Genomic DNA, 144179 nt, shown 5'->3' with positions numbered 1-144179 from the left:
TCTTAGCTCTCTCTAATAACACCTGTGATTGCTTTATGCCTCTCTCCCATGTCAATATGCCTTGCTTATTGCTGTTTCGGTTATTTCTTATTGTACTATTTCACTCTAGAGCCTCCATACCAGCTCAACCTGCCTTAGATAGCTCCTTTGTCCCAGCCCCCATACACGCGGAGACCGACTCAATCGGTGCCTCCAGTGATGCTATCTCTTTCATCGTTACCCAACGCTTAGGTTTACCTCCACTGTACTCATATCCTTCCATATCCTTGTCTGTACATAATGCCCTGAATCTATTCTACAACACCCGGATATCTGCCCCTTTTTTTCTCTGTACCCAACGCACTAGAAGACATGTTCTTAAAGCCTTTAGCCGTATCCTTATTCTACTCCTCCTCTGTTCCTCTGGTGATGTAGAGGTTAACCCAGGCCCTGTAGCCCCGAGTATCACTCCTACTCCCCAGGCGTTATCATTTGTTGACTTCTGTAACCGTAAAAGCCTTGGTTTCTTGCACGTTAACATCAGAAGCCTCCTCCCTAAGTTTGAGTTATTCACTGTGTTAGCACACTCCGCCCACCCTGATGTTCTAGTAGTGTCTGAATCCTGGCTTAGGAAGGCCACCAAAAATTCAGAAATGTCCCTCCCCAACTACAACATTTTCCGTCTCGATAGAAGTGCCAAAGGGGGTGGGGTTGCAATCTACTGTAGAGATAGCCTGCAGAGCTCTATCATACTATCCTGGTCTGTGCCCAAACAGTTTGAGCTTCTACTTCTAAAAATCCACCTTTCCAGAAATAAGTCTCTCACTGTTGCCGCTTGCTACAGACCCCTCTCAGCCCCCAGCTGTGCCCTGGACACCATATGTGAACTGATCGCCCCACATCTATCCTCAGAGTTCGTACTGCTTGGTGACCTAAACTGGGATATGCTTAACACCCCGGCCAACCTACAATCTAAACTAGATGCCCTCAATCTCACACAAATGATCAACGAACCTACCAGGTACAACCCTAAATCTGTAAACATGGGCACCCTCATAGATATCATCCTGACAAATTCACCCTCTAAATACACCTCCGCTGTCTTCAACCAGGATCTCAGCGATCACTGCCTTATTGCCTGCGTCCGTAATGGGTCCGCGATCAAACGACCACCCCTCATCACTGTCAAACGCTCCCTAAAACACTTTAGCAAGCAGGCCTTTCTAATTGACCTGGCCCGGGTATCCTGGATGGATATTGACCTCATTCTGTCAGTAGAGGATGCCTGGTTGTTCTTTAAAAGTGCTTTCCTCTCAATCTTAAAAAAGCATGCCCCATTCAAAAAATTCAGAACTAAGAACAGATATAGCCCCTGGTTCTCCTCAGACTTGACTGCCCTTGACCAGCACAAAAACATCCTGTGGCGTACTGCATTAGCATTGAACAGCCCCCGCGATATGCAACTTTTCAGGGAAGTCAGGAACCAATATACACAATCAGTTAGGAAAGCAAAGACTAGCTTTTTCAAACAGAAATGTGCATCCTGTAGCACTAACTCCAAAAAGTTTTGGGACACTGTAAAGTCCATGGAGAATAAGAGCACCTCCTCCCAACTGCCCACTGCACTGAGGCTAGGAAACACTGTCACCACTGATAAATCTACGATAATTGAGAATTTCAACAAGCATTTTGCTACGGCTGGCCATGCTTTCCACCTGGCTACCACTACCCCGGCCACCAGCTCTGCACCCTCCGCTGCAACTTGCCCATGCCCACCCCGCTTCTCCTTCACACAAATTCAGATAGCTGATGTTCAGAAAGAGCTGAAAAATCTGGACCACTACAAATCAGCTGGGCTAGACAATCTGGACCCTTTCTTTCTAAAATTAGCAGCCGAAATTGTTGCAACCCCTATTAGTAGCCTGTTCAACCTCTCTTTCGTAACGTCTGAGATCCCCAGAGATTGGAAAGCTGCCGAGGTCATCCCCCTCTTCAAAGGGGGTGACACTCTAGAGCCAAACTGTTACAGACCTATATCCATCCTGCCCTGCCTTTCGAAAGTATTTGAAAGCCAAGTTAACAAACAGATCACCGACCATTTCGAATCCGACCATACCCAACTACCTCATCCCCATATTGTTATTTATTTTGCTAATTTGCACCCCAGTATCTCTATTTGCACATCATCTTTTGCACATCTATCATTCCAGTGTTAATACGAAATTGTAACTATTTTCCACTATGGCCTATTTATTGACTTACCTCCATAACTTACTACATTCGCACACACTGTATATATATTTTCTGTTGTATTTTTGACTTTATGTTTTGTTTACCCCATATGTAACTTTATCTTGGCCAGGTCGCAGTTGTAAATGAAAACTTGTCCTCAACTGGCTTACCTGGTTAAATAAAGGTGAAATAAATAAATACAAAATTAAAAAACAGATATGCATCGGTTGGTCACAGAAACCTTTAAAAAAAAGTAGGGGCATGGACCAGAAAGCCAGTCAGTATCTGGTGTGACTACCATTTGCCTCATGCATCGGTACACGTCTCCTTCTCATAGAGTTGATCAGGATGTTGATTGTGGCCTGTGGAATGTTGTCCCACTCCTCTTCAATGGCTGTGCGAAGTTGCTGGATATTGGCGGGAACACGCTGTCATACACATCGATCCAGAGCATTCCAAACAAGCTCAATGGGTGACATGTCTGATGAGTATGCAGGCCATGGGAGAACTGGGACAATTTCAGCTTCCAGGAATTGTGTACAGATCCTTGCAACATGGGGCCATGCATTATCATGCTGAAACATGAGGTGATGGGATGAATGGCACGACAATGGGCCTCAGGATCTCGTCATGGTATCTCTGTGCATTCAAATTGTCATAGATAAAATGCAATTGTGTTCGTTGTCAGTAGCTTATGCCCGCCCATACCATAACCACACCGCCACCATGGGGCACTCTGTTCACAACGTTGACATCAGCAAACCGCTTGCCCCCACCATGGCATACACATGGTCTGGGGTTGTGAGGCTGGTTAGAAGTACTGCCAAATTCTCTAAAAACGTTGGAGGTAGCTTATGGTAGAGAAATTAACATTAAATTATCTGGCAACATCTCTGGTGGACATTCCTGCATTCAGTATGCCAATTGCATGCTCCCTCAAAACTTGAAACATCTGTGGCATTGCGCTGTGTGACAAAACTGCACATTTTAGAGTGGCCTTTTATTGTCCCCAGCACAAGGTGCACTTGTGTAATGATCATGCTGTTTAATCAGCTTCTTGATATGCCACAGCTGTCAGGTGGATGGATTATCTAGGCAAAGGAGAAATGCTCACTAACAGGGATGTAAACATTTTAGAGAAATAAGATTTTTGTGCCTATGGAACATTTCTGGGATCTTTTATTTCAGCTCATGAAACATTGGACCAACACTTTACATGTTGCCTTTATATTTTTGTTCAGTGTAGTATGATATATTAAATTCTACTGCTTTAGAATGATATGCTACCTTCGACTGCTTTAGTGTAATATGCTACATTAGGTTAGGGGTTAAAGTTAGGGTTAAGTTTAGGAGTTAGGTTAAAGGGTTAAGGTTAGGGTTAGGGGAAGGGTTAGCTAACATGCTAAGTAGTTGCAAAGTTGCTAAAATGCTAAAGTTGTCAGTGATGAAATTCCAACACTCAACCTTTGGGTTGCTAGACATTCGCATTATACGCCCATCCACCCCGACCAACTTTAATCCTTTCATTTTAATAAAATAGAATGTTTTGCTCTGAGATCAGTCTGAAACGTTAGGTCTTCAAGAGTCATACTGACAACAGAGCAATAACTGATTTGTGGTCCTTGCGTTATGCGTACAAGGTAGATTAGAAACATTTGTTTCACGTTCAGAATTTCTCTTCGGGCGGGTCTGCAAGACAGACATTTGTTTTGCTGAATTGACTTCACACTGTAAAATTGCATGCAGGCAGAACAACCTGATATATTAATTTGTATTTTAAGAATAATGACTAAAGGATTTCACCCCAAATACAGTATAAATGTGTGAACGGTGTTAGAGTTATAATGTAGTGTCAACCCACTAACAGAGGGGGGCGGGACTAAACATTCCAGGGTGAAGGGGACTGAGAAAACTGGTTAAAAAAAGCCTCCTAAAGGTGGGCGGAGCAAAGTGCCTTTGTGTGTCAAGGGGTATAAAGCTGTATGTATGTTTTTTGGTGGCAGAGCTCTCCATGATTAAAAATACAGATCATTCTTGCTGGTTGTGAACCTTGAATCATTTATGATTAAAACCAGAGCCTTACAACCCCTGGTAATGATTCAAGCTTAGGTTGAATTAGAGATAGAAATTCTCATGACAAGTGGTCCTTCGAGCCGGATCTCAAAATACGTCTTTGTCGTTCTAAGGACACCGAAACCGTGCACGGGCGGATGATAGCATCCGTATAGAATAGACCTGGCCTTCGACGTTAAGGTTATAAACAGGCCGGTGATGAATCTTATGAACGATAAAGACGTTAACGAGATCTGAAAAGCATTTAAATCCCAACTGCTGCAAGGAGAAGGTCAGTAATTTTTATTCATGGATTTTGGTGAGATTATTTGAACTTGTATGAGAATAATAATTATTGTGAAGGGCAGAGAATAGTTACCAAAGTATCATAAGAGAATTATAAAGGAAGGAAGTGGGGTCCGGAATTGACCCTAGGTGAATAGCTATTACCAAAATAAACTAGTTATATTGAGATTGTACGAGATACAGTCTTTACAATATAAACAGGAAGGGGGATAATTATCGTTGTGTGAGATAGATACATTAAACAAGTCGAGAGTCATAAACAGCTGGGGATTTGCTCTAACTCTGTCTATTTCATAAAACTGGAGCAGTTACGACCTCTAGGTTACGGATAGTGTTAGCAAAAAATCGTATAAGGTTGTATAAATGTGAGACCTAATGATCCATCGAAATACGTCATAATTGTTTCAAGGAAGGGACTAAAATAAGTCGCGTGAGAAAAAAATGGTTGTCCCATCCGTTTAAAACTGGGGTCTTAAAAAACTCTGGGTTACGGGTTGAATAATTTAAATGGTTGATTACAAAAGCAGATCATAACATTTTTCAAAAGTCACACTATTAATAAGTCCCAAAGGAAATAATTATTGATTGAATTATTACTAAAGGGGGGGATTTCTTATTTTGCTACCATGGGGAATAAATATTCTAAAGAGGTCCGAGAATTAACGGGGGATGAAAGATATATGTTAGGGAGGGATCGAATAAATATGTTTTATGGATCCATTTGGGAGAAGAGGTATGGATTTATTGGGCATCTCGATGTGGAGAAGTTAGAGGTTATGATTAGGGAGATGCATGTAAACTGTGGAACGGATTTGAAGAAACAGCGAGGGGAGGGGCTAGAGACAGCGAGAGTATGGCTTTTGGAAGCTCGAAGAAGAGAGGAAGGACAGAAAATAAAAAAAATAGTTATGCAGAGAGAAAATGAAGTAAAAATTGAGGTTTCAGTGCCTCCCCCAGAGCAGAGGGCAGAAAGGTTATATCCAGTTTTAGTAGAGCAGGCTTGGAAAGAAAGCCCAGATGATAACGTTGTCATGTGTAGGAGAAAATTAGGACTGGTCCCCGCCCCTCCCCCACCATATGACGGCCAAGCCGGAATGTTGAAAGAGGGGGAGGCTAATAAAGGTAAGAAAGAGCGGGAAGTTTTACAGAAAGAACTTACAGAGCTCAGGGAGAGTAGAAAGGAAATACATTTACATTTGCATTTTGGTCATTTAGCAGACGCTCTTGTCCAGAGTGACTTACAGGAGCAATTAGGGTTGGGTGCCTTGCTCAAGGGCACATCGATTGGCAGGCTAAGAGAAGAACTGGATAGAGAGAAAGAGTTGAAAAAAGCTACAGAATTTAAAAACAGAGAGTTGAAGAAATTAGAGAGCTATAATAAATTAGGGAGGCAGAATAGGGGAGGAGATAAGAGGAAGTGCTTTAACTGTAACAAAGAGGGACATTTGGCCAGGGAGTGTAAGGCCCCGTGTAAATACTGTAACAGAACAGGTCATAACCATCGCGACTGCAGGGATAAAGGAAAGGGCAGTGTCCGGGATATGACAGTCTATTTTTTGGTTCCACGGGTAAAATGTTTGAAGAAATGATTTGTGTCGATTAAGAATTGGCTAAAAACACCACGAAGCGATTATTTGAGAGGTACCTATACATTTCTAACGATATATACGTATGAACTTTCTCACCCAAACGTAGACGTACGTCATGGGTGAGAAAGTAGAGAATATTTACATTTACAGTCATTTGGCGGACGCTCTGGTCCAGAGCAACTTATGGGAGCGATTGGGGTTGAGTACCTTGCTCAGGGGCACATAGACAGATTTTTCGCCTTCTCGGCTCGGGGATTGGAACCGGCGACCTCTCGGTTGCTGGCGCGGCACTCTTAGTCACTAAGCTGCCTGCCGCCCCATATGAGTTTAAGGTTGTGCCGTTGTTTGATCATGTGATAAGGTTTAATGGGTAATCGGACCATAACTAATGTGGTTATAGAAGTAATGTATAAATAGTAGAGAGCAAATAGGGGGCTCCATTGAACTATTATGTTTTGTTGGGCATTTCAATGGCATAAGGTGAAATCTGTGTGTATGAGTGAATTCAACGGCTGGTATGGGTGGTAACCGGATACTACTGAGTATTTGGTTAGGTGTGTTGCTGAATGAGGTGAGAGCTAGTGCGGTTTTCATTTGGTGACGTCACTTGCTCTATGAACTGGAAGTAGTTGCTTTAAGAGAATCGCAGATTGTGTGGAGTGACTGGCAATGTATGTGGAGGGTCCCTGGTTCGAACCAAGGTAGGGACAGTGGGTAAAGCTTTCACATTGGGGCTATGGACCTAGATTACTACGTGGATTGAGAAATGTGAGAAGTTGAATTGGATAGCTTTAGAAGTATTCTAGAAAAGTCTATGTAAATATGTTACAGGTCCCCGCGCCTCCCCAGTTGTGTAGGAAGGAGCAGGGGGGAGGGAGAAGGGGTGAGAGACAGTACATAGTTTAAATTATAGGAATATAATTAAATCTATGCTTATCAACGATAGCAAGTATTTGTTTTATTAATTAGAGCCTAATCAGAGAGAACAGTTAAAGAAATTGAATAGCGAACTGAAATGGCGATAGAGCTGTGAAAATTATTTAAGTTGAGGACAAAGGAAAATAATTTATGATTCTAGTTCCCAGGTAAAAGGGTTGTACTTGCTTGACTAGATCGAGTAGAAGTTTTAATAGTTGAATGAAAAGCATTTCTTTGACGAAGTCTAATGGTTATTACTTTATTGTATAAATTGGGTAACTGTCACGGTTTCGGCCGAGGCTGCTCCTCCTCCTGGTTCGGGCAGGCTTCGGCGTTCGCCGTCCCCGGAGTACTAGCTGCCACCGCTCTATGTTTCTGTGTTCTATTGCTTTTGTCTGTCTGTCACACCTGTGGTTGTTTTAGAGTTGATTACGTGTCTTATAAGTTCCACGTTGTTTCTAGGGTAGTTGTGTGTGGTTATTTGTTGTTACGTGGTTTTGTTACGTGTTTTTCTTTCCGTGTCATTTTTCCCGTTTGAAGTGTTTTACGCGTGTGCGTAATGTTCCTCACCTCTTGTGTTTTCGAGGTCGGGGTCTGTACACTTGTTTGGGACATTATTAAAAGTCTTGTTGGACTACCTCTGCTTCCTGCGCTTGACTCCTCCACCGCATCCACGACAGGTTGTGACAGAACCACACACCATCATGGAGTCAGCAGGATCAGCGGCGTCTCCCGAATCACTGCTGGAACGGCTCAACTTCCAGGACGCCATGATCCAGCAAATCGGGACCACTATGGACAAGGTGTCCAACACCCTGCGCCGTTTGGTGAACACTGAGGACTTTTACAACATCACATCACCAACGGCCAGTCCTCCTCTCTCAGTACCGGAACCCAGTGGCATTCGGCTCTCACTCCCGAGGGCATATGACGGTTCTGCAGCCGGGTGTCAGGGATTTCTCCTGCAGGTAGAACTGTACCTTGCCACTATACACCCGGCGCCCTCGGGATACGAGAGCGTCTCCGCCCTCATCTCCTGTCTCTCCGGCAAAGCGTTAGAATGGGCCAACGCTGAATGGAGGGGAATAGACGCCGCTACCATCACCTACGCGGAGTTCTCTCGCCGCTTCCGGACTGTTTTCGATCATCCTCCTGAGGGGAAAGCGGCGGGAGAGCGTCTATTCCACCTCCGACAGGGGAAGAGGAGCGCACAGGAGTTCTCACTGGAGTTCCGGACACTAGCAGCGGATGCGGGGTGGAATGAGAGGGCCCTCATCGACCAGTACCGATGTAGTCTACACGAGGACGTTCGTAGGGAGCTGGCCTGCAGGGACACCAACCTAACGTTTGACCAGTTGGTGGACGTTTCCATCCGTCTGGATACCCTGCTGGCTACCCGCGGACGTCCCGAGTGGGGGTCGTCCAGTCCACCCTCCAGCACCCCCGAGCCGATTCCCATGGAGCTAGGGGGTGCTGGCGCTAGAGAGAGGAGGAGGGGGAACCCGAGGGGGGCCATCCACTGCACCACCTGCGGTCGTGGAGGACACACTGCGGCCAGGTGCTGGGGAGGGTCTCCTAGGGGAGGTGACAACAGGCAACGCACTGGGGAGTCATTTCAGGTGAGTAGACGCCCCACTCACCCAGAGCTCTCTGTTGGTCACATGAGTATTCCTGTGAGGTTTCCACAGGTGGCACCTCATTCCCAGCATAAGGCGCTAGTAGATTCAGGCGCAGCCGGGAACTTTATTGATCGGGCATTTTGTAATAGGTTAAGGATTCCCCTTCGGCCGGTAGACAATCCATTTCCTGTCCACGCACTAGACAGCCGGCCGTTGGGGTCGGGTCTGATCAGGGAGGTCACAGCACCACTGACTATGACGACGCAGGGGGGTCATGAGGAGAGCATTCAGTTTTATCTGATTGACTCTCCTGCGTATCCCGTGGTGTTGGGACTTCCCTGGTTAAGCACCCATGATCCTACTATAGCGTGGCAACAGAGGGCTCTTATGGAGTGGTCTGCTCAGTGTGTAGGGAGATGTCTAGGTGTTTCCGTAGGGGCGACCTCGGTAGAGAGTCCGAACCAAGTGCCCGCACTGCGCATTCCCCCTGAGTATGAGGATTTAGCACTCGTGTTTAGTAAATCGAGGGCAGCACGGCTACCTCCTCATAGACAGGGGGACTGTGCGATAAATCTCCAAACAGGAGCGGCTCTTCCTCGGAGTCATGTGTATCCCCTGTCTCAAGAGGAGACAGCGGCTATGGAGACATACATAGCCGAGTCCTTGGCACAGGGATACATACGGCCCTCTACTTCCCCAGTCTCCTCGAGTTTCTTCTTTGTGAAGAAGAAGGACGGGGGATTGCGCCCGTGTATTGATTATCGTAGTCTCAATCAGATTACAGTTAAATACAGCTACCCACTGCCACTGATTGCGACGATGACGGAGTCATTACGCGGAGCGCGATTCTTCACAAAGTTGGATCTCAGGAGCGCGTACAATCTGGTGCGCATTAGGGGGGGGGATGAATGGAAGACAGCATTTAGCACAACCTCGGGTCATTACGAGTATCTCGTCATGCCATACGGGTTAATGAATGCTCCGTCAGTCTTCCAATCCTTTGTTGACGAGATTTTCCGGGACATGCATGGGCAGGGTGTAGTAGTTTACATCGACGACATCCTGGTGTACTCTTCTACCCGAGCCGAGCATGTAGCCCAGGTGCGCCGAGTATTGAGACGACTGTTGGAGCATGACTTGTATGTCAAGGCAGAGAAATGCCTGTTCTTCCAGGAGTCCGTCTCCTTTTTGGGTTATCGGTTGTCTTCAGCTGGTGTGGAGATAGAGGTAGACCGGGTATCGGCCGTGCGTAATTGGCAAACTCCAACCACTGTAAAAGAGGTGCAGCAGTTCTTGGGTTTTGCTAATTACTACCGGAGGTTTATTCGGGGTTTTGGACAGGTTGCAGCTCCCATTACGTCCTTGCTAAAGGGGGGTCCGGTTCGCTTGCGTTGGTCGGCTGAGGCGGACAGGGCATTTATCAAGCTTAAGAACCTGTTCACCTCGGCTCCGGTGCTGGCGCATCCGGATCCCTCTTTACCATTCCAGGTTGAGGTAGACGCGTCCGAGACCGGTATTGGGGCAGTCCTCTCACAGCGGTCCGGCGCGCCACCTAAACTCCGCCCCTGTGCTTTCTACTCGAAGAAGCTCAGCTCGGCGGAGTGTAACTATGATGTCGGGGACAGGGAGTTGTTAGCCGTAGTCCAAGCCCTAAAGGTGTGGAGGCATTGGCTTGAGGGGGCTCAACACCCTTTTCTCATTCTGACTGATCACCGTAACCTGGAGTACATCCGGGCAGCTAGGAGATTGAACCCTCGTCAGGCTAGGTGGAATATGTTCCTAACCCGGTTCGTCTTTAAAATCACATACATCCCAGGGTCCCAGAATGTTAAGGCAGACGCGCTGTCCCGGCGGTATGACACGGAGGAGAGGTCCAACGAGCCTACTTCCATATTGCCGGAATCTTGTTTGGTGGCTCCGGTAGTATGGGAGGTCGATACGGAAATCGAGCGGGCACTGCGTACCGACCCTACTCCCCCCGAGTGTCCTGTGGGGCGGACGTACGTTCCGCTCGAGGTCCGCGATCGTCTTATCTATTGGGCTCATACATCACCCTCCTCTGGACATCCAGGTATTGGCCGGACCGTGCACTGTCTTAGCATGAAATACTGGTGGCCAACGTTAGCTAGGGATGTGAGGGTTTATGTCTCCTCCTGCTCTGTGTGTGCCCAGTATAAGGCGCCTAGACATTTGCCCAGGGGTAAGCTACATCCCCTGCCCGTTCCACAACGACCATGGTCCCACCTCTCGGTAGATTTCGTAACTGACCTACCTCCCTCCCAGGGGAATACCACCATATTGGTCGTTGTGGATCGGTTTTCTAAAGCCTGTCGTCTCCTTCCCATGCCGGGTCTCCCTACTGCCCTACAAACCGCTGAGGCTCTCTTTACCCATGTGTTCCGGCACTATGGGGTCCCCGAGGATATTGTGTCTGACCGAGGTCCCCAGTTCACTTCCAGAGTTTGGGGAGCGTTCATGGAACGGTTGGGGGTCTCGGTAAGCCTTACCTCGGGGTATCACCCAGAGAGTAATGGGCAGGTGGAACGAGTCAACCAGGATGTGGGTAGGTTTTTGAGGTCCTATTGCCGGGACCGGCCGGAGGAGTGGTCGAGGTTCATCCCCTGGGCCGAGATGGCCCAGAACTCTCTCCGCCACTCCTCCACCAACTTAACACCTTTCCAGTGTGTTTTAGGTTATCAGCCGGTCCTGGCTCCGTGGCACGAGAGCCAGATCGAGGCCCCTGCGGTGGACGAGTGGATTCGGCGCTCGGAAGAGACGTGGGACGCTGCCCATGTCCATCTGCAGCGTGCCATCCGTCACCAAAAGGCGAGCGCCGACCGTCACCGCAGTGAGGCACCGGTGTACGCACCGGGAGATCGAGTCTGGCTCTCGACTCGAAACCTGCCCCTCCGCCTGCCCTGCCGGAAGCTGGGTCGGCGGTTTGTGGGGCCCTTCAAAGTCCTGAGAAGATTGAACGAGGTGTGTTACAGATTACAACTGCCTATAGAGTATAAAAATATTAACCCCTCGTTCCATGTGTCTCTTCTCAGGCCGGTGGTAGCTGGCCCACTCCAAGAGGAGGAGATAGGAGAGACCCCTCCGCCCCCTTTGGACATCGAGGGGGTCCCGGCGTACAGAGTCCGGACCATCTTGGACTCGAGACGCCGGAGGAGTGGTCTCCAGTATCTCGTGGAGTGGGAGGGGTACGGTCCGGAGGAACGGTGCTGGGTGCCCAGGAGGGACATACTTGATCTATCCCTCCTGACTGAGTTTCACCATGGGCATCCCACGCGCCCGGGTCCGCGTCCTCCTGGCCGTCCCCGAGGCCGGGGTCGGCGCGCGGCTGGAGCCGCGCGTCAGGGGGGGGGTACTGTCACGGTTTCGGCCGAGGCTGCTCCTCCTCCTGGTTCGGGCAGGCTTCGGCGTTCGCCGTCCCCGGAGTACTAGCTGCCACCGCTCTATGTTTCTGTGTTCTATTGCTTTTGTCTGTCTGTCACACCTGTGGTTGTTTTAGAGTTGATTACGTGTCTTATAAGTTCCACGTTGTTTCTAGGGTAGTTGTGTGTGGTTATTTGTTGTTACGTGGTTTTGTTACGTGTTTTTCTTTCCGTGTCATTTTTCCCGTTTGAAGTGTTTTACGCGTGTGCGTAATGTTCCTCACCTCTTGTGTTTTCGAGGTCGGGGTCTGTACACTTGTTTGGGACATTATTAAAAGTCTTGTTGGACTACCTCTGCTTCCTGCGCTTGACTCCTCCACCGCATCCACGACAGGTTGTGACAGTAACACCAGTGGTGTATGAAAATAATTGGTGAATTCTAAAACGATAATTTGGTTTCGTTACGTGAGCAATGGGATATCGTTTTTACTATTAGGATGATGGATTGGATAAACATTGGTTATAAGTATGAAGTTATTAAACAATAGGTTTATATTTTAAAAACATCAATGCAACAGGTTGAGAGGATTAAATTAATAGAAAGGGGTTATAGGTTTATATTAGAAGGTGTAGTGAACTTAATGAAATGTGGTATTATATAGCGGCTTCCAGGATTGATGGAAGTCTCCTATAGCATTATGTTAAGGGGATGCCTGGGATAAAATATAATGTCTTATTTATACGGAGTATGTGATTGTATTGGCTAATGAATTAAATATGACATTTACAGGGGCGAAAGGAACAATAGAAGGGGAAACAGATTTTCCCAGGGGGTTGATCAAATAATTGATAATGGATCATTTGAGATGAGCTCACATGTAGCAGATTTAGGGTAATCAATTAAATAATCATTGTATACTCGAGGAATTTTGAGTGGTTTTATGGATTAGTTATGAGGAATTAGATTGATGCAAACGATTATTGATGGGTTAGGACTGGGGATATCTGTATCATGTTTTGTGTGTACTTACCATCTTTAGATTACTGATGGTAATTGAAGGTTAACAAAATGTATAACCAGGAGAAAGAGATTAGCTTATCTCATTGGAATGTTGCCCAGGGCTAGGGGGAGCAGTAGTGAAGTTAGGCAGTATTTAGGTCGTAAAAGTGAGCTACCAAATTAAGTGAGGCCTGGCTATTTTTGGCTGTTGTTTTTCAATTGGGTTTTCCAAATAAAAAACAACACACCTAGTATGATGGTTATAAAGGGTTGTTATGTTAAATTTAGGGTTTTTTCAACAGTTCATAGGTGATGGGTCTTAAAAGAGCACACACGGTGAAATTGAGTTTTTTATTTTTTTTTGACTGAGTTTGGGGTATACATGATTTCTTATGAGAATAAATGTCATGATGACTTAATGAACACCTGGGATAAGTAACATTTAAACATGGTGATGAGGGAGTTTTTTTAGTGGACTATTAGATATAACTGGGTTAATCACGAACATGGATTTTTTAAATTATATGTTGCTAGGCGGAAGACTTAGTTGGGTTATTTCTGTGTGTGGGTGAGTAGAGAAGAAACTACCCTAGGGTCAAAGTGCTTGCTCTTACTTCAATCCATGGCTGTCTTTTGTCTCTCTTCAAACATTGTGAAGGGAGCGGCACCAGGGTTGAGCAGAGTTCAGGCTAAAACCTGTCTCTCCTTTGCTATCTTCTTGATTGATTACAGCAAGAAGGGGGGTTTGTGTTAGGTTTGGAAAATGTAAGTATGGACCTGTCATGTCCAACCATCAGTCTTCAGGTCAAGCCCGGGAGAGCCGGAGTAGAACAGAGTTTGAATTAAACATGAGTGTTTTTACAAGATAAGGGATTGATTGATTGGATTACTATTGATTCTGAACTGAATGAAAGTCGAATTTAGCCGCCATAAAAGACAAAGGAAGTGGGAGGAGCAATAAAGAAGCAAGGGACAGTCTCAAAAATAAATAAGGGATGGCAATTGGATGATAAATTACCAATATTACCTAAGTGATTGTTTAGGTAGGTGGTAATATTGACACATGAGCAGAACCATGTGTCAAGAGGAGGGATGGATGGTAGTGGTAGGATTAAATAATAAATATGCGAAGGAGAGGACAAAATACTTTTAAAAAACCTTTTTTTTACATACAGTCTAGAAAGAGAATACTGATGGAAACGGTATGATTAGAGAGGTGTTAAGGAAAACACACAGGAGAGCAGGAAGAAATGGGGTACAAGGTCCACCGATAGTATTAATGACGATCAGGAGAACTCCAGATGAAGAAGGGTTATTGCCATTGGAGAAGGGATTAGGTAGACCATATAGAATGCCCGAGTTAGGAGGACCGGAGAAGGCAGAAATAGAAATTAAGAGCACCCTAGCAGAAAACGTGGGAAGATAGTTTATTAACCACACCGGTATGTCAGAGGTTTTGTGCCCCACAGGTGAACTAAAGGAGAAGGTGACCCACTCTATCTAACCAGGTGACTGGTGAGCATCCAGTCCCTAAAGAAGAAAGACTGGAAGAAGGCCTGTTGGGAAGGGCCCTATCAGGTTATATTGGTCACTGCCTTTGCCATTAGAATAGCAGAAAGAGCAACCTGGGTCCACGTTACCCACTGCAAAAAGGTAAGAACACGTACAAGCACCACTGAACACATGCAGAGTTAGAGAGAAGAACTGGACCAATAGGGTCTGGGGATCACCTCTGATAACGAAAATCTCCTACCCCGACCTATCATCACTGTAGTGTATTCTCAGGGGGTGAGTATGGGGTGATACCAAGCAGAAAGACTGAGGACTGGAGGGGGTTGGCGGTTTTTGGGAAGGGGGGTAACTTGAGCTGCATCATAGTCTCGGCAATGGTCTTGATATGTCAAGATCCACCACCAATTACGCTATGCCCTTACCATTGTTAAGAAGTAAAAGAGAAGAGAAGCGACACTTTTTTTGTTGTTGTTTTATTCTTACTTTTTTTGTTTAAAATAAATGCACTGTTGGTTAAGGGCTGTAAGTAAGCATTTCACTGTAATGTCTGCACCTGTTGTATTCGGCGCATGTGACCAATAAAATTTGATTTGATTTGATTTGATTTGACCTGACATACTGACCGTCAAGGACGGGAGGCCTACAAAATGGGAGTCAGAGAAGGGCAGACTGTAGGATTCAAAATAAAGGTTAGGTACGTAGCCAACGGGTGGGGTACATGTCAATAAGAAAGCAATGTGGGATTATAAAATCCCATTGTATTTATGTTCAGCTCCCTCGGCGGATTGTTCCTGGGCTCAGGTGTTTAGACATACTGGGGGACGGAGAGATTAGATGGGGGGGGGGGGGGGGGGGGGGGGGCTGGACGTCCAGATGGAGGATAAGAAGGTATAACGACATCCCCACGGAGATGGTAGTAACAATAGTAAAGGTCACTAAAGAGGCCAATTGAACAGGGATTGGACTAGCAAAGTTGACTTACTCGGCCAACCCACCTAGGTTCACTTTAACTCCTGGCGAATACCAGTGTTACAGACATAGAAATGGCACCCGTAACTTGGGTGATTTTGATGGCTGTAAGGATATAATTAATGTGACTGATTTAGATAAGGAAGGGAGAAAAAAAATTATGAACCTTACCATCCCTCTGACTGATGTGTGGTGGGCATGTACTAACAAAGGGAGCATTCAACAGACATTACCAGAAGGATGGGTGGGTACTTGTGCCCCAGGATTGTTGGTCCAACCTGTAAGAATTAGTCATCAAAGACCAGTGACAGGAAGAATAATCAGGAGGAGAAGAAATATAGGTCAGGAAGGAAATAACCCAATTTGGATAGATGGTATAGGCATCCCCAGGGGTGTTCCAGACGAATACAAAGCTATGAATCAAATATGGGAAGGGTTTTACCACAACATTTTTCTGGTGGGTGACAATAAACAAGAATGTGGATTGGATTAATTATATCTATTACAACCAACAACGATTTATTAACCAGACTAGAGATGCAGTAAAGGGGATCTCCGAACAATTATCCGCCATCCCACTCATGACTTAGTAAAAGAGGTTGGCTCTAGATCAGGCAGAAAGGGCCGGTGTCTATAGAATGCACATTTATCCCTAACAACACCACACTGGATGTGACAGTCACCAGAGCTCTTGCAGAATTAACTGCACTAAGTGAAGAATGAACTGAGAACTCAGAAGTTAGTACATCGTGGATAGGGTGGTTTGATGAAATGTTTGGTAAATGGAAAACCATAGCAGCCACCATCTTAGGGGCGGTCAGTGTTTGTATGGGTATTCTTGTATTATGTGGTTGTTGTCTTGTTCCCTGTGTCCGAGGATTGGTGAGTCAGACGTTGGTGAAATGCAGTATCTCAACAATGATGAGAGATGGACCCACTCCGGACTCTGACCAGGGGAATGTGAAAAACGATCCTCCAGGCTTGGTGGATGACGAGGATTTGGACCCTGAAAGACCGCAATTGGATGAAACGTTTATTAGTTCTGACGTAATCTCTGAGATTAATCATGCTTGTAAATAAATGTATCCTGAATGTGAAAACATTTAGTCAAAGGGGTGGATTGATAGATTAATTTGTATTTTAAGAATAATGACTAAAGGATTTCACCCCAAATACAGTATAAATGTGTGAACGGTGTTAGAGTTATCATGTAGTGTCAACCCACTAACAGAGGGGGGCGGGACTAAACATTCCAGGGTGAAGGGGACTGAGAAAACTGGTTTAAAAAAGCCTAAAGGTGGGCGGAGCAAAGTGCCTTTGTGTGTCAAGGGGTATAAAGCTGTATGTATGTTTTTTGGCGGCAGAGCTCTCCATGATTAAAAATACAGATCATTCTTGCTGGTTGTGGACCTTGAATCATTTATGATTAAAACCAGAGCCTTACAACCCCTGGTAATGATTCAAGCTTAGGTTGAATTAGAGATAGAAATTCTCATGACACAACCCCAAAACAATCTACAAAAAAAATCTTAATTTAACTTTTATGGTCTTGTGGTTTAAATTCTCATTAAAGTTAAACCCAAGAACTTGCCAGTGGAATTGTTGACAGGTTCCAATACAGACACACACACAACACACACACTTTTCATACAATTCCAGCCTTTGAAGTGTTGAGAGAATCTGTACAGAAGATAAGAACTGACACAGGCCAGAGCAATAGACTGATTGTAAATGTGGATAGATCAAAGAAAGTACAAGCACACTACAAAACAGGAGAGAGTTATGAAAATGGTTGAGTAATTGGGGACACAGACAGGGTGGGGTAAAGTCAAGAGGACCCCATCAAAGGCTGTGGGGGCCCTGTCCCTCCACACTCCACCTCCACCCCCACCCCTACCCCTGCCTCTGATCTGTCTGGCCTGCTGTGGACCTTCCCTGCCTGTGGTGCTGGGTTTATCAGGGGGTCATATGCAGCAGTCCTTCCTTGCCGTGTGGGTTCAACAGCTGGCCAGCTCTCAAAGCACAGGGCTGAATAGGGCTATGTGGGCCTGGTCACAACTACAATGACCCCTCCCAGTCTGGGTTCCCCCCACAAACCCGTAGAAAGTTTCAGATGGCTACCTAAATCCACCAAGGGCTCCATTGTTGATAAGAGAACACTGACAATCATACAGTATTCGATTGAGCAGGATTTGGGCAGTGAAAGTCACAGACAATGGACAGCTGAGCAACAGAATGACCTCACAAGCAGGAATCCTGGGAATTCTGGGATGTGTGTGTGTTCACGTCATGTGGCCTCCATTATAGACGACTGAGTGCTTCAGCTAAACTCAGTGGGGAAATTGGGCTGAGAAGCTCCATTTGGAAAGGATGACTCAAAGCGGGAAGATTACGAAATAATCGGGCAGTCAAGTTCTACTAAGTGTCAGAGTGTGAGGCAGCAGTAACCTTGACTCACACACAAATTAACTGCAACTGTCTACCCAGTTTAGAGTAGGATGTGCAAGTCAGTTATGGTCATAAACTCACAGTGAAAAACTGCTTGACACTTTTGCATCAATAGTAATGGGTGAGGAAGGAGAATAGCCATCAATGCTTATGTGTTGGTATTGGTGTATTTCAGTTCTTTCCAGTCTAATTTAAAACATGTTGTGAAAAGACAGACAGTCTTGTTGACAGACAACTAAAAGATTTCTGTAAAATTAAACAAGGATACAATAAACAGTGATTATAGAATGCTTTATTGAATAAACTTGGCGCAGTGGTCTAAGGCACTGCATCGCAGTGCTAGCTGTGCCACTAGAGATCCTGGTTCGAATCCAGGCTCTGTCGTAGCTGGCCGTGACCGGGAGACCCATGGGGCGGCGCACAATTGGCCCAGCGTCGTCTAGGGGAGGGAATGGCCAGCAGGGATGTAGCTCAGTTGGTAGAGCATGGCGTTTGCAACGCCAGGGTTGTGGGTTCGATTCCCACGGGGGGCCAGTATGAAAAATAAAAATAAAAAAACCAAGGTATGCACTCACTAACTGTAAGTCGCTCTGGATAAGAGCGTCTGCTAAATGACTAAAATGTAAAATTAATCTGTGGTCACTTTTTCCACACACTTTTTTTCATTGGGTGTATAGGCCTAGCCTGTGAAACACATAACAATGAATGATGAAACAGCAGGGGGCGAGGCAGATGAAAATAGCAGTGGCCGAAGGAAGGATGTTGAAAAAATAGCCGTCCTCCACACTACTGTACACACAGACAGATAGACAATATGGAAAGCCAGTCACTCTGTCTTTTCTCCCTCTTGCTCTTTTTATTCTCTCTATTTCTTTCTCACAAACGCGTTTAACATTTTAGTCATTTAGCAGATGCTCTTATCCAGAGCGACTTAATGTAGAGTGCACACACTTATTTTTGGGATTCTGGTCCCACGTGGGAATCGAACCCACAATCCTGGCGTTGCAAGCACCATGCTCTACCAACTGAACCACACACACACGCACGCACACATGCAGACACACTTCCCTTTAAGGAAGGCCAGCCATTCCTGTCTCCTCCCTTTCCCATCATTCCCTCTGTCCCTCCACGACAGGGCCAGGGTGGATTCGTGGGTCATGGATAAGAGCACACTAGAACAAACAAACCAAAATAGACAAAAACAAAGAAAGAGAGGAAGGGACTAAACAGTACACTGCCAAACCTGGGCGGATGGCTACTTATCAATGATTGGTAGATGGTACATTGGGCTGGAACATTTTGAACATTATGGAAGAAAGATGATTTACTAAAACTGATTTGATAGAAGTCACATGTACACACGCGCGCACACACACACACACACACACACACTACTAAAAGTGAACCTGGGAAATACCACAGCTGAGCAGTATGATAAATCAACAGAGCTTGCGGCTCATTGAATGTGACCAAGTCTCAAGGGGATGGAAGGCACAATACTCCAGTGAGTGGGGTGGCAAGTACACACAGTGAGAACCCAGAGGCCTTTTCACAATTTCTCATGCCAACGTCTACCCTGAAAAACTTGTTTTTGGAGCAGAGGGGCGTGTTGGAGTTTGGTGTCGACTCAAGTTGGAATAAATCTTTCTCCAGTTCCACCTGGGTTTGTGTGCTTTTGACCACAACAGGATGTGGAGATGTCCATGTTTAATGTTGGTGGCGTGTGGAGGACGAATGCCTTATAAATTGTCAACACTTGTGTTTTCTTAATCACCCTAAAGCAGTGCTGCTTGTCTTGGTTGTATTGTAGATCATACAGTGCATTCGGAAAGTATTCAAACCCCTTTTTCCACACTTTGTTACGTTACAGCCTTATTCTAAAATTGATTAAATAAATACAAATCCTTATCAATCTACACACAATCCCCCTTGATGACAAAGCCAAAACAGTTTTTATTTTAGTGTGCAAATGTATTTAAAATAAAAAAACAGAAATACCTTATTTACATAAGTATTCAGACCCTTTGCTATGAGACTCAAAATGTAGGTCCCACAGTTGACAGTGCATGTCAGAGCAAAAATCAAGCCATGAGGTCGAAGGAATTGTCCGTAGAGCTCCGAGACAGGATTGTGTCGAAGGCACAGATCTGGGGAAGGGTACCAAAACATTTCTGCAGCATTGAAGGTCCCCAAGAACACAGTGGCCTCCATCATTATTAAATGGAAGAAAATTGGAACCACCAAGACTCTTCCTAGAGATGGCCGCCCGGCCAAACTGAGCAATTGGGGGAGAAGGGTCTTGGTCAGGGAGGTGACCAAGAACCCGATGGTCACTCTGACAGAGCTCCAGAGTTCCTCTGTGGAGATGGGAGAACCTTCCAGAAGTACAACCATCTCTGCAGCACTCCACCAATCAGGCCTTTATGGTAGAGTGGCCAGACGGAAGCCACTCCTCAGTAAAAGGCCCATGACAGCCCGCTTGGAGTTTGCCAAAAGGCACTTAAAGGACTCTGACTATGAGAAACAAGATGCTCTGGTCTGATGAATCCATGATTTAACTCTTTGGCCTGAATGCCAAGTGTCACATCTGGAGGAAACCTGGCACCATCCCTACGATGAAGCATGGTGGTGGCAGCATCATGCTGTGGGGATGTTTTTCAGCGGCAGGGACTGGGAGACTAATCAGGGTCGAGGGAAAGATGAACGGAGCAAAGTACAGAGAGATCCTTCATGAAAACCGGCTCAAGAGTGCTCAGGACCTCAGACTGGGGTGAAGGTTCACCTTCCAACAGGACAACTACCCTAAGCACACAGCCAAGACAACGCAGGAGTGGCATCGGGACAAGTCTCTGAATGTCCTTGAGTGGCCCAGCCAGAGCCCGGACTTGAACCCCATCTAATATCTCTGGAGAGACCTGACAATGGCTGTGCAGCGACGCTCCACAACAAACCTGACAGAGCTTGAGAGGATCTGCAAAGAAGAAAGGGAGAAACTCTCAAAATACAGGTGTGCCAAGCTTGTTGCGTCATACCCAAGAAGACTCGAGGCTGTAATCGCTGCCAAAGGTGCTTCAACAAAGTACTGAGTAAAGGGTCTGAATACTTATGTAAATGTGATATTTCAGTTTGTAATTTTTAAAAAATTTGCACAAAAAAAAGAACCTGCTTTTGCTTTGTCATTATTGGGTATTTTGTGTAGATTGATGAGGGGGGGAAAAAATCCATTTTAGAATAAGGCTGTAACATAACAAAATGTGGTGAAAGTCAAGGGGTCTGAATACTTTCCAAATGCTCTGTAATGCCAGTTGAATCAGAGTAGAAAGGCACCTAAATCCTAATTCCCTGTGATAAAGTTGCTATTACAAAGTCATGTGGAGATATTACTTTCTCAGGCTATCAATTCATAAGAGCCTTAAAATAAATGTAGAAGCTAAAACAAACCATATCTGTAAATATGCTTCATGGCAGTAAAAAAAATGTATATTTATATTTAGTAAAACTGAAATATTCAACAAGTTGAGACCAATTAGTTCCTGAACACCCATAATATATAATTGCATAATAACCTATTTTAGTACTTCAAAGTATCAACATATAAAGTACTGAGTCAACGGGAAGGGGCCCGCTAAAGAGGACGGTGGTCTTTTCACTGTGTTATTTCCAAATTAAGCCAGAGCTTTGTTTTTAAGTTTCTTAAACGTTCACTGTAGCATGGAGGAGCAAAGTTGTCTCTACCGTATGCAAACCGGAGTATTCTCATGAAAAGCAAGCGTTGCGTGGAATTCTTCCAAAGGGGACAGGAAATGGGGGGATGGGGGGCGTACAAGCTGGGATTGAAGTCCCATGGGAATTGCAAACTTGACGGTTCCAGACGTTTGGCACAACACTTTGGAGGGATACATGCTGTTCACACAGAGGAGGAATAGGAAAACCCTCCTCAACCCCCACCCGACCCCAAAATAACACAATTGACCCCATGTGCGTAAGCTTCCCATGAATACGTCAAGAGCAGTACATTTTTCCATAATTTGACTCACTCCAGACTGTGGCTGTTTTATTGTTATGGATTTATGAGCATTTTGAGATGTGTGCATTCATTGTCCACAGGGAGACAGTCACTGGCATGCAATATGGGCCTACTCCACCAAACACAACAACGTGTACACCAGAAAGCTCTCTGTGTCATATCTCCATCAGACACATACCAAGAGGTCGATGTCAGTCTGCTCATCCAAATATACAATAATGTCACTGATGCCGAGAAAATGCTAAGGTACATTGTTCATGAGAGTAAATAAAAAAAATCGTATTTTCCCCCAATGGCTGGCCCTGAAAATATTTGCATATTTGATAATTACATATTTTCCAAGGGAAAAGAAGATGACATGACAATGTTGTGCAAATTTAAGGGCTGATTTCCCAGACACAGATTAAGCCTAGTCCTGGATTTATGAGCGCTTTAAATTGGGATTCTCAATTAAGAATGCTTTTTAGTCCAGGACCAGGCTTAATCTGTGTCTGGGTAAATTAACTTTTTTTTAATGATGGTTAATGTTTTCTGCGGCTGACTCCTCCAGAATAGCAGCTCAGACAGGAGTTTAGAAGGATTCAACTGACGTAGAGACAAGACAGTGATCAAGCAGGAATGTTAGTATAATACTGAATACACAGAGGAGCCCCCAGCTGATGGCAGTACTACAAGTCCTAGGTGCCTTCAAATCCTGACCTATTTTAACCCCTTAAAAAGGTCCAATGCAGCCATTTCTATCTCTATATCAAATAATGTCTGGGTAACAACCTTACTGTGATTGTTTTCAATTAAAATGCAATTATTTTTCTAGGACTGTCTGGGAGTGATCTGAGTGGGGAGGGGAAAACTGAAAATCTGCTGTTGGTGGCAGAGAGGTTTGGAACTCTTTCTTATTGGTCTGCTAACTAATTTACCGCCTGGTGACGTTACCAGGCAGGTCAAAACTCCCCACCAAAACAGGCTGAAATTTCAGGCTGTCTTTTCAAACAGCTCTTACACTAAAGGGCATTATCATTTTCACAATATTATTCCAACCTCATAGTGTGGAAATATATATAAAAAACTGGAAATTCATGTGTTTGACTGCACTGGGCCTTTAAGAAGATCAGGGACGCTATATATACATAAGGAGCAGGTACCTTCACTTCATATAGATTTAAGAGGATTAGTGGTAAAAAATCAATGTTAATTAAAGTGTTCTTTATTTACCTTTATGGCCTATAAGCAGTAGGCCTATTTGCTACTATTCAGATTCCGCCCAAAGAAAATAAAACATATTTTCAAGGTTCCAAAAGCCAACAGCAACAATTTATGACGATTTGGGAGGGGCAACACTCAAAGTAGGCTCGTCTTTAGCTGAGGACTAAATATAAAACCTAAAACAAACACTACCGGAGTAGGATTTCGTAATGATATTTTTCTAGTGTTCATTCCTGGGCTGCTGTTGCCGATTGATTCGTTGCCAGGGGGATCGTGAGGAAGTTCATGAGCAGTTCTGGGATCAGGCCTAAATAACACTCCCTCTATCCTGAACGGCAAAAACTAAAGGTATTCCTGTCATAAAAGAGCTGGGTGCAGACCAAGATTTCCCAATACGGTATGGAATCAGTAGCCTGAATACCCACTACCTCAGCATTCACATACATGTTTTAAGAATAAGTCACTCTTAGTTCTTCAGCAGCCAACATGCCTGAAACTCAGTGACACAACCATATTAAACCAATAATAGGTTATGGCAGTTTTTTCCCCCGTCTGTTTGAGATCCTCTGTGTAAGAGAGGGACCATTATGGTTCTTTCCCATCTAGACTTACCTCCACACCAGGGTGTGCCTAGCCTGATGACTCACACTTTCTTCTACCGCTGCTCTGTCGTTCGCTACATAATTTAGTCTGAGACTGCAATGTCAGAGCAGGTCCACCGGAACCATGGCCCAGTGAATCACAGGTGCCGGCCCACGTAGATGGGAACAGAATAGTCTGAGGCTTTTGGGTAAAACACTGGAATAAATCCTCAGTGGAAATGCGCCATTAGCAAAAGAGTTCTGTGATGGATGATGACCTGACTTCCTGGAGCCAAGAGATGTCAGGATGGAAGGAAATGAGTCATATAGGGATCATGTTTAGTAGGAAACACTAGGATGACAGGGTGATGACATACTACCACAGAGACGCCTGCCCGCCCTACCGCCTTGGCTGCCCACCAAACTACGAGAAACACTGGTCAGTTACTGGTTGATCACATATCGCCTTTATTAAATACTTCACAACCTCCCCTATAGTGAACGGTTACAAAATGGTACCTCTCGTCAAACAGGACACTGTACAATTTACAAAGCAGTCACTTTTTGCAAAGGGCAAAACAATTTTAAAAAACGAGATGCTTGTGTAGCCAGGTCACCCCAGACTTTTCATACCGCTATGGAATTAAGTGAGTTTATTTTATTTGTTTGAACCTTAAACAAAACAAAAATGTCAGTGTCCGTTTCTCCTCTCCTTTCACGGCTACAGGCTGCATCCCACTTAAATGCAGGCGGGAAATCTCATCAAATGATTCAATTTAACTGTCATGTGACATAGGGAGGAGACAGGAGAGGCAGATATAAGTATAAAAAATAAATTAAAATGATCATATCTCACGTGACAGACAGACACTCATGACAGTTGTGGTTTTTAATTGTACAGTTCTGCCTCAGTGGCAGAGAGGTGCGAGTGGAACCTCAAGCAGGGGTGTGTGGGGTGGTGGGACCAACATGGCCGACATAGTCATAGGCTTCACCCCGACACACAACAAACAGACAGAAGAGGCTAGAGATAACACAGTGCTGAAAGAGCAGAGGGCTCAAATATTTAAAAAGAAGACAGCCGACAGAGAAAGACTGGCAGTTAACAGAAGGACAGCGCAAAGAAATGACTTCAAATCAAGCAAACAGTTGTATTCATATGTAATAACACTACAGGCAGAGGGAGTGGTAGTGAATGTTCTCTATGTGTTATCTTTGCCTGTGATTGGACTAGAAAATATACAATGATTGACAAGAATTCTTCTGATGGCGACACAGTGGAAGTTAGTGACGTGAAAGGGTTGGTGGGCTTTGGACAGAACGGTTGATAAAGGGGGAGCTTGGAGACTGGAGTTACAAACAAATGCTAAGGAAAATTAACAGGACTAGGAGGACAGCCCATTTAAATCTGTGGACTCATGTTTTTCTTGTCCTACAATTGTTTTCTCTTAAAGTAGGGAGTGACTCTCATAAAGGGAATACATTATTTATACATCTGTTTGTTTTAAAATAGAGGTCTCTCTTTCCCAGACATATCCCTCCCACACCCTCCCTCCCCGGCCCCAAAGTCTGTTATAGAATCTGATTAGCAAACACTGCAGGTGTGACGCCTGACCAACACGTTGAAACATTCACCTTCTGTGGCCAGTCCAGCTTCCGCCTCAGTGCGCGTGTCTAAAACAAAGTTCGACCAGCCAGGTGGATATGCTCAGATATCACTGGCAAAAGGGTGATGCCGTGGGGTCAAAGCCTTTGAAAACCTCCTTCAGAGAGGCATTGTCCTGCTCCGTGGTGGTGGTGGTGTCGCCAGGCTGGGCAGGGCTGTTCCCACCAAAGGGGCTGCCGGAGCCGCTGGGCTTGCTGGCCTGTTTCACCATGCTGAAGAGCGAGGACACAGGCAGGTTGTGGACGCCCGCCGGGGTCTGCTCAGCAGCACCAGGGGGGCCCTGTCCGGCCGTGGAGGAGCCAGAGGCAGCAGCAGGACATCCGGGGGGCCCGGTGGACGGCGAGGGTGCAGGTTTGGGCCTGGGCCGGTTATAGCTGTTGTAGCGGTCAGTGGACTGCTCGCTGCTTTTCTCTGGCTCCGGCTGGTCCAGGGCAGACTTACGGACAAATAGGGGCTCCTTAGCCTTGGGCTTGGCTGGCGCCGCCTCACTGGGTTTAGGCTCTGTGAGGCCGCTGCTGGGGGTTGTGTTTGTGGCGGCACCAGGGCCCTCAATTTTACCTGCACTTGGAGTCCGGGGGTCATATAGACTGATACCACTTAGCACACTGCTGCCACCAGCTGCACCCGCTCCACCTCCACGGCTCACCCCACCTGCACACAGTAGCCGAGGGTCGTAGGGGGCGATGGTGGGGGAGGAGGAGCCGGCAGTGGGTGGAGGTGCTGCCGGGGAGACCGTCAGAGGGGGGATAGGGGACTCTGAAGGCTGCTTCAGGGAAGATTTCTGCGGCTGGAGTCGTGGGTCAGCGGGGGCTTTGCGGGCCATTCGAGGATCGACGGGCTTGTCGACAGGGGTGGGCAACAAAGCAGGAGGCGCCGGCAACAGGGCTGGTGGAGGGACGAGGGGGAGAGGAGGGGACGACTGGGAGGGGCCGGATGAGGCGTTAACAGTCTTGAGGATGCGAGAGAGCAGCTCAAAGTCTGGGAGGGAGGAGGAGGAGGCTGGGGGTTCTAAGGAGGGAGGGGGGACGGGCGGGGTAGGGGGGAGGGCCTTGTGGATCCGCTGCTGGCTGCGTGAGAGGCGGGCGTCCAGGGTTGAGACAGGAGGGATGCCTGGGGGGAGGGGGAGGAGGTCCTGTTTAGGGATGGGGATGGGGATGAGGTCCTCGGGGTTCCATGTCACTGTCTTAGCGTAGGGGGGCATGTGCAGGAGAATGTCCTTCTTGATGTGGCTGAACTGCTTCAGCTGGGAGCGTGGGTCCCTCAGAGCCATGCCCATCAGGGGGTCCAGGGGGATGGGCACAGGCTTGTCCCTCAGAACCCTCTCCGTCTCCTCCTCCTCTGCAGGGGGAGCCGTGAGGGGCGGGGGCTTGTACACCAGGGGGGCGTCTGGTTTAGGGGTGAGAGTGGCGGTGGCGGCAGCGAGCCGTGCCAGGCGGGGGTCTGCAGGGGCGACGGTGGAGGCCGAGGAGGGGTTGGGAGAGTCCAAGGCCTGGGCAGAGTCTGTGGCCCGGGAGAGGCGGGGGTCGCGAGCCATCCGGGGGTCCCCCTGACGGGGGTCCGCTGGTCGGATGGGGGGGTGCGCTGGGGAGCCTTTCTGGAGGCGGGGGTCGCTGGGGGGGCCCTCAGGTTTGGGAGGGCCCTGGCTCTGCTGGCGGAGCGTCTTCAGGATGGATGTGACACTGCCGCCTCCATCCTCATCCTCACTGGAGTACCAGTTAGCGGAGTCACCTAGGAGATAAAGCAACAGGAATCAGTGATGACAACCAGTTTAGAAACCACAACTAGTTCAAAAACCACAACCACCGAAAACTGATTTCCTAGTGTTTTTACAGTCTTTTATTTCCAACAATGAAAATCCCCCCCCATTTTTTTTTTGCTCAGAAAACTTAGGGGCCAAATAAAACCACCCACGGGCTAAATTCGGCCCGCGGGCCGCCAGTTGGGGAACCCTGACCTAAATCAATGTCAGAGCCCAACATAATTAGTAAAGTATCTCACACACCAACAGCTCCACCTAGTGAGGGTGTAGAGGCCCATTGGAGTCACTAATCTGATCCATGGGACTTTATTACGCAACCAGAGCCCAGAGGATGTTGACTCTGCTGAGGGGTTACAGTGGGGGTCAACGGTGTCATACAGCCATTTCCTGCCTCCTCGGGACACATATACATTTCTAACCAAACAAAAGGAGACAGGAACACTGTACATTTTCCACAGGCAAGCACTTTTCGGGGCTAAAATCATTTAATTTATTAATCATACCATCAGCTTTATCTGCGTCCTAAATGGCACCCTATTCCCTTTATAGTGCACTACCTTTGACCAGGGCCCAGCCAGGGACGTAGCATATGCCCTCGACTCAACCTATTTGATGTGCTTTATGTAGCCTATACGGGGGAGTGCGACATCTAGCCAGTATTTATATGGTGTCTGTATGAATATAGCATAGTCCTCCATTGTTTGCCCTGCCAATGCACTGTTTATACTGTGTCAGTGGGAATTGTTTGTTTTGTCTATGGAGAATTGAGATGGTGCCTGCAGTAATTTCCCATGGTGGTGCGTGCCAGGTTTACCAGGCCCAGTAGAAGTGTTTATGTTATTGTATGTGCTGGCTTGTCATTATATTAGCGTCTAAGCAGAATAGACATCAATACAGTGTCTACAGCAGGGGTGTGCAATAACTTCGGCTCGAGGGTCACATCGGGATTTCAAAATTCATCGGCGGGCCGCACAGATTTGTTTTCGGACAGATTTGTTCGTCAAAAGCAATTTGCAGCCCAGAAAAATTGCAGTTATTTGAAAACATATAGGTCACATTATAATTCCGACATACTGTACTTTCTATCTAGTTTTAGACATTCAAGAGTGGGTGGCCTAGAGTGGTGCAGCGGTCTATGCTGCTGCCTCCAGTGTACCGCTACAGGGGGGTCATACCAAGGATCATTTAGAATTTTTGGATTTTATATATATAAAAAATGAATTGATGAAAAATTCAACGTATGTTGCCCACCCCTGGACTACAGTGTGTGTGTGTGTGTGTGTGTGTGTGTGTGTGTGTATAGAGCGTACCTTCCGCGTCCCTCTCTCCTCCCCCCTTGGCCAGCCTGGACCTCTCCTCGTCCTCCTGCTGTTTCTGCTGGATTCTCATGAACAGCATGCGCTGGGCCGGCGGCAGGAAGTCGGGCATGCCCATCCCTGCCTGCTGATTGGCCGAGCCTCCGTTTGCAGGGATGTCCGGGCCTCCCATGGAGCTCTGGTTTCCTCCCGATCCTCTTCCTTCTTTCTCGTCCATCCCTCCAAAGCCCTGGAAGTCATCACCTGGAAGGTACAGGAGGAGGGTTGATAACTACAACACTCTGAGACACATTACAGCACAGGTTTAGATTCAATCTGAAATTATATTGGAGGGGCCAACATTAGTCTCTGATGCGAACAGTGATTGTATGCTTCGTTCATGATGTGATACGATATCCGCTCAGCTCACCTTCCTCCACCACCCCGTCCATATTCATGTCTTGCTGCTGGTTGAAGAAGTTGTCAAAGAAGTTACCCCCCGGAGGAGGTCCGGGGGGCATCATGGGCCCCCCTTCTGGGCCAAAGCCTGGCATCATGGGGGGTCCTCCGGGGCCCATGGGTGGGGGAGGACCCATTGACATGTCTGGGGGCATCATGCCAGGTGGAGGGAACCGAGGCGGAGGCCCACCAGGCCCACCGGGGAGCCCTTGGGGGCCAGTGGCGCCAGCTTGGCCTGTGGCAGTTCCTGGGGTCTGGCCTCTGTAGAGAGAAGGATCGTTGAGTTATACCATGTTCCTAGTACATACTCAAAACTATAAAAGCCACATAAATAGGTTTGGAAGGATGTGAAAAGCTCACCTGTGATTAGCTAGTTTCTGAGCTAGCTGTCCCGTGGGCTGTACCTTGATCTCAAACAGCGAGGGGATCTTCTTCCCGCCATTGCCGGGACAGTGGGGTGGGGGGCCCATGGATGGGGGTGGGGGACCATTGGGGTTGGGAGGGCCCTGGTAGGGGCCACTGTCTGGGTAGGGGGAAGGGGGGCCAGGACAGGGACCGGGACCTTGGGTAGGCCCTGGGCCGGGGAGGCCGTTGGGGGACATGGGGCCCTGTGGTGGTCCAGGAGGTCCAAAGTCCCCAGGGCCGGAGTTGTCGGGCGGCCCTGGTCTGGGAGGTGTCGGGAGAAGGCCCACCCCAGGAGGAGGCTTAGGAAGGGGGTTGATCCCCTGCTTCTTTAGCTCCTCCACCTCCTTCTCATCCTCAGCTCCAGCCTCGGCATCCTCCGCCAGCATCTACGAACATAAGAGATGAAAAGGTGGTCAAAAGGGATTAACAGACTAACACAGAGAGAGCAATAAACACCAGAAATGAGAGGAGAGTGAGTGAAAGTGTGAGAGTGTTAAAGAAACAGAGAGAGGTGGTATCTAAATCCACTTAAAGATGGCTCACCTTGTTTAGCAGGTCTTGGGTGTCGTCGGTCAGAGGCTCGTGGGAGAACATGCATTCGTCTCCATTCACACAGCTCCCGGTGGTGTGGAATAGCTTGCAGGGGAAATCACGTGCTGGCGAGTTAAGGAACTATGGATGGCCTGGATGGACTGAACTCACTCAAAGACTGTCTCATGGCCATATAGGCCCGATATTCAAAAAGCGGCCGGGGGTAGCACTGATATAGGCTATACTAAACTTGACAACTAGTATGGCAGTTCTAGTTATGCTAGCTGTAAACACACACTGAAGGGAATGTATGAAATGTCCTATCTGATACAAAGTGGACTGCAGGTAAAGGATATCATGCATGTAGGGGCAGTTTTCAGCCCGCGCGCAAAAGCCGGTGATGTAGAACTTGCAGAGTTCTTTCTTCTTGGGCAGCTCAATGTCGTGGCTGAAGTTGCAGTGTTCCCCCTGGAAAGTTGGCAAAGAGATAAAACAATCAAAATCACAACATATTTGGACAAGATTGTTTAAAGCAGTTGACGGTAACATATGTTAGAAGAATGATTTGACATTCTATTGAGAATGCCTGGCAAGAACATTATCTCAGCTTAAATTTCATGATTTCCTTCTTACCCAAGTACAGCGGCCCTCGATGTAGTACTTGCAGATAGCTTTCCCTTTCTTGTCTTGGTGCTTGTCCCCCTGCTGCTTGTTGTGCTGGCCTCCTCCTCCATCCTGCACCACAACACAAACAGGTTCTATTTTGCCTTGCGGTGAGGTCTTCTAAGCATTACTAGTTTTAGAGTGTTATCAGAAATCCAACTTGTACAGGTTGAGAATTCATTCAGAGGAGCGAGCAGGTCTGTAAGGTGTTGTAGTTGGTTTTATTCTCACCCCCATGTCCCCCATGTCTCCATTGTTGTCCTCATCGTGACCCTGGTCTCCGCCCCCTCGGCCTCTCCCTCGGTTCCGCCCTCGGCCTCCCCGGTTCATACCACGCCCCTGTTTCCCACGGCCCCGCCCCCGCCCACCTTTACCACCTGGTTGGAGCAGGGAGAGAGACACTTCATCAGTGGGCTACAATGGAACAAGACAGGCAACCATTTTGGATCGGGTGCAAAGCATGTTTACTTAGGAAGGACATCAGAACAGCTAACCTAGTATGTCTGTATTACAGTAGCATGACTAAGTATTGTGTTGTATGAATAATAGTGGTAATCCTTCACATGCTGACAGCCAACTCACCCCTTCCACGGTCTTTGGACTTCCTGTACTGAGAGTATTCATCATAGTCATCTTCACCCATGTGGTCATAGTCGTCATCTCCATACTAGAACACAACATAAACTGGATGAGGAACAATTCAGAAACAAAACACAATATACTTTCCTGAGATTTCCAACACTTTGCTGCTTTAGCGAGCACACCAGTATCATTGATAGATCATTTCACATTGTTTGTGCATCTGGCGCCAGAGGATGACCGTCTTTGACTGACCTCCATCTCGTCTCCTCCTCCTCCTACTCCTCCTCCTCCGTACATCATCCCTTCTCCGTCCTCGTTGTCTCCACCCATCTTGCCCCCTCGTCCCCGACCCCTGCTGCCTCCTCTTCCTCTACGCCCTCCTCCTCTCATGCCTCCTCGACCTCGCTGGTTCTTCATACGACCTTTACCTCCTGTGGAGAAAGAAAATAAAACACTGTCAATACCTTGTGTCAGCATCTCCACAGCACGCGGGGACCTGCAAGCAAACTAGTAAAGGTCGTTCAATTCACCTCTGACCCCATTTTTGCTACCTCTGCCCCCGCGACTGTTGCCCCTTCCACCTCCATCGCCGCTGCCTCCCTCTTTGGCCTTGCGGTATTGGTTGAGCTCCTTGGTGAAGTCATCGTAGTCTTCATCCCCCATCTCCTCATCCTCCTCTCCCTCGTAGTTCTCCTCTTCGTAATCGCCGTAGCCCCCGTAGCCTTGCTTGTCCATCTTTACGTAGCTGCCCTTCTTAGGCATGGGGCCACCGTGGCCGGAGGACGGGGCTGGTGGGTAACCTCCAAGGGACTGGGTAGGAAACAAACAAACAATCATTGTTAGACCACTGTAATTACATGGTAGCAAACAGACTAGCAACTCTGCAGCAAGTATCTTCAATCATGTGATTTAGAGTACTGCCATGGGGTAACTTACAGAAGGGGGGTACGTAGGGCTGTAGTCCCGATACTTCCTCTTCTCACTTGGGCTGTAGTCAGAGTCATCGCTAAAGTCTGAGTGGTCATCACTGGAGGAGGCATGACGCTTTAACACCACACACAGAAAGAGAGATACGTTTAGTGACAAAGCACTAAGAACCATCTTTAGACTACAGTAAGAAAGCAATAACATCCCTGATCTGAAGGGTCTGTATAGGACGATGAAAGCCTGAGTTGAGCTGGATGTGGAATACACACACTCTTACTTTGTGCTTGGATTTGCGTCTCTTCTTGGCTCTCCTCTTCTCCTTCTCCCGCTCCCTCTCTTTTCTCCTCTTCCTCTTGTGGCGGCGGGCCTTCTCGTCGTCCTTCTCATCGGCGCTGGCGTGGCGCTCTTTGCTGCGGTGAGTTTTCTCTGGGGGGGCCGCCTCTGCTGCTGCTACTGCTTCACCTTCACCTCCATCTTCTTCTTCTCCTCCTCCTCCTCCTCCTCCAGCGCTGGGCTCCTCTGCCACCTCCACCTCTCCACCATCATCCTCCAGCTCCCCCTCTTCCAGCTCACCATCCTCACGCCTGTGACAAACAGAGGACAGATAGACAGGACATCAAAATGCTGTTCAAGCCACACTCTGGTCTCATCCGTGTAGATCATGTTTGGACTCCCAGTATGGGACAGATGGAGGGTTCCTGGGTGGTAAACATCACATTCCTAGATGCCACCACCCGACAATAATAATACGGGATCAAAGCTTTTTGTCTTGGGAAAAGTACAATGGAATAAAATGGCATTAACAACCGCGACTGCCAGTTTGGGAATTTTGATAATTCCTTTTTCATGGTAGAGGTAACATTGCGAGCCTCAGGTGTACCCGTTTACACATTTTACATTGATAACTTGAATAGCCCATGGGAGTCACATCCCTCATGTTCTGACTTGAGTAATCCAATTTGTAGGTTTCAGTCGCTAATTATGGCGTTTCCTTGTGTTTCTGTACGTTTGTCTTGACAGTGGAGATAACACAGTTAACCTCAGGGCCAATCAGCTGTTGTTATCCTATCCTGTGACAATATCTAAGAGCTGCGTTTGTCTGAACTCGTTAAACATTAATCACACCACCGTTCACCCAAAAACCATGACACAATGTAGGCTGCTCTGCTGTAACATTCTGATAAGTTATGAGTGTTGTGTTTGGGTGACTGGGTTGACGGTTGGCTGTTATTGTGGGTGACATGAAGGACCTAGTGTCTGCTGAGAGTCAGAGGGCAAGATCAAGTTTTTCTTAGATTGATCACATTGGCATAGGCCTACTGACTGTATGCTGGAGATAGGACTGCTAGGGTGTAAGGGCTGTGTGTTTTTTCTGTGTCAAAACAAGCTGAGTTATCGTGAGGGGGTCAGGGATAAGGTGGGTGTGGTCTGTGGTAAACAAATTATATGGCAGTTAGTATATGGGACAGCAATCAGTAATAGCAAGTTTCTCTGTGAACACGATTTCAATATAGGTATGACATTTCCATGTGTGTGTAGTGTCTACACTTTGAGCTTCACTGTTTGTCTCTATGGACTGGAAAAGTTGAGAGTGATGCAACTATGATGATGCAACTGGTGGGGGAGGGGGATTCAGTAGGCCCCAACTACTGGACTGGACATGGGCAATCCGTTGGCTTTCATTATACAGGGTGGATTCAACATCAACATTCAACCCTATTTCAAGGACATTTTGAAAGCAATAGGCCCATCACTAAATCGAGTTAGTCATTCCTGTGCGGGAGACAAGTGTTTACATAACAAAAATAACCTTAAACAGTCTGCTATTTATCAGTGAAGACCAGTCAATTTCATCTCTCAACAGTCCTCAACAGCATACAATATGCTTGCTTAGGACATGAAAAATATTTAACCAACAACCAATACAAATCTCAAACGTTACACAGAAAACCGCAATGGTCAAAACTGTATTACAACTGGAATAGCTAGGCCTAAATATAGCTAGAGAACACAAGACAACAAGAAATCAGAAACAGATAATGTTTCCCCCTGCCAGCTTTCAAAAAAAAAAAAAAAAAAAAAATTGGTCATTTAGCAGACGCTCTTATCCAGAGCGACTTACAGGAGCAATTAGGGTTAAGTGCCTTGCTCAAGGGCACATCGACAGGTTTTTCACCTAGTCAGCTCGGGGATTAGAACCAGCGACCTTTCGGTTACTGGCACAACGCTCTTAACCACTAAGCTACCTGCCGCCCCGGTAGTTTCACACAGAGATGCCATTATATGATTTACTGAAATACATTGGCGTGACAATAAGGCATGTGTGGTGGTGGAGAGAAGTAGGATATGACCACCATGTCCATTTGAAGCCTCACTTTAGCCATCGAGTCTAGCCTACAGAGTGAACGGATATTTGCTGACACTGATCAGAGCAGGCTTGAGTAACAGTCTTGCTTTCAGTGTCTGGTAAAGCCTAACTTCGAAATGGTACAGGTTAGGTCTTTATTTGATTATTCAAATACAGACTGGATTACAATTCTGACTTTTGGCCAAAGTACACAGAAATGGTTTGGGTAGTAAAACAAGGAGTTAGATGTAGGCTATAGAATAGACTATACTCTGAGCATACAGACCCAATCTGTGGACATAGGCTTATAGACCAATTGACACAAATAAATGTTGACTTGTCTCTCTTTATACTCACACCACACGGTCCACACCACATCCTCAACACACTATCTTCCTATGTAGGACATGACTTTCCCTTTGGGCCCGAGGGTTTCTGGGTCTTACTAAAGTCTCCTGCTCCTCGTTACGTTTAGTTATCCTAAGTTTACTCTCAGCCAGAGAGGGACCAGATATAGATCTAGTCACTCTTAAATAAACCAAATTAATCTAAAGCTGCAAGTTGATCATTTTCTTTTTCTCCCCTTCATTGTCAATGGCATGGTTTTACAACCTGGCATAAAACAATGGAGTCAACATAATTTAACTTAGCACAGCCAACCCTTAAATCAAGATCTGTCATGGCAGTCACACAAACCCTCACGTCCTTCAAGAGGCACAAGGAGTCCATTCTTGATGAGCGCAGAGCTTTGCATTGCTGGGGGTTCTATGGACTGACATGGGCACACACAGAACAAAGGCTCTACTGACACAGCTCTGACTCCTGGCCCCTTTCCCTAGTGGCGTGCCAGTTACAAGTATTGAGGATTCTGTGGACAAGCAAAACGCTTTATCATGATTTTGCTCAGTTCAGATGCCAGCCAAGCCAACCTATACTTCTACAGAGGTGTGCCACTCCCATTGGCTGGGAGTATGCCTAACCATTTAGCTGTGCAAAGAGATGTTAGGGTCTGGCCAAACCTATCTTGTCTTGTACTGAATTAAAACTTACTCTTACGACATTCTTTATGTAGTAGCCTATTTCAAACTGAGGTTACAGGGGTTTTGGTTTATTAACATTACAGTAATAAAGGGTTGTATATGAAAATGAGTCAGGCTGGTTAGATTTCCTGACAAATGTGTGACATGGCAAATGCAACGCACCTGTCAACAGCCCCCTCTGGGTTTTAGCCTACATCACAACGATTTTGCAAAAAAATTATGAATCACTCCAATAACAACAGACGAGTCGGGAAATGATAGCACTCACTACTGACAATTAGATAGGGCTCTAGTCTACTCTACGCTAAGGAACAATGGCAAGGAACTATGCACAGAAAAAAAGTTACACTTGGATCCAAATATATAGCCTAATAAAAATTTATCAAGGATAGGCTTGGATAAACGCACTTCAAACAAGACAACCTTTACTGTTGCTATAAAGTTGTGTGCGTGCACTGGACACACCCTATGTGGTTCCAAGAGCATAAACTGAGTTAATGCGGAAAGTACTAGGTACGATCACTAATGTAAACTCACGTTTTCGCTTACAAATACATTTTACAATACTATTCATGCATCACCACAACAGGATTACAGTTTAATTAAAAAGGTCAAAACGTTCCCTAATAATCAATTAATCTACAAACAATGGGCCTTTATCAAAATGATGGGAAGTACTTACTGTGAGAGGTTTTCTTCACATTCTGCACTCAAAAGCACTGGTATGACCATTTTTCCCAAAATTGTTTTGGTAACATAATAGTGGTCTCCCCACTTTATTATTAGGGTTTGTGGAATGGTATAACTTGTGTTGTTGGGGGGAATGCTGAAGACAGACAGGGCAATCAGGCAACTAAATACGGAACATTTGTGTTTTACTTCACCTTTTAGACATCTGAAATGCTTTGCAAACATTCAACACAGTTCTGGGATTTGGTGGGTGTTTGGGACAACAATCTAAAGTAAAATAGCAGTCTGTCCTGAGAAGAGAGAAGCGAGAAACTTTATACGGGCACAAAATTAGGCAATTTTCCTGAACGTACATGGAAGAAAATGTTAGAAAATACATTAATGTACAGATCTAGTAATTATTATTATTTTTATTATGGGTGGCACAAACATTTCATGGGGAAATGAGAAAGCTAAAATAATTGTGCAATCACTTTTGTTACATTGTTGCTGACTAGTTAGTATGATCAACTTCACGCCTTGGAATTGTATCAATTTGTTAATTGTTAGTGATTAAATGTTCTATCAATACCTAGCTAGTTGGCTTAGTTAACGTTAGCCTGTGGACCAATAGTGAACTTCATAGTTAGCTAATCGAACCAATTAATTGTATTCGCCGATTCAAGAGGGCTCGTTCTATTGAATGACAAGTGACCATCTGCATCAATTCCAATGACAAAAATGTTTTCAACACAACTAACTAGTTGATACAAAGGAAGGCACAATGGCGGCCTTGGCTTACTAGTTAGTCTGGCTAGATTGGTCTGGCAAGATAGCTATCAAAAAAAGAAACTGCGTAGTTAGCTAGCGTCGTTACTTAGCTGGAGTGCTAATAAAGGAAATACATACTATGTCCAACAACTGGTTATTAATCAAATAAATTACAATAAAGTAGTTTCTGACCTGAAATACCTAGAATGGAATGATTAATTAGGAAACTGATTAAATTCGCCCTATTGTTGGCTTGGCGGATAATTTGCAAACTGCCATTTTTTCCACGGAGGGCAGCCAGCTAGCTAGCGAGTTGGAACCTTAACTAGGCCTTTCTTTGCAATGCAATTTTGCAAAGCTTTTGTGTTCAAACACGTTTTGGACATCTAGATAATTGGACATCTATTCAGAAATTAATTAATTTCAGCTAGTTAATTTAATGGTGGAAAATTAGCAAGCAAAATATCCTATTTTTCTTCATTCGGTCTTTACTTTGATAGGGATGCAACTTTGCTGGATCAGTTATTTGAACTGATGGTTTTTCTTCATAAAATAACTTCTTGAAATACTTATTCAAACTGAACAGATCCCAGGTTCATATTTGACCTTCCAGTTTGCGCTGAGCAACGTTTCAAAATGGCGTTCGTTACCTCTGTACTTGTTCCCCAGAAAAAGGCGACTTTAATCCCTTTGAAAGAAAAAAAGGAAAAAGAAACCCGGGCTTTTTATGCCTAAAAAGCACAGGACAAATAAATAGTTTGATAGAAATATGATTGTAGAATTACTCGACCTTTCGTCAGTGAGAAGACTGTGTTCGTGGTTGGTTGTTGTTGGGGAGTTTGGATGGACAGTCATGCTTTCCACAGCCATTTCCTCTAGCTACATTTAGGTGCAAAAAAAATTACAACTCTACTGGCTTATGCGTCACTTAACTTGGATCTACAGTACTTGTTAATGGTTTTAGGAAGAGTTTCAGTTCATAGTAGTCAATTCCCCACCAACAGTTGTTAGAGAAATAGGTTGAAATTGTGTCCTGAGGTTCTCCGTCCTACAGTTGCGCTGTAAAATGAAACTCATCCACTTAAAATGGCTGACTGTCTCCTCCAAAGAGAAGGGGCGGGATATTCTTAACGTGACGACATTAACATTACGTTCTCATACGTTTGTCACGGAAATACCCGAACGTTCTTCGATCAGCAGTTGTCAAAGAGCACTCCGGCATAGGTATATGCATATCTGCAGCCAAGGGGTCTGGATTTTAGGGCACATTGAGGAATTCTGCTGCTTGTCCAGTAATTTGAACAAGTTCACTTTTCTCTTAATTAGTTGGCCGTCAGTTCCCTCTCCATGGCATGACTATATTGGTGGTAGCTGTGGACAGCAATGTGTGTCTCAGAGCCTGTGTATGTAGTGCATGTCCTGTACCAATTATAATTCACTATTAAAGCCACAGTCAAATTTCAACTAATCAGTTACATTTAATTAATTAGATTGATTGGTTCAACTGTTTTGGCATATCACAATAAAATAAAAACCAAGGACCAGGTATAGGCTCCATTGTTCATGTTTTTGTTGCCGTAGGAAACTTTGAACAAATGTATAGCTTTATATCATGTGAACATGTCATAAATTCATTTCTTCCACTGTTATATTTTTGTTGGTAGGCCCATGATATGATGGTATCAGTGGAGGCTCCTCAGAGGAGGAAGGGGAGGACCATCCTCCTCAGTGAATTTTATAAAAATTAAAATAGTAAAACATTAAAAAAAGTTATCCTTTTTAGATAAAACTATACTAAATATAATCACATAACCAAATAATGTATTACAACACACTATTTTGCAAAGGAGGTCTACAGTAACCTCAACAGCACTCTCTAGGGTAGCGCCATGGTGTAGCCAGAGGACAGCTAGCATCTGTCCTCCTCGGTACATTGACTTCAATACAAAACCTAGGAGGCTCATGGTTCTCACCCCCTTCCATAGACTTACACAGTAATTATGACAACTTCCGGAGGATGTCCTCCAACCTATCAGAGCTCTTGCAGCATGAACTGACATGTTGTCCACCCAATCAAAGGATCAGAGAATGAATCTAGTACTGAAAGCATAAACTACAGCTAGCTAGCACTGCAGTGCATAAAATGTGGTGAGTAGTTTACTCAAACAGAAAGAAAGACAGTAGTTGAACTGTTTTGAACAAATTAATTAATTCGAAAATGAAGGAGAAGCAAGAGAGAAATAGAGAGAGAGGGCCCGCCGGTGTAACTGCTTACTGACTGTACACTGTACCGTTACAGCATGATTGTAGCGGGTTTACTAACGCGTTAGTTCTATTAGCTATGCTGACTATGACGTTACTTTAGCTAATATGGTGACAACGATGTAGGCTGTGTGTAGCGGTTCGGCTTGGAAAGGTTTTTTCGCCTGGTCACATACAGCTGATGTGTTGTGCATTGAATTCCACAAGCGAAGGGAAGAGGTGAGAGGAGGAGAGCGCATAGATGCGAGAAGGAATACAACGTGGTTGCCATGAAAGTGAAATGTGTTCGCGCATGATCAGGGGTGTATTCATTTTGCCGATTCTGTTGAAAAATGTTTCTTAAACGGAAGCAAATGGAACAAAACGGGGATAAACATACCTGAATTTGTCCAATAGAAACTCTCGTTTGCAACTGTTGGACTAATGATTACACCCTATATCAGCAGGCAAGAGTGTGCAAGGCGGTATTGAATGTCACGTTCTTTCCATGTGTCACTGTCTGTCACCTCAAATTTGTCTCTCGACCTGTGTGCATCGACGTTGTAAACTGTCATTCATAGGCTAGGTTGTAGCAACCTCATGATGGGTATAGCAAACATTCTAATATCATGTAGTAGCCTAAACCTATCGCCGTTACATTGAACTGGGTGAATGGAATATGAATGACAGTCATCCAATATGCTGTAATAGAAATAAGGCCATGCTTATGAAAAAAAAAGAGTAGTGCAGAAGGTGTCATTTGCTGAGGTATTGAAGAGAGTAGTAGAGGAAGATGGATCCACCCTTACGGGAAAAGATTGCAGTCAGAGTGCAGTATAACCGCAAATACTGCATCCAAAATAACACTGTTTTTTTTACTGCAGTAATTTTGCAGTGTAACTGCAGTTCAACTGCAGTACACTGCAGTTATTCTGCAATTACTTTGTCCAAAATACCACAGTCGACTGCAGTTACTGCACTTATACTGCAGTTTCAAAACTGCAATCTTTTTTTGTAAGGGCAGGGTGAGGGATCCTAAGAGGATCCCTGTGAGTAGGACGAGGTCAATAGAGAGTGAGAGGAATAACATGTGCTTCAGTAAGGTTGTTTTTTTGGCGTTCATAGCCATGGTTGTCAACTGTACCGCAGGAATGGAATGTAAATCACAGAGGATAGATATTGTGGTGGCAGCTGTAGAGAAGTACTTGGGCGTACAAGATTTTAATGCAGAAGAGTTACAAGGTGTTTTGACCAATAGTGTCCCGTACTCCCAGGCTGCTTGGCTGGTGTAGGATCAGAGAGGACCAAAGTAGTGGAATAGTGATGAGGTTTTAATGGGTGTAGGGTTAGTTGGTAGGTTAATTTTTTCACAAAGTGTAATGAATTGATACTACAGAATAGTAGGCTGATACACATCCAAGACAGTAGGTGGCGGCATGCATCTATAACATTTGTTAGCGGACCGCCATAATATCAAAGAAGAAGACAACGTCATCATCCAGCGTCCGTTCAAATCAGTGATAGCGGTACTCTCCCCGAATCTAAAAAGGGAAATATTAATCCCATTACTGTTAAACTAGACAAATAAACCAGTTTGAGATGATAGACATGATTGAGAAGGAGGAATCTATCATTAGCGAGGAAGAAGCGGCTCAGTATGACCGGCAGATCCGACTATGGGGTCTGGAAGCACAAAAGAGGTAGCTATTAGCTAACCAGCTAGCTAACGTCCATTGTCTTTGTAGCTAGATAACCTATTATGTCAGTACTAAATGCACATGCAATAAATGTAAAATTTGAACTATGCACACACTTGGCCATGATACACTAACTCTTTACAATGTTTCTCAATCCATTCCTGGGGTGCACAATTTTGCTTTGGCCCAGCGCTAACGCAGCTGGTTCAACTCACCAACTAGCCAGCTAATCACCAAACCCTTGAATCAGACATGTTCGTGCTGGGCTAAAACAAATGTGCATCCCCTGGGGTCCCACGGCATGAATGGATTGGAAAACACTGCAAATGTTGATGTTTGCATAATGTATCAATCTGCACGAAGCATGCATATTTTGTCTTGAAGGCTTTCCACCCCATATTGTATGATGGCGCCACATTGCTAATAAAGGTGTTGACCATCTGCTTCTGTTCCAGACTGCGGGGCTCTCGTGTGCTCCTGGTGGGGCTCAGGGGCCTGGGGGCTGAGGTGGCCAAAAATCTAATCCTGGCTGGAGTGAAGGGGCTGACCCTGCTGGACCACGAACAGGTACAGACCACAATACACAAACACAAAGGGGGGGGGGGGTTGAAGGCCTATTCACCACCATGGACTCTTCAAGTGCACCCTTTTAACAGCTGCTATATATATATATGATATGCTCTGGATAGCCCTGACTTTGGCCACCTTATTCTCTTTCACCCTTGTGGGCTATTCGAAAGACGTGGCTTCATGGTTCCCACCACAATTGCAACATGTCACATTTTCATCACTTTTATAACACATAATATTATATTTTCAACAACTAGGACATTTTGGCTTCTCCCTTCTGCAAACACTTGAAACATGACCAAAAGCTTTACAATGATCACCCTGCATTGGTCTTGGGATAAATGCTCTGACTCTGTAGTTAATATACCTTAACTGCACTTGAGTAGGGAAAGACTCCATATCAAAAAACAAAAGAACAGATAGACTCTTCACTTTTTCTTCATTCACCATACGATTAATCCGACGTGCATCAATCACTCCAGGAATATTTTTCATCTCTTCAACATCTACTTCCCACGAGACTCTAGATATAACCCCCTTGAGGTTTGCCCTGTTCCTAAGAGACACACACAACACTTCAAACTTATCAAATCGGGTGATACGCAACACACGTTTCTTCTGATCCTCAGATGCACAAAAAAATCAAAACCAGCCCGCCTCTCGTGATCCTCACAGCCTTCACTCTACCCAGCACTCTCTCCACCAGTTCAAATCAAATGTTATTGGCCACATGCGCCGAATACAACAGGTGCAGACATTACAGTGAAATGCTTACTTACAGCCCTTAACCAACAGTGCATTTATTTTTAATAAAAAAGTAAAATAAAACCACAACAAAAAAGTGTTGAGAAAAAAAGAGCAGAAGTAAAATAAAATAACAGTAGGGAGGCTATATATACAGGGGGGTACCGGTGCAGAGTCAATGTGCAGGGGCACCGGCTAGTTGAGGTAGTTGAAGTAATATGTACATGTGGGTAGAGTTAAAGTGACTATGCATAAATAATTAACAGAGTAGCAGCAGTGTAAAAAGATGGGGTGGGGGGGCAGTGCAAATAGTCCGGGTAGCCATGATTAGCTGTTCAGGAGTCTTATGGCTTGGGGGTAGAAGCTGTTGAGAAGTCTTTTGGACCTAGACTTGGCACTCCGGTACCGCTTGCCGTGCGGTAGCAGAGAGAACAGTCTATGACTAGGGTGGCTGGAGTCTTTGACAATTTTGAGGGCCTTCCTCTGACACCGCCTGGTATAGAGGTCCTGGATGGCAGGAAGCTTGGCCCCAGTGATGTACTGGGCCATACGCACTACCCTCTGTAGTGCCTTGCGGTCGGAGGCCAAGCAGTTGACGTACCAGGTGGTGATGCAACCAGTCAGGATGCTCTCGATGGTGCAGCTGTAGAATTTTTTGAGGATCTGAGGACCCATGTCAAATCTTTTCAGTCTCCTGAGGGGGAATAGGCTTTGTTGTGCCCTCTTCACGACTGTCTTAGTGTGTTTGGACCATGATAGTTTGTTGGTGATGTGGACACCAAGGAACTTGAAGCTCTCAACCTGTTCCACTACAGCCCCGTCGATGAGAATGGGGGCGTGCTCAGTCCTCTTTTTTTCCCTGTAGTCTACAATCATCTCCTTTGTCTTGGTCACGTTGAGGGAGAGGTTGTTATCCTGGCACCACACGGCCAGGTCTCTGACCTCCTCCCTATAGGCTGTCTCATCGTTGTCAGTGATCAGGCCTACCACTGTTGTGTCGTCGGCAAACTTAATGATGGTGTTGGAGTCGTGCCTGGCCATGCAGTCATGGGTGAACAGGGAGTACAGGAGGGGACTGAGCACGCACCCCTGAGGGGCCCCCCTGTTGAGGATCAGTGTGGCAGATGTGTTGTTACCTACCCAGTTTGGATATCTCAAATGGATTCCTCAAGATTGGTAATTTGATCAGCTGCTCCTCATTTACAAACGGTATTCCTACTAGATACGAAGTGACATTCTCATCTCTGTACTCTACTTTGATCCGTTTTCCATTCTTTTGGACTATATTCCAATTCTCCTTGATTCTACCGCCATTAGATTCAGAATCCACTTCATCATTCGCTTCCGCCATCTTTTTTCCATCTGACCTCGCACTCGCTGCCATCTCTCCTCGGAAGCACTTCGTCCTGGTAACGGAGTTAGGTCAGAGGTACCCTAAAGTAGCAGGTGTAAAATAAACACCTGAAACTAGATCCACTACATACTGGTCTTGACGAGAAGGAAAAAAACTGTTGAGGGAGGTTCTCTTTTGCACTGTCCAACCAATCCAGTAAATGTGGAGGAGGAGTTAAGATGGAGTGTCGCCTTGTTAACGTCCAAAAGCGGAAGTCTTTCCATTCCCCCTGAAAACCGGAACATCCGGTTGTTGGGGACTCGGCAGAGGCTATGTGAGTGGGAACCTTCCCAAGTAGGCTAATGGTGGGTTGAAACACTGAGAAAATTGCAGGACAATAGAAATTAATGTTACAAACCACTAACTATTTCTGCTCCCTTTCTTCCCAGGTGACAGAGGAGTCATGCCGAGCCCAGTTTCTAATTCCAGTGACTGCTCAGGGCCAGAACCGAGCCCAGGCCTCCCTGGAGCGGGCCCAGTACCTCAACCCCATGGTGGAGGTGAAGGCAGACACAGACAGGGTGGAGACCAAACCAGACGAATTCTTCCTTCAATTTGAGGCAGTGAGTACAGTAGTGCAGGGCCGGCTTATTGTCAAGATTACTTTTTTAAATTATTTTTTGTTACCCTAAATGGCCACTAGGTGGTGCATTTACACCATACTTCTTACTACATGTGGTCCTCTGTAGCTCAACTGGTAGAGCACGGCGCTTGCAACGCCAAGGTAGTGGGTTCGATCCCCGGGACCACCCATACACAAAAATGTATGCACGCATGACTGTAAGTCGCTTTGGATAAAAGCGTCTGCTAAATGGCATATTATTATTATTATTATACATGTTGCTCTGGGCAGCAGACCAATGCCAGTGTAGCACCTGTTTTGCACAGATTTTCTTTCCTGCAGATTTAAGCTGTTTTTGACTGATGATGAGTTCCATTGCATGTAGTTGCACTTTGTTCACAAAAGGAATTTTTCTTTGTAGAACTTAGTGATAAGTGTTTTTCATTGGATATCCTTGTTAAAAGTGTACTTTGCGATTTTGGTAATTAAGCCCTTTATCTACTTCCCCAGAGTCAGATGAACTCATGGATACCATTTGTATGTCTCTGCATCCAATATGAAGGAAGTTAGAGGTAGTTTCGTGAGCCAATGCTAACTAGCGTTAGCGCAATGACTGGACGTCTATGGTATCTACTAGCATTCTAGCAGTTACCATAGAGTAGATACCATAGACGTCCAGTCATTGCGCTAACGCTAGTTAGCAATTTTCTTCAAACTGCACGTAGACATACAAATGCTATCCACAAGTTCATCTGACTCTGGGGAAGTAGATAAACGGCTTCATAATATGATGCATATACATATTATTTATACATTGACAGAGTGAGGGAATTGACAAGTGCCTGTAGGGGAAAAAAATTACAAAAAAATAAAGACCCTTGAGTTTGGAGATAAATACATTTATCTAACTTATGTCTGTACAGCTAACAAGTAGAAACTTCGCTTTTCTGTGGCGTTTAGTTCCAGACACTGCAAAGCAAGTTGTCTGATGTGCTCTGCTCTCAATCATATTAGTGGTGGGGTTTTAAAGAGTCTCCTCATCAGATACTCAGGGATTTTCGAAGCGCAAACAAGCCGCTTCCCCAGTCTGTCTGTGGCGGAGAAACGGCGGAAGCGTCCCGGGGGGAGTGCTAATGGAAGTTCAGGAGGAGGGGGAGGCGGAGTGGGCTTTGCTGTAGACTGCTAGCCTCTTTTATCTGCTAGCTATGGATATGTCTTGCCTGTGTGGTGCAGCACTGGGAAACTGGAACTGGTTTAAATTAGCTGGAATGCATGACAAGGAGCTGCTCTCTTTAGTCACTGTGTTTTGGGATTAATATGTCTGGATTATAGCTTTGATCCCGATAGAGTTTGCAGGTGTTTTTGTCTTTTTAGAGATATTTTGAGGCAACAATTCACACCCACAACAAACAAACAAACTCTCTCATTTACTTCACTCAGAATACTGGTATACTCTCCCTATTCTCACTCATGTACTTTCATTGAGTCTACAATAACCACTCATTCTCTGCATGTCTATCACTTCACTTCTCCCTTCACCTCCTACCAGACCCATTCTCCGTTAGGTTCCATTGTACAGATAAGCTATATAACCCCCCCTCCCTTTCCTCACTTCCTTCTTTTCACTCCCTCTCTCCCTCGCCTCTCAAACAATCCAGCTCAGTGTCCCTCTTCACAAAGCCCTTGCCGGAGGCCATCGAGAGGAGGCGCCCGAGCTGCACACCTCCTTCAAAGGGAGAGAGGCTCTGTGGACAGACAGACAGTACGGCTGGCCAGGCTGTTAAAAAGCCCTGTCCCCTCCGGCCTGCCAGTGCCATCACTCCCAGTTCCCACTCCCAGTTCCCACTGACAATCCCCTCTAATGAACTACACCAGCAGCAGTAGCCCAACATGTCCAGCCAGCGTCTCCCTTAGTGTCTGTCGCCAGTGCCACAACAGAAGGCTTGCCTTTTTGTAGCTGGCAACTAAAGCCAATAGGACTTCTATGGTAGTCTGTAAGGGTCCCCCTTCCCCCAAAATACCTTCTTCATATGGAGTTGAGGTGTGTGGTTCAAGGAAGATCTCCGGTCCATTTTTCAATCATCAAGCATGCACCCAGCTTTGATGAGTAGTCTATCAATCTTCATTAGCTAAGGGCAAAGCAATTAAAAACAACTTCAACCATGCAGTAACACGTCGATAAGATGCCCTTGGTAAAACACTGGAGCCTGTAGTGAACTCGATGCTGGCACCTCCCAACATTGCGGTACTTTGTGTTCCGGGAGGGACCAGCGTGTACCACTCACCCATGTCAGGGATGCCACAGACAGATGCCCGTCAACTGCCAGACAGACCCTTATCTCTAGCCAAGTGTGGAGTGTGCTGGGTTTGGTCTGGAGGATAAGATGGACCCAGCCCAAGGGTCAGTTGTTTATGAAGGCCAATTTTCTGTTCCCCACCCTGTTCAGAAAGAACACACTGGCCAAAACAAACTAGTCGATTCTTCGACTGAATAACAGATTTTGTTTACTTGAACATGTTTTGTGTCAAAAGGACGGGGCGTCTGTTGTAGAAGCTGGTGGGTGTGATGTTCAAGGAGGGTAACTAAAGGAGTAGGTTGTTGTTTAAGGATTGCTATGGTGGAATGTATCCAAAAGGTGCGTGTGCATGCGTGCGCGTCAATTCAGATTTAGGCCTACTTGTTCATCATCAAGTATTTTGTCATCATTCCCTGCAAGGTCTCTCAATGAAAATGTACTCTATATATACAAAAGTATGTTGACCTCCCCTTCAAATGATTGGATTCTGCTATTTCAGCCACACCCGTTGCTGACAGGTGTATAAAATCGAGAACATTTTACATTTACATTTTAGTCATTTAGCAGACGCTCTTATCCAGAGCGACTTACAGTTAGTGAGTGCATACATTTTCATACTTGCCCCCCGTGGGAATTGAACCCACAACCCTGGCGTTGCAAGCGCCATGCTCTACCAACTGAGCTACAAGGGCCCACAGACATGCAATCTCCATAGACAAACATTGACAGTAGAATGGCCTTACTGAAGAGCTCAGTGACTTACAACGTGGCACCGTCATAGGATGCCACCTTTCCAACAAGTCAGTTCGTCAAATTTCTGCCCTGCTAGAGCTGCCCGGGTTAACTGTAAGTGCTGTTATTGTGAAGTGGAAACGTCTAGGAGCAACAACGGCTCAGCTGCAAAGTGGTAGGCCACACAAGCTCACAGAACGGGACCGCCGAGTGCTGAAGCGTGTAGCTCGTAAAAATAGTCTGTCCTCAGTTGCAACGCTTACTACCGAGTTCCAAACTTCCTCTGGAAGCAACGTCAGCACGAATCTGGGTTTGGCGGAGGCCGGGAGAACGCTATCTGCCCCAATGCATAGTGCCAACGGTAAAGTTTGGTGGAGGAGGAATAATGGTCTGGGGCTGTTTTCCATGGTTCGGGCTAGGCCCCTTAGTTCCAGTGAAGGGAAATCTTAACGCTACAGCATACAATGACATTCTAGACGATTCTGTGCTTCCAACTTTGTGGCAACAGTTTGGGGAAGGCCCTTTCCTGTTTCAGCATGACAATGCCCCCGTGCACAAAGCGAGGTCCACTCAGAAATGGTTTATCAAGATTGGTGTCAAAGAACTGGCCTGCACAGAGCCATGACCTCAACCCCATAGAACACCTTTGGGATGAATTGGAACGCCGACTGCGAGCCATGCCTAATCGCCCAACATCAGTGCTCGACCTCACTAATGCTCTTGTGGCTGAATGGAAGCAAGTCCCCGCAGTAATGTTCCAACATCTAGTGGAAAGCCTTCCCAGAAGAGTGGAGGCTGTTATAGCAGCAAAGGGAGGACCAACTCCATATTAATGCCCATGATTTTGGAATGAGATGTTCGACGAGCAGGTGTCCACATACTTTTGGTCATGTGGTGTAGTGAGCACCATGGGAGTTGTAGTTTTAGCTGCTCTCTGACTTTGTCCTCCCGTCCCTTGTTCCTCTCAGGTGTGTCTGACAGGCTGCTCGAGGGATCTGATGGTGCGCGTGGACCAACTCTGTGCCCAGCACAACATCAAGGTCTTCTGTGGTGACGTCTTTGGTTACCACGGATACATGTTCTCCGACCTTGGCCAGGAGCACAACTATGTTGAGTAAGTGTCGCGTGAGTGTTGTGTGTGTGTGATTGTCGTGTGTCTGTTTAATTTACTTGTCTTGATTAATCATCAGTTATAGTTATGCTCATCTGTCCCTTGTTTTGATGCCCCCATCCAGGGAGAAGCCCAAAGTAGTCAAGCCCAAAACAGAGAAGTCCAATGATGGACCTGAGGCCAAGAAACCAAAGGTTGACCCCAATGAGACCACCATGATCAAAAAGGTGAGCGTAGTATAATAATAGCTCAATTATTGTTTTATCAATGTAATGAATGTTATCCTCCTCCACATCTAATGATGTCATGTTCCTTTCCCTTTGGCATCTCTCTATCCCTACTGAACAGACGGCCAGCTTCTGCTCCTTGAAAGTGGCTCTGGAAGTGGATTGGACAAATGAGAAGGCCAAGAGCAGCCTGAAGCGCACCCCCGTGGACTACTTCCTGCTACACGGTACCTGCACCTTACAATTCCACAAAGCCATTGGATATAAATATCTATTTGATAAAAGAGAGAGAGAACCGTAACTGGCTGCCATCACGTCTTTTTTATTTTGCCGTACGAAACAGTGACGCTATAGATTGATGCCCTCTACACATGTGAGCATCTGCAGCTCCATTGATATCGCCCACCACCATTCCTCCCTTCCTGTTTTGGTTGTTGTAGCATTGCACCCTGTTCCGTCTAGTCTGATTTGGTCCCTTTAATAGCCTTCAACTGGTTTCATAGACCCTCTTAACATGGCTCTGTTTCCATCACAGGCTCTCCATGGCCAGTCGTGTGTGACTTTAGAACAGAGAAACAAACAGCTAGCCACCACCCACCCACCCACGACACTACACGACACCCGCAAGGCTGCCTACTCTCTCCGGCCCCTGTTGTTGGCTAATATTAATGTAACAGCAGGAACGAAAGAAGCTGTTATTTTGTTTTGTTTTTGTCGTTTTCAGAGGTGTCTTACAGCATTTGGGTTTCTATAGTTAAGTCTAGACATAGTGGGATCTCTCGACTGAGCTGCTCTTGAGGAAGTGGTACTTCCTCTGTTACAGGCTGTGTTACAGCTCCTCTGTGTCCCAGGGGTCGGGGGTTAGCCTACTGTATGCAACCGTAACCCCTCCGGAGGAATGGAAGGCAGCACAGGCGTGGGGGCACAGGACTGTTTTCCCTCAACTTTGATTTAGTTAATGTAATTTGAATGTGTTGTTTTTGGTTAATCCCTGTTTGAATTTGATCAAGAATGTTCCAGACTGCTCTTTTAAGACAATGTTTACTGGTCTACTTTGCACAGATGTCTTTGTACACTTGCATATTGTGTTAGTCTGTGCCAGGTTTTGAGATAATTCTATGAAATTCAGTGGTTGAGAGAATATTTAGTTGATGGTGATGATTCATGTGATGATGGTGATTGATGTGGGGTTTTATATGCGTGCGTGTGTGCGAGGTGTCAGTCTAGTGGAAATAGCCGTGGGCGGACTGGGCTCCATGATGTGATTGATGGATAGCTAAAGAGAGGAAGTGATGACACCTGTTTTAACACTGAGGGGGCGAGGAGAGCTGCCAGGCTTAAAGAGGGGTTTAGAACCTAAAACGTCTCAGTGTGAACGGTACGTCCGTCTATCTCCTTTATTATTTGCCTTTTAGTAATATTCAGACTCCAAACCACATCCTCCTCATATTGACACATCTGCCCACGGTCTCACACCTAGTACTAGTGGTGCGTGCTGACAAGACAAGGACAAAAGTCATAGACGTCTGATCACGGCCTTGTCAAACTGATCAAAAACTGCTGTTCATTCAAAGCCATTATCAGATGAAGAGGTTCGTTGGCGCGACTGCCAGTCGTCTGTGGTACAACACAGATAAAGATCTGATTGCACACCGTCTCCACGGGATGATCAGTATGTAATTGGAAGTGTGTGTGTTTGTGTGTGTAAATTTTTTCTGTGAGTGGAAGTGAAGCTAGCCAACCAGTGTCATTCCAGCAACTGATAGAATCACAACCCCACCAACAATTCCTTAGTAACATATTCTGTGTTGTATGGAAAACGTAGCTCAGTATATGTAGCAACGTAACACATCAAATCAGAGCTTCATCTGTGTGTCTTCTGTGGTTTCCCGCACTTCTTCACCACTCGTTCTATTGTTCACTCTCTCTCTGTATTCCTCGCTTCTCTCCCACAGTACTGCTGAAGTTCCGTACAGACAAAGGTCGCGACCCCCACCCAGAAAGCTTTGAAGCAGACGCCACGCTCCTGAGACAGATCCGTGATGATGTCCTGGAGGCCATGGGGCTGAGTAGCGAGCTGCTGCCTCATGACTTCGTCAGGTGACTGGCTCAATTCAACCCAGATTTCACCACATGGTGCATCACTTGACAGCCGTTCAGATGTTAAGTTGGACTCTTTGTAGGGGTGTTGCATCTGCCAGTGATGGTAGTTCTTAGATGTATCAAAGATAATCTGTGACTGGCTGCTCCATTCTGAGCTATTTCAGTTTTTCAGAGTTAAGACAATTGTTAATTCATCCTTATGAACTCAAGAGTTTGTGTATTTCTGTTTGACAGTCATGTTGTTTTGTGTTGTCATCAGCTACTGCTTCTCTGAGATGGCCCCTGTGTGTGCTGTGGTGGGTGGCGTGCTGGGACAGGAGGTTGTCAAGGTTGGTTGTCAAGTTTATGTATTAGTTTTTAGTTTATTGACTTTTCATTAGTTGCTGTAACTTTAAATCATTCATACGCTACTGTCCATCCTGGCTCTTAACTAGTGTGAACCACAACCCATCATACTGTCTGCACCACATTTACTGTTGTGCAGCTTTCACTGGGGAGGAAAATAGCATGTTATATTTTGGGGAGGCAGAAAGCTAACCACTTGACAGCAGGCCACGCCACTTGATTCTGGGTCCAATCCAGAAATACCCACTGATATGTTTCAGTCCTGTGGGGCTTTTGGGGAGATTTAGGTGGTCAGTGTGTCTCTTTGGTGTGGCTGTTTTGGGTATGACCTGGGTATTGGAAAATAAGGGAAGTGTCACAGTCCTACCTGTATTTGAGAGTTGAGGAAGCCAGGTAAGAGGTAACGTCCGTCAGTACAGACAACCCTCTCAGCGGGATGATGGCACTGCGCCAGGCTGTCTGTCTCCATAATATGATGTAATGATGAAACTGGATAAAATTGCCTGCAACAGGCAGACATCGCACTGGGTGAAGTCAAGCGATCACCGATCACACAGCAGACAGTGCTCACGCAGTGGAGCGGACACTAGAGTGCATCCAATGGGAAAGCTGCTGATGCCTCCACAGCAAAGCTATCCTTATCTATTGTGGGCTAAGTTTGAGAGATGGTCAGGTTGTGTGTGTGTGTGTATGTTGTTGGCTGGTATTAACGTCTCTGTGTGTTTCTACAGGCTCTTTCCCAGAGAGATGCACCACACAAGAACTTCTTCTTCTTTGACGGTATGAAGGGCAGCGGGGTGGTGGACTACTTTGGTCCAAAGTGATCGACCATATTCCCACCAAAGGAGGTAGAGGTGTGTGCATGGGACAAGGAGGCCTACACTCACATACTCAGTAACAGTTTTGAGTGTTGTCATTCTTTTTTCCAGTCAGACTATTTATCAATGTGTAACCATTCACCTCAGCTGAAAGTTCAACAAGTGTTGCAATAGGCGAAAAGGATTTGTCATTGTACGTATCCTCTTTTTCATAACTACGCACGCAATACACCTACTAGACGGTTTTTCCAGCATACCTTTTGGAATTTCTATTTTTTTGTTGGCTGTTAGACTGTCCTTTTATGTTTCAAGCACACAGTGGGATTTTTACATTTTGTTATAAAAATATTGTGAACAAAATTTGTCTTTGAGGGGTTATTTGGAAATTCAAAGTAGTGAGTGGTGGAAAAAGTACCCATTTGTCATACTTGAGTAAAATAAAATATTTCTTAATAGAAAATTACTCAAGTAAAAAGGAAAGTCACCCAGTAAAATACTACTAGAGTAAAACTCTAAAAGTATTTGGTTTTAAATATACTTAAGTATTAAAAGTAAATGTAATTGCTAAAATATACATAAGTATCAAAAGTGGAAGTTAACGTATAAATCATTTAAAATTCCTTATATTTACCAACCAGATGGCATCATTTTCTTGTTTTTTAAATTTACGGATAGCTAGAGGCACGCTTCAACACTCAGACATCATTTACTAACGAAGCATGTGTTTAGTGAGTCCGCCAGATCAGAGGCAGTAGGGATGACCAGGGATGTTCTCTTGATGAGTGTGTAAATTCTTCCTGTCCTGCTAAGCATTCAAAATGTAATGACTACTTTTTAGTGTCAGGGAACATTTATGGAGTAAAAAGTGCATTATTTTCTTTAGTAATGTAGTGAAGTAAAAGTTGTAAAAATATATAAATAAAGTAAACTACAGGTACCCCAAAAAACTACTTAATTAGTACCTTTAAAGTATTTTTACTTAAGGAGTTTACACCACTGAGTAGTGACATTGAATGACTCAATGGTTGTGTAGCAGTGGGTCATATAGGTTTAAATGAGTGGATATATGGCCAGCGGCCTGGTGTTAAGTTCAGTGCATGATGTCATGCCACGTGGGTGAAAGAGCAGGTATCAGTGCCTGGCAGCAGCAAAACAAAGGGATTGTTCCAGGTGCTTCCAAGAAAGGCCAATCACGAGCATGATAGTTTCCTCTTCAGTCACCCAAACAAGGGATCACTCCCTCCATCAGCGGCAGGTGGATGGACCGGTAGAACTGGTCTAGCAGGTACTGTAGGTAGGTACATGGAGGGAGTGGCAACCCCCTACACAGAGTGCCCCATGTACATCAGATAAATTAGAAGTGGTGAGCTATTGGCATTTAACTGACTTCTCATTTACATTTGGCATTTAGCAGACACTCTTGTCCAAAGTGACGTACAGTAGTGAGTGCATACATTTTCATACTTTTTTTTCTCATACTGGTCCCCCGTGGGAATCGAACCCACAACCTCAAGCGCCATGCTCTACCAACTGAGCCACACGGGAAGACTCTAGGCATGTTGAAAGTGTTGTTTTCTTGGCTGTGTAGACTACTATTTTCTACATTTAATGCCCTTCCGAGAAATGACAACGTTTATGGTGAAACTGTCCATGTAAAGGATGGTTCTTCCCCAAAACGTGTTTTTGTCCTTGACCATAAAACTGTACAATGCAGAGAAGTATCTTCTCAAACCAGAGGCACAAAGAAAGCAGTATGATATTCCACATAGTTTCTTTGTGTATCTGTTTGTGACTTATTGAAGAGCGAAAAAGCACCTTGCCAACTTGGTGGAAAATACATGTATTGTTTTTCGCCTGCAGCGGGGATTCGTGAAAAGGAAAACAGCCAGAGCCTTGAAATTAAACCATGACTGATTAAGCCCCATAAGGAGTCACTGCTCTTTTCCTGGGATTAGGAAAAAGCAGGATTTATTACGGACATCGCTTTAAACCCATCCTTTTAATTAAAGCACGTCTCTTATCTCCTCTCCCTGACCACCCCACCCATCCCCCCTCTCCCACTCACAAAAAAAAGCTACCCCCCTCCAGCACTGTGGTGTGTTCATTCATTTTGTAAAGACCCCCGACTGAGCAGAAAAGATCCAAGCGGTCGTTCCCGACACCAATCACAATGGGGACCTCATTCTGCCACTGACGCGGAGGGATTCAATTGGTTCATATATGGCACAGAGTGCAGGTGAGGACCTCTGATCCAGATTATCCAGATAACTGTTGACTCATTCCAACGCGTGCCGTATTCATTATAAGTAGGTGTCATTCTTGATTTTGAGACAATGTGCAATCTAGGCCATGTTTAGAACCACGAGAACAACAAACAACAAAGCCTTCCTGAATAGAGGACACATAATGTCATTAGCAGCAAACATCAGAGCATTACACATGTAAATGTTTTTAAGCTTGCATTACTGTGTAGTTACTCAAGATGTCTCTGTGTTCATGTGATCTGTTATCAGGTAATCCCCGACATGTTCTCTATATATGTGGTGCTTCTGTTTGTCACAAAACTCCAGTCCAGACCACCACACTGACCATTCACATGCTAGCCACAGTTGTGTCACAGTCCCCCATTCATCCACCACCAGGAATCAGGTGACTGACTACAAAGAGTCATTGGTGTGATAAGATTTTACCAGTATAATGCGGTAGCAGAAACAGGAGACTAGTAAAAGAACATCAACTGAGATTGTTCTTTAATCCAGGGCCATGAGGATAAAGTACTTGTGAACCAACAAAAGTAATTGTGTTGTATTAACCTTGCGCTGCAAAGGGTCACTATCCATTTTATCACAGACAATCATATCATTCTATTATAATCTTTATTTTAAAGGTCCAATGCAGCCATTTTTATCTCAATATCAAATCATTTTTGGGTTACAATTAAGTACCTCACTGTAATTATTTTCAATTAAAATGGTAAAAAAAAGAAAAAAAGTATATTCAGCAAAGGTTTTGCTAGGACTGTCTGAGAGTGGTCTGAGTCGGGAGGGGAAAACTGAAAACTAGCTGTTATTGGCAGGCAGGTTTGGAACTATTTTTCTTATTGGTCTATTAACTAATTTAATTAACTGTCTGGTGATGTCACCTGGCATGCCAAATCTCCATCACACCATAACAGGCAGACATTTCAGGCAGTCTTTTCAAACAGCTCTTACTCTAAAAGGACATTATCATAACTTTCACAATTTCAGAGTATTATTCCAACCTCATAGTGTGGAAATATACATAAAACACAGTAAAATCACATGTTTGACTGCACTGGGCCTTTAGTAAAAATCTTAATCTTACAAAAAAATACAAGCCAGAACAAGTGAATAGACTTAATATCTTTATTGTAAAAAAGGAAAAAATCTGTACAAAAAATTCATGTAGAAAGTTCACAATAAAAAAAAAAGTCAAAAACAGCAAATTTTCACTGCATGAAACTGAGATTGAGATTCCCCCCAAAATGCGGAGCTACTTTACAGTAGCGCCGTCCCTCTGTGAGGGAGTGTATTGGAGAACGGAACCACAAGAAGTCACATAGTCGCCACCGGAGGTGGACCACGCCACAGCACACACCAGGATGTCATGAGGCTGTCACAGGAAATTAACTACACGTGCTCAGAACGCTATGGGGACACCCAGTTGCCCACAGAAAAAAGTGGTTGGGTATTCTCGCAGGTTCTTTGCTCACAGGTATAATGACATTGCAAAAAGGGGCTAAAACAAATGTATAACCTGAAGTGAAAACAAAGCAGACTGCAGTAATGTTAAGGCCTTATAAGTGATACAGTATGGCAACACAGAAAATAGGATGATCACAGTTGTATCCATCAGAACGTCTATTTCAGGTTTACAAAGCAAGTTGGGACTGTGTCAACCTCTTGGGTTCAAGGTTAAACTGTTGGCTATAGTGAAGGCTCAGTTTCTCCCACTTGACATGCAAACGTTCTCAACCGATTTCATTATTGTTGTGACCTCCTTCTAGACATTTAGACACACTTTGTAATGCTTTGTAATGATAGGGAGAGTTGTTGGTTTACAAAAATGGTTTGTGTTTCTTAAAAGGCCTGCTTTCCTGGACGCTTTTAAATAAAACTTTGTGTACAAAATGGCTATGGAAACAGTCATACAACACCACTTTTAAATGGAATGCCTTTGCAAAGACAGATATCAACGCTCTAACACAGTTGACGGTTCACCCTTCGTGTAACTGGGGATGAACTGACTTTGGTCCAGTTAGTCCAGTCTATTGTCAGATATTTATCTCTAAGCTTTTTCAATCCTCATTTTATGGGTTCTTGGCTTTCAAATACATTTTGAATATTTTTTTTATTAGGAATGAAAATAAAAAATAACTTATTTCACACAAAAAAAGTAAATATAAATTGTATTTTTGAAAACGAAACAAAATGCTACAAAATGTGGTTACCGTCAAAATAAATTAAGGTCTTCAGTTTCTTCTCCCAAACTACAATACATGTATCATACAATTGAGGGGCAATTTTATCATCATTTAATCATCTTTAGTAATCATGAAAAGATAAACATCCAAATCATGTTTTAACCAGAAATCCTGTCTCAAATCCACTGGATTTAAATACACTAACTGCTTCCAACTGTTGGTCCAAAGACAAAAAAGATTTCAAACACAAACAGAGAACTTACAATTTAAGTACTTTTAAAGCTAATTGAATCTCATCCAATGACAACAGGTCTTCAGACAGAGAAATAGCCATGATGGCTTATTACTGGCTCCTCCTATCCACCTCCAAACCATGCTATCACCTCCCAAAACAAATATATACTAACAATTTAACACTGGTAATTATAGTGGGATTGTCCGACAGTGCTACAGCTCAACTCAGAGCCTCCAATAAAGGTGATGGTCTGGTAACTGGCTCATATAGTGTTCAGTCCCAGTGTGTGTGTGTGTGTGTGTGTGCGTAAGGAATGTGTGTGTGTGGGTGTCAACCTCTGCTCCATCCAGGGTCCCACACACCAACCACTGATTGTCCTGGTGATAGAGTAGGCCATTTTGGAGGGAGCGACAGAAAGGCACAGAAATGACAATTAAATGTATTCAGATTTGAAGGGAAGAGTAGCATACATATGAATTTATATACACCACTACACTCAAAAAAAGGTGCTATCTAGAACCTAAAAGGGTTCTTCGGCTGTCCCCATAGGAGAACCCTTTGAAGAACCCTTTTTGGTTCCAGGTAGAACCCTTTTGGTTCCAGGTAGAACCCTTTTGGGTTCCATGTAGAACCCTTTCCACAGAAGGTTCTACATGGAACCCAAAAGGGTTCTACCTGGAACCAAAAAGGGTTCTACCTTGAACCAAAAAGGGTGCTCCTATGGGGACAGCCGAAGAACCCTTTTGGAACCATTTTTTCTAAGAGTGTACTGGCATTTTTTACCAAGTCAAGTTGGTCCTGTCTGAAACTATTGTCTGACCTCTTGGCGTGAGGAAACATCCTAGTGCTAGACAGTAATGATTGTATGGCGCAAGTGTGGCTCTACAGCAGATCCCATATAGTATATTGCTATAACTTATCTCAGCAGTAAGCTTGGCTCATCCAGCGATTTAAACTGATTATTATTCAGGCCATAGTGTGACTTACAGGGGATTCTACACAGGCCCCTCAGTACCCGCATCAAGCCATGCTGTCGAGCAGTTGAATTGCTCATTCTACCATGACCTCAATTGGAAGAAGTTGTACACACACATTCAGGAGCCATAGCCTCTTCACCAAGTAAACCCCTCGCATCGCCACCACACCCAACACGGCATCAGTGTGCTTCACAGTTTACAAGGAAGGATAGGAGCACACACAAGCCCAGGAGACCAACCTGTGTCAGAATGCTATATCAAGAGCTGTCCCAAAGAGAGATTGAAAAAAATATCTATATATACAAGATGTACAAAAGAGACAAAACAAAAGGGGTTTGTCCGTTCCAGCGGACTGAGTCCATTCTGAAGCAGTCTGTGATTGGTCCAGTAGGGAGCTCCGGCGCGTCCAATCCCTATCCAGAGTCAGTCTATCTCAGTCGGTACAGAGTGCTAAGGGTATCCAAGAGGAAGTTGAGGACTCCTAGACACAGGCCTCTCCAGTCCTGCCGTTGGGGGATGCCACCCTGAGAGAGAGAGAGAAAGAAATAGGGAGAGAAGGAGAGAGAGGGAAATTAGTCCTCAGCCCCAAAACAATTGTGTATTTTACTGTTGGCCTTTCAGTCTTGATGCTTGTTCAAATGAACATTTGTGGACAAAGACACCTTGGCAAACCATGGATATAATGAAGAGTCTGACTATGAGACAGTACATAAGGGATAGAGGTTACATTGTTGATGATTGCAGTGTAACACTACACAGACGTAAGTGACCTAATTCTGGACAACACTGAATTGACTTAGCTCTCAAGATCTATTTAGAATAGCTTGGGTCTTTACAAACATCCGCAATTTCACCAAGAGATTCATTTACAAATGCCATTGGATAGCATCCACTGTCCCCTGCTTTAAGAGAAAGTCACAACATCCTATCACTATGATATAGGCTATGTGCAACCACTACTACACAGTTTTATACTTTCTAGATTCTATCCCCTTACTGGAACCACTGAGCTTTTATCGCGTGTGAGTCTGTGAGTACGTCTGTGTGTCTCTGTGTGTGTATCTTTGTGTGTCTGTGTGTGTATCTTTGTGTGTCTGTGTGTGTATCTTTGTGTGTCTGTGAGTACGTCTGTGTGTGTCTGTGTGTGTATCTGTGTGTGTCTGTGTGTGTATCTTTGTGTGTCTGTGTGTGTATCTTTGTGTGTCTGTGTGTGTATCTTTGTGTGTCTGTGTGTGTATCTTTGTGTGTCTGTGTGTGTATCTTTGTGTGTCTGTGTGTGTATCTTTGTGTGTCTGTGTGTGTATCTTTGTGTGTCTGTGTGTGTATCTGTGTGTGTCTGTGTGTGTATCTTTGTGTGTCTGTGTGTGTATCTTTGTGTGTCTGTGTGTGTATCTGTGTGTGTCTGTGTGTGTATCTGTGTGTGTCTGTGTGTGTATCTTTGTGTGTCTGTGTGTGTATCTTTGTGTGTCTGTGTGTGTATCTTTGTGTGTCTGTGTGTGTATCTTTGTGTGTCTGTGTGTGTATCTTTGTGTGTCTGTGTGTGTATCTTTGTGTGTCTGTGTGTGTATCTTTGTGTGTCTGTGTGTGTATCTTTGTGTGTCTGTGTGTGTATCTTTGTGTGTCTGTGTGTGTATCTTTGTGTGTCTGTGTGTGTATCTTTGTGTGTCTGTGTGTGTATCTTTGTGTGTCTGTGTGTGTATCTTTGTGTGTCTGTGTGTGTATCTTTGTGTGTCTGTGTGTGTATCTTTGTGTGTCTGTGTGTGTATCTTTGTGTGTCTGTGTGTGTATCTGTGTGTGTCTGTGTATATGCGGTGCACCTGGGTGGAGTGAGGCAGTCCCAAAAAGACACTCCCTGCTAAACAGAGCCAGGAGAGGCGACACATCGCTCGTCAACAGCTGCTTTGAGTCACTCAGTAAAAAATAACCCAGCTCTTTAGTAAGAGAGAGAGAGGTGAAAAACAGAAAATGAGAGAGTGAGAGAGAGTGTGTGTGAATGTGGGAACGAGACAGAGAGAAGTAGTAAAAACCAGACACTGACAGACAGAGAGATGCTAGCAGAGAGCTTAAAATACACAAAGAAAGAGAGGGAGAGAGTTACAGCTCAGACTCAGAGAGAGGGAGAAAGAGAGGAGAGATTGAGAGGTGGGGAGAGAGAAAAATAGAGTAGGGGAGGACACAGGGTAAGGGAAGATAGAGAACAACTGACCATACCGAGAGAGAGGGGCACAGTAGGGGAGGGAGGTCACAAGACAAGATACAGGAAAAAAAAGCTCTGAACAAGAGAAACAGTAGAGTGGTGGTGAGTGAGTGTGAGTGTGTGAGTGCGCGTGTAGTGTGTGAGTGAGTGTGTGAGTGCGCGTGTAGTGGACTATGAGCCTCACGTGCCTGTGGTTTAGTCACCCTTCCCCAACCCCCACCCCCTCCTAAGCAGCCCTTTTGTTGTTACTCGTGCTAAGGAAGTCCTTTTAGCTAGCCTCACTGTAAACAACGTTTCCCAAAATCCCCTGTCCTTCCACTGATACCAGACAGTAGGGCAAGAGACAGTTTAACGAGGGCACACAATACATTGCCAACCTGCTCCACAGACCAAGGGCTTTATTATACTGTAATAAAGTTTATTGTGTGTGTGTGTGTGTGTGTGTGTGCGTGCGTGCGTGCGTGCGTGCGTGCGTGTGCGAGCGTTTGTGTTTGTGTCTGCGTCTATGTGTGTGCGCGTAGTTAATGTCGGCTCAGCAGTGGCATCCGTGTGAGTGAGTGAGCGCTGGAGTAGGGTGACGTCAGCTGTGTTTGTCAGCAGAGGGGGAGGCAGGTTGCCGGGGGGAGGGGGAGATTAGCCTGTGTTTACTCCTGCGGCTGCCTCACTGACTGCCTCCTCACGCGATACAGCCCAGCAGAGAACACAGTGGGAGGGAGGGAGGGAGGGAGGGAGGGAGGGAGGGAGGGGGGGGGGGGGGGGGGGGGGCAGCTGGAAACTCAACTTCAGTCACAACACTCCCAGCTCATGGATATCATATTGATCCATTTACACCACTGGCACATGCACACATGCTCAATCATGCACACACACACTCATCTACTCACATTTACACACACACACTGACTTACACATGCACATTTAAATTGAAAACACCTCTACACATTTATCAGAACACACCAAACAATACATCTCATAAATAGATCATTCATCCTTACCATTCTCTGGAGGATCGTAGCGTTCAAGTCGTCGCCGATTCTCTTGAGCTGGTTGGCCAGTCTTTCCACCACCTCGTTGTCCAACCGCGGGTCTGCTACTCCAGGGGCTCTGTGCTGGGGAGAATCCTGGGGAGAGCGCTCTCTCTGGGGCAGCAGGTCAGGCAGGGGATCCCTGGCTGTGGTGTCCTGGTGCTCTATGTCTGGGTCTGGGGAGAAAAAACAACACATGTGCCATTACTGCCTCTGGCAGACAGCTGGACCTCCATAGCCCACCACGACCATCTCTGAAAGACAACATCAACTAGCCTATATCAAAGGCAGCACAGACCAGGCTGAATCAGGTCAAGTTTTGGTAGGAGGCAGATTGTGGATAGCCTGCCGGCACATAAAACATGTCTCCTGTATATTGTTGTTTGTCTAGCAACAAAAAAAAATATCCAAAACATCCCCTCCGTCACCCCAAAATGTGATGCCCTCCGTCCTCACTTCTCTGGCTCCATAAGAGTCTTTGGTGTAGGTGTCTAGAAACAAGCATGGTTGTCTGGTCTAAACCATATAGGCAACACTCTTAATGGTGGCTAGGCTGCTTAGCAACACAGACCCCCCCCCCACCCCCACCCTCTGCCCCCCAAAGCACCCATCTTTTGAAAGTCAAACTCACAATGCATACCCCCCCACCTCCCTCCACCACCCCTGTCAGACTGTTCAGACTAGTCTTGAATCCTTTTTTAAATCTTGGGGGTTGCCGCCGTCAACCCCGTATTTTCCCCTTCAAAGATAGAATGTAATCTCTTAATCTGCTTAATAAATCTAGAATACTTGTGTTTGTGTATTACAGTGTTTATTAGAAGGAGGAACTCCTGTCTACTCTGTACAGATTCAGAAGAGGATAAGAAAGCCTATTTGCATGGAGGTGATAAAAATGCATCGTATTACCCTCTGATACTGCAACGCAAACCGACGACACTGAAAGTACTGTGCGCATCACTGTCACTACCGTCTGTGGTCGAGAAAATACATTTAAATCAAATCAAGTCAAGTTTATTTGTCATATGCACAGGATACATGTGGTGTACACAGTACAATTAAATGCTTCAGTGACCGTTTACAAACTGTTGCGTTGTGTCAAGATTCAAAGACACTTCAAATTAAGTGGAAGAAAAAAGCTCTCTGCATCCTATTCGACATACCACATACCAATTAGGATCTGGCTAAAAATACTTGAATCAGTTATAGAACCCATTGCCCTTTATGGTTGTGAGGTCTCAGGTCCGCTCACCAACCAAGAATTCACCAAATGGGACAAACACCAAATTGAGACTCTGCATGCAGAAATCTACACAAATATCCTCTGTGTACAACGTAAAACACCAAATAATGCATGCAGAGCAGAATTAGGCCGATACCCGCTAATTACCAAAATCCAGAAAAGAGCTGTTAAATTCTACAACCACCTAAAAGGAAGCGATTCCCAAACCTTCCATAACAAAGCCATCACCTACAGAGATGAACCTGGAGACGAGTCCCCTAAGCAAGCTGGTCCTGGGGCTCTGTTCACAAACACAAACAGACCCCACAGAGCCCCAGGACAGCAACACAATTAGACCCAACCAAATCATGAGAAAACAAAAAGATAATTACTTGACACATTGGAAAGAATTTACACAAAAAAACTGAGCAAACTAGAATGCTATTTGGCCCTAAACAGAGAGTACACTGTGGCAAAATACCTGACCACAGTGACTGACACAAAATTAAGGGAATCTTTGACTATGTACAGACTCAGTGAGCATAGCCTTGCTATTGAGAAAGGCCGCCGTAGGCAGACCTGGCTCTCAAAAGAAGACAGGCTATGTGCACACTGCCCACAAAATGAGGTGGAAACTGAGCTGCACTTCCTAACTTCCTGCCAAATATATGACCATATTAGAGACACATACTTCCCTCATATTACACAGACCCACAAGGAATTCGAAAACAAATCCAATTTAGATAAACTCCCATATCTATTGGGTGAAATCACAGCAGCAAGATTTGTGACCTGTTGCCACAAGAAAAGGGCAACCGGTGAAGAACAATATTTATGTTGATATATTTTCCTTTTTGTACTTTAACTATTTGCACATCATTACAAAGCTGTTTATAGACACAATGGCACTTGCATGGGTTTATTATTTTTGAACTTTTGTGAGTAAACTGTTTACTGTTACATTTTTTAATTGTTTAATTCACGTTTGTTTATCATCTATTTCACTTGCTTTGGCAATGTAAACATATGTTTCCCATGCCCATAAAGCCCCTTAAATTGAAATTTAATTGAGGGAGACAGACAGCGAAAGAGAGAGAGAGAGAGAGAGAGAGAGAGAGAATGGAGAGGAACTATTGCTTGTTGCCAGGGTAACTATAAGATGGTGCTCCCAGAGATGGAATCAAGCCATTGGCGGACGGATTCAGGGGCTAGGCTGGGATAGGGTGGACAGGCTGGGGGGCGGGCTGGGACCAGTCTGCCCGGGGGCTGGGGAAGAAGCAGTGAGAGCCAGAGACCGCAAAGGCAGGAAACACAAGGAAGGGGAGTGGTTAAAAGAGGGATTACAGAGGAAACAGAACTGGTCAAGTAGAACCAGCGGCGGGTCTAACGGAAGGAAACGGGGAGAGAAAGGGTAGGTTATACCTCTAACCAGGGAGTGGAGCAGATTGCTTTCTCTATGGGAAGTCATGAGCAGGGGACAAGTCTCGACATGCCCCAGCCACAGCGTTTGACTTACAGCCAGAAAGAGAGAGAGTGCCAGAGAAAGATACTATTCCAAACTATTCCTTTCAGTTGCATAGCCACGTGCTCAAAATGCTTCCCTCGCCTCCTAAGTAACTCCATAGCCCCAAGACCAAAGCCTGCAGCCCTAAAATCCTCACATGCACAGCAACACCACACCAGTACCACATAGCCTAATCCACACTTACCATTGCAATAAATTACCGTGACAATACCCCACATACTGTAGCTTGTTTCCGTCAAAACATAGGCTAAACTTTTCACTCCTGTCAATGACCGTGAAGCTCCTATTTGAGATGCAATACTCTGACAGCTTTCTTCCAGGCCCCTCCCCTCATTGGTTCCCATCTCAATTGTTTAGAGGTTTGTTTACTCTTTCCACAAGCATGGACACACCAGATCAAACTGAGTGCATAAAACAGCAGCAAATGTATAACATTCGGTTGAAAGCTTTCTATCTGGGGTCCATGCCATTGCCAGGGGCAAGCTTCTTAGTTAGCAAGTTCATACTAAAGGCAATCTAGGTAAAGCATCAATAGGTTTAGGCTATATAAGGGAGGATGCTTAAAGGCCGCATTTTCTGCACTGCTTGATATTTACATCCTACAGTGATGACAACGGTTTTATGACTACTAGCCTACCCATTTCTACTTGGTGGAAAATTAACAGATGAGGAACTTCACTTAGATGTACAAGCATTAACGAGTTTTACAAGTATAATAACAATCACATTGAAGTCTATTGCTTCATATTCAAAATACATTTCTATTTCATCAACTTTCCTTTTCAATCGACTCACACATTCCATCACACAGTTGAGTGGGGAACTTTCCCATCCAATGCCACTGCACTGGCATGTGAGCATGATGTCCTTTGATGTTAGTATTTCCTCATAGCAGTAAGCTATTCACAGCTACCACTTGTAATCCTATTCTAACATGACCATGGTTTCTGCCTCAGTGGCTTACCATTTAGGCCTATGCCTAAGAACTCTGTATTAGCAGCAACACACACTACATGAAACATCACAGTATCCAGCAACTAGTAGTAATAACCTACCTGTGCTTGCTCTTCTGGGGCTGTCCAGTGGATGGGCACTGGCGGGTGGGAAGGCTTCTCTCTGGGGCTGGGGGGGCGGAGAGTCCTGCCTGGGCTGGATGTCCATGTTGGGGAGCAGTTGGCAGGACTGGCGGTGTGCAGCCTGGAGAGGGTGGTTGCTGCCACCAGGCCAGGTGTCTGGCCGCTGGACCTCCATGCGGCAGGTGTGTTGTCTGCCCCGGCCATGGCGGTCCACTCCACTCTCCATATGGGGGCGGGCCATACCAGGTGCACTCTGTTGATGTTTACAAATGAATAGCAAAATTGTAATAGACGATGACTGATTGCCCCTTTTACAAACTGTTGTCACCTGGTGGATATTGGGGAACTTTTTACTATGAGCGGTGTATGTTTGTGTGTAAAGGCATGCAAACAAGCCTTAAGATAAGGCATCAACATTCTAAATCAGGGGTGTCAAACTCATTTTAGCTCAGGGGCCACATGGAGGAAAATCTATTCCCAAGTGGGCCGGACCGGTAAAATCATGGTATATATAACTTAAAAACAACAACTTCAGATTGTTTTCTTTGTTTTAATACGATCAACATAAAACATAAAGCTGGAGCCTAAGGACAGTGTGTCCAAAATAGTACAAGCACAACATCACTATTAATCATAAAACACCTCAAGTTTATTTGAACATTCTAAAGAAAAAGAACACACAAACACACAATGCCTCAGTGATTCACAGAACTGTTTCACAGATCACAGAACTATATCAGGGTGTCATTTCTCAGGCAGAAATGTAGATAAAAATAATGAAATCATGTTCCCCAAACAAGTGCAAGAACCACAGAGTCAAGAATAGGTTAAATATACAAATAAAATAAAATCAATTAAAAACGATAGCACATCAACATAAAAACATATAAACATAAAGCTGGAGCCTGAGGACAGTGTGTCCAAAAGCACAACATCACTATTAATCATAAAACACCTCAAGTTATTTGAAAGTTCTGAGGACAAAGAACACACAAACACACAATGCCTCAGTGATTCACAGAAGTATATCACAGATCACAGAACTATATCAGGGTGTCTCATGCAGCACTTTAAGTGGGGTTGCATAGTTTATTTGACTCCTGATACCTGGCATCTTTTAGCTTTCACCAGCGCATCAATATCAGGCGTCACATCCTGAGTGGCAGCCAACTTCAGGATGTGATGCAAGTGCTTGTGCGTGAGCCTTGAGTGCAGCTTTGTTTTATTTATGCTCATTACAGAGAAAACTTGCTCACAAAGATATGTGGTTCCAAACATGCACAACAGTTTTGCAGCGAGGGCTGTCAAGTTGGGGTAACCTGGCAAGAGATTCTGATAAAATATGTCCAAGCCAGCTGCGGCAAATTTGCCCTTCAAATCCGAGTCACACTGCAAGTCTATTATTTCAAGTTGGATGCTGACGGGCAGATCAGAGGGATTCACGGTGAATGGCGAGCAAAAAACGTTGAAGTCTTTCTCCAGTTCACCAAAAATCTGAAAGCGTTGCTCAAACTCCCGTAACAGTCCCGTTATTTTATCTTTGAACCGCTTCATGTCTGCCACATGTTGGGTCGCGCACACATTTTTCAGACAGGGGAAGTGAGCTGCATCACCACCGGCGAGTTGCGTCTCCCACAATGACACCTTCAACTTGAAAGAACGTATGCTGTCATAATACTGCGTGACAACTTTGTTGCGCCCTTGCAGCTGTTTGTTCAAGTTATTCAGGTGCTCTGTAACATCCACCATAAATGCAAGGTCCTGCATCCATTCTGTGGAATGAAATTCTAACACTGGTTTGCCCTTTTCTTCCATGAACTGTTCAATTTCTTCTCGTAAATCAAAGAAACGCCTCAGCACAGCACCTCGGCTTAACCATCTTACCTCAGTGTGGTATGGCAGGCCATAGATGTGGTCTTTCTCTCTGAGAAGGCTGTCAAACTGACGGTGATTCAGGCTTCTGGATCGGATTAAATTAACAGTTTGGATGACCACCTTCATGACGTTATCCATCTTTAATGACTTACAACACAAAGCCTCCTGGTGCAAAATACAGTGAAAAGTCCAAAAATCACGTCCTCCATTTGCAGATTGCACTTTCTCTCTGAACTTTGTCACAACGCCTGCTTTTTTCCCGATCATTGAGGGCGCACCATCTGTAGCCAGGCTGACAGTGCGGGACCAGTCCACTCCGACTCTGTCCAGCGCGCCGACGAGTGCGGTGAAAATATCAGCTGCTGTCGTTGTATCTGTCATCGGCACCAACTCCACAAACTCCTCGGTGACGGTCAATGTGTCATCAACTCCGCGGATGAAAATGGCCAGTTGTGCAACATCTGTAATGTCCGTGCTTTCATCAATTGCAACCGAAAACGCAACAAATGACTTTACTTTTTGCTTCAACTGGCTGTCCAAATCCACTGAAAGATCGGAAATCCTGTCTGCAACTGTGTTTCTTGTCAGGCTGATATTTACAAAAGCCTGACGCTTTTCAGGGCACACAATCTCCGCTGCCTTCATCATGCATGTTTTTACAAATTCACCCTCACTAAAGGGTTTTGAAGCCACTGCGATTTCATTAGCAATGAGGTAGCTAGCTTTCACTTGCAGCGTCACTGATGTCTCGGCTGTGAGTAAACACAGACTGCTGTTTCTTCAGACCCGCCAACAGTTCATTCACCTTCTCTCTTCTCCGCTGTCCTTGAAAGTTGTCATATTTGTCAGCATGAAGACTCACATAGTGGCGACGAAGGTTATATTCTTTCAGCACTGCAACATGCTGTGAACACACCAAACATACAGCTTTCCCATTCAATTCCGTGAATAAATAGGAGGATGACCATTTTTCTTGGAACACTCTGCACTCTGCGTCCACTTTTCTCTTTTCTGACAGAGACATATTGGGGCAATGAGGGTGCCAAAGCACATAATGTTAAAAGTAGAAGCCGTAATAAATATCGCGGGCAAAACAAAGTAGCTCATCCGGACTGGCTGCACTTGCTTGACCTACTTGCTCTGCCCCGGTATAAACAGTTTGCTTGCTTAACACAATTGCTATTGCGCCATCCAGTGGACACAATTGGAACAGCAGTTTATTTTATTGAAAAATTGCAGCTCATTTTTATACTTTACAAAATCATCTCGCAGGCCGGATTAAACCCGTTTGCGGGCCTGCTCGCGTCCCAACGTAAATAGCGTAGCCGGCAATACACTCCTATGGCAAATGTGTTGTGTACAATGTTCAGCTAATCAGGTTGCACCTGTCCGTCCAGAAGTAGCTAGCCACCCTAGCATAGTGGTGGAAAATTGTGTTTTATTAAGACAGTATACATATTTTTCCAGGGGGAAGTTCAGCGGCCCCCCATTAAATCGAGTTGAGGAAACCGACGCCTTTGCAGCCTGTTAAGGGGATGTTTATGTGGGGGACATGAGTGTATTACCAGCTGGGCTGACTGCATTGACTAGAGGTAATACCAATGATTCATTTATACACTAGATGACTGATAGGGGTCGCTGTGTTGAAGCCACCATGACTGCATCTTGGCACACCCCCACCATTGTAAAATACATTTTGGAAGCTATAGAAATGCATTTTTTAATGTCTACATTAGTTTTTACCACATTTATTCTATTACAGACACCTTAATGCATAATTTAAATTATATTATGTGAGCTAAACATACAAATGAAAAAATGAATACAATAATTTTCCTTAAAGTATAATTATTTCAGATTACTAATGTTACTGGCCCCACTACAACAAAAAATACTTAAATACATGTAATTTTGTTCTTGAAGCATTTAATTGAAATAGTGTAGAATTCAATTCATTCCTATGGAGGACTGTGAATACCATGGATGCCAAGGGAAGACAGGCCAAAACATTTACCAAGAAAAAAAGAAAACAAACATCTCTCTGTTTTCATAATTTTCCTTCAATTCGCAAGAGGCTGACTGTTTCTCACCAGAGAAAGCATCCCACCAGAGAAAGCATCCGAGCGAGTGAAACAGCGCCCCTCTGTCTCTGTATGTGTTGGCCATCTATCTGATTCTGTCTGGTCATAAAGAGTATAACATTGTTATAGAGAAAACAACGCAATTATCACAACACATAGGTTTTAATAAATGATGGGGGGGTTTTCTGACTTGGCTTCACCAGTGATTTTACCCATGCACCGCTACTGATCGAGGCCTGCTCCTACTGGGGAGTGCCAATATGGCCGACCGGTGGCTTCAAAGCCTCTCAATGACCAATACATAGCATCAACAATTCAGGGTTTATATGCATCATTGGGTATTACACCAAGTCATGAAGAACTATGCCCTAGGGGTCTCGGTGCTAGGGTCATTCATAATGCAGAGCTGGAAATTCCTCAGAACCAAATATCTAGCAAAATGTTACATTAAATTGGGTTTAAAGGTAGAAGCTTAAAATGCCTTGTTCCACGGGAAATATAGGTTGCCTTAGCATATGCATGTATGTTTTCAAACAGTGACCCAAGGGTGGGCTACCTTTCAAAACATTGTTTTTTTCACTCCCTCCTCGACAGACAGTTTGACCTACCAACCCATATGTTATGTGGCCGCTAGATGGCAGCCACTACGCCCTCGTGCGCGCGAGGGATGTTTATAAACAAATATACAGCCAAGCCAGCAGCCGATTGACACGCGCTCCTTCCCACCACAGCAGCGCGCCAAACTCTGTCAGTAGTAACACAATACATTTTTTGTCCGCTTGTCATCCCCACTATTGCAATGCTTGATTTTATTTTTTTGCTCAAGCAAAACATTTATTTACGTTGCAACACACAGATCGAATCATTCCTATCCGACTCAAAATACATAAAACGTTTCACATGGAAATTATGAATTATGGAAAAGAAACATTGAAGGTGGATTGTGATTGCGCAGGAGAAACAGTTCCACGCAACAATGGTCTGCCTCGGTCTCAACTTGTTGAAATACTGCCTTTGACTGTCATGTAATTGATGATGAAAAAGACGCTCAACATGAAATAAAACATACGAGAATTCCATATCTCTAAGTTGAACATGGAAATGCATCACTGGGCTTCTGTCATATGTAATCTTATCTGTTCCTCTCCTCCACAAAACCACTAAAGTTCACACATCAAACTCATGACAGCCAAGTGTGTAAAACAAGACACCACAAACGATTTCACGAAAGCAGCAACAAACAAGAAGATACCACTTGAATATCACACCAACACACTTTCTACATTACACGAAAACCCATCCGTGCCGCTGACTCCTACCACGTGAATAATTTATTTTCAAAATATTATGAAATAGCTACATTGATTGCCTCGAAAACTATCTTCTGAAACTACTACGATTACAATGTAGCATGCTAGCTATAATAGTATAATTTGATGTGTCAAGTTATTTTGACAGCTAGCTAAATCCACAGCCGAAGAACCCTTTTAGGTTTTAGATAGCAACTTTTTTCTAATAGTGTAGCCAGCTAGCTATGTCTAACAGCTCTATCTTTGATACAGTAGCTAACGTTAGCAGACTGTCAAAAACTCCGCTGTGCTGTAGCCAAGTCCAGCATCATCACCAAAACATTTGCTAACTTTTAAGACTTACTTGATTTATCTGATGATTCGTGATGACTGTAAATCTCTCTGTAGTTTAGGCACTGTCGATTGCTTGTTGACATCAGAATATGTGTCCAACAAGCTGTTTGACTCGCGGCTTGTCCTTGCGTTGGGTGTTGAAGAAAGTCCACTTGCAGTTTGTGACATTCCACGTTTCCCACTACGATTGTCAAAACAGTCAGCACATACAAACCGTGTAGTCGTCTTTTATTCCATGGAAATCGATGCTTATCCAACCCGTTATCACGGAGCTATGGTCCAAATGTTGATTACAGGGGAGACTGTTTCATAGGGGAGACTGTTTCATAGTGGAGACTGTTTCATAGTGGTACCACTTTGCTTTCACTCCCGCGGTTGCCTGTTTCGCCACGCCCTCTCCTCCATGCATGACAACATGTCCTGACATGCACCTCTACAAGAGAAATGCTGCTACTCCGTTTCAATACCCCGGACAAGACTTTAAAGAAAGAAACAAAACACCTTTTTGTCCAACCCTGCCCCCTTCCCGCCCCTTTTGCTTTCCTGTGAGTTTACCACATATGTTGCAGCTGTTATGTTAACGGTAAACAAAGCCTGGTTGTATAGTAGCTGGTGCCTCGAGCCTATGGGTGCAGAAATCTGGAATACATTATAGCCTGTCCTATGCATACATTGGATTGTCAACAGCATATCAGTAAATCATCAACAGCAGCATCATTATCAATGCATGCCTTTGTCAGACCATCAAATTAATATTTGTCTCTTTTGGTGTGTTGTGAAGTTGAGATGGGGTATGAGGACAATTGACTGTATATGACAAGGGTTCAAAGTGCCTTGCATGTTATAACCCGTCATATATGACATAATTCGTTATAACCTCGTTATAACCATGGGCTGTAGGTTACAGTAACACAGACACATATATGAACAATTGTAGAGTGGGCCTATTGCGCAGTGGTCTAAGGCACTGCATCGCAGTGCTAGCTGTGCCACTAGAGATCCTGGTTCGAGTCCAGGCTCTGTCGCAGCCGGCCGCGACCGGGAGACCCATGGGCGGCGCACAATTGGTCCAGCGTCATCCAAGGTAGGGGAGGGTTTGGCCGGCAGGGATGTGGGTTCGTGTCCCACGGGGGGCCAGTATGAAACAAATAAATAAATAAAAAATAAACATGTATGCATTCACTAACTGTAAGTCGCTCTGGATAAGAGCGTCTGCTAAATGACTAAAATGTAAATGTAAAATGTTGATTGAATGACACTCATAACCTGTCACATTGTTAGGGGAGGTCACCCATTGGCTCATTGCACCCCTTTTCTTTATCAATTGCATGCTTGTTATTCGAGATTATATATTTTTATGATCACACATAGGGGAACAATATACTTGCAAAGAATCAGGGTTTTTTCCTCAATTAATCAGATTTAAATTTGTTGCATTTTTGTGTGGGAAAAAAACAACCTTTTATGGGAAGATTTACCCCCAAATTGTATATTTTTCCATTTCTCATTTGGATAATTGCAATGATGCAATTGAAAATGGTATTTGTAACCCCTTACATTAAAGACACCAAATGCAAAATAATGACTAGGCCCATGCAGCTAATGCTTTGATGTTTTAAATCAAATCCTTAAATGGCCCCCCAAGTAAACGAAAACATGCCCAAATTATAATATGGGATTAGGATATGTTTTGTCAAACACTGAAATCCAGTTATGACAAATAGCCTAATCCGGGTATATTCAACCTGCTTGTTAATACTGGATTAGAGATATTCTAATGTAATCTTTCTGTAATTTTCAAATGACACCCCCAAGATACAAGTTATATAATTGAAGGCCTTTGCTTTTTTTTGTGTGTGGTTGTTTTGGGTTGTTTGCAAACATTTTGCCGATTTAGGATCTAGGGGTTTGTAGCCTAGGCTTCATTGCAGGCTCAATATCATAGCCAATGTCTCTATAGCCTTTATATGAATTAATTTAACACGTTTGATTATGACAATTGGCAAGACATTGTAGCCTATACACGCAATTAAAAGAACCACAAGCTGAGCATTGGAAATCCCCTTGTCTTGTCCTTTAACCCCAGATGTGAGGCATGTGACTGTGCAACCATTGTCCCCAACGCTCAGCTGCGGGGCGCTCGCAGTGCGGGTTTAGTTGTGGTGCCTAATCGGATGGAAATGACAGATTGTCTTGAGACCCCCCATAGCAGATTGGAAATGACCCTCCCACCAAAAGGGGAATCCCCTCACAGGTACATGTCCAGGAAAACATCCCATCATGGGCAAATTTGCTTGGCATCTTGGCAGTTTGCAAGACACACGAGAGATACCACCAGAACATAAGACAATAGACGTGATTGTTGCCCAACTCTCCCCACCTTGCCATACTGCTCGTTAAATTAATTGAGACATTATCTGTATGCATATCTAGGAATGAAATACAGACAGATCTTAGGTCATCTCTTGTAATTAAACGTCGTTGGAGGGCTATTTAGATTGGCCTCGCATTTTAATTTCATGCTGAATGATTTATTAATTTTGCCACTCACTTGGTCAGTCATAATCATTAATGTATTCACACATGAGTTAATCCTGCTCTAGGGCTATATTGCTCTGATACAGAACACAATGTGAACATTTTGACTGTGATGCACAGGGAATGCTTTTCGGGAACTGAGACGTCATAATCAAATGTGACAACAAGCTGTCAACAATGTAATTGTAGGCCTATATAATGCTGCTGTATGCTGTGTGGTGCCACACTGAAGACGCCCATACTGGTGGATGATGAAGTTACGCCCTTGGTCATGTGATTGGCTTCTATTATAGGCTGCATCATGCGTTAAGCGAGGGCAAGTAACTGGAGTGAGGCCATGCAACTCAAATGAGGGTATGATAGCTCGACAACCACATGCACTCATTTATCTGCCCTGTCTGTTTACCTGCACATACACACCCCCTAATAGGTAATTTACACCTCTGTGATAGTGACAAGCATGCAAATGAGATAATTTGCTTTGTACTGAGTCATCTCCCTGTTGTTTTCCCCAGGCCCGCTCTGTTCTGTGTTTCATCATTAGGTCATCTTGACCCCCAGTAGACCCCCATGTCTAGATGAGATACAGTTTAAGTCAAATTGACATCAAAAGTTGTACTTTTTTGAATTTGAACTAACCCTAATCTTAACCATTTTCCTAACCTTAACCTAATACTCCTAACCTGCAACTTTAATTATCCTAACCTGCTGCGTAAATTATTCTAAACTGCTACGAAAAGTCCATTCTGACATAAACTGTAAACAATCTAGTCAAAACTCTGTAGGAGGGCCAGAGGTAACAGGTGTCTTTGGGTCTCTGAAAAATCACTATGTATTATTATTATAGGTGTTACAGGTGCTGAGAAGAGGTCATAAGCTTTCTCCGGTGGGTGGGAGGGTGTTGGGGGGCAGCCTGCTTGAATGTTACAGCAACCTAATCAAGTCTGCCAGTCCTGTGAGGAGTGTGTGTGTGTGTGATTTGTGTGTATCTGTATCAGTCTGGTAGTAGTAACCAAAACAGAAGGCCCCAGCACGTCTCCCCACACATTGTAAGCCGAGCCAATGTTTGGGTTGCCACAATGACATCATCCATTATCCAACACCCCCCCTCCACACACCCCCTCCCCTTTTTTTCAAACTCAGGTGGGAGACTGCAGAACCATCCACCCCCCTCCCTCTCCCTCCATTTCACAAATTACTTTTCATTGCTGCTGCCTTAATTGGCTGCTAAACAGGCGTAGTTGGGGCCGATGAGGTGCCATGGGGTAAACAGCTGCCTCCACACACAAGATAATGGCAGGGTGCTGAGAGACAAACCTGAGACCTGAGCAAACCATCAGCAGGTAGCACCCCTACCATGGGGTCACTGTAGCAACGGTGGACTACACTATTGTGTAGGAGACAGCGCATGATAAACAGGCTTGCCCATGAGTTCTGTCTACAGTCATTGGTCTCCAAAGAGTGGATGCTAAGACTATACATATATGTATAGCAGAGTCTGAAACTATACATGACAAACATATATAAACAATATATGGCTGTAGTTATTACTGTATATACGACACAGATAACTATTTAAGTTAGTGTTCCATCAATCAAACAATGTTATAACAAGGTAATTAACAATAGGTTACTTATGTACCACAGTCACTCTTTATAGGCAATCTTTAGCACAGAGTGTCATTTGAACATAAATGATAGAAACTGTATATTGAAGATATCAAATCAAATCACATTTTATTTGTCACATACAGTGGGGAGAACAAGTATTTGATACACTGCCGATTTCGCAGGTTTTCCTACTTACAAAGCATGTAGAGGTCTGTAATTTTTATCATAGGTACACTTCAACTGTGAGAGACAAAAATCCAGAAAATCACATTATATGATTTTTAAGTAATTAATTTGCATTTTATTGCATGACATAAGTATTTGATACATCAGAAAAGCATAACTTAATATTTGGTATAGAAACCTTTGTTTTTAATTACAGAGATCATACGTTTCCTGTAGGTCTTGACCAGGTTTGCACACACTGCAGCAGGGATTTTGGCCCACTCCTCCATACAGACCTTCTCCAGATCCTTCAGGTTTCGGGGCTGTCGCTGGGCAATACGGACTTTCAGCTCCCTCCAAAGATTTTCTATTGGGATCAGGTCTGGAGACTAGCTAGGCCACTCCAGGACCTTGAGATGCTTCTTACGGAGCCACTCCTTAGTTGCCCTGGCTGTGTGTTTCGGGTCGTTGTCATGCTGGAAGACCCAGCCACGACCCATCTTCAATGCTCTTACTGAGGGAAGTAGGTTGTTGGCCAAGATCTCGCGATACATGGCCCCATCCATCCTCCCCTCAATACGGTGCAGTCGTCCTGTCCCTTTTGCAGAAAAGCATCCCCAAAGAATGATGTTTCCACCTCCATGCTTCCCGGTTGGGATGGTGTTCTTGGGGTTGTACTCATCCTTCTTCTTCCTCCAAACACAGCGAGTGGAGTTTAGACCAAAAAGCTATATTTTTGTCTCATCAGACCACATCCCCTTCTCCCATTCCTCCTCTGGATCATCCAGATGGTCATTGGCAAACTTCAGACAGGCCTGGACATACGCTGACTTGAGCAGGGGGACCTTGCGTGAGCTGCAGGATTTTAATCCATGACGGCGTAGTGTGTTACTAATGGTTTTCTTTGAGACTGTGGTCCCAGCTCTCTTCAGGTCATTGACCAGGTCCTGCCGTGTAGTTCTGGGCTGATCCCTCACCTTCCTCATGATCATTGATGCCCCACGAGGTGAGATCTTGCATGGAGCCCCAGACCGAGGGTGATTGACCGTCATCTTGATCTTCTTCCATTTTCTAATAATTGCGCCAACAGTTGTTGCCTTCTCACCAAGCTGCTTGCCTATTGTCCTGTAGGCCATCCCAGCCTTGTGCAGGTCTACAATTTTATCCCTGATGTCCTTACACAGCTCTCTGGTCTTGGCCATTGTGGAGAGGTTGGAGTCTGTTTGATTGAGTGTGTGGACAGGTGTCTTTTATACAGGTAACGAGTTCAAACAGGTGCAGTTAATACAGGTAATGAGTGGAGAACAGGAGGGCTTCTTAAAGAAAAACTAACAGGTCTGTGAGAGCCGGAATTCTTGCTGGTTGGTATGTGATCAAATACTTATGTCATGCAATAAAATGCAAATTAATTACTTAAAAATCATACAATGTGATTTTCTAGATTTTTTTTTAGATTCCGTCTCTCACAGTTGAAGTGTACCAATGATAAAAATTACAGACCTCTACATGCTTTGTAAATAGGAAAACCTGCAAAATCGGCAGTGTATCAAATACTTGTTCTCCCCACTGTACATGTGTTTAGCAGATGTTATAGCGGGTGTAGCGAAATGCTGTATAAAGACTACCGTTCAAAAGTTTGGGGTCACTTAGAAATTTCCTTTTCGAAAGAAAAGCAATTTTTTTGTCCATTAAAAGAACATCAAATTGATCAGAAATACAATGTAGACATTGGTAATGTTGTAAATGGCTATTGTAGCTGGAAACGGCTGATTTTTAATGGAATATCTACATAGGCGTACAGAGGCCCATTATCAGCAACCATCAGTCCTGTGTTCCAATGGCACGTTGTGTTTGCTAATCCAAGTTTATCATTTTAAAAGGCTAATTGATCATTAGAAAACCATTTTGCAATTATGTTAGCACATCTGAAAACTGTTGTGCTGATTAAAGAAGCAATAAAACAGGCCTTCTTGAGACTAGTTGAGTATCTGGATCATCAGCATTTGTGGGTTCGATTACAGGCTGAAAATGGCCAGAAACAAAGAACTTTCTTCTGAAACTCATCAGTCTATTCTTGTTCTGAGAAATTAAGGCTATTCCATGCGAGAAATTGCCAAGAAACTGAAGATCTCGTACAACGCTGTGTACTACTCCCTTCACAGAACAGCGCAAACTGTCTCTAACCAGAATAGAAAGATGAGTGGGAGGCCCCCGGTGCATAACTGAGCAAGAGGACAAATACATTAGAGTGTCTAGTTTGAGAAACAGATGCCTCACAGGCAGCTTCATTAAATATTTGATATACCCTGGCAAAATTACCAGGTGCTCTATACTGTATCTCTGAATACATCTCATGCATGTCACAAAAAGCAGTGACTCTTTTAGGACTGTTCATGTAGGCTAAACCAGACATGACTTTATGTTGAGGTCACAGGGCCTGTTGCATTGTATGATAATTCATGAAATATGTGAAGTGATGCTCCTGTTTGAACAGGCCTTTAGTGATAAAGAGGTGTGATGCTTCAGCAACAACCATTACCTCATTATCATCACCCAGGGCTGGCTGGACAGATGGCTCATGGCTGAGGGGGGTCAGCTGTTCCCATCGTACCATCATCTGACTCCTTTAGTCCTACAATACCTTGTTATCTTAAGGCTGTGGAACACAATGTGAAGGAATGTGCATCTTCAGCAATCCACATGAGATTCACACACTGCTTTCCCATGCACTAGCGAGTCTGAAAGCCAGGATTAGTCATTTTGTTAATCAGAAATGTTGGATTTTATGCCACAAGTTGATCAATCAATGCGTTCTCTCATAGTAAATATGAGTGTGCTATTTGAATGTATCCTAAAATGTGTTAGACAATACAGATGTAGGATCTCAATTTGAGCCAGTTTGATACAACAGGAAAATAATCCTGCAGCAACAGGAAATGTGAATTATTATGTGGATATTATAATTAATTAATGGACATTTTTTGTAGGGGTTGATACATTTTTCTTAGGGCAAATCATGTCTGACATCTTAAAGTGGAAATTACAAACTTCAGAAGCCTTTTTAAACCTTGAATACACTACAAGTTTGCATTTCCTGCAGTGCAGGAACATTCTCAGCAACAAAAGAGTGATCAAATTAAGATCCTACATCTGTATAGGCCTTTTGCTTAGTGTAGAATAAGATTACCCTATTTCTTGGATACTCATCATCAACAGCCCAGCAATGCAAACCACTGCACTTTTTCCTTCCTCCGTAGACTCATGGGTTCCCATATGGGCTCTCAAGGGCCCGTTGTTTGCCTATCACAACAATTAGGTCATCACCAGGTCTCTGTTGGGTTGCTCTGTTTACAGATCTCAGAGAGGTGGTAGCCATTGCACAGCAGTAATAGGACACCCTTTCGCTCAGTGACAGGTCCATGGTCTTGGACCGTGGTTGGACAGACAATACTACGGTCTGTAACAGAATTCGACCACACGTCATTGTCTGTGTCAACAGATCGGTCAATACAAACCTGTAACTGATTCCTCTCCTGATTCCTCTCCTCCTCACTCTCTTGAAGTGTTGACGCAGAGATACCAGGATCAAGTTGCATGGTGGCCTTATAAAATGATTGATACACAAATCTTGCATGCAGTGTTTTTTTTGCTTAACAATGGGATTGTGTGTGTGTGCCACACAGGGCTCACAAAACTTCAATTCACAGTAGATTAACTGATCAACTATTTTTTTTTTGCACTGACTTTGCTAATAGCTACCTTATTGAGGAAAAATGTATTTACTATAACTGAGATATGTGGTTGTCCCACCTAGCTATCTTAAGATGAACGCACTAACTATAATTACTGTAGCTCTGGATAAGACCGTCTGCTAAATCAGTGGTTCGCAAATGTCCTTTTTTTTTTTTAAGGAACTCAGTCCGTCTTTCAGTGTACTCTTGAAAGTTATAATAGTAGAATGCACAAGGTGCAATTTCGAAATTGGGTAGTGCATCATCAGTTTTCCTCTTGTCATGTCAGTCATTGCATACCTTAGAGAGTTATTTATAACTTTTCAGAAATGTCCAGATCAACTAGCCCATGTCCGCTAACTTTTTTTAGCTAGGTTTTTTAGCCCACAGATTTTGTTGTAAGGTTTGAGTCACTCAAATATCACATGAATACACATTAGACATGGCAAAATGTATAGAATTGCAAGAAAATGAGCTTTAAAATGGCAAAATGTTTACTGCACCCCATGACAAATGTGTATAATTGCAGGAAATAAGCTTTAAACCTGCAACATTTTCTCTCCTCCAACACCAGGGGTGTGAACAGTTTGTGTCATGAACAATTCTTGTGCCCATAGAAATAGATGTGGCGCGTGCGCGCGCTAAGGGGGGGGCTCAGGATGTTCCCCAATGCTGGAAGGGGGGCCTGAGTGAAAAAGTTTGGGAACCCCTGTGCTAAATGACTACAATGTAAATATAATATAGGCCCACATCCTGGTGTTCAGTGCATCAGTGCATGGAGGGTAAAATTGTTGATATATTGTTATTGGCTTCTTTGTAGGCTACACTTTCTTGACAAACAACTCTCTAACATATTGCACCTCATAGTTTCTGCCATAGAAAAGACCAGAGGCATCAATTTTTTGCAGTCATAGTTTCTGCCATAGAAAAGACCAGAGGCATCAATTTTATGTAGTTGGCTTTAGCTAGCCCAGATAGGTTCCCAATCTCCCAACCTCATAACTAGCTACCAAGAAACCATTTCAGGCTATCAAATTAGAGTAGCTAGCTTGCCTAAATATCTTAGCTGGCATGCCTGCTGGCAAGGTAGACTTTAGAAAAGCAAGCAATAACTAAATGTACTGAATAAGACTCCTTTCAATCTTTTACACAGATTTTAGCAGATATGCAGAGAAGCATATTTTGTTACTTGAAAAAATGTACCACCAGTCAGGAGGATACATACAGCTCAAGAGGTATGCTTAGATGTGCAAAAATATATACACATATTTTTTTACATAGAATTAAGCGTCATGATTATGGCTCTAGATTGCAGGAAAAAGCTGTTTCAGGTGTTTGAAAAATGCAATAGGCTTCAATTTATGGACTTGGCATAGCACCCCTCCAGACCAGCCACCAGCCACCCTCATGTACTTTGTGCCCCCTCAGATGTTTGGGGTGCATGACACCCCTGGAAAAGATCTCTGCTGAATGAATCTGCTGAATGCACCGCATAATGATTGGTAATCTCGAATTATGCGCCCCCCACAACAGCAAGCGCGTGAGAGAGGGAGGTACCATATCTCACCACGGATTGTTTTCCTTTGATAAAACTCTTCTGCCCAGAAACAGGGTATGGGCAGCAGTAGCAAGGCATGAGCGATTGGTTGGAACTGCGCGCGGCGGCAGTCCCCGCATCCCTTGCCATGGGAGCCGTTGAGCTGACGTCAGCAACTCGGTTTTAACATCAACCGACATCAAGGTTTTCCATTTGTCTGCCCGCCTATTCAGGGGATAGTGACACATGCACCTATTTTTAAATTGTATAAGGACCAAGTGTTTTAATTGTCCAAATTGTTTCAGTTGTTATAGACCCACACATTATTGTTATTTTAAAATGTTATATTCCCCTTTCACCACAATTACACATTTTGTTTCCATAATTAATATTTGGCAACATGATCATGCACATCTCATATGTTCATAGGATCTATTTGAATGCACTGAAATGTGAAGGGGGTGTTACGTTGCCCTGTCCCTGACCCAGTTAAGTAGTTTAATTATAAGGCCACTGACTCTAATAACCGAACCCTTATAATAACCATAATAACTAATGTAGACTACCAGACAAAATAATATGTATTTTTTATTTGGTAGACATTGTCGCCTCCTTGTGGATTTAGCAGATGCAGGCAAACTATCTGCATTTTCACTCATTTAAGTCATTATCAAACATAAACTGCTATCCGTTCATTTATTTCCAAGAAATATAGGCAATTTCTATCCGTTAAGATAGCCTACATTTCAGGTCTATAGATGAGACTGTTGTAGATGTATTTTTTGAAGTGGAGAAGGCATATGATATGATGTGGAAGGAGGGGTTGTTAATCAAGCTTGATATTATGGGGGTAGGAGGAAGAATGTACAACTGGATAAAGAATTTCCTGTTTGGAAGGTCTATTCAGGTGAGGATGGGGAAGTCTTTATCAGGCAGCTACCTGGTCGATAACTGTACACTGCAGGGGAGCATGATTAGTCCTCTGTTGTTCTCAATTATGTTTACTCTCAGGTACGGCAGGATATTGGGTGGTCGTTATTTGCAGATGATGGGGCCTTATGGAAGAGGGGAAGAAATGTGCCATACATAGTCAGGAAGATACAGGAAGCAATTGATGAGGTAGAGCGGTGGGCATTAATGTGGGGATTCAGGTTCTCTGTAGAGAACTCAGACAGTGTTCTTTACCAGGAGGAAGGTGGGAGATGGTTATATGGGAGAAACTTGTAGAGGGTAGGGGCCTTCAGGTTCCTTGGGGTATACTTTGACACTAGACTGACCTGGGCAGAACACATTGAGAGAGTGGTGGGAAAGTGTAAGAAGGTGCTGTGGGGTTCTATTTTCTCATAACTGGATGGGATGACTAACTTACAAAGAATGCATTAATGATTAAAGCATAAAAGGTTTATACTGTACTGATATGAATTGTTTCACATAACAGGCTGTGATTAATGTGAGGAACGTTAGGGGCTAGGATGAGATAAAACTTGTATTTCTTATAGATAAGACTTGTATTTCTCACAGAGACTACACTGCTTCTTTGTGATCTGTGAACCGTCCAAGGACATGGGTACTGCAAAAAGTGATGACTCTACAGGTTGTTATGATAAAAACTTATGCCTGGCAACAGGGATGCGCCAAGAGGCTGGGACCAGCCGGTGCGCCAACGGATAGGCTGAGTAAGTCTAAACCACGCTCAGTCTCTACTCTGATTGGCCAGCAGAGAGCGGGAACTAAAAACTGTCAGAGTATTTGAAGAAGAACCTGTAACAATGGATTAGTTCTCTGTCTGCCCTGCGTGGTATTTCAGTGAGCCCGTATACGAACCAACATACTTATCATACATACATTTTGCATATAATAAATTTAGCTTGGATTGAACATCTCTTGATTATGTTTTCTCTTATTCCAATACCAGATTTGAATTACGCAATTTCTAACAGTGCTAAATGTGATGCGCTGTCTGACAGGGAAGGAGTGGGGGTCTGGGCGTTCCTCATTGAAGACCATGTATGTTGCATTGATCCGATCTGTAATAGACTATGGCGGTATAGCGTATGGTTCGGCAGCCCGGACCTCACTGGAAAGGCTAGATGTCATACAGGGGCAAGGACTCAGAATATGTAGTGGGGCGTTTCGGACATCCCCAGTGGCTGCATTACAGGTGGAGAGGTGGGATATGCCATTAAAGATTAGGAGACAGCAGCTGGCAATGAATTATTGGGTCAACCTACAAGGACATGGGGTGTCTCATCCTTCAAAAGGGATTTTACAGGCATGCTGGGAACATGAGCGAAGACAGAACACAAGCTTTGGGTGGGTGGGTAATACCCAGGCGAAGGAGATGGGACTGTATGGAAGGGAGTTTAGTCTAACGGCAGCTATTCCTGTAAATCCACCATGGCTACTCCCGTCTCCAGTAGTTGATCTAGAAGTGTTGAAGAGACTACAGAAAAATAGGGAGGGTGTTGATCCATCTGATTTGTTTAAGAGACGTCTGGATACTGTGTATCAGGATTTGTGGCCATTTACACAGATGGTTCAAAAGATCCAAGGACAGGACGTACTGGGTCAGCATTTGTAGTGCAGGAATGTGGGGTGTGGGTCAGGAAATTTATTACAGATCATCTGGCTGTATACAGTATACGGCTGCGCTGATGGCCATACTGTTGGCCTTGCAGTGGGTGGAGGAAGTCAAACCAGACAGAGTAGTTATTTGCTCTGATTCATGTGCAGTGTTGATGAGTCTCCAGTCCTTTAGCTCACGTAGCAGACAAGGCCTGCTTTATGATGTACTACAAACCCATGGCAGGATTAGACAAATGGGTATACAGATCAGATTTACTTGGGTCCCAGCCCATGTGGGGGTGGAGGGGAACGAGGCAGTTGATGTACTGGCTAAACAAGCACTTAGTATTGGGGATGTTGTAGTTTCAATGAGCAAGGCAGAGGTAAAAGCCTGATATGGACAGTGATGGTGCAGAGATGGCAGGAGCATTGGAATAGAGATTCTAAGGGCAGGCATTTATTTCAAGTACAGAGGAAAGTCGGGGAGGACAGCAGGAAGGGACTGAAGAGAGGAGGATATTTTTTACAAGATTAAGGGTGGGATACAGCCGGTTGAATGAGCATCCAACAGGAAAGTGTGATTATTGCCAGGAAACAGAGACCGTGGAGCATGTATTGCTACAGTATGGGCAGTATCAGATGGAAAGAGAGAGGCTGAGATCTAGTATGAGGGAGAAGGGGATACAGGAAATTAGTTTAAACAGTTTCTTGAGTAGAACGTCATTAGATATAGTCTCTAATATTTTATATTTTTTAAGAGCAACGGGGCTGGCAGGTAGGATTTAGTTTCTCCCTGTCTCTGGCCCACACTCCAGTACAGTAGGTGGCGGGATTGCACCATAACGTTGGATGCCAACCGCCGATAAACCCCACCAAAGAAGAAGAAAAATAAAAAGAATATCGGGACAAATTTTCGTGGAGCTGGAATTGAGCACATTGTCTGTAACCACAACTCACTTTGATAAAGGTAATCTAGTTCGAATATATTGTGATACTTTGTAACTTTACGCCAACCTCGTAAACAATGTTGCATATTTTAATGCAGTCACCAACAGGGCGCTACGACTCCTTACCGATAGCAAAGAACATGGTCCGGTGTGGTGCGCTTCAAGTGTCTAAAGAAAACTATTAAAACTAATGTTATTTACTTGTTTAATTTGTAAAGGTAGGCTAATGTGTAAGTTATTTGCTACAACATGGGATTTACGTGTCATTCTAAACTCCTTTCTAGGTTATGTGCACTCACTAATACGCTTAAGAAGGCTTTCTCACAGAACGCAGCTGGACTCGTGAAGGATTTATGAATTAACTTAGGCTACAACACCTTCGCTTTATGTAGGCTAATTAATTGGCTATCCATAGCCTGGCCAATTCCATTCTGGTATTCCGTTCATGCTGCAAATTTGTGGATCTCTATTTCTCCAGTGTACTGCAGTGGTTATTGTGAAATGTGTGAACAACCCTCCAAGCTGCATTTCTCACATTTAAAAAAAACCCCACATCAGCTGGAAGAGGCAGGATTTCAGTCCACCACCTGCGCATAAGGACGGGCTAGAGGCCATGGTGAGCTTTTGAAATGCAATTATATATATTATATGTTGTAATTTTGCAGATTGACTGTAGTTTTGGCTGATATATTACTTTAGTCTTAATTCAGACATTGCCAGAATCATACATACTAGCTTCTCTGAGAATGTGATAATGCAAACCAAACCATAATGGGACTCAAATGTGCTGATACTAGTATCACAGTTGATTAACTATGACATGCAATACTAAAGCAAATGACTTTTTTAGCACTGCTGTGCTGTAGTCATAGGTACGAGGCGGAGCCAAGTCCCGTAGATCAGCACCAATGACAAGTTTTGGTCACATGTTTTGACCAACCTGTTGTAGAATCTTATTCTAAATGCATGTACACCTTCAATTTCTCAGTCTACAGTGGGGGATCACAAGACAAAGGAGGAGAAGGATGCAGAGCTTGACAGACGGATCGAGGCGCTGCGCAAGAACAATGAAGCTCTGGTCCGGAGGTACCAGGTGAGCTCCCACAGGATCAGATTTATAGTTCTGTTGTAGCAGTAGCATCTGTGTGGCTCAGTTGGTAGAGCATGGCACTTACAATGTCAGGATCGTGGGTTCAATTCCTATTGGGGCCACCCATACGAAAATGTATGCATGCACTATAAGTTGCTTAGGATAAAAGTGTCTGCTAAATAGTATACCCTATTGTATTATATTCTAAGCTTATATCACACAGCTAAATTGCATAGCCACGTCGCAAAATAGCTTTCTGACTGTCCGAATATTCAAATGATGGTCATCGGTCACTTTTCTATTGAATCTCCCAGAATTTATGCATGATTTATCAGGTTAGGGTGAGACACTGATGAGCCTTTGTCAGCCTATCATCAGCCAACCTTTGTTTTGTTATCTTTCTACAGGAAATAGAAGAGGACAAAAAGAAGGCGGAGCAGGAGGGGATTGCCGTGAAGACGCACCCACCCAGAAAGGGTCGCCCTCACGATGTCCCGCCAGAGGGAGACCGATGGAGGACAGAGAAAGAGAACTTCACTGTCACCGTAGACCTCTCCAAACCTGCAGGGGTGAGACCAGGATGAGGGCTCTGTATCAGCACATACTGTAGTACCAGGCTATATCAGACCAAGCTAACTAATGACCAAATCAGTTATGTTCATTAGGCACAAAAATAAGATATGGACTAGTTACTACCTGAACTTGTCCAATAAGAACACACATTTTCCAATTGAAAACAATTTATTCAGTTTGTGCCAACTGAACAAACATGATTTAAGAAGACCAAAAACATGACAATGTGCACTCTCAAACACTTGGCCTCGAGATAACCTCCTGAGCTCTGAAAGATGGCCTCTACCAGAACAAGTCTCATAGACTTTTGCAGGCGCCCATCTATTTCATAGTCATCATTCATATTCCCCTGCTCTGGCAGCTGGATGAGATTAGGGATGCCTAATGGGGATGTGGACCTGAGAGGGCCATATATCTCACAGCAGCTGGGTGAAATTATTCTAGCTGAGTTACACCTGACACAGAACAGGAAAGTGATGACGTACACCATGAACAGAGATGTTTTGTACATGCGTCATGTGTCTGCCCATGTTAGGAAACCACTCATGGAAATCGTGTGTCTGGTTCCAACTTTATACCCCTGCTTCAGCTTGATGATTATATATCTATATTCAGATGGGTAAAAGTTATATAATTACATTCTACGTAGATGGAGTTGAATGCAAATCCCTGGCTATGGTTGTGTCCCAAATGGCACCCTATTCCCTACATAATGCACTACTGTTGACCGGAGCCTTTGGGGGAATAGGGTGCCATTTGGGTAGTGCCCTGTATTTCTACCTGAAGGGGATGCTCTCAAGCCATTGCTGCTCTTGAAGGTGATTACAGTACGTGCCACCTCCTTTCAGACAGCATGTTTTTTAATCTGCCTCCCGTGGAGAGACAGGCTGGAGTGCATTTTAATCAAAGCCTGTTGAGCTCTTGTCAGGTCCCAGATGGCCCCTACATCTGTGATCCACTCCACTCTTCACACAGTAAAGGTCACTCATTCAGACAAGAAGGGACTTGTTGAGGGTGTTGTGGTATTGCCCTAAATGTACGTATGTATGCCAGTGTTTTTCCGGTCTTTCAGTGGTTCAAAGCGGACCTAATCAAAAAGTTTGTTCTCCCTGCAGGAGAAAAGGGTGATCAATGACTGGAAACATGGGCCACCGCGGGACTCTGAGGAGGGAGACAGCCCCAGACCCCAAGGTGAAAGCCCCCCACGGAGGGCTGGGTCCAGGCGGCTCAGCAGGGGTGGACAGAGAGGGGGAGGACCACGGCAGGATAGGAGAGAGCAACGCCCTGACAGACACCTAGCAGACCCACACCAGGCCCATGACAGACCACCACGAGAGGAGAGACCACCACGAGAGGACAGACCACCACGAGAGGACAGACCACCACGAGAGGAGAGACCACCGAGAGAGGACAGGCGTCCAAGAGAGGAGAGGGGTCCAGGCATGGAGGGGCCAGGAGAAGGCCCCGGCCGCAGTGAACGTGCCCCACGCGGAGGAAGGAGAGGAAGGGAAGAAGGAGGAGGACCACAGGGTGGTGACAGGAAGTCAAAGGTCTGTGAGCAAAACCATATCAGCTAATAACTAGCGAGGCAATGTTGCTGTAGATGTGCCAGGTTGTATAGTTTCAATAGCCTCACTGAGGTTTACCAGTGGTATAGTCTCCGTAATAATGGTTGTACGGTATAGCTTAGTGATGATGATGTTGGTTACTTTGCAGTGACCTGAGTAATGGGAAAATGAGTACATACTATAGTAATTGGAGAAAAAGACTAGATTTAGCTACAACGTATTGGTGTGAAATGAAGCGAATTGGAATGGCACACTGTAGTCTCTTCTTTCTAAAATGTTGTGCCTCTCTGTAGGAGTGGGAGGAGAAAAGGAGGCAGAACATTGAGAAGATGAATGAGGAGATGGAGATGATTGCAGAGTATGAAAGAGGACAAAGGGTATGTACAGGAAGCCATTTTGTGAAAATCTGATTACAATCGGATTATTTGATGACAGTTTAGCATTGAAGACCTGAAATAGATGGAGTGTAAGGATGCTGTCTTTGGAATCCCTCTGCAGCCTGCCGAGGGAGACAAGCCCATCCGTAACTTCTTGGATGACCCGCGGCGCTCCGGCCCAGTCCAGGACATGGACCGCAAGGAGGGCAGCCGCCGACACGTCCGAAACTGGGGCGGAGTAGACTTTGACAACGTGAAGACTGGATCTGACATGGAGAAGGAGTGGACAGTGAGTGCTCTGTTTTGTAGAAGACGTGATGGGTCAAATGTTCTGTGTGGTTTGTCTTCTTTTTGTTGAAACGATTCCTTTATTGAAAATGTCTTTCCTTTCTCTCCTCTGCATCGTGTTATTAATTCCCTTCTCTCTTACATCCTGCTATCAATCCTGCTACTTTACATTCCCTTTCCCTCCCCCCTCTCTCTCCAACAGAGTCGGAGATCAGGAGTCCCTAAGGGCTCCATGGATATGACCATGTCTATGACTGGCCTGGAGCGTGCAGAGTACCTCCGCTGGAAGAAGGAGCGTGAGGAGATTGATGAGTTGCGTCTGGCCAGGCACAGGAACGCCACAGGCCAGTGGAGACGGGAATGGGACGCCCAGAAGACTGACGGCTTGTGAGTGACTGACTGGAGGAGGACTGCTAACACCACTGACACACTCTGATCACACCTCGCTCACAAATACCCTTGGAGACAGCCAGGGCTTTATTCACAAAAACACCACAACAGCAGGCATTCAGTGAACCAAACCAGGCAGTGCATACCGAATCCCCAAGATGACAACACCGCTCCAAAATATGAAATGGCTGTGGGCAGGGTTTGCATTTTAGTTTATTTTGATTTTTACAGGGACAGTGCACATTTTAATCAACGTTTCAGTAAAAGTCCCGGTTTTAGCCAGCCGGCTAATTTTCAACTGCAGTCCCTGGGCAGGTTATTAAAAACAATTCCAATAACAATACAGATAAACAATGAGCAGTGAGCACATGCAGAGCAACATAGGACAAGCAACACGTAGTACGCAGTCTGAGCAACATAGGACAAGCAACACGTAGCAGACAGACTGAGCAATAGGCCAAAAAGCAACAAAACAAAATACATAAAAGCAACAAACAGTGTTTCCACACCTCACAAGCTACAGACAGATAACATGGAAAGCGCCAATACACAGCTAGGGATTATGTTCACAAGTCTGATTGTCCTTTAGCCATGTCTTTGTTTCTTGTGTGGGTGTGGGGGTGGTGGCAGGGAGGGATTGACATGTCCAATGGTAATGCAGTGTGACAGGGTGTGAAGGTGAGGAGGTCTGACCCTGCGGTGCTTTCACAGGTTCAAGGAGGACCCAGCTGTGGCTGCAGAGGGCATGCTGCCAGACCACGGCGGGGCCTCAGGTTAGCCAATGGCATGGGACTGAGTTTGTGTGTGTTCCGTGTGTCTCAAGTGTGTGTCCTGGTCAAAAGTAATTCACTATAAAGGGAATATGATGCCATTTCAGAGCAGCGCTGCTGTGTCAGTACTGGGGCTGTCATTCATTCGTTTTCAAGGTCTCGAATCCTGTTCTTCCACCCCAACCCCTCTAATCTGAACTCCTCATCCTTCACTTCCACAGACAATGTGAAGGGACCTCCCAAGGCGCCCACGTTCGGAGACTTCCTGGGGCAGGGTAGAGGACCCAGGGCGGGGGTCCGTGGAGAGCGGGGGAGGGGACGAGGACAGAGACAGAGCTACAGGTACAGGTACAGCCCCTCCTCTTTGACTAGATCTGTTGTTTTCATTCCTCACCATTCCAATGACCGGTTCTCTTTGACAGCATGCACGATAACCGCTGGGAGGCGGAGGAGGAGGAGAAAGAGAAGGAAGACAAACCCAAGAAGGAGGAGAAGAGTCAGAAGGAGGAACGGAAGCCCAAAGCTCCCTCATCACAAAAGGTATGTCGTCTTCCACCACCATACACGGGGATCTGTGTTTCAGCACATAATATATAATACTGTATATAATATGTCATTTAGCAGACGCTTTTATCCAAAGCGACTTACAGTCATGCTTGCATACATTTTATGTATGGTTGGCCCCGGCAAACGAACCCACCACCTTGGCGGTGCAAGCACCATGCTCTACCAACTGAGCCATACAGGGCCATGTATGCCAGTGTTGTTTTTGAACATGAACTCATTCCATGATCCACATTAAGAGGTGACTTGCCTGCTTCTTTCCTTCTTAGATGGAGAAGAGTGGTGATGCAGAGGAGGATGAGTGGGAGGATGAGGATACGGACGGGGATGACGACTCAGAGGGGGAGGAGAAAGGGAAAGACGGACAGTCCCCGAAGAAGGCACCGCGCCCAGAAACCACAGCAGGGAAGTCCGCCGCCACCTCACCCCCTCCCTCCACTCCCCCGTCCGCAGCCAGTCCCAAAGAGCAGTGCACCCTGAGGTCCAAAGTCTACATCCCCTCCCCACAGGAGGCTCAGGACTCCCCCGATGGCCTCAAGCCCCTCAGCCCCTTCTCGCCCTTAGACGGCCACCAGCCGGTCAGAGACTGGGGGGAGGAGATGGAGATGCAGTCCCCCCGGAGCAGTATGGGGGAAAGCCCCCCGAAACCCCCCAGCGCTGAGGAGAGGCCTGCCCAGGTTAAGGTGAACTCCAGCCCCAGCCCAACCCCCAGTCCCAGCAAGCCAGCAGAGCCAGAGAAGGAGAGGGACACACGGACAGGTACAGATATTTATATACTGGTTTGACGGTTGTATTATATTGCAAGATCATACCATACATTTGGCATACTGTTGAATGTGCTACCATTTTAATTCAGGATAAACCAGCAAAGTTGATCATAGGTTTTCTTCATTCACACGCATATCTCCCCCCCCCCCCCTCTATCGTTCTCTCTATAACTCTCAGTTGTGGTCACTGCTCCTCCACCAGAGGAGACCCTGATCCAGGAAGAAACTTCTGTATCATCATCATCATCATCATTAGAGCCTGTCTCTACCCCCACTGACCCCCCAGAGAAAGAGGAGACCACCACCACTCCACCAGCCCAGGAGACACCTGCTACCCCCACAGAGGGTAACTATCCCACTGCAAAGCAGCTGTTTTTTATCTTAATATTTCAAATCATTTCTGGGTAACAAGTAAGTACCTTACTGTGGTCAAAAAGAAATAAAAATAGCTTCTTAGCAAAGAGCAATTTCTCAATCAAGAATTTAGCTAGGACTGTCTGGGAGTGGTCAGAGTGGGGAGGGGGAAACCAAAAACGAGCTGTTATTAGTAGAAAGGTTTGGAACTTTCTTATTGGTTTATTAACTAATTTACCGCCTGGTGTTCAATCAATCAATCAAATGTATTTGTAAAGCCCTTTTTACATCAGCAGATGTCACAAAGTGCTTATACAGAAACCCAGCCTAAAACCCCAAACAGCAAGCAATGCAGATGTAGAGGCACGGTGGCTAGGTTAAACTCCCTAGAAAGGCAGAAACCTAGGAAGAAACCTAGAGAGGAACCAGGCTCTGAGGGGTGGCCAGTCCTCTTCTGGCTGTGCCGGGTGGAGAATATAACAGTACATGGCCATTAAGGCCAGATTTTTCTCCCAAGATGTTCAAACGTTCATAGATGACCAGCAGGGTCAAATAATAATCACAGTGGTTGTAGAGGTTGCAACAGGTCAGTACATCAGGAGTAAATGTCACTTGGCTTTTCATAGACGGGCATTTAGAGGTTGAAATAGCAGGTGCGGTAGAGAGAGCAAGTTGAAAAAAGCAGGTCTGGGACAAGGTAGCACGTCCGGTGAACAGGTCAGGGTTCCATAGCCGCAGGCAGAAGAGTGGAAACTGGAGCAGCAGCACGACCAGGTGGACTGGGAACAGCAAGGTGTCATCAGGCCAGGTAGTCCTGAGGCATGGTCCTAGGGCTCAGGTCCTCCGGGATGGGAGAGAGGGAGAGAGAGAGAATTAGAGGGAGCATACTTAAATTCACACAGGACACTGGATAAGACAGGAGAATAACACCAGATATAACAGACTGACCCTAGCCCCCCCGCACATAGACTGAAGCATAGATACTGGAGGCTGAGACAGGGGGGATCGGGAGACACTGTGGCCTCGTCCGACGATACCCCCGGACAGGGCCAACCAGGCAGGATATAACCCCACCCACTTTGCCAAAGCACAACCCCCACACCACCAGAGGTATATCAACAGACCACCAACCTACTACCCTGAGACAAGGCTGAGTATAGCCCACGAAGATCTCATCCACTGCATGAGGCAGAGGGAGCGACAAACCGGACAGGAAGATCACGTCAGTGACTCAACCCACTCAAGTGTTGCACCCCTCCTAGGGACAGCATGGAAAGCACCAGTAAGCCAGTGACTCAGCCCCCGTAATAGGGTCAGAGGCAGAGAATCCCAATGGAGAGACAGGAATTGGCCAGGCAGAGACAGCAAGTGCCTTTCCGTTCACCTTCGCACCCCTGGGCCAGACTACACTCAATCATAGGACCTACTGAAGAGATGAGTCTTCAGTAAAGACTTAGAGGTCGAGACAGAGTCTGCGTCTCTCACATGGATAGGCAGACCATTCCATAAAAATGTAGCTCTATCGGAGAAAGCCCTGCCTCCAGTTGTTTGTTTAGTTGCTTAATTCTAGGGACAATAAGGAGGCCTGTGTCTTGTGACCGTAGCGTACGTGTAGGTATGTACGGCAGGACCAAATCGGAGAGATAGGTAGGAGCAAGCCCATGTAATGCTTTGTAGGTTAGCAATAAAACCTTGAAATCAGCCCTAGCCTTAACAGGAAGCCAGTGTAGAGAGGCTAGCAATGGAGTAATATGATCAAATTTGTTGGTTCTAGTCAAGATTTTAGCAGCCGTGTTTAGCACTAACTGAAGTTTACTTAGTGATTTATCCGGGTAGCCGGAGAGTAGAGCATTGCAGTAGTCTAATCTAGAAGTGACAAAAGCATGGATTAGTTTTTCTGCATAATTTTTAGACCAAAAGTTTCTGATTTTTGCAATGTTACAAAGATGGGGAAAAAGCTGTCCATCAAATATTCTTGATATGTTAGTCAAAAGAGAGATCAGGGTCCAGAGTAATGCTGAGGTCCTTCAGTTTTTTTTGAGACGACTGTACAACCATCAAGATTAATTGTCAGATCCAACAGAAGATCTCTTTGTTTCTTGGGACCTAGAACTAGCATCTCTGTTTTGTTCGAGTTTAAAAGTAAAAAATGTGCCGCCATCCACTTCCTTATGTCTGAAACACAGGCTTCCAGGGTAGGCAATTTTGGGGCTTCACCATGTTTCATCAAAATGTAGAGCTGTGTGTCGTCCGCATAGCAATGAAAGTTAACATTGTGTTTCCGAATGACATCACCAAGAGGTAAAATATATAGTGAAAACAATAGTGGTCCTAAAACCGAACCTTGAGGAACACCGGAACTTACAATTGATTTGCCAGAGGACAAACCATCCACAGAGACGAACTGATATGCAATCCGGTTTCCGAGCTGGTCACGGGTGCACTTCAGCCACGCTCAAGGTCCTAAACGATATTATAACCGCGATTGATAATAGACAGTACTGTGCAGCCGTCTTCATCGACCTGGCCAAGGCTTTCGACTCTGTCAACCACCGCATTCTTATTGGCAGACTAAATAGCCTTGGTTTCTCAAATGACTGCCTCGCCTGGTTCACCAACTACTTCTCAGATAGAGTTCAGTGTGTCAAATCGGAGGGCCTGTTGTCTTGACCTATGGCAGTCTCTATGGGGGTGCCACAGGGTTCAATTCTTGGGCCGACACTTTTCTCCGTGTATATCAATGATGTCGCTCTTGCTGCTGGTGACTCTCAGATCCACCTCTACGCAGACGACACCATTTTGTATACATCTGGCCCTTCATTGGACACTGTGTTAACAAACCTCCAAACGAGCTTCAATGCCATACAACAATCCTTCAGTAGCCTTCAACTGCTCTTAAACACTAGTAAAACTAAATGCATGCTTTTCAATCGAACGCTGCTAGCACCCGCCCACCCGACTAGAATCACCACTCTCGACGGGTCTGACCTAGAGTATGTGGACAACTACAAATATCTAGGTGTCTGGTTAGACTGTAAACTCAACTTCCAGACTCACATAAAGAATCTCCAATCCAAAGTTAAATCTAGAATCGGCTTCCTATTTCGCAACAAAGCCTCCTTCACTCATGCTGCCAAACATGCCCTCGTAAAACTGACTATCCTACCGATCCTTGACTTCGGCGATGTCATTTACAAAATAGCCTCCAACACTCTACTCAGCAAATTGGATGTAGTCTATCACAGTGCCATCCGTTTTGTCTCCAAAGCCCCATACACTACCCACTACTGTGACCTGTACGCTCTTGTTGGCTGGTCCTCACTACATGTTCGTCGTCAAACCCACTGGCTCCAGGCCATCTATAAATCACTGCTAGGCAAATCCCCGCCTTATCTTAGCTCATTGGTCACCATAGCAGCACCCACCCGTAGTCTGCGCTCCAGCAGGTATATCTCACTGGTCATTCCCAAAGCCAACACCTCCTTTGGCCGCCATTCCTTCCAGTTCTCTGCTGCCAATGACTGGAACGAATTGCAAAAATCTCTGAAGCTGGAGACTCTTATCTCCCTCAATAACTTTAAGCATCAGTTGTCAGAGCACCTTACCGATCACTGCACCTGTACACAGCCCATCTGAAATTAGCCCACCCAACTACCTCATCCCTATATTGTTATTTATTTTGCTCTTTTGCACCCCAGTATCTCTATTTGCACATAATCTCTTGCACATCTAGCATTCCAGTGTTAATACTATTGTAATTATTCTGCACTATAGCCTATTTATTGCCTTACCTCCATAACTTGCTACATTTGCACACACTGTATATATATTTTCTGTTGTATTTCTGACTTTATGTTTTTTTTTTTTTTACCCCATATGTAACTCTGTGTTGTTTTTATTGCACTACTTTGCTTTATCTTGGCCAGGTCGCAGTTGTAAATGAGAACCTGTTCTCAACTGGCTTACCTGGTTAAATAAAGGTGAAATAAAAAATAAAAATAAAAGATATCTTTCGAACAGATAAGATCTAAACCAGGCAAGAACTTGTCCGTGTAGACCTATTAAGGTTTCCAATCTCTCCAAAAGAATGTGGTGATCGATGGTGTCAAAAGTAGCACTAAGGTATAGGAGCATGAGGACAGATGCAGAGCCTTGGTCTGATGCTTTCAAAAGTTCATTTTCCATCTTCACGAGTGCGGTCTCAGTGCTATGATGGGGTCTAAAACCAGACTGAAGCGTTTCGAATACATTTTTTGTCTTCAGGAATGCAGTGAGTTGCTGCACAACAGCTTTTTCAAAAATGTTGAGAGGAATGGGAGATTCGATATAGGCCGATAGTTTTTTACATTTTCTGGGTCAAGGTTTGGCTTTTTCAAGAGTGGCTTTATTTCTGCCGCTTTTAGTGAGTTTGGTACACATCCAGTGGATAGGGAGCCATTTATTATGTTCAACATAGGATGGCCAAGCACAGAAAGTAGCTCTTTCAGTAGTTTAGTTGGAATAGGGTCCAGTATGCATCATGAAGGTTTAGAGGCCATGACTGATTTTTCGTTCCAATTTTCTGGAGGCTTGCTTCAGGGCTCAGGTATTTTCTGTATACCAGGGAGCTAGTTTCTTGTGACAAATGTTTTTTGTTTTTAGGGATGCGACTGCATCTAGGGTATTACGCAAGGTTACATTTAGATTCTCAGTTAGGTCGTTAACTGATTTCTGTACTCTGACGTCCTTGAGTAGGTGGAGGGAGTCTGGAAGGGCCTCTAGGAATCTTTGGGTTGTCTGAGAATTTATAGCACGGCTTTTGATGGTCCTTGGTTGGGGTCTGAGCAGATTATTTGTTGCGATTGCAAACGTAATAAGATTGTGGTCCGATAGTCCAGGGTTATGAGGAAAAACATTTAGATCCACAATATTTATTCCATGGGACAAAACTAGATCCAGGCTATGACTGTGGCAATGAGTAGGTCCGGAGACATGTTGGACAAAACCCACTGAGTCGATGATGGCTCCGAAAGCCTTTTGGAGTGGGTCTGTGCACTTTTCCATGTGAATATTAAAGTCACCAAAAATGTGAATAATATCTGCCATGGTCCGATAGAAATTCAGGTAACTCAGTGAGGAACTCCGTATACGGCCCAGGAGGCCTGTAACAGTAGCTATAAAAAGTGATTGAGTAGGCAGCATAGATTTCATGACTAGAAGCTCAAAAGACGAAAACAGTCATTTTTGAGTGGGGTAAATTTACATTTGCTATCTTAAATGTTAGCAACACCTCCGCATTTGCGGGATGCGCGGGGGATATGGTCACTAGTGTAACCAGGAGGAGAGGCCTCATTTGAACACAGTAAATTAATCAGGCTTAAGCCATGTTTGTCAGGCCAATCACATCAAGATTATGATCAGTGATTAGTTCATTGACCATAACTGCCTTGGAAGTGAGGGATCTAACATTAAGTAGCCCTATTTTGAGATGTGAGATATCACAATCTCTTTCAGTAATGACAGGAATGGAGGAGGTATTTTATTCCAGTGAGATTGCTAAGGCAAACACCGCCATGTTTAGTTTTGCTCAACCTAGATCGAGGCACAGACACGGTCTCAATGGGGATAGCTGAGCTGACTACACTGACTGCTAGTGGCAGACTCCACTAAGCTGGCAGGCTGGCTAAAAGCCTGCTGCCTGGCCTGCACCCTATCTCATTGAGGAGCTAGAGGAGTGGAGCCCTTCTATGTTGGTAGATAAGATGAGAGCACCCCTCCAGCTAGGATGGAGTCCGTCACTCCTCAGCAGGCCAGGCTTGGTCCTGTTTGTGGGCGAGTCCCAGAAAGAGGGCCAATTATCTACAAATTCTATATTTTGGGAGGGGCAAAAAAAACAGTTTTCAACCAGCGATTGAGTTGTGAGACTCTGCTGTAGAGCTCATCACTTGCCCTAACTGGGAGGGTGCCAGAGACAATTACTCGATGCCGACACATCTTTCTAGCTAATTTGCCTTTCTGGTGATGTCATCAGGAATGCAAAAACTTCTTCCCACCAAAACAGGCTGACATTTCAGGCAGTCTTTTCAAACAGCTCTTACACGAAAAGGACATTATCATCATTTTCACAATTTCACAGGATTATTCTGACCTCATAGTGTGGAAATATATATAAAACACATTTCACGTTTTTGACTGCACTGTGCCTTTCATGCTAAAGTGAAGACTAGAAGATTCCATAGGGCTGAATTACACACAGAATAAAAATGCAGGCAAAGCATTATTGTTGCTTATGGTCATCTGATGTTTTATTTTTATGACCACCTGCAGGCTGTGGTAAAAATCTAATGAGGTCTGACTCGTTCTTCCTTCTCTGAACCATCTGACCCAGATGACGAGGAGGACCCTGCCGCCGCCCCTGCTCTTCTCCTGGAGGCTGACCAGAGCCTGTCTGAGCCGGCCACTGCCCCAGAGACGGCCCAAGACACCTCAGAGCAGCCATCTTCAGGTGCGGTTCACATCAATGACTTTGAGACTGTGGCTTTCTGTAAGAGGTCTCTGACTCGAGCCGAGCACTAACCACAAAACACAAACCAACCTCCCTCCTTCCCTCTCTTTCCCTCCTTTTATTGATTTTTCTTCATTCGCCACTTACCGCTCTCCTGTGTGTCCTCTCCATCTGTCTAATGTCTGAAGTTGGCTGGCTGGCATGACCCCACAAAAAACGTCTACTGGGCATGGGCAAGGCTTGTCTGTCGCTCACTGCATCACTCTGCATTCTCTGGCCAATGGGAGCCCTCTCTTTCCTCCAAATCCTCTGTGAAACTCCTCTGCCTTGCCGTTTCCTCCTGGGGAACTGAATGTACTAACCTCCGCCCCCTTCACGATGGCTACCACACCTCACTGTGTGAACTCCTGCCGTTTTACCCCTTGAACACTTTCCTTTGGGTTTGCCTTCTCATTTCCTTGTTTTGTGGGTTAATGCATTTACTATGCATGCTGCCAACCCTGTCCCCAACCTCAAATTAGCAAAATCACATATTTTCTGTTTTTCATGGGTTTGTTAATCGCATGACTGACATATGGATGAAGAGTGGCTTGAGAAGGATGAGAATCAAATTAGCTCTTCCATTCATTTCTCCTCGTCATGCTGTCTGCTTCTTAAATTGATGTCTGTTTGGCCAAGACTTATCACTAGGCCTGAAATGGAATGATGCAAATGATGCTAACCAGAACCAGACACTCATTGGATGATAACGGAACATGTTTAAACAGTCCATTACTCAATTGAAACCACCAAACAAACAAATGTGTGTTAAAATGTTTTTTATACTATGTATTTTGTCTCAATGTCATCTAAATGCATAATTTAGCCTTTCCCATAGTCTTCACTTTGACATCCCTAGGAAGGTTGAAAAGCACCTCTGTAAAGCCCTTCAATGACAAACGATTCCTGGGTTTCTCACTTACAGCTAGAATACTTTGTTGGTACATCCATTTTAATGATGTATTCCCACTTGATTCTTGAAGAATATAACTCAGAAATGTGGTCCTCTGTAGCTCAGCTGGTAGAGCACGGCGCTTGTAATGCCAGGGTAGTGGGTTCGATCCCCGGGACCACCCATACACACAAATGTATGCACGCATGACTGTAAGTCGCTTTGGATAAAAGCGTCTGCTAAATGGCATATTATATTACTATATAAATGCCTCATGAGCTTAGTTCAACTGTCGTACTCTGAAAGAACCCAAAATATAAGCTTGTTTTACTTCAATGTTTGTAAACAATGTAAACAAACACTATAGCCTCAAAACATGGTTAAAACTATCATCTTGATACCATGGTTGGTCAGTCTTTGCATCCATAGCTCTGTCTATTAATTTGAGTGGTTACATTTCTCCCATCCCTCAGCTTTTTACCAAAACAGAAACAGGGTGACCACTTTATTGTTTCAATTAAGGATTCTAGCTTTAATGGTTTCAGAAAGCATTTATTGCTTTCTCATGAGCTTATGTTTATTAATTTTTTACTTAATAGTTACATTATAAAATGTGGCCCATTAGCACAGTATAAAATGCACTCTATAAATCATTTTATAACGATGTGTAGGATAATGTGCATTCCCTTTGTCTCTGAGGGCAGAGTGCTAAGAATTAGCAATGACATGCCTTCTTAGAAGTGGTCATTTATATATGACTCAAGCTTTTTATACTCTTTAATACATCATAGATTGTCTGTAACAGCCCAGATGGTATATTTAGTGATACACAGAACAAATGAATTGAGCATTTCTCTGTGGAGCTACAATGCACTGCACTTTGACAAGGCAGCTTAAATGCCCCAGAAAATAGCCATTATGAAGGTGGGATTGTATAACTAGATTTTTGTAGATGTTTAGTCGTGAGCACTAGAATGTAGAATCCACCCCCCAACCCTTATGAGTGTTATGTTGTAGACCGATAGCTTCAACAGGGATTGATGTTTTTTTCCCTTAGTTTTGGTTTTTGTAGGTTATTGCACTGTTATGACTGTTTTTCTTATTGAAGCCCTGGCAGTGAAAAGTCCCATAGTCTGGAAAAGGCTCATCTGAGTAGATAATGTTTCCTTGTTGTCTGGTCCTTGTCATCATTATTAGGCTTCTCCTTACAACCTTGTAAGTGTGTTTCTCTGGTGGTAATCACCACAGCTAATGGCTGGGGCTGCATTGCATCCCAAATGGCATCCTATTCCCTTGATAGTGTAATACTTTTATAGGGCTCTGGTCAAAATTAGTGCACTATAAAGGGAATAGGGTGCCATTTGGGACTCAACCTGGGTGTCTATGCTTTGGCTGAATGAAGACGCTCACTGCGCCAAATCCGATTTAGTCTAGTGAGGGTGGAGATCAGTGAAGTGCAGGAAGAAGAGGCACAATTAACGTTGAACGGCTTTTATGAGGAAATTAGCCGCAGCCGGACCGACAAATTATGTTGTGGATGTAATGGAAACCCTTTTGAACTCTGAGCCTGATTGAATAAAACCGCCTCTGAGTTCTTTGATGTTTTTGAGGCTAGAGAGACTAATATTGGTCCATGAGAGGACTGTTACCCAATCGCGCATTGAGTATGCAATCAAATGAGCATTTCAGAAAAGGCCTGTTTGGCTGATGGACACATACTGTCAATGGTGAGTAGCTTGGGTTACGTTAATCTATGCATATTCCATATATCGTAGTACTATAATATAATGTACAGTGAGGGAAAAACGTATTTGATCCCCTGCTGATTTTGTATGTTTTCCCACTGACAAAGACATGATCAGTCTATAATTTTAATGGTAGGTTTATTTGAACAGTGAGAGACAGAATAACAACAAAAAATCCAGAAAAACACATGTCAAAAATGTTATAAATTGATTTGCATTTTAATGAGGGAAATAAGTATTTGACCCCTCTGCAAAACATGACTTAGTACTTGGTGGCAAAACCCTTGTTGGCAATCAGAGGTCAGACGTTTCTTGTAGTTGGCCACCAGGTTTGCACACATCTCAGGAGGGATTTTGTCCCACTCCTCTTTGCAGATCTTCTCCAAGTCATCAAGGTTTCGAGCCTGACGTTTGGCAACTCGAACCTTCAGCTCGCTCCACAGATTTTCTATGGGATTAAGGTCTTGATACTTGCTAGGCCACTCCAGGACCTTAATGTGCTTCTTCTTGAGCCACTCCTTTGTTGCCTTGGCCGTGTGTTTTGGGTCATTGTCATGCTGGAATACCCATCCACGACCCATTTTCAATGCCCTGGTTGAGGGAAGGAGGTTCTCACCCAAGATTTGACGGTACATGGCCCCGTCCATCGTCCCTTTGATGCGGTGAAGTTGTCCTGTCCCCTTAGCAGAAAAACACCCCCAAAGCATAATGTTTCCACCTCCATGTTTGACGGTGGGGATGGTGTTCTTGGGGTCCTAGGCAGCATTCCTCCTCCTCCAAACACGGCGAGTTGAGTTGATGCCAAAGAGCTCCATTTTGGTCTCATCTGACCACAACACTTTCACCCAGTTCTCCTCTGAATCATTCAGATGTTCATTGGCAAACTTCAGACGGGCCTGTATATGTGCTTTCTTGAGCAGGGGGACCTTGCGGGCGCTGCAGGATTTCAGTCCTTCACGGCGTAGTGTGTTACCAATTGTTTTCTTGGTGACTATGGTCCCAGCTGCCTTGAGATCATTGACAAGATCCTCCCATGTAGTTCTGGGCTGATTCCTCACCGTTCTCATGATCATTGCAACTCCACAAGGTGAGATCTTGCATGGAGCCCCAGGCCGAGGGCGATTGACAGTTATTTTGGGTTTCTTCCATTTGCGAATAATCGCACCAGCTGTTGTCTCCTTCTCACCAAGATGCTTGGCGATGGTCTTGTAGCCCATTCCAACCTTGTGTAGGTCTACAATCTTGTCCCTGACATCCTTGGAGAGCTCTTTGGTCTTGGGCATGGTGGAGAGTTTGGAATCTGATTTGATTGATTGCTTCTGTGAACAGGTGTCTTTTATACAGGTAACAAGCTGAGATTAGGAGCACTCCCTTTAAGAGTGTGCTCCTAATCTCAGCTCGTTACCTGTATAAAAGACACCTGGGAGCCAGAAATCTTTCTGATTGAGAGGGGGGTCAAATACTTATTTCCCTCATTAAAATGCAAATCGATTTATAACATTTTTGACATGCGTTTTTCTGGATTTTTCTGTTGTTATTCTGTCTCACTGTTCAAATAAACCTACCATTAAAATTATAGACTGATCATTTCTTTGTCAGTGGGCAAACTGACAAATCAGCAGGGGATCAAATACTTTTTTCCCTCACTGTATGAGCTTTATATAAATTTTTGGACAACCATTGGTGCTTATTTTTGTGCTGAGAGCTAATACCAGACTGAGACCATGCCATGCTGTCCCATGCATGTGGTGCAGTGTTGTAGACAGACAACTGATTCATCCAGTTTGCAGCATAGTGACCCCCCCACATCCTCTGTTCTCTATCGACAGGCTGAGAGCTGCTCTAGGAAACTGACTTTTCAGTGCTAGTGGTTCACAGATGATGGGAGAAAATAATGAGGAGAAGAAAGATAACCGGGCCTTGCGCACCATGACTGGAGCAGCCATCACAGACAACCTGGAGGGATGTGGCCGGGCACTTGGCCTCCAAACCGCTCCCTCTCCTCAACAATCAGACCATGTATGTGCTGTACTGTTTGACTAGGAGCTGCACCTTGCATAGAATAGTGATACTGCCGTTCATCTGAGCCGCTATGGTAAATGGCTTGGGTTTTATAGCAGCCAATTAGGATGGAACTGTGATGTCAAGTGAACAAAGCCCTGACTTGTTTTTACCTTTTCTTTTGTGTTATTGGTTTGTGTGTGATTCACAAATCAAACTATTACATTTTGCGAAGACTCACAAATATTACATTCTCTCACCTCAATTTTTCAACATTAGCATTTTTTAAAACTCCACCTCTCTTTCGGAAGGTCAAAGAGACTTATGCCCCTTCAACGTGGCTAAAAATGCCATATTTGGCATGCTAACAGTTGAAAGAGCATTCTCCTCCCTGAATGTAGACAGCTCATTGACAACAGCTTATCCACACTTGTTTTAATAGCCCTTACTTTAAAGATTCCCAAGACCCCCCTCACCCAAAACTGTCCTCCCCTATTAGCCTGTAAAAGCTGAATGATTGATTGATTGATTTAATGTTATTGGACACTGTTAGTGTCCCAAATGTCACTATCTCTATATAGTGCACAACTTTTGAGTCCTATGGGCCATGGTCAAAAGTAGTGCACTATAAAGGCAATAGGGTGCCATTTGTGACGCAAACCCTCTTTGTGAAGTGTGCATGGATATGGATTGGCCCCCTTTGGCCTTAAAATGCAAGACTTTTCAGTGTTATTTTGTCATGAAACTGATCATGTGAACAAATGTAAGCCATGGCATTGAAAAATGTACATTCTGTCTCCTGATAATCATGTAACAAAGTTGCTTTACATTTGGGACCCCAAGAGGAGTATAGTTAAATGTTGTTAGTTTATTTTTAAGTGGGGTACACTGTACTGAAGTACAGGCATCGTGATCCTGACAACGATGTTTGATGACCATCCAAAGCTTTAATTTCTCATTTGGATAGATTTTTAGTGGCCTTTCTAGTTTTAATCAAGGGGCATCAGAACATTTACCTCAACAGACCAAGATTTTGGTTAGCTTTTTAAGTCTTGTTGGCTTAGTCATGAAGTCAAACTCTTGCTCACCCATAATGAACAGGAGCACAGATATTAAAGTATGCTTTCATTTTATTTCTCAAAAAGGAATGAAGAGGTGAGATGAAATGAATGGATCAAGGCAAGAACCCGAGGAAATGCAATATGTAGTCTATAGTATTTTGAAAGCAACTAAACATTCCAAAGTTTTGTGTGGAGAAAAAGGCATCTATTTTTGTCATTTGCATTCGTATATCCTCGTAGTTTCTGATGGTTTAGTGATTGTATTATAAGCATCGAATTTACCAGCACTTCTATAATTTATTCGATTGAGTATAAAACTGCGTTATTTGGGTTTGTTTTTGGAGTGGAGTGTAACCGGCCTATCTAAACTAGCATGATCCGAAATCGAATACATTTTTTTCTGTTCATCCGTTGATTACCATAAATTCGTTTTTATTCTAAGATATTGACACTTTAATCAATCAAGCAGGAGATTACATTTGATAGCATTTTCTTTAAGTATTAAATTATGATTTGGCAGGAAACTCATTGGTTCATGCGCAACTGACAAATGTACAACATGAAATGTATTTTGTTTTGTATTTTGCTTCTTAGTTTTCATATCAAATAAATGTATGGTGGTCTCAATTATAGATTTCTCATGGTTTCGATCGTGAACGCTCCAGGGAGAATATTTTTTTGTGATTCTTTTAAAGCTGTTTAACCATCCACGAGACCAGAAATATTAAAAGAAAATGAATCCCCCACCTGCAGATTATGTTCATCCTTTGGTAAATAAATCTAACTTGATTTTTAGATCTACAACCCTCATGGACAACATTTTGATAGACGTCTGTGCGATAATCTTAGGCAAATGCACCCATCATATTTCTGGGACGTAGGCAAACTGATAACTGAAACTATAATCCAATCGATGTGCTTTTATAGCATTTGATCCCATTAAATGGTAAACTGTTCTGCATAGCTGGTGCACTCCAGACGCCCTGTCCAGTTCATAGAGAGGGTTAATTAAAGCATCGTCCCACGAGGAGCAGTAATGCAGTGACAGCGGTTTCCACAATGCCCACCTGACTTGAATGGGAAAGAGAGAATTTGGAGGCTTTGGACACTGACAAGGAACAGACTACATCCAACGCCAGAACAAGGATATAACAATTGCAGGATGAAAGCCAACAAACAAGTTACCACGGTGAATCACAACGGGGACGGGGACATGAACAGGAGGCAGAGCTATCCGGGCGACCAGCGGGTGAAACATGCCAACATAACCACAAAGATTTGGGTGAAAGTGGCGATGGCGATTGCTTATTTCCTATGCGTGTCAATAGCTGCCTTTATTCTGGCAATCTACTATGTGTTCTTTTGGAGTCCGGATCCTGTCAATAGCCCGGCATCGGACAATGTCACCATCCCGGCAGGAACGAACAACACAACGTGCCAGCCAAGGTTGTGACTGCGTTAGATCGGTAGGCTATCCTCCGCGGTGATAGCCCGAGCAATGGTTGAGACTTTTTAGATCCGCTTTAGGACAGACACCTGGAGAGAACACAGGCACACGCAGCAGTGGTGTACCGCGACAGAGGGGACAGCAAGACATTATTTGAAGAAGGATATTGGGATTTTTGCAGCAGTCTGCTGAACTATGCAGGGTAACCTACCGAGGAATCAAATTATAGAGTTTGACAGCCTAAAAACGTGTTATTGCCTGTAGCTTTTCGGATGCAGAGGGATATTTAATCAATTAACCCATCCACTCAGATTATCTCTGTTACAATAGAAATGTAAAGACAGTTTAGCACGTAACCCAAGAGCATAGACAAATAGTTCACCTTCAGTGAAACTGTTGTCACTTGTGACGAACCCCTGTGAACTATCTGTTATCTATTATGTTGCACTGTACCCCCCATGTACTATTTAAATAAGTGGTATAACAACAATGTGACGTTTTTACTTTTTCATTATAGACAACATTTAGTTTCTAAGTACATAATAAACATTCACAATGTATGTTTGAATTTCACTATTCTCTGTGTGTAATATGATATTCTCAAACGACAGTAATTTAGAATCAAGCAGATGCATCCTTTGCTACTGTTCCATGGAGAACAGGCACAGGAATTGGGCACACTACATCTGCCTTTGTATTTTAATGAGGTAAGTGTCTCCTATGATCCTACATGCTTCATGGTTCACAATAGTGATGAAAGACTGCAGTTTGTCCTCTTAAGGCCCCCAGGTGTTTATGTAAACTCATTTTGATGTCCAATTTCCACTTATTTTTTGTCAATTTTGGTCATTGTGTGTATCTTCCTTTGTTTATTCAAACCTCAGTTGGTATATTGCTAAGAGAAGTACACACATAGAAGTCGGCTAATAGTAGGCTATCAAACATCAAGACAGTAGCTATGATGGACAATTATTGTTACCATTGAACAGACTCTGTACCCCATTATACTCTCTCCCTATGTCTCGGGGGATATGGGTAAAGCGGGAGAGAGCTGCAACACTCCCTTCATTCAATAATTAAATTGCACTGAAAGTTGTCAGGACCCATTCCTTCTCCCTGGCTGCCTTTGCCTTCATCTCCTCTCTCCGAGGCAAGACCCATGTATGACTCTGCACGATGGAACAAAGGCCCCAAGGAGGTCACACTTTTTCAACAGCTGTGACGTGATTAGTTGACAACTTTTTTACCAAACTTTTGACTAAGAAAGGTGGGAACTGGGAAGGTGGATGAAGGTGGACAATCCTGACAGAAGATGACTGAAAGGTAAGTGTCGATAAGAAGGGAACTGAGGGACCTATCTGAGCTGGCTCTGACTCCTACAAGGCTGCCACCAGACATGCCCCCTCAGCTTCCTGCTGTCAGGATCAGCTCTATTGGAGTTCTGCCTTCTGTGTAGGGAAAGAAGTGTTAACCACACTGCTGTACTTGATAGTAAACAGTACACTGTACATCACTGATTTGAAAATTACACTGGTGCTCTTCGAGGCCATGGGAGCCTGCCATGGAAGCACTGTGTCCTAATGTTCTCTCATTACATCCACTGGAAACAAGATAGGACATTTTCCCTAATGGTCTCCCTAACTGCTATAGTTTAATTTCCACAAGAAATGGTGTCATTTCCTCAATGTTCTTAGTTTGGTTTTGGGGAATTCTCTTGATAACAATATCCACTCCGGGTTCAAGACCGTTGGACCAATAAAAATGCATTAAGTTCAAGTCATTAGTAAAGTAGATTGTCTTTATTATCTATCATTTTGTTATTATCAATTAATAGAAGAATAGCATAAAAATAATAATACACATAATTTCATTTGTTGTGCTCTAATAGAACACAGTAAGTGATTATTTATATATAAGTAATAAGAATCTCTAATTACAGTTTCGGAAATGTGTAAAATGTGTTAAGTCAACATTTCCGACCAATACCCTTTCAACACAGTACAAATAATGGAGAAGATAACTGTTTCACCACTAGGGGTCATTGTTATATAAATAAAAAAGTATGTGGACTATCATATCATGCCAGTCTTCTATTCCTCTGTAACAGCTGTATCTGCTGTCCTTGGTGACCTTCCAAAAATAAATATATACTAATACATCCAGTTGCAATTGGACATTAATATTGTATTTTGACTACAAAATATGTTGAATACAATATTAGTGTTTGCAATGTAACGGAGCACACAATTAACGTTGTATATTTGCTCATTCTCAGCAATCAATGTTTGCTTGATAGTTTTCATAATTAAAAGCTGCCTTTCTAACATTCTGTAAAGTACAAAAATAGACATTATAGTAAAACAACTCAACAATTCACATGGACAATTCACATTATCATGTTGGCATTCCAAAATCTCTTAAGAGTGAATTGTTGTCAGCCAGTCTTCAGTCTGAGACTCTCTCGGTCTCAGTGTAGTCCTCAGGAACCAGCTCCTCCAGATCAGTGTCAGACCCTTCCCTTTGGAAGTTCAACTCGGGGGATGTGTGGCGGCGGAGTGCTCGGAACACGTTACACCTGGACCCAGACCTAGATCCTGAGTGACAGTAGGGGCGAAGCTTGACCTGCTGAGGGGGTCTGCTGTCTCTATCTCTGCTCACGCCACACATCTCATTAGGCAGGCTGCATCGTTTGACCCTGTGAAGTCTCCCATACCCTGTTTGTAGAGAACCATCTGTCATCCTACTCCCAACATAGCCTTCCTCCAGAAAGGACCAGTTTTGGAGCACGGTGGCTGCAGATGTGTAGTGGGACTCCAATGCTGAGGTGGTGGAGGAAGACTCATCTTGTAGGGGACTGTAGTTTTCTGAGTGTGGCTCTGGAGAGGTGTCAGTCAGACGGATGAGAGGTCCAGGCTCAGCAGTGCTCAGCAGCACTCGTCTGGGTGTCATCCATTTCCAGAAGCTACCAGGGGGTTTGGTGGAGTTGACCTCTGTGGGAGGCTGGTCAATACTATAGGAGTGTCCTCTTTTCAGCCAGCTAGAGATGAACCTACTCCTGGGCATTTCCCCTGAGCCCTGTGGTGATTGGTAGGGTTGGGAGTGGCAGACATACTCCTCTCTGGCTCCAGACTGGCAGAGCAGAGGGTTCTGGATGACTTGGTCAGTCAGTGGCTGGAGGAGGAGTGGGGACATAGCTGAACAAGTGGAGCAGTGGCCACGGCTCATTCCACTAACACACCCACCCCCAGGCTCCTCGTCCAGGGCATAGGGGTTGCAAATCACATGGTCAACCAGGAGCAGGTCACCCACGGTGTTCTCACATAGAAAGTAGCCCATATCCTTTGGTGGAGCGCTCAGTCTGGACTGGAAAGAGCCACTACCTGACCCTTCAACATCTGAAGTCTCCATAAACTTTCTCTGCCCACCCTGTGCTCCAACCGCTGAGGGTCCATCCTCTGAGGGGTTCTCTTGGCTCTTCTTGACCCCCTCTACCCCTCCATGGAGATCCTCCAGTGAGTGACCATCATGTTCCTCTTCCTCTCGCAGCAGCCATGTCTCTTCCCCCACAGCCTCCTCCCCCATCCCCTCCTCCCCCCTGCTCTTCAGATCCTTCACTAGGAACTTGACCATGGCACTGTGGCGACAGCGGGCGGCATAGGCGAGAGGCGTCCTCCCCTGGCTGTCTGAGCTGCCTGGGTGTGCCCCATGCTGGACCAGGAGGCGGACAGCATCCAAATGACCGCATTCGCTGGCCAGGCTGAGGGCGGTGCGACCTTCGCTGTCTCTCCGGTCCACCTCTGCCCCCCTAGCCAGGAGCAGCCTCAGGAAATGGGTGCGATCTACAGTCCGTGGGAGTTTTGCGGCACACATCAGTGGGGTGCGGCCTGTCACCAGCCCCTGCCGCTCCTCTATGGTGGCATTTACCGCAGCCTCACCCAGTGCAGCTAGGATGAAGTGGGCCAGCTGGACCTTCCCTTCCTCCATTGCCTGGAGGAAGATTCCCACGCCAGATCGTTGCTTGATCAGACCGCCTGGTGCATCCATGGGCATCTTGTCAGCAAGTGTGCCAAGGTGTGAAGAAGAGCTCGACACATTCGCTCTCTATCCATCAACACTCACTATAACATCCCAGAATGTGTTATGAGGGTGCAGTGTCAGTCTGTATTGCTATGTGCCCAATAACACATCGATTAGATGGAAAGCCCCCCAGGCTGTCAGCACTCTCCATTACTGTCCCTCCCTCTCTCCCTCCCTCCCTCCTTTCCCTTCCTCTCGCCCTCCCTTCCTTTGTTCTCTCAAATATCTGATGCCAATTAGCCTTTTGTTGGGTTTTATTTTTCTCATAATTGGATTTGTATGTGATGAATAGCTTGGAAGGAATGCATTGATGATTAAGCATGAAGGGTTTGTACTGGACTGATATAAATTGTTTCACCTAACAAGCTGTGATTAATGTGAGGAGCTGTTTTAGGGAGTAGGGGGAGATAAGAACTTGTGTCTCAAAGTACTAGACCTCACTGCCTCTTTGTATTCTGTGAAACTGTCCTTGAACCTGGCTACAGTGGATTTTGTGTATTCTCGGTGCTGACTCTGCAGGTTATTATCATAGCAACCATGCCTGGCAACAACTGGAGTGCCAAGGAGTTGAGACCAACCCCCGCGCCAACGGATTGGCTGAAATGGAGTCTGGACCACACTCAGTCCTTTGCTCTGGTTGGCCAACAGAAGAGGTGGAAACTTTCTGTCAGAGTATTTGAGAAAGAATCTGTAAACAATAATTTTAGTTCTCTGTCGGCCCTGCGTGGTTTGTCAGTGAGCCCGTATACGAACTTTCATACTTATCATACATACATTTTGCATATAATAAATTAAGCTTGGATTGAAGATCTCTTGATTCTTATTCCAATACCAGATTTGAATTACGCAATCATAACAATTGGTGACCTCCGACTGTGATCTGGTAGCGGAACTTCACTTCGCTGGAATTCACCCAGCCTATTGGACATCACTGTCATCGAACCGTGTTTCACAAATTGCCCGGGCTTCTATAAAGGTAAGCAAAACACCTATTGTAATATAACTGAAGTTTTGCACATTGGCTTTATCCAAATTAATTTTGTGAAACACCTGTTTGATGTAAGTGAACCCTATTCTACTATAAATAACAATTACAGTATACTACTTCGATTTCATAATGTACTATGCAAATGTTTGATAATTGTGATGGTTAAACCCATGGGAGTGCAAACTATGACTAGAAGTTCATAGGTGGCACTTTAAAGCGAATAAACAGTGTGACCTATGGTTAGAGGGTGTGACTCCCATAGGATGTATTTTAAATAAACATTGTGACCTATGGTTAGAGGGTGTGACTCCCATAGGATGTATTTTAATTAAACAGTGTGACCTATGGTTAGAGGGTGTGACTCCCATAGGATGTATTTTAAATAAACATTGTGACCTATGGTTAGAGGGTGTGACTCCCATAGGATGTATTTTAATTAAACAGTGTGACCTATGGTTAGAGGGTGTGACTCCCATAGGATGTATTTTAAATAAACAGTGTGACCTATGGTTAGAGGGTGTGACTCCCATAGGATGTATTTTAAATAAACAGTGTGACCTATGGTTAGAGGGTGTGACTCCCATAGGATGTATTTTAAATAAACAGTGTGACCTATGGTTAGAGGGTGTGACTCCCATAGGATGTATTTTAAATAAACAGTTTGACCTATGGTTAGAGGGTGTGACTCCCATAGGATGTATTTTAATTAAATGGTGTGACCTATGGTTAGAGGGTGTGACTCCCATAGGAGGTGTTTTAAATAAGTAGTGAACTATGGTTAGAGGGGTCTGACTCCCATAGAAGTTATTCTACACAAGTGGTGTGACAGTACGGTTTATGACTTAAAAATCATAGGAAGCATGATAAAAGGTTAGACAGTGAGAGTGTGGTCGTATGAATGAGAGTGTGAATGATAAACCAGTATCCCTTGATAGAAAACTAATTGGGGCTCAAAGACGTCTGTGCCTGTCCAAACTGTATAATTTGGGGATAACTGTTGGGTTTGTGGTTGCTTAAAACCGTACAACCTGTTATTTATGTTTGACATAGCATAATACTGGTTTTGAATAGTTGTGTTGAAGAAATTCGGTTTATTATTTGATTTAACGTTTGATGTTTGACCCTGCAAAATACTGGTTAAACAATTAGACTGAAATAATTCGGTTTATCGTTTAAATATAAACATGCACCAACTTTAACTAATTAGGTGGGGGAGAATCACCGAAAATTGACCAGAGGTATTAAATTCCCGGGGATGCCAGTTATCTCTGTGATTTCACACTTAAAACGTTCCATATAAATGGTTGTGTGAAAGGTACAATTAAGCTGAGATTAAGTCTTTCCTAGTGATTGAGTTGTCTAAAGAAAATCCTTTGATAGGGATCCAGTTGCTTCTGTGACTTCACATAAGTATAAGGTTGTGTGAAGGGTGGCAGTTGAACTGAGACTATGTTTTAGGACGCTCTGGTAACCTAAATTTTTTAAGGTATTGTATTCTAATTGGCAGTTTTGTTTTGCTGTGTTTATATTTTAACGTGTCTGTGTTTTTATGTATTATAACGTGTAATGGTTGATGGGAAGTTATAGTGAGACTTATGAGACCGAACACCAATCTGTGGAATTGAGTGAATTTGACCTAGGGTTTCAGGAACCGGGGACTGGGGAGACTGATATTGAAGTTGTGCATGATTCTAGAACAAGCGTGAGATAACTAAAGCGTGGTGTGTGCTGTGTGTAGAGATTACTGCATTGGTATATGTGACTGGAATTCTGATTCTTATGATAATAATTGCATTACAAATTATATAAATTAGCCTCTTTATATGCGAGGGTGTCATACATGAGATAAGTCTGTATTTGATACCGATAATACATCCAAGATAGAGAAAGCAAGATGGCAGGACCAAACATAAACATACCCAAATTCAATGAATACATAGAACAACGAATGACAGGGAGAGTAATGCCAGGTCCACCAAGGGAGGGAGGTCATATGCCCGCCCTTGATGTACAACAGATAGAAATGACTGATTATGTGAAGAAATTGACGGAATTTTCTGCAGCACTCTCTTCTCAGGCGCAGAAGGCCCAAGAGGGGGAGCTGTCGGGAAGTACGCTGACACTGAAGGTAAACGTGGGAGGCTGGGTGAGGGTTAAAGTCCACAAGAGAAAGTGGCTGGAACCCAGGTGGACTGGATCGTACGAAGTGAAGGAGGTTACTTCACACTCAGTCCAGGTCAGAGGTAAATTAGGCGCACACTGACACCATCTAACTCATTGCACACCAGCCCCCACTCCTTCTAGATCACTGACAGAAGTCAGGGCTGATTTGAGCAGCGAGAACCAATCCTGACAACACAATGAAGAAACCCTTATGGGAACAACAATCTCACTCAGGGTGAAGAAGAACTTTTTCCCCCTGGGAGAGATTGGGAGTGTCTGAATGTTTGTATGTATGTTTTCTGATAGGAATTGGACTCCTGCTGGGCACTCCTTATGAGGTGTTGTTCTTTTACATTACATTTGAGTCATTTAGCAGACGCTCTTATCCAGAGCGACTTACAGGAGCGATTGGGGTTGAGTGCCTTGCTCGAGGGCACATCGGCAGATTTTTCGCCTGGTCGGCTCGGGGATTGGAACCGGCGACCTCTCGGTTGTTGGCGCGGCGCTACTGATCACTAAACTGCCTGCCGCCCCATATGAGTTTAAGGTTGTGGCGTTGTTTGATCATGTGATAAGGTTTAATTTGTAATCGGACCATAACTAAAGTGGTTGTAGAAGTAATGTATAGGTAGGGGAGAGCCAATAGGGGGCTCCATTGAACTATTATGGTTTATTTGGCATTTCAATGGCATAAGGTGAAATCTGTATGCATGAGGGGAATTCGATTATGTATTATTATAGTATTATGGACACTCCGTAATAAATAAACTGAACCAAACAAGACGTTACTACAGCAATAGAGAATAGTTAATGTTGTTACGTTAGTTCTTAAACCCGATGATAGAGGAAAATGCAGAACGCTGTTAGAGTGTGTTTTATTTAGGCTACTAGGGTGTTTGAGACGGAAGGGCTGGCTAGACGGGGGTGATGACGTGGCTGGATGTTCGACGTGAAAGTATTTACTTTGAGAGAATCGCAGATGGTGTGAAGTGACTGGCGTTGTCCCTGGTTCGAACACAGGTAGGGACAGTAGACAAAGCTTTCGCAATGGGGCTATATACCTGAAAGGTTGAATTAGATAGCTTAAATAGAAGTATTCTAGAAAAGTCTATGTAAATATGTTATAAGGTTACCATGCGCTCTCCCCGAAGGAGCAAGGGGAGGGTGAGAGACAGTACAGTTCAGATGGTAGGAACATAATTAAATGTATGCTAATCAACGATAGCAAGTATTTGTTTTATTAATTAGGGCATAATCAGAGAGAACAGTTAAATAAATTGAATAGCGAACTGAAATGGTTTAGCTGGGAAATATTTTTTTGGTACATTTTAGAACGATAATGTATTTTGGTTAAGTGGATGCAAGTGACATTGGCTGTTGTGATGGGGGAATAGCGCCAGCCTGTGGTGGGTTATGGATTTGTTACATAAACTTATATTTTAAACTAAAAGTGATGGAATAGGCTACAATTATAACATTATCAGAAAAAAGACACAATTTAATGATAGTTATTACAATTATTATTGATAGTTATTACAGTTATTATCATTGATCCAGTAATGATATAAGGATAGTAGAGGAAGGCAGGGGATTTAATCTCATTTAGGGAAGTTATATTAGGAAGAAAATACCATTAGCTGAGGGAACATTTGATGTAACCGTGATTGTATTGGCTAAAAACTCAAATATGACATTTACAGGGGGGACAGGAACAATAGAAGGGGAGAAAGATTTTCCTAGGGGGTTGAACAGATAATTGATAATGGATCATTTGAGATGAGATCACATGTAGCAGAGTTAGGGTAATCAATTAAATAATCATTGTATACTCGAGGAATTTTGAGTGGTTTTATAGATTAGTAATGAGGAATTAGATTGATACAAACAATTATTGATGGGTTAAGACTGGGGATAACCAGGAGAAAGAGATTAGCTCATCTCGTTGGAATGTTGCCAAGGGCTAGGGGAGCAGTAGTGAAGTTAGGCCGTATTTAGGTCATAAAAGTGAACTACCAAATTAAGGCCTGGCTATTTGTGGTTGTTTTTCAAATTGGGTTTTCAAATAAAAAACAACACACCTAGTATGATGTTTATAAAGCCTTGTTGTTTCAATTTTGGGGGGTTTCAGCAGGTCAAGGGTGATAGGTCTTAGAGGAGCACACAGTGAATTTTATGGAGTTTTTTAGCTTTTGGCTGAGTTTGGGGTATATATGATTTCTTATGAGAATGAATGTCATGAGGATTTAATGAACACTTGGGATAACTAACATTTATGAAATATTTAGAATAATGGTAATGTTTAGTATACTATGGGATTAAACAGTTCGTTAAATGATTTCAATGGCCTCTGAACTCTGTTTTAACATTCTGGTGTTATTTTAATCATCCACACTAGTAAATTCTAAAGGCATGAGAGGAGGACTTTAAGATAGTTTATTTTACTAAGTTGAGGGTAATTTATAGTACTGTGAAAATTGTGAAGAAGATTATAATTTGGTAATAATATATTTGATTTGAACCATAAAATAACAGAAGAGAGAGTGGAGGAATGGCAATTGGATAATGAATTACCAATATTAACTAAAGTGATTGTTTAGATAGGTGGTAATATTGACACATGGCCAAATCATGTGTCAAAAGGGGGATGGTTGGATTAAATATTAAATATATACAAAGGAGAGGACAAAATACTTAAAAAAAAACAACAAACATATATGATAGTTTATTAACCACACCTGTATGTCAGAGGTTTTGTGCCCCACAGGTGAACTAAAGGAGAAGGTGACCCACTCTATCTAACCAGGAGACTGAATCAGGCCTGGCGGGAAGGGCCCTACCAAGTACTGCCTTTTTGCCAGCAGAATAGCTGAGAGATCCATCTGGGTGCATGTCACACACTGTAAAAAGGCAAAACCAGCTACACCTGACGAACAAACACAGAGTTAGGAGAAAGATCCGATAACCACAAGGGTCCGGGGGTTGGCTCCTTAACGAAGATTCCCTTACCCTGTCTGATCATCCCTGTGTGAGTTCGATAGAAGGTAAAGCAATGGGTTGGCCTCTGGCATCTGACATGTTCTCAGGGCAAGGGTGGGGATTCACAGGTCTCCCGACGGTAGGTAGCTGTCTGATTGTGGGGGCCATATTCCTAACACACACGGACCCTCCTGTTTCAGCCAGAAGTGATAGTTAACCTAACACAAGTTGAAAAAGCATAGGAGACAGCTAGACGTAGGGAAAGGGGAAATTCTAGAGTAAACCTCTCTGAGGGAGGTAGTGAGACCGGGGCTGTGGTAAAGATAGTGCAAAACTATAGACCTGGAGGAAGTAGTACAGGTGGGAACGGGGTATAGAAATCTTAACCTGTGGTTGGAATGGATTCAGTATACGGCAAAAAACTATGTCTAAAGAGGACTGTTTTGCCTGTGGGACAGCCAAACCAGGGTTGACAACTACTCCGTTCCCCTTGACAGGCTTTGACTCTCTGTCAGGTTTATCCTCCATGCAAGCCCGATAACGGGGTCGTCCCGACCTGGGTTGCCTCAATTTGAAGTCACAGGGGATTCTAAATTGTTTTTCGAGTCTAATCTCTCCTCTTTGTTGCAGCAAGAGGATTATAGGAGCCAAAACCAGGCCCGTGCTGACATCTGATGGATGTGTGGTGATAACTGATTGTGAACTCACCTACATACGCAAACAATCAAACGTGTCAGAGACTGGTGAGTTGTCACATAGAAAGTAGGACCTCCTCCCGGGAGCCTTTGATGAAAGGATATATATATATTGATGGGATCCACAATCAGATCGCAGCTGGGTTTGAATCAAGTATTTTCTGGTGGTCAACAATTAATAAAAATATAGATTGGATAAATTATATTTAATATAACCAGCAAAGTATTTATAAACCACACTCGTGATGCAATAAAGGGATTAGCTGAGCAGACAGCGGTAACTAGCTTAATGACATGGCAGAATAGAACAGCTTTAGATATGCTTTTGGCTGAGCGGGACGGGGTTTGAGTTCTGTTTGGATATATGTGCTGTACTTTCATCTCCAACAATATAGCACCGGATGGGCCCGTGACCAAAGCGCTTGAGTGACCATCACCACGCTGGCGAACGAACTGGTTGAGAACTCTGGTATTGATAGCTCCATAAACGGTTGGTTTGATAACATATTTGGTAAATGGAAAACTATTGTTGTGACTATTCTGGGTGAAGTTATAGCTTCTATGGGTATACTTGTTCTTTGTGGATGTTGTCTTATTTCCTGGCTGAGTGACTGGTTTGGTGAGTACTCTTCTATGGTGGTTACTGGATTTCTGACCCTAGTAATTGTGTTTTTGCTGTTAATGTGTTGTGCTGCTTGCATCGTCCCCTGTCTCAGGAGGTCAGTGGTAGGAGTGGTGCAGGCGTCGGGTATGATGCTGTTGTTACCGGCCCAGGATGATGCAGGTGACTCTGCTACTGACTCTGAGACCAAGCTGGATGATCCATGTTTTGCCTAGTAAAATACATACACGCATTTATTTTCAGTTCTTGCTCATTTATTACCTTATGTTTTTACTAACCACTGTGATTGTTTATTCTTCCTGATGTGAAGGTAAAGGATTCCTGGGTGGCTGGTAGCCAACTCAGTACATGTTAGGTGTAGGGGAGGAATAGAGGGTTAAAATTATAATTTTTAATTTTTTTATTAACATTAAATGTTGTGATTTAATTTCCATATCCTGTTATTCTTAAGGGTGATTATACTCTGTTTAGAGTGACACCATAAATGGTGTCAAAAGAGGGAATTCAAAAATTTCCCTTTAAAAATCTTTAATCACACCCTAGAGTTTTAATAATCTTGTGTTTTGTGTTCTATTAATCCTGTGTTTTATGCTTTATTAATCAAGTTAGCCATGTGAATGTTTGTCTTTCCTTATGTGATGGTTTGAACTTCTTTGATGACTGGTAACAGTTTGCAAGTTGGGTGTCGATGGAAGGACTGAAGGACTTTTATTATCAAATTGTCTATTAATAAAAGTGTTTATTTTTGTTTGTATTGTATTTTAATGAGTGACACCCTAGAGGGTGTCAAAAGAGGGAATTGTTGGGTTTTATTTTTCTCATAATTGGATTTGTATGTGATGAATAGCTTGGAAGGAATGCATTGATGATTAAGCATGAAGGGTTTGTACTGGACTGATATAAATTGTTTCACCTAACAAGCTGTGATTAATGTGAGGAGCTGTTTTAGGGAGTAGGGGGAGATAAGAACTTGTGTCTCAAAGTACTAGACCTCACTGCCTCTTTGTATTCTGTGAAACTGTCCTTGAACCTGGCTACAGTGGATTTTGTGTATTCTCGGTGCTGACTCTGCAGGTTATTATCATAGCAACCATGCCTGGCAACAACTGGAGTGCCAAGGAGTTGAGACCAACCCCCGCGCCAACGGATTGGCTGAAATGGAGTCTGGACCACACTCAGTCCTTTGCTCTGGTTGGCCAACAGAAGAGGTGGAAACTTTCTGTCAGAGTATTTGAGAAAGAATCTGTAAACAATAATTTTAGTTCTCTGTCGGCCCTGCGTGGTTTGTCAGTGAGCCCGTATACGAACTTTCATACTTATCATACATACATTTTGCATATAATAAATTAAGCTTGGATTGAAGATCTCTTGATTCTTATTCCAATACCAGATTTGAATTACGCAATCATAACACTTTAACCTTTTTTTTAACCAATGTAGATATATTCTAATACCATCCTTTTGTGGTGCTGATGCTCTTTCAGTTTATTGGAGGTGGTGTGTTGCTATGGTGACACTAAAAGCACATGACAGGTAGGCTCTTTGTATTTTGGTAAGGGGACCCAGTGATGCCAATTTAGCAATTTTGTTGCTAGATTTAGCAACTTTTCAGACTATCCTGGCAACTTTTTTTTCAAACAGCAACTAGCAACAAATGTAGCTACTTTTAAAAATGTATTTGGCACTTTTAGCAACTTTTGAAAGGTGGCTGAAACGCTAAAATGCACACATTTTCCCTCTAAATGACACAAAAACGATTTTCTCTGTCACACACTCAGTCACAACACACGTGCCTGGCTGCAAAAGTTCATTGTTGGTGACGTCAGCAGCAGGCGCTCAGCTCGTGCACAGGCAGCAGCAGGCCAGCCAAGCAGCAAAACAACCTGGAGAGAGCTGGTGAGAGATGCCTAGCGCACACATCATTATTTGAATTAAGTTGCTTGTTCAATAAGATAGCATATATACCTTGTTATTAGCTTGTACCTATAATTGTTGATCAGTTCGGTAGCATGTTAACTAACTACCAATACACTGCTTAAAACTATAATTGTTCAGAATGTGTAGGTTTACTCGTTAAGAAAATAAAGAAAATGTAATTGTTCAATAATGTGTAATTGTCAATAATTCAATGTGTAAAAATAAAAATATCTGATCATATAAAATGTGTTTATATTACTTTCACAAATAAAAATATGTGATAACAAACAAACAAATCTAAACTAACAAATGTCAAATCATATTTGTCGCCGAGATGGCCATTCAATTTGAGTAACGTTATTGTGTATTCTATGTAATGACGCAGTTTCACGTTATTACGTAATGACGTCACCGCACAACGTCATGTAGCAATTTTTAGCAACAAATCGACCTGCCTCTAGCAACTTCCCCTGAAAATTAGTTGGCAACACTGAGGGGACCATGAGGGGGAGTTAAAGGACTCACCTGCCATTATATTTACATTTTTACATTTGAGTCATTTAGCAGACGCTCTTATCCAGAGCGACCTACAAATTGGTGCATTCAATTTATGATAGCTAGTGGGACAACCACTAGCGGGGAGGGGGAGGGGGGGTAGAAGGATTACTTTTATACTATTCCAGGTATTCCTTAAAGAGGTAGGATTTCAAGTGTCTCCGGGAGGTGGTCAGTGACTCCGCTGTCCTGGCGTCTTGAGGGAGCTTGTTCCACCATTGGGTGCCAGAGCAGCGAATAGTTTTGACTGGGCTCCGTAGAGGTAGGGGGGCTAGCAGGCCAGAGGTGGATGAACGTAGTGCCCTCGTTTGGGTGTAGGGTCTGATCAGAGCCTGAAGGGAAGGAGGTGCCGTTCCCCTCACAGCTCCGTAGGCAAGCACCATGGTTTTGTAGTAGATGCAAGTTTCAAGTGGAAGCCAGTGGAGTGTGCGGAGGAGCGGGGTGACATGAGAGAACTTGGGAAGGTTGAACACCAGAGGGGCTGCAGCGTTCTGGATAAATTGTAGGGGTTTAATGGCACAGGCAGGGAGCCCAGCCAACAGCGAGTTGCAGTAATCCAGACGGGAGATGACAAGTGCCTGGATTAGGACCTGTGCCGCTTTCTGTGTAAAGTAGGGTCGTACTCTGTGAATGTTGTAGAGCATGAACCTGCAGGATTGGGTCACCGCTTTGATGTTAGCGGAGAACGACAGGGTGTTGTCCAGGGTCACGCCAAGGTTCCTTGCACTCTGGGAGGAGGACAAAATGGAGTTGTCAACCGTGATGGCGAGATCATGGAGAGGGCAGTCCTTCCCCGGGAGGAAGAGCAGCTCCGTCTTGCCGAGGTTCAGTTTGAGGTGGTGATCCGACATCCACACTGATATGTCCGCCAGACATGCAGAGATGCAATTCGCCACCTGGTTATCAGAAGGGGGAAAGGAGAAAATTAATTGTGTGTCGTCTGCGTAGCAATGATAGGAGAGACCTGTCAGGTAGGACGCAATCCAAGAGTGAGCAGCGCCGGAGATGCCCAACTCGGAGAGGGTGGAGAGGAGGATCTGATGGTTCACAGTATCAAAGGCAGCAGATAGGTCTAGAAGGATAAGAGCAGAGGAGAGAGAGTTAGCTTTAGCAGTGCGGAGAGCCTCCGTGACACAGAGAAGAGCAGTCTCAGTTGAATGACAGTCTTGAAACCTGACTGGTTTTGAGGTGTAACATACCCAGGGCATTATATTGAGGTTTGTAGCATACCCTGGACTAAAAAGCATGTTCAGTGGTAATTCTCGATTGAACATGGTTTGCCCATAGAGTTTTATTTATGGGGTTACCCAGAGCTGTATATTTAGATACATAAATATATGGCTCTGGGGCAACCATACTGAACTCCCTAGACATTACCCTCCTTTTAGTGTTAAACCAACTGTGATTTTGGCAAGGTTAATAGTGAATTGTTCCTTATGTCATATCAATCAAATCAAATATAATATCAATCAAATCAAATATATAAATCATTCAGTCAATCAATCAATCCGCATGATTGTATTGGTTGCTACGGAGCTCGAGCTTGTAGTCGTAGCAGTTCCCCGGATGTAGTATTACCACCGCCAGCCTCAACATGGCGACAAGAAAGTGAGACTTCAGCTTATGTTACTGAATTTTGGGCAGCTTTTTTTTTAATTAAGCGAATCAATAAACTATTTATCGAATTTGGTGCAATTTAAGCGGTGCACGAAGGACATTTAAGGTAATTATGACACGAATAATTTGTATTTCATTCATTCAGCTGCGCCTACTGTTAGCTATCTATCTTAGCTAGCCAGCCCAAACTAAGTTTTTAGCTAGCGAGCTGGTTGCTACCATTAATACTAGCTAGCAAGTGGCTAGCTAAAGTGAATTTGTTTGGCTAGTGAACCAAAACGAACTTTTCTAGAAAATACTCACTTCATGCAACTTAAAGTCATTCATGATGGGTCGTGAAATCCAGCTAACCCAGTAAAATTAGTCACAAGAGCTAACGTTAGGCTACTATTTTATTGTAAATATACAACGTTAGCAGCTAACTAGCTAGCGGCCAATAAGAACCTCAAAACTAGCTTAGTGAGCTGACAACTCCAACTGGTAAACTAACAAACATTACCTTGGTTAAAGTCTGTTAGTAATCCACTGCTATAGTGGAAACATTACCTCAATGTAGCTGTTATTCTGAGAAACAATTTTGCTAACTAGCTCTAAATATTCAAACACGCCCTAAAGTTTAGGGTAGCTAAGTGATGTGTGTAGTCTGTGCTTTAATGTAGTAGGACTAGGAGGAGCAATTACTTTGTTTGGAAAGTCAAGATTTGAGGTTCTAACCTTTGATGTTAGCTGCAGTCTAATCTAGCTATCTGCTCTACTGGAGAATTCAGGCCTTGTATTATGGCCTTATTTAATATTTATTGTAAGAAGAACAGGGGTTAAGAGCGTTGGGCCAGTAACCGGTCGCTGGTTCGAATCCCTGAGCCGACTAGGTGAAAAATCTATCTGTACCCTTGAGCATGGCACTTAACCCTAATTGCTCCAGGGTCGCCATCAATAATGGCAGATCCCTGGCCATGACCCCACTCTCCCGACTGTGTCTCAGTGGGATATGCAAAAACAAATGTCTAATTCACACACAATACACATTTGTACATGTGTGAAATAGGACAAATGTAAGCACCCACCTAATTATTATTATTTATCTGATCTGTGAAATCCTGAACTCTAGCCCTGTACAGAAGACAGCGTAGAAGCCACTGTGCCTTTGCTCTCAACCTACTATCTTTTGCCCTGAGAGCACCACTGTGCTCTCTGGCAGTGTCTAGACTTGACAGTTCATGAAGCTTTTGTATTCTGATCATAGCGTTCTGATCATGGAATTCTGAATGCATAATGCGTCTACATCTTAAATGTTTCCACAGTGTGTCCTGATTACCTATTCCTGCTCTATATTCAAATGCCAGTATGCATTCTACAAACGGTGGAATAGGCAAAATATGATAACACAACAACAACTGATGGCATTAGCTAACTACTGTAGCTAACTAGCCAGCTAACCTCTGTAGCTAGCCAGCAAGCTAGCAAGCAACGCTAAAGGGATGGCAAACGGGTTAGCATAACTCTAGCCAACCACATTTTCCCCCCTTCTAAATATTAGATAGCTGGCTAGCATTTATGAGGCCAGCAAACACGTTCCTCACACGCTAGGAATGCATTTCCTCTAACGTTATAATGAAAAGGTGCCTCGGTCCCAAAACACAGGTTTTCTGGAGACTTGTGGGAGGAGTGCTGATGACGTCGCCCACCGTATGCGCTTTCAGTAGCCTGATTGCGTCTAGACTGAGTAGAAATCCACACACAATGCATCCCTGACCACCTCCTGAAATGATCAGACGAATCTGAACACAATCAGACCACAAAGCGACTTTTGTGCATCTAGACCCGTCTTTTCAATGCGATCTTCGTATTCTGATAGCAGAAGTTGTATGTAAGTGTAGACACGATCTCTCTCTCTCTCTTTTTCCATCCTTACTTTTGGACACTTAGCAGATGATAAATGTTTAGTGCTGGTGTCACAGGGTGCAAGTAAGCAGGGTTGTGCGATCAGTGCCAGGCACTCCACACATTCCTGGCATGTCTGTGTGCCGCTGATGGTCACACAGACGGAACCCCTGCACTCTACCCAAACAAAGACCTACAGTACACCCAATCACCCCCAAGAACTCAAACTGTACCACCACGCCATCTCTGTTTGTTAGGGATGGGTGTTAGAGATCAACAGACGCAGTGATAAGCTGTAAGGGGTTTTGGAATACTCATGACTAGTGTGCTCCCCCACCTAGGCTATGTGTCAAGTTATTAAGCTCTTCAGTTTTGTGCTGTTAGGAGATTATGACAGGGTATCTACACGCTGCCCAGAAACAGACTGGGTGTTTTAGTTTGTTTACTGACAACCACTGTGATATGTGGCTATCTGATAAGCATTTTTGTGTGGCATAGGCTAATTTTGCCCCATGAATTCTGAGAGTTTTGGCATGGAAGCTAATAAAATAGGAAGCAAATTCTTTAAATCACATTGAGACCAAAGGACGCCTGGCCTATGCTTTCGCTGGTGGTCAGTAGAAAAGCCATTTTATTACTGCTCTGTGCTCTCAAATGTATTTTTTTGGTGGTGGTTATTCGAAGAACTCCATGTTCAAACCATTCAGTTCACCGATAGTTAGGCTTACAATTGTAACTCTGTTTCTAACAGGAGGCTTCAATTAGCGCCATCTCTCATTTCCCTTTTTTTTTGCCTGCATAAATCACAGTTTAGTAGAGAGAGGAGTGGGGCAGCAGCGTGAGGTTGTAGTGGAGACACCCTAGATCAGAGGCCGCAGCCACACTGGGTTCACATGATCACGGACGCCATGTTGTCGTTCTTTTGATCTGAGCCCTAAGGTTTCTTCCATAGGGGAGAAAAACACAGCTGTATAAATCGCTTCCAGTAGACAGAAAAATAGGGAGGCATCAGTTGCCTCTAGTGCTGATTTAGGCCTACGTGCTTTCATTGGTCATGTTCGTTGACCACTTATGAACATGTTGTGTGGATGAGTTAAACCTGAACATGTAGGACCTAGACTAGGCCTAAAACCAGACTTCCAGCGTATGTACAGATGTTAATGGCCATTTCAGCTACCAAAGTAATGCAGGCTAGCCTATAATGATGTGGTGCTTAGCATTTTGTATATTTTTTCCCCTACAACCTATTCCACACCCTGTAGTACTACTTATTTCATGTTTTTTTAGGAGTCCTCTCTCTCTCTCCCCCCTGGCGAAAGGTGGAGTCAGCTTTTCATTTGGAGGGCTTTAGCACAGCTACTGCTGTTTTCACAGCATGCCTCACTATTTGGCTATTAAAATGCTTTCATCTGACCTTGACCCAGGGAGGCGCCTCACTTTCCAACTTTCAACAAGACAGTCAATCCCTTTTTCAGTCTTTAACTAATTTTCTCTCTCTTATATAATTTTCTAAAACACAATCTAATGGACTCACTTTCTCATCAGTAGCACTTCTCTCGCTCGCACATTCCTGTCTTGCTTTCTCTTTCACTCGGTCCTACCGCACTCTCTTCGGAGCAACTTAGTCTCACTGAGTGGAGAGTGACCAGAGGATATTGTGCTATAGTCCTGAATGAGTGGACTGGTCATCTCTTCAGCCCTGGCTTCACATTCTCATACTCTGCATTTCAGTTTCATATTGCCTTTAACCAGCGATTGCAGCTGGCTGGCATTGGTTTCAGACAAGGCTGATATGTCACTCTGTGGGTAACTGTGATAACATCGTGAATCTCTTGTCATCTATGTCTCTTAAACAAAGCCCTATCTGTATAGGTCAGCCTCACTGTAGACTCAGTGTAGTAGACTGTAGGCTACACACAGTGCAGTGAATTGTTTTCCATCTTTGCAATGTTTCAATCGAAGTAGTCCACAATCAAGCTAGGACCTGCTTCCCTGGCAATAGAAAGGCCTTGTGTACACAGCTTGGCAGGGGATTGTGGGTAATGTGCTGGCCACATTTCACCTCTGCTTTAACTGTTGCACAATGAGAGAATAGAATAATGAATTGTGTGTGCAAAACAAGAATAAAGGTGCTGTTGCATTATGTAGGCATAACCCTGGAATATTCTAAGTGAATGAGGCAGTGCTTTTGTTGCTGCCGGTGAATAGGCCCTGCCACTGTATGCATGAAAAGAAGAACACTGAATGTGCAGACTGAGCAAAGACTTAGCTTTGACTGCCATTTTGATACTAATATCATCCATTAATTGTTCTATTTCACACCAACCTTTCTAAGCTGCTCTGCACAAGATAGATACTATCCCAGGGGGCCCACTTTTACCTCAATGTTTACAAGCTCAGCGATATGTGGTCATACAAGTGCTTGATAGTATGACTTCATTTTTGTTTTGATGATGGTAACATACCATAGGCCAATTACAGGGCTAAGCACGGCAACATTACCTTGCCAATTACAGTGTGTAAGAAGTAGCTATGTGATTCATACATCCGTGTTCTCCCCAGAACGGAGCTTCTTTGAAATTGGAGACTGTGGGTTGAAGATTGGTTTATTTTTTCTTCATCTTTACTGTTTGCTGTGATTTCTCCCAGGTCCTTTGTGATGTGTGGACCTGTTACGTTGAGGTGCAGCCCTCCCTGGGCTGCTAGGCTTTATGTGGTTTGCTGTTTGCACTGAAGAGATGGAGAGATGGAGAGCGCTCTAGAGCAGGAATGGGCAACTCCAGTCCTCAGGGGCCAGAGTGGTGTCACACTTTTTCCCCAGTAATGTAATTGCATTCTAAACTGAAGATCATGATTAGTTGATTATTGGAGTCAGGTGTGTTAGCTGGGGCTGGGGCAAAAGTGACAAATCAGGCCCCCGAGGACTGGAGTTTCCAGTCTAGAGGCTGAGCAAGCCCACTAGTTCCTGGGCCCAGCAGCACAATAGCATACTGTGACATATCTCTCGCAACACAACTCTTCTAGCAGTTGCATAAGGCATTACTTCCTCTCCCTGGCACCTGCCAAGTTTGTCATCACATTATATGAGTAAACTTGTTGGGTTTGTTTAAGGTTGGCTCGGCATCAACTGCAGACAGACTGTGGGTGGAATGGACAGTTTTGTTAAAATCACATGTTTAAACTGAGACTCAGTAATATGATGTTGCCACAAGCGGCAGGATGAATTGCAGATATTGCAAATGAACACAGAGTACCTGTGCATGGGTACGCTTCACTAAGCTACAACATGATAGCAGCCGGACAAAAACAGCAGAGAAGTTTAGCCTCACTCTTGTTGCTCTTAGTTGTTGCGAAGGTTAGCCCGATATGGCTGTTTACTTCGTGAATCGCTGACTCTACCTTTAACTGAATCGGTCAATCAAGTTAACATGAACTCTTCTAATTTGAAATGTAATTGCTTTGTTTCTCAACTGAATCAGCATAGCTTGATATCTCAAACATGCTTGTTAGCTTAGTTTGAGGTTTGACTAGCCCCCGAGTCGTTATGCAATGAAAGCCCTGACTTGTAAACCCCTGCAGGCACAACTAAAGAGAACCATTATTACCACTATTGAGTTGCAAGCTGGAAGCTTAGGAAATGAATCTCATATAGTTATCGCTCTTTTTCTTGGCCTATGTGACGGCTTGTTTTATTTATTATGAGAATTTTAGGGAGGCCCTTCTCTGACTGTCAACGAAGTCCAGACAGACGGATTATTTCAGATGTAGTGTTGGCTATCAAAGCACTTTGAACTGACTGACTCCTGTATCCCAGTGAAAGCTCACATTCCCTCCTTTATCATTGACCTTTCCACATTCCTCAGTCAGACCTGGAAGTCTGCATGGATTGGCTAAGGCAGCAAGGGCTTTGTTTGAACTCAGCTTCTGGATTGGTTAGTATCTGACATGTCAAGCCCCATTCACATTCACACTGTATTGTTAGGGTGTTTTCACATATAGAAAACTGTTCTTTGTATCTACATTACCCTTGCCTTTGAATGAGGACTGAACTCTTTTGACACTTCACTTCACATATTTTGTGGTCCGAGTCCTCTTTGCATTCACATTGCTATGTTTAGGAACCAAGATCTTTTTTCAACATTCACTCAATGCATTCTGGGTTTTTACAAAGTGCAGGACAAGCCGTTCCATCAGAATGTGTTATCGGACAACTAGATATACGTACTTACATTTTGGAATCTAATAGATTGCATTTAGTTAAAAGATGAGACATAATAATTGTAATCAGAAGATACTATTAACATGTAAATGTTATTGGTAACAGAATAAATAGCAGAAGAATAACTGCAAATTAAATAATGCTGTAATTGAAAATTATACACCCAATGTAGGCTACTGCCCATTTAATAGGGTGTTAGGGGTCAAAATGAAACTTTGTTTCTGGTGTTATACTTTGTATTCCATGTTATAGAGCAGAGTATCAGGAACACAGAACACTTTAGTTTATGAGGTTAGGATTTACCATTGCTGAGACCTTTTTTTCAGAAAAGGTCACGGACAGGTCAGTGACAAAAAGGCACCAAATCACTTGTCTGAATTCTTAATTTCAACACGTTTAGTCCAATATCTTAAGATGGAGTGGTCATAATATTATTATGACATTTTCAGGGTTGATTGTAGAACACAGGGGTGATTCAAATAAAATATGTATGAAAATTAATGTGCACTATTATGCAAATGAGGCACTTAATATGCAAATAAAACAGTATACCCCTTGACTTATTCCACATTTTGTTGTTGCAGCCTGACTTCAAAATGGATAAAATTGATTTTTTTTCTTCTCATTCATCTACACACAATACCCCATAGTGACAGTGAAAATATGTTTTTAGAAATGTTTGCAAATTTATTAAATTAAATATAGATATCTCATTTACATAAGTATTCACACCCCTGAGTCAATGCATGTCAGAATCACCTTTGGCAGCGATTACAGCTGTGAGCATTTATGGGTAATTCTAAGAGCTTTGCACACCTGGATCGGACAATATTTGCACATTTATATATTTTTTTAATTCTTCAAGCGCTGTCAAGTTGATCATTGCTAGACAGCCATTTTCAAGTGTTGCCATAGATTTTCAAGCAGATTTTAAGACAAAACTGTAACTAGGCCACTCAGGAACATTCAGTGTCGTCTTGGTAAGCAACTCCAGTGTTTATTTGGCCAGTGTGTTGGATAGCTGACTAATCCAGGTTTTCCTCTAGGATTTTGCTTGTGCTTAGACCTATTCAATTTATTTTTTATCAAAATCTCCCATAACATGATGCAGCCACCACTATGCTTGAAAATATGAGGAGTGGTACTCAGAGATGTGTTGTGTTGGATTTGCCCCAAGCATAACGCTTTGTATTCAGGACATAAAGTTAATTTCTTAACTTCACCATGCTCAAAGGGATATTAAGTGTCTGCTCTTTTTTATTTTTACCCATCTACCAATAGGTGCTTCTTTGCGAGGCATTGGAAAATCTCCCTGATCTTTGTGGTTGAATCTGCATTTGAAATTCACTGCTCGACTGAGGGACCTTACAGATAATTGATGTGTAGGGTACAGAGATGAGGTAGTCATTCAAAAATAATCTTAAACACTAGTATTGCATAGAGTGAGTCCATGGAACTTTTGACTTGTTAAGCACATTTTTACTCCTGAACTTATTTAGGCTTGCCATAACAAAGGGGTTGAATACATATTGACTCTTGACATTTCAGCTTTTCATTTGTAAAAACATAATTCCACATTGACATTATGGGTTATTGTGTGTGTAATTAATTTTAAATTCAGGCTGTAACCCAACAAAATGTGGAAAAAGTAAAGGGGTGTGAATACTTTCTCAAGGCACTGTACTTAGGTAGGCCTACACCTGAGTTGGGTTACATTGTAATGTTATTTTTGGTGTTGATGGGTTACTCTAGTGATGGGAGGATAAACAGCACCGTTTCCAGCAAATAATTAGCCTAGGCTCAGAAGAGACGGTCAATGAGCTGCCTGCTAGCCAGCTGCACAGCAAGATGAGACACATTTTCAATTCACTGGTGTTTTAGTCGATTTGTAGGGCTGTAGCCACAGAATTCTGGTAGTTTTCACTTAAAGGATAAAACCATCAATCACAAAATTCGCCACTGCCACAATACAGCCAATTCCGCTCAGCGCTGCCTCGCACCACAGTTGCCACAACGAACGGCGTCAACCACTCCTACACAGCTAGCAAGCTAGCACTCATCATCGAAATGGGGGTGGCGGAACGTGAATTTGGACCAATCCCTGACAACCCATACATCAAAACATAGCTGCGAAGCTCTACTTTGTAACCTGTTTTCTTGTTGTCTCTAAAAAAAAATAATGACTGAGCCGAAAGATAAATGTTTTACCTCGCATTTCAGTCCAAGGACCTCTAACGACCGTGAAACACCCTCAGGACTTTGCAATACAATGTCACATCGATCTTACTCTGGTAGGTTGGGGAATACCTTCTGCCAAGAGAAAATATGAACACACCGATTTCGCGGTTTTCACAAAAAGGGCTGTCCCACAGAGTTGAACGTTCTTAGCATGGCAGTTGCTTTACATTTGGGCTCATGGCGCATCAATTTAATAACTTACAGTATTGGGATTTTTAGACATGGGTAACAACTGCCATATTCATGTTTTCAAATGATTTATTATATATTTTGACGACCATATTATTGACATTTAGTGAAAATTGATTTGTTTACTGCCGCTTTTTGTAGAATTATCGCATAGCGTCCATTGTTTGTTGCGTCACCTAACACCCTACCTTTAAGAGCTAGAATAGAATGTGCCCTATGTTGTGATTCTCACCAAATATGTTGTCTTCTCACACTTCAAACCCCACAATCGAATAAACAGGTTATGAAGTTCGCTTAGCCTGTAGAGCATATTTTGCAAACAAATAATCAACAAAAAACTCCACATATTTTGGAATTTCTGTGCATCCTTGAAAATCGCTAATCAATATCCCAAAACAGCATAAGGTTTTTCCGCAAACCTGCACATCATCTTCTCTCTTTTGTGGCACCAATGTGAGGATTTACGGCAGGGGAAACGGTGTTGCAGTAGTCTAGTGTGTGGTGCACGTTGGCCTAAAAAAGTGAACCGGATCGCAGAATTCAAGCAAACCGAACTCAGACCGCCTCTCGAGATGGTCTCAGTTCGGTTTGCTACGGGTCTCTTTTGAGGGGTCGGGGTTCCTTTAGAGTGTTCACCCTGCAAAAAAAATTAAGCAAACTGCACTGAGTTCACAAAAATTGGCGGAAAGGGACCAAGTGTGAACATCCTTACACTCCTGGTGTTACTATGTTATAATCATACTATGTTATAATCAGGGGTTGGAACCGGTTCAGGGAACAGAACCAAAAACTTTTTAGAGGAACAGAATCAGAGCTGAGAACAAAAAGTGACCTATACTGTTCCAGAACATAATAAGGATGGAAGCCGGTTAAAAACTTTTTTTTTCTTCTTTTTTTTTTACGGGCATTTTCAGTCTCACAAGAAACGCAATAAGGCGCATATGCAAAGCCCTCACTCTGTCACTCAGAAATTTATTCCAGTGTCTGCCTGCCAGCTGAAAATCTTTGCCTGTGTTTGTGTGTAGGCAACCAGCCCCCCCCCCCCTCCGGAGTTTAGGCTACTGTAACCTACTGACGTTACAAGCGTGATTCAGAAATTAGGACAGATTTTTTTATTAGAGAAGAATGGATTAACTTTTTCAATGCTGGTTACGGATACTGTAGTTATCACGTTTCACATTGGATTTGTTAACTACAAAAAGGTAAGACGTTTTTAATTCTGGTGGCCTATGCACACAAACAAGCGTGTTAGCTAGCTAGCACTGGTCCAACGTTAAGCCAACTCTCGGAAGTTCAAAGACATTCAAAGTTCCGCCATAGAAGCCGCTCCTCCGTAGGTATAATTCTGTGGGCCTAATTCAGATCGCTAATGCATGTCATAAGAAGATGCCAGCGCTTCAAGCCAAGCCTCCTCCACCCTCTCGACCTGCAACATTTCAGTCACATCTTGCGCCCTACACTTGTCTAACCATCGCGCATGTAAACAATAGTGCTGAGCGATTAACCAAAATTGCAGTTATTTTTCGTTTTTTGATCAACATTGGTTCAATTATTTGGGATTACATTTAGTTTATTTTCTGTGAGTTTGATGTGCAGTTTCTGTAGAGATAAATCGGATGAAGCCTGAACTGTGCGATTTAGTAGGGAGTTGTAGTTTCCAACAGGCCAATATTCTACATAGTTTAGTGCAGAATACTTGGTAATTAATTACAATGACCATAATCCATTGCGCGCCCGCTTAAACTTGTCGGGTCTGTGTGGAGCAGACACGGAGACTAAGAGAACGCACACGATGGAGAGGGATAGAAAGCAGTTGCTTCGTGAGCCTGAAAATACATGACCTAAGCGATTGATAGTCAGTATTCAGCAGTCATAAAAGTATGCCTTATTTACTTTGAAGAACTACTAAAATAGTGATTTTTGTCAGACCGCATAGGCAGCAGCTCTATAGAGATAAGATGATGACTTGGAATTAAATAATAATCAAATCAAACAAATATTTTATTAAAGTACAGTGGAACGGAACGAAAGAAATAAGGGTTCTGTACAGAACGAAACGATTGGAAAATAATTTCGGTTCCAACCCTTGGTTATAACATACTGTAAGTATTCCCCTGCACATTAGCAGCAACTCATTATGATGGAAGTCAAAGGGGATCATTACAAATCTTATTGATGACATTTGCTTCATCAGCATTATTTGAGAACGCTTGCTTACACTATGAACAGTTTTGATGGAGGAAGCTACTAAGCATGTTTTTGTTCCCAGAGAGGCCTTTCTCTTCACTGTTTGCTTGTGTTCATCCGCTGACAAGCCTGTTCAAATTAGCAGTCACTCTGGGTATTTCACAAGATGCCATTAAAGTCTTGATAAGACAGTGCTATAATAAATGAGTACATTAGTATTTACCAGTAGTTGAACATTCCTGTTTCCTCCTGCTTTGCCAAAGTAAGCCAAGCTTTCAGTTTGATCGTGTCATATAATAGATTAGATAATAATCTCGAGAATGATTTGTCTTGCTTTTCAACCACAATGACTAGTAAGAAGAGTTATGATCATTCATCATCGAACAGACACCGCACAGCTAGAAGGCAGTGGGCGTTCCGGGATTTGAAAGAGTCGACGTGACTCTCATTTTACGCCCTTTTCCCGGTGACGTCATGATACTGGCCCGCGTTTGTGAAACCATCGGAATGCGACACATTTGATCTGAGAGGTTTACTGTTCTGTTTCGGAAGAAGTTATTCATAACTCGTTCTGTCATGAACGTACCTTTTGGCAAATACGGCGTGTGCACTTACAGCAGCTCTTTATCGATTTGAAACGCTGCGGAAATAATTTATCTCACGTTGGGGAGTCTTTTCTCACAGAGCGAGACTGCCTGGATTATTTTTACCTCGTTTGTTTTCATGGGTGATCGTGAAATGATATCAAGTGGATTGTATCGCGTTGGATAGACATTCTGGTGAGTAGATCGAAGGCCAATGTGTTTTACTGTCGTTATTCATTGTTTTCATTGCTATTCTTACGTCAAAATAGCGAATAGAAGCTAACCTAATATGCTTCTCGACCGTGAGAAGTTTAATCTCAGGTACAAAATGTATCTTTATACTTCTGAGGTCTAACCTCATAAAATTAGCCAACACGTTATTATAGCGGACAAATCCAACAAATTAGCTATGTACAGCCTTTACATTAGTAATAATTGCAGTGATTTCTCACTACACATTTCGCTACACACATTCTTTACCACCAGCATGTGGTATTCCAGGCGTGACATCTGGTATCTATTCTCTCCTCCCATCAGACGTTTGCTTCGTAAACCTGCTCATGTCTGTTATTTTAAAATTGGTGTATATGTATTTTGCTATACAATCATGAAACACTACTTCTCTAGTGTTTCTTCACATGTAAACAACTGTCAAAGTCATCAGAAACAACGGGATTGCACTCATGAAATTGAGGGAGGTAGGCTACACCCTGAAGTTACGATATTTGTCAGACCCTAGCTTTCATCTCTTTGGTAGTGTTTGCAAGCTATAGCCTAAAGCACATGTTTGTTATGCTTCTTTTTTTCTCTCAAAGTAATGAAAACAATGATGTAGTAGTATTTTTTTTATTTGGATCTGACACTGTCAGTATAGTCACTGCATGTAGCCCAAGTGCTTGTGTATGGGAAGCTGGTACTCTTATCTTAATTCCTACATTTACTGTAATTGCTCGCAGACCTACTCCTTGTTTGTTTTGCTGCAAATTGCAGCCCAACACCAGGCTTGGTAAACAACAACAGATAGGCAAGACTGATGAGAAGCACTCTGGCTGGAATTGGGGGTCGGCTCCAAGGTCGCACTGTGTTTGCACTGCACTTTGTAAATCTGGGAATCTCAATCAGAGGGAGAATTCTGTTAGTTAGCACTTCTGACTCATCACTGGGCAGTAAGCTAAACCTCAAATGAAAGGGTGCAACAGTGGAGCATGCCCACAAACATCTAGACTAGGCTACATCATGATAAATTGACAGAATGATTGATGCTACAGGCAGAGTGATGCAGGGCAAGGTGAGACAATTCACTGAAGATGTGTGACCTCATTTTGTGTGATCCTCATCACCTCTGAACCCAGGTGCCTCAGCTGCATAGTGTCTGAGATGACATAGCTTACTTCTTTTGCATTCAGGAGGGAGTGCAACACACTGAACATTGCAGATAGAAATGCAATGAATATAGTTGGCATGACATGATTCATTATCATGTCAAAGGCATGTGTGTGTTGTACTATACAATATAGGTGTATTTCTGTATGAACACAAGTTTTTGCAACGTTGAACAATGGTGAGACAATTAAGCCAGGTGTGTACTCTTATTAGACTATCTGACATAAACATGTGCTTTTGGAATAGTGATTAGCTATGACTTTCTCATACAGTTTCATACAATCTCTTAAGAAGCCTTCTTGGAAATGAGTCGTCACCTAAATCTTTGTTTTTGAAATGTGTTTACATGTCCTTTAACCTCCAAGTGTAGTCCTCCTAAAATTGTATGTGAGGTATGCCTAAATGGGACAGAGGAAAACCATTTGAGTTAGCAGAATAAGGCAGTTGACGACTAGACGTGCCGCTGTCCGGGTCTGTGTGGTGACAGTGTAGTCTGAATGATGAGGCGTTTTCCTGTTAATGGCCGCTGCGTCAGTCATGCCTGACTGTTTATCCTCCTCTAGAGTGGACCTGCTGTGAGCACAATTGTTTTGATGTTAACTAGTTTGACCGAGAGGCCCACATTAACTGATCACAGAGCTCAAATTAGGGGTTTTGCGTTGCTACAATAGAGTTGACACACATGGCTGTGCCTGGAGTCTGGTGGACCACCCCTTGTGCTTGGACAGACAGTAGCTCTCTGGCCATGACCCATCTGCCATAGAAGTGTCTTTCTTGCTGCTCACCGGTGCATAATGGTATGCTAATGTAATGTGAGGGACTCCATAACCGGGATAGCGTGTTGTGAACTTCAGTTTTTTGTTCACTTTGTGGGCGGTTGCAGCTCTACTCTTCAAACACAGCAGGAAATTATGAATGAATGGTAGTGATATAAGCTAGGCTTTATGACTGCTTTACTGACATACAGGAAGAAGGAAATGGAGATAATACATTGAAAATGTGTGCATCCGTTGGTTTCCCGGGGGCCTCTTATTTTCTGTCCTGTAACTGTCTAGTCTGAGTGCATGGACACCTGTCTCTCTCTCCCCCTGCTACCTGCTCCGTAGGGGGAAGTGTAGAACACGGAAGAGAGAGGTCTGTGTCTTGGGGCCTTCTGGGGGAGGTGCTACACCTGCTGTCACTCTCAGCTGGGCCTCACCTGTTCAAACCTGTCTCACCGGTGCACTGCCTACAGACTGCTGCCTGAGCTCCACCATGTGCTGCTCTCCGCTTTCATTCAGTCACTTATCCTAGGCATGCGCCATATTATTGCTGTTTTCATGACAAACCTCTCATGTAGATCATAATGCAACTCAACTCTGTCAGTCTCTCTGACTCAGAGAGTTATTGAATATAAGTTTGGACATGTTTTCGTCATCTCTAATGTAGTTTCTGATGGTTTTTGGCCTTCTGACATTTAATAATATTTTTTCCTTGGCTGCATTAAAACTATTTCCCCCATCATTGCTTGGCTCCACTAAGGCAGGGTTCCAGAGGAGCAACCGAATACTTCAGTAAACCACTTTACAAGCCTGTCAGCAAGATTAATTTATGTGGGGCTCTGTGGTTGCTGCTCAGTATGTTTCCCATTCAATCAGTTTTTGTAAAGCGATAACTCATCTAGCAGTACTGTCAGTAGCCGTCATTTTTCTCTGCAGCTGGGGGCCTTGGGCTCACCTCAGATTAAGGCTTTCCTGACTAATACTTTTTTTGTCTCTGAAGAAAATTGCTGCTATTTGTATAAGCTATTTGTCTTTATTGGAGGTCTCCCTACAAGTTATGCTAATGTCAACTTGTCTAGGTTAGATACACAGTTGTGTGCTCTGATTGTATCTCTCTCTGTGTATTTGCCAAAGGACATTCACTCAGTGTGATTTTGTGTCAGTCTACATGAAAAGGTTTTCAGAGATGCTCAGTAGTCTGTGAAGTGTGTCAATGGCCGCATGGCAAATCAAGTTTTCATTCGTTAGCCTCTCAGCGCTATGGAAAGAAACAGGACATCCTTGATATTATCACTTATCACCATGAACTGCTGATGTGTTTAACACTGTTCCACTGCAGCCTCCAAAGTCATTCCTGGGGTGTATTCACTAGGAAACAAAAACAGAAGCAAACAGACCGAAACGGGGAGTGAGCAACCTGAAATTGTCAAATAAGAAAATAGTTTTTTTGTTGCAAATAGTTTTTCCTAGTTTTTCCTTCCGTTTACCATGCTGTGCACTAATGAATACACCCGTTCTCCTCTCCAGGTCTGATGCCCGGCTGCCGCCATGTTCACTAAGAAGAAGAAGTCCCGCGTCCAGATCTCGGCGCCCTCCAACTTCGAGCACCGCGTGCACACAGACTTTGACGAGCAGGAACAGAAGTTTGTGGGGCTGCCGCGGCAATGGCAGTCTCTGATCGAGGACACGGCCAAGAGGCCCAAGCCCTTCATCGACGTTACCGTCATCACCACGGTGGAGCCCCGCAAGGTCAGGGGTCGTCACAAAGGGATGTGGGAGGAAAGGGGCGTGTCACAAACAGGAAGTGATGTTTTCATTGTAGGGGCATTCTCTGTTTACAAATTCTGATAAGTTGTAATTTGAGAGAATGCCATGGCAAAAAGGTGTGATGGGTCATGCACTCAAAAAGATGTTGCTCAAAGCTTACTTCATTTTCCATTTTTTAAAATTATCTTCACTGCATCAGGGATAGTGTACACAGACGTTTCGCCTTTGCAGCCTTCTTCAGTGTGTAGGTCATGGGAAAGGGCACCGAACTATGACTGTCTCAGATTACTGTACGTCAGATTTGGATCACAGTCTGAATGAACAGAACCTAAACAGTAAACATGATTGTCTTCTTTCCTAAACAATAAACACAGCGAATGCAAAAGACATCACTGAAAATAGAATCTGCCGGTCATCATATCTCTTTTTAGAATGAAGCCGTGACAGTCCAGGAAGTCTCTCTTGTCCTCACTCATCTGATCTCCACCCCTCCTTACTTGGTGTCTCTGTCTCTCCCTCCTGTAGACCATAGTGCGGGGTAGTAAGATCGCTGTGGACGGCTCACTGACATGGCTGCTGGATGAGTTTGACACCATGTCGGTGACCCGCTCCAACTCCCTGAGGCGAGGCAGCTCCCCCATCCAGCCGCGCAGAGATTCAGGATCCTCGGGGGGAGGAGGCCATGAGAACGGGGACCTGGCCCACCGGCCACACCCCCACCCAGATCACTATGGAGACAGAGATAGGTACAGTGTTGGCAGAAGGGGGCCAAGGGGTATTCAGATATCAGCTGTAAAATGGCTCTCTGAGGAAATGTTTCCACCACTCCAGAGCGAAATAACCTGTTTACCGTGTCTCTGATGCACTAGGGAGCGACCCAGGCCGGACCAGTTAGCTGGTGGAGACCCCCGGCTGCCCCAGCAGGTACCCCGCTCTCAGAGAGAGGACGGACGGCCACAGCAGCAGCCCCGGGGCCAGGAGCCAGGCAGCAGGCACCGAGAGAGGGAGCGCCCACACCCGCCCCCGCCAAAGCCCAGAGACATAGACCCACGGGACCACCATGACCAGGTAGTCCGCAGGGAAGGGCCCAGCGACAAGAGGCCCAAGTCCAGCTACACGGGCAGGGACGGCAGCCCCCAGTCGCCCCGGGATAAGAGGCCTCTCTCTGGGCCCAACATCCGTATGCCTAACCTGCCTGTCACAGAGGGGGTGATCAAGACGGCACAGCAGAGCAGCAGGCCGTTCAACACCTACCCTCGCGCTGACAGTGAAGGAGGAAGGAGCCCCACCAGCCAGGTACTGACAGGCTGCTAGGAGAACACCAGGACATTGGGAAATATGGAGAAAGTGGAAACCAGTGTACCTAGTGTTCTATCGTATGTCTTTGACAGACATCTCAGACATAAAAGTGTTGTTCATACAGTGTCATCATTTTCTCTATTTTCTAGGAGCTGAAGCCAGCCCGACCACACGACGCTCCGCCACACAACGGTCCCTCTAGTGCCCCCAGCCGAGGCGGGGGCAAAGCACCACAGCAGGGCCAGCTACGAGGGGACCCCCACCACACCTCCCACCCTGTCCTGGGCCCTGAGCCCCCCCATGGCCACCAGCAGCAGAAGGCTCCTGTTCCCCGCCCCCTGGCCCCTGCACTACCACCACAGCAGGCCCTCTCGCCCCAGAGGGAGCCCCAGCGGGTGTCCCATGAGCAGTTCCGCGCCGCGCTGCAGATGGTGGTGGACCCAGGCGACCCGCGCACCTACCTGGACCACTACATCAAGATCGGAGAGGGCTCCACCGGCATTGTGTGCATTGCCACCGTCAAGAGCACCGGCAAACTGGTGGCCGTCAAGAAGATGGACCTGCGTAAGCAGCAGCGCCGGGAGCTGCTATTCAATGAGGTGGGGACTATGGTCACTGTAATGGACTTGGATGGGGGTCTTGTTTTTGACCATGTCATTGACTTAAACAGAATGTAATAGAGATGATACAGTTCTTTAAGATTGTGGATATTCAGGGAATACAGGCCATTCATTTATAAGCTATTAGTTGTGTGATCCATAACCTTTTAATAGTGGAATTGGCTATTACAGAGCTGATTTGCTAACGTTTGAAAGATTTGTCCTTCATGGAGGGAGCGGTTCATGCATATCTTTGCATGGGTGTAATGAGTGATGTCATGTGCCGTGTAATCTCCCACGGTCTCCTTAGTAACGCTGGTTCCTATGCTCTCCAGGTGGTGATCATGCGGGACTATCACCATGACAACGTGGTGGAGATGTACAACAGCTACCTGGTGGGAGATGAACTCTGGGTCGTCATGGAATTCCTGGAGGGAGGGGCTTTGACTGACATCGTCACACACACCAGGTGGGTGTCTGTTGATCGGTCTGTTAATCTGTGGTTAGTGCTATTGGGAATCCTTGCGATGTTCCTACCCTAAACCCTAACCCTTACCTTTTTAAATTTCAACTTCAATGGGGTGATGTCAGAGTTGGACGTACTAAGGATCCCAGATAGTAATGACCATTGATCTGCTTCTCTGACAACTGACCAGCAGGACTATAGACTATGGTAGGGCTGCCCAACCCTGGAGATATACCATCCTGTAGGTTTTCAGTCCAACCCTAACCTAACATACCTGATTCAGCTAGTTAAGGTCTTGGTGAGCAGCTAATAAGTAGAATCAGGTGTGTTAAATAGATTTGGAGTGAGCCTACAGGACGGTAGATCTCCAGGAAGAAGGATTGGGCAGCCGTGAGCTATGGTGATAAGGTTTAAGATTGTCTGTGTTTCATACTAGTCATATAGTATTCAACTGCTCATATCGTAGCTGTTTTTACAAAACAAGCAATGGTAACCACCCAAAACGTTTTTTTGTTGTTACTTGTTTACCACTAGGTGGTAGTGTCGCATGGCTACACCCTCATGTCACTGCAATGCAACCTGTACTGTGTGAGATGTTATTTCTCTGTTAACTCTGAGTGTGTGTGTCCAGGATGAATGAGGAGCAGATAGCCACAGTGTGTCTGTCTGTGCTGAAGGCTCTGTCAGTGCTGCACACCCAGGGTGTCATCCACAGAGACATCAAGAGTGACTCCATCCTGCTCACCCACGATGGCAGAGTACGTACACCTAACTCCAGGGGTTAAAGTTCTCTATCACTGCGACGGATTTCCGTAATATTGGGGAGTTTGGAAATGACATAGCCTAATACAGACAGAAGCATGTCTGTTCTACGAAATATATTCCCAAATAAATGTATTCTCAAATATTTTATTTTCTCTGTTACGCTTTGTGCACTGAACTGACATGTACTGTATGATTGTTGATGACACTCCGATATTCAGATGAAGGGAATGAAATAGTCCATAATGTGCACCATAACAGAGCTCCACTCAGACAGTGGTGTGTAGCCTATTGTAGCTGCTGGTAAAGTCATTCAAAGCCTCTACTTTATCACTCAGGATGGAACTTTCCAGTGCTACTATTTTTGTTATTAAAACAAAATCAGATAAGCTCATAGTAGAATAGTTTACCTAGTTACCTAGTCGGCTTGTTGCGTGTTCTATGTGAGATAAATATTCCTCTCAAGGCGCATTCAAGTTGCGAGAGCCATAGGAGGGAAACGTATTCTGACAAGCAGTCAATGCACAACAATTCTTAATGTAATCGCGGGAAAACACTTTTGAAAGCAGTTTTGGCCTTTGTTAAAAGAGGGGATCCCATTTTTTGACGTTGCTACCACGTTTATTTCTGTACTCTTTCAATTGTGCGTGGCATCGTTTTACAAATGCAGTTTTACAATTGGCGTTTCAAGCATGGTTTAGGGGCAGCTCCACAACAGCACTTAAAGGGGCGTTGTCGTCTTAAAAGGGCAATGACATACTTTGTAATAGAAACAAAAAAAATCTTTTTTTTCCGAGTGAATAATAAAGTATATATTAATATTTGTAATAATTATAATTATTAATAATAACAATCAGGATGTTGTGTCCAATGGGGTAGATGCAGATGGACAAACCCCGTGATTTAGCCTATGTACATTTTATAGCCACTATGCTTCATCATTTGGGCTACAGGTGATAATGGTTATTGATAATAGCACATCTGATAATATAGACCATGCATTGGTTATATGCACATGGTCCAATATGTTAAAATAATTAACATAATTTATACCAATATGTTATTGGGCCCATTTCTGGAGGTAGAAATTATATTTTAGATGGTGTCATCATGTTATTTCCATTAATTTTGGAGTAGAATGTCCTTTCAAAAAGTCACCAGAACTGAGCTTCTCAGTCCTTCTACATAAAAATGATCCCGGGCAGGACCCAGGACCCCCTAAGCAAGGGGACAGGAATTGGTCAAACATGATGGTCATGACTTTCTTACATGAAAGGGAGGATAACTTGGCCCCAGACAATTGATCTGAGATCGACTTAAATTTCAGTCATGGGATTTAGTTTTCTCCTTTAACCCCTGCCCAACTCTACATCACCTTCCCCATACCACCTAGTCACAACATGCTTTCTCATTTTCATATCAAAACGGAAGTCTGCTTTAAAACCATCTGTCAAAATGAAGATATGGGAAAAGAGGAACGTTAATGTCATGTTTGTTCCCAAGGTATTGTAATATATGAGAGGTGATGGAGGGCTTGAAGCTCACGCTGTTAATTTAGTTCTTACTTTACCCGTCAACAGTTTGCAGATCTTTCATTGAGCCTAGGTGCCAACATCAAGCCCCCTGAAGTCACTTGTAGCTGTCATGGTTAGCATGCTAAGGGCTGCGCTTAGCTCTTATTGTGGTTGACCAAAGGGGAAGTGTAGTCAGTCGCCCTCATCTGTTTCTCGGCATGTGTGTGTTTATTTGTGTATTCACTGGCATGTTTCATTTCCGCTTACCAATTCAAAGCATGCTTCAGTCACTGAGCCCTGTTCTTCAGAGGTCACCATTGGCAGACAGGATATTTATCCACCCAGGCATTGCAAAGGTTTTCTCAGAAAACTGTGTGGGAGTTGTTCTATTTGATTTGTAGTACTATAAAGTAGGACATTGCTCGATAGAGGATTGTTCTTTGTACACAAAGGGTTGAGCCTGTCAATCTATAACACACAACGTCCATGTCAGCTGAAAAGTCTGTAATTTAGTAATTTGCAGAGATAGCAGTATTTTTAGAATGCATGTTATTCCCCCATAAATAATTATGTTAATTTTCTAAGCATTTGATCAACAGTTACTCAGGTCGTCTTAATCTCAGCGGTGACATTATTTCGAAAATGCCCTGTATGTGTGAATTGTAGTGTAGCTCTGACCCTCTCCTCTGTGTGTGTGTGTGTGTCTCCCCCCCCCCCACCACCACAGGTGAAGCTGTCAGACTTTGGCTTCTGCGCCCAGGTGTCTAAAGAGGTCCAGCGGCGCAAGTCCCTGGTGGGCACACCCTACTGGATGGCCCCGGAGCTCATCTCACGACTGCCCTATGGGCCTGAGGTAAGGTCCCGTTAGTTGTGTCTGTGTGTGTGCATTATAATTCTAAACAATCACTGATCACTGGGTGTATATACAATATTCTACCCCATAGGTGGACATCTGGTCCTTGGGGGTGATGGTGATCGAGATGGTGGACGGAGAACCCCCCTATTTCAATGAGCCCCCACTCAAAGCTATGAAGATGATCCGTGACAACCTACCACCCAAACTCAAGAACTTACACAAGGTACTTGGCACACTAGAAAGAGCCCATCTCTCACAAAAGGCCCCAACATGGTTAACTATGTCTCTGTTATTCAACATTTTGAAGTTGATACTCATCCTTTGACGTTATTTTTCCTTCTCTCCGTTCCCAGGTTTCTCCTCTCCTCAAGGGCTTCCTGGACAAATTGCTGGTGCGAGACCCCACCCAGAGGGCCACAGCCAACGAGCTGCTCAAGCACCCCTTCCTGAACAAGGCTGGCCCGCCCTCCTGCATTGTGCCTCTCATGAGGCAGAACCGCATGAGATGAGAGCGAGCAGAGGCCTCTTCCCCACTAAGTGGTAGTAGTCACATGGACCCTCAACCCCAAGCTCACACCTCGGACTCACACTGATCTGGAGCAAGGGGGCGGGGCAGCGGAGAATCACTGCCCAGCTCATATTAGCATTTTTACTGGTCAAGCATATTTTTAACGCACCTTTTGAAACTAAAGAAACGAAAAGGAACTCTGTCTGTCCCTTTTTTTCCTGTGGGGAAAAACATTTGGACACTACAAGGATTTATAGCTTGAGCGGTTTGGTGAAGAATGAGGCTTGGAAAGTGCTGTTGGATCATTAGACCTTAAGCTACCTGCTGCGGAGACTCACAAAAAGCACTGTTAGCATGCTAGCTGAATGGTCTGAAAACTATGCTTCCACACTACAGGACTTACTCACTACATGGCCCAGTCGCAACGCTACTGCAATAGACAGGACATCATAAACTACTACTGGAGGAAGACCATACTTTTCTCTAACGATATGATGCATACAAGTCTGAAAATAAACACTTGGTTCCTGTTACAAACACTAAGAAAAGGTCAACACTGGAGTTGTGTGGTTTTTACATTATTTTCTTTATGTATGATGAACATAGATATATCTGCTTTGTTTTCTCTATTTTGTTTTTTTGGTTACAGTGAGATGATTTGAAGCACTGTTCTCAGATAGAAACTGCACACCTGGTTGATTCCAATATATCGTATAGTTGTTTAATTATTTTTTATTACAAGATGAATCATTTTGTTTATTTTTAATTTACCTGTGTTTAATAGAATATCATGGTGAAGTGAACATCAAGGTAGTTTTAGCAGTTTTTTTTCTAAAGGCTTATTTTTACTTGAGGGATTTAGCCATGTAGATTGTGCTCCCTGTAACCCCTCGATCCGCTACTGTAGACCTCAACTGTTAGTCTATTGTAGTGACCACTAGGTCAATGTAAGGACAACCCTTATGAAAGCACCCCCCCCCCACCACCACTATACACACGTGTATATACAGGAATTCTCCAGATTGGCTAAATAAGTAGCTTTCTCCTTCTGTTTTTTTTCTTTCATTTTCCCTAATAATGCATTTCTTTATCGCCTGACCTGGCTGGTCTGGACAATGGGTCTGGACTATGTGAATGTAGTGCTGAGCCACAACCAGGCATTTAAAGATGGAATCTGCAGCAGGGGGAAACGGCACCACTGACCACCCCACCACCGTTGTTTTTGTTGCAGAGCTGAGGAGCGTCACGCAGCATGGTAAAAACAAATGCAGTACATATTGTGCTCTTCTATCGCGCATGCAAAGATGTCCGAGGGGGAAAAAAATGTTCGTTGTTTGCAGTTACTTTGTTGATGGTAATATTGAAGGTATAATCGCAAATGGATTTGGCTGTTTCACCATTAAGGGTTCCAGCTTTAAGGGGTTATTAGAACAGGAAACACACAAGGTGAAAATCCCTGCTTCGCTAAGTTAAATGTGCAACAGCTGCTAGAACTGAACTCTTGTTTCCACAATGTAGCAATGACAGGAACTGTATGGCAGAAAACACAGACACACAGATGCGAACACAAGTCCCCTGTAGCTCAGTTGGTAGAGCATGGCGCTTGCAACGCCAGGGTTGTGGGTTCGTTTTCCCACGGGGGGCCAGTATGAAAATGTATGCACTCACTAACTGTAAGTCGCTCTGGATAAGAGCTTCTGCTAAATGACTAAAATGTAAGTAGTAAACACTCACCACAATTACCCACACACACTTCATGCAGGGTCCTACAAAAGTCTGCGATGCGGAGAACGCGGGTGGAATCACGAATCCAGACATTAAAACAAAATTCAACAATATTCAAAAATGTATTGAACTTTACTAGGAAATCAACTAAATGTATTATTTTGCCAAGATTATCATAAGACATGAACAAATTGCATCAATGATTCATATTTTCCTTCAACTTTCAGAAACAAAGGCATGGAAATGTCCCTTTCTGTGTGCACTTTTGTCTACCATTTTGTGTAGCTGTTAGCAATGATGCTAATGAAAACTGTCATCTGGTAGATGGAAAGGCTTTCTAAAAAATAATTGTTTAGCAGACTCTGCAATCAAGTGCACCACAGAAACACATATAACCAAACAAGTCTCTTGGCTAGTGCACACTTGAATTAAAGGGTATCTATACCCAAAAATAGAAATGTCTTAGATTTTTCCCAGACCTCAAAAGTGGTCTCCTGAAGTGGTTTAAGCATTTTGTTGTTTTTCTATTTTAAAAGTGTGATCCTTTGGGAAAAACAATCTTAACAGATATTATAGGGCCCTATTCATATTTTCTTCCCATTTTACTCTGAGCTTCCCCCTCCAATTCTAGAGTAGCAAGATGAAGTCGCACATGTCCATGCACCATAGAGAGCATCCAAAGACCATGAGGCCTTAGTGCACAGCAAAGAGTAGCCAATGTGTCTGTTCGGATTTTCAGTTGGGAAATCAGAATAGACTTCTCCATAAGTAGACACTAACACTGCATTGTGAAGTATTGTATTTAGATGCAGAGTTGAAGTGTCAGCGCAGAGGCTAGTGTACTGTTTTAACATTGTCTCAAATGTACTTGCTTGGAGTAAATTTGAGTATTTTAAATATAGATTTAACTAATTGTTTTACAATCATATTTTATTAATCACTCACTTAAACCATTTCAATTCTTTTTACTGATGCTCAAAGGGTAGTCTGGTTGAATTTAAATGTGAGACAATACTCCATATTTCCAAAAGACTAGTGGAAGTCTGTTAAAAGTGACATGATGGTTGGCAAGCCTGAATAAGTTGTGATCCATCTTTGTTTCCTGTGTAAAACATTTTTTTTCTTCCAGTTTAGTTTTGCAAAACTGAGTGAAAAGATGGGCTGAAAGAATGACAATCAAAGTTAGTAGGAGTAATGCTTTTGCAACAATATTCTAAACTGATCACTTTTCATTGCTCACAAAGTTTTGTAACTATAATTGTGTAGCATTTTGACGACAACAAACTAATTTTCTAAACAAATCCTATTTTGATACTCATTAAATCCATCTTTGCATATGTATATTTCTAAATCACTTAACTAATAAGTACCATGAAGTGATGGCACACACTTGGTATTTTGTGTTTTTTATCAAATACTGTATAACGATGAATGCAAAAGAAATCTATAGACTTCTCATTCCTCAAACTACAGAATTGAAGCATCTCATTAACCCCCACATGTTAGATAAGATTTCAATCGCCATTGGTTTCACTCATGTCTACTACAGTTTGCAGTGGCTTGTATGAAACCAATCACGTACATTTCTCAGTTGGTATTTGACATTCCTGTAGCTTCTACTTAAATGAATGGCTGTCAAGGTTAGAACGGCTTAACATAGTTTTATCGTTTTTTGTGTGTTAATGCCTTAACGTTCAGAAAAATTACATTATTAATATGATTCCCTTTCTTTACAATTACGGTTATTTGCAAATGTATATAATGATTTTACTCATCTCCAGGAGTCTAGTGCCTCAGCGTAAACACATCATTGTTCTCGCTGGTTTGTGTTTGTTGAGAGAATGCTCAAATTCCAATTAGGAGCTGTGATGACTACTGACTGGCCTACTTGGAAATATGTTTGTGTGAATTTCTCCAACTTGTCTGTATGATAATGTTTCACACTTTCTTGTACGCTAAATCATTTATGCATCAGTATTGTTGAGTTTGTGATAGTTTACAGTTTTTCTGAAGAGTTCCAACCCCCCTGGATTTTTGAATTTCCACTGGTTATTGTAAAAAAAA

General features: G+C 44.0%; 5 protein-coding genes across 6 annotated transcripts; 3 read left to right on the top strand and 2 right to left on the bottom strand.

Annotated features, from left to right (window-relative positions):
- Positions 1-24263: 24263 nt before the first annotated feature.
- On the bottom strand, positions 24264-38013 carry zc3h4 (zinc finger CCCH-type containing 4). Its single transcript, XM_084142887.1, has 14 exons — positions 37717-38013; positions 32377-32683; positions 32109-32216; positions 31703-31982; positions 31425-31603; positions 31173-31257; positions 30822-30967; positions 30561-30662; positions 30284-30395; positions 29940-30049; positions 29352-29782; positions 28963-29252; positions 28548-28796; positions 24264-27206 (listed from the first exon to the last, which is right to left on the bottom strand). Exons 1-14 carry the CDS (start codon positions 37794-37796, stop codon positions 25528-25530), a joined length of 4158 nt encoding a protein of 1385 aa, XP_083999013.1. The 5' UTR covers positions 37797-38013; the 3' UTR covers positions 24264-25527.
- A 2632-nt stretch (positions 38014-40645) lies between these two features.
- sae1 (SUMO1 activating enzyme subunit 1) lies at positions 40646-52119 on the top strand. Its single transcript, XM_084142886.1, has 9 exons — positions 40646-40867; positions 41320-41431; positions 43961-44134; positions 48131-48276; positions 48398-48500; positions 48622-48727; positions 50456-50600; positions 50863-50932; positions 51680-52119. Exons 1-9 carry the CDS (start codon positions 40767-40769, stop codon positions 51770-51772), a joined length of 1050 nt encoding a protein of 349 aa, XP_083999012.1. The 5' UTR covers positions 40646-40766; the 3' UTR covers positions 51773-52119.
- Positions 52120-57829: 5710 nt separating this feature from the next.
- On the bottom strand, positions 57830-64639 carry bbc3 (BCL2 binding component 3; the record flags this gene model as incomplete). Its single annotated transcript, XM_084142669.1, has 3 exons — positions 57830-57946; positions 60615-60820; positions 64444-64639. 3 exons carry the CDS (start codon positions 64637-64639, stop codon positions 57851-57853), a joined length of 498 nt encoding a protein of 165 aa, XP_083998795.1. The 3' UTR covers positions 57830-57850.
- An 18442-nt stretch (positions 64640-83081) lies between these two features.
- Positions 83082-102859, top strand: LOC311101434 (coiled-coil domain-containing protein 9-like). Its single transcript, XM_084142579.1, has 15 exons — positions 83082-83177; positions 83636-83773; positions 84146-84250; positions 84655-84816; positions 85936-86370; positions 86682-86765; positions 86887-87054; positions 87256-87440; positions 88155-88216; positions 88435-88555; positions 88636-88753; positions 89047-89536; positions 89723-89890; positions 96266-96382; positions 100888-102859. Exons 2-15 carry the CDS (start codon positions 83771-83773, stop codon positions 100890-100892), a joined length of 2223 nt encoding a protein of 740 aa, XP_083998705.1. The 5' UTR covers positions 83082-83177; positions 83636-83770; the 3' UTR covers positions 100893-102859.
- A 16286-nt stretch (positions 102860-119145) lies between these two features.
- On the top strand, positions 119146-140942 carry LOC311102203 (serine/threonine-protein kinase PAK 4-like). Of its 2 annotated transcripts, none has more exons than XM_084143459.1 (10): positions 119146-119283; positions 134147-134368; positions 134912-135132; positions 135256-135682; positions 135835-136284; positions 136620-136753; positions 137382-137508; positions 139754-139879; positions 139971-140105; positions 140236-140942. In XM_084143459.1, the coding sequence occupies exons 2-10, from the start codon at positions 134168-134170 to the stop codon at positions 140389-140391; spliced, it is 1977 nt and encodes a 658-aa protein (XP_083999585.1). In that variant the 5' UTR covers positions 119146-119283; positions 134147-134167; the 3' UTR covers positions 140392-140942. The 2 variants fall into 2 exon arrangements, with proteins under 2 accessions (XP_083999585.1, XP_083999584.1); XM_084143458.1 differs by lacking the exon at positions 119146-119283 and adding an exon at positions 130406-130670.
- The last annotated feature ends 3237 nt before the right edge of the window (positions 140943-144179 follow it).

The sequence above is a fragment of the Coregonus lavaretus genome (genome assembly GCF_964263955.1).
Source record: "Coregonus lavaretus genome assembly, chromosome: 26".
Lineage (NCBI taxonomy): Eukaryota > Metazoa > Chordata > Actinopteri > Salmoniformes > Salmonidae > Coregonus > Coregonus lavaretus.
Note: the sequence above shows the minus strand (reverse complement) of the source record. Positions and strands in the feature narration are given on the sequence as shown.

Bases quoted from the DNA above. Each gene is read 5' to 3' on its own strand.
- zc3h4 (XM_084142887.1), bottom strand. From the start codon at position 37,796: ATGGCTGTGGAAAGCATGACTGTCCATCCAAACTCCCCAACAACAACC. The intron at 31,983-32,108 runs GTAAGTTACCCC...TTTCCTACCCAG, and splicing joins GCCCTACGTACCCCCCTTCT to TCCCTTGGAGGTTACCCACC. The intron at 30,663-30,821 runs GTGAGAATAAAA...GTTGTGGTGCAG, and splicing joins GAGACATGGGGGACATGGGG to GATGGAGGAGGAGGCCAGCA.
- sae1 (XM_084142886.1), top strand. From the start codon at position 40,767: ATGATAGACATGATTGAGAAGGAGGAATCTATCATTAGCGAGGAAGAA. The intron at 40,868-41,319 runs GTAGCTATTAGC...CTTCTGTTCCAG, and splicing joins GGTCTGGAAGCACAAAAGAG to ACTGCGGGGCTCTCGTGTGC. The intron at 48,501-48,621 runs GTGAGCGTAGTA...CCTACTGAACAG, and splicing joins AGACCACCATGATCAAAAAG to ACGGCCAGCTTCTGCTCCTT.
- LOC311101434 (XM_084142579.1), top strand. The intron at 86,766-86,886 runs GTATGTACAGGA...ATCCCTCTGCAG, and splicing joins AGTATGAAAGAGGACAAAGG to CCTGCCGAGGGAGACAAGCC. The intron at 89,537-89,722 runs GTACAGATATTT...TATAACTCTCAG, and splicing joins GGAGAGGGACACACGGACAG to TTGTGGTCACTGCTCCTCCA.
- LOC311102203 (XM_084143459.1), top strand. From the start codon at position 134,168: ATGTTCACTAAGAAGAAGAAGTCCCGCGTCCAGATCTCGGCGCCCTCC. The intron at 136,285-136,619 runs GTGGGGACTATG...TATGCTCTCCAG, and splicing joins GGGAGCTGCTATTCAATGAG to GTGGTGATCATGCGGGACTA. The intron at 136,754-137,381 runs GTGGGTGTCTGT...GTGTGTGTCCAG, and splicing joins GACATCGTCACACACACCAG to GATGAATGAGGAGCAGATAG.